The sequence below is a fragment of the Danio rerio genome, chromosome 21, assembly GCF_052040795.2.
Source record: "Danio rerio strain M-AB ecotype USA chromosome 21, GRCz13ab, whole genome shotgun sequence".
NCBI lineage: Eukaryota > Metazoa > Chordata > Actinopteri > Cypriniformes > Danionidae > Danio > Danio rerio.
This window is the reverse complement of record NC_141041.1, coordinates 20,648,946-20,784,063: the sequence shown is the minus strand read 5'-3', so window position 1 is coordinate 20,784,063 and position 135,118 is coordinate 20,648,946. Positions and strand designations below refer to the sequence as shown.

The following is a 135,118-nucleotide window of genomic DNA, read 5'->3' as shown; positions in this document are numbered from 1 at the left end:
ACACAACATAAAGCTTTAAATAATTTATCTCCTGTTTATCTAACCTTCTGTTTTGCAACAGTCCAACCCACTCTTTAAGATCTCAAAACTCAGGGCTTCTGGTAGTATCTAGAATAGCAAAGTCGAATAAAGGAGGTCAAGCCTTCTCATATATGGCTCCTAAACTCTGGAATAGCCTTCCTGATAATGTCAGAGGCTCAGACACACTCTCGCAGTTCAAAACTAGATTAAAGACCTATCTTTTTAGTAAGATACATTCAGTGCATCACTTAGCGGTATGATACATGAATGTGCCCCACGCAGGTTTTTCCATCTCTGTTATACAGTACAATATAAACAGCAGCTACGCTAATTATTCTTTTTATACCAGTAACAAGATGATCCCAAGGTTTTAATAATCCTGGACCAGGCTGTACCCCGAGTAGCTGCTGTGGTGGTCATGGAGGAGTGGAGAGCGAGACTGATTTCTGTGACGCTTCAGGGACAGACGAGTCTTTGCTGAAGTCCAGCTTCCAGCCTCCGGCGCCTTGACTGCAGCTCTGCACAAGACGTTTGGCCAGAGGAGAAATGGTCGTGCCCAACTGAGCCTAGTTTCTCTCTAGGTTTTTTCGTTTTTTACTTTCGCCAACTGATTACGTTTTTTCCTCGCCACTGTTGCCACTGGCTTGCATGGTTCGGGACCTGTAGAGCTGCACATCGATGGATTTGCTCTTCAGTGTTTGGACTCTTAGTAGTGATTATTAACCACACTGAACTGAACTAAACTGAACTGATCTTAAACTCTGAAAATTGAACTGACACTGTTTCAATTTACTATGATCCTCTATGTGAAGCTGCTTTGACACAATTTACATTGTAAAAGCGCTACACAAATAAAAGTGAATTCAATTGAATTGAACAACGTCAAGGTGTAACATCATTAGATGTAAATATTTGGTTGATTTTAGGTTGGACGTTGGCCTGATGTTGAGTTCTGACGTCAACCCGATTTTCGTTTCCAAACAAAATGCAACGTCCCCACATTGTCGGGGTGCAATGTCACCCCAAGGCAAGTAATCAATACTTAGAGAGCAATACTTCCAATTAAGCTTATTTAATTGCTACAACCAACCTGAGAATCATTGACCATGTCCATCTCTTAATGAACACAAGGTATACCCTTCTTGTGATGGCTACTTTCAGCAGGATAATTTATTGTGCCACAAATCTCAGATAACCCCGGACTAGTTTTCTAAACATGACTGTGAGTTTACTAAACTAAATGACCTCCACATTCACCAGATCTCAGTCCAAATTGAGCCGCTTTGGGATGTGAGATTCGCATCACAGATGTGCAGCCAACAAAACTTCAGCAACTGTGTGATGCTGTAATGTCAATATGGAGCAAAATCTGTTTCCAGGACATTGTTGAATCCATGCCATAAAGAAGTAACATGGGGGTTCAACTTTTAACAAACAAAGTGTGTCAAAAGAAGTGAAATGTGAGTGTAGAATTATAGAACATTCACTCCGCAAGTTATTGTAAAAATGATTTCATGAAATATTAAAACACTGCAAAAATTCTGGGTTCCACACAATTCCTTCATGCTGTCCCAACACAAATAAATTACTTTAACTTAATCGTTTTTACAAAATTTAAGTGGATTGTACACAAAACACATAAGTTGGCTTAAAAAAGAATTGTGTTGTCTCAACTCATTTTAAACAAACAGCAAAAAGTCATTTTTTGAGTGAATCCTGTGTTACTTCTTGAAAAGGTAAGTAAATGTGGTATACCCTTTTACAGCAAAAGTAAAATTAAAAGTTAATAAAGGCTGAAGGCAATGTGTGTCTGCACAGTTGAGGTGGCAGCTTAAACAAACCTTTCAGACAACTCGAAGAATAGGATTCATGAAAAACGAGACGAATATCCCAAATATGATTATGATATTGATTGATTGATTGATTGATTGATTGCGAGATGAGTAAATAAAAGTTCACATTTAAGCTAGAACTAAAGAATCCCACTTACACATCGTTCAAAACACATTGTACATGGTTTGTTGATGGGATGTTGCATTTTCACAGTCACACAGAGCAAAAATAATGAGGTATATGCACAGGGGTTTTTAATTTCAGCCAGCCAGCCTTAGTGCTTTCGTTGAGTCATCTTTCCATTATAAAATGGCCTCGTTTAAGGGCTGATTTCATAAAAAATTAAGGATCTTTACTGCCTAGTATTTATGACATAAAGTCCGTCTCAGACTGGCCAAGAAGCACTGTATTAAATTCTATTTTCTATTTTTATAATTTCCTATCATATTTTTAAAGATTATTATTTTACCCCAGTATTTCAGTATTTTCAATGGAGTTTCTGCACTCACCTGCTGATCCAGATGGCACTATAGCAGTTACACAGTCTTTCATTGCTTAAGTCTATTTAACTGAATGTAGTTTAATTACATTACTGCATCTATGCTGTAAAAGAAACCTTGTTAAATTGAAAATAGTTACACTACTGGAAGTTTATCATTGGCTGAAAAACTCTAGCTGTGCATATTTCACATCTAATATAATATAAATCCAATATATAATATAATTAAATATAATTAGTAAATACCACTATATGAAGATAAGTGTCCAACAATGTAGTTAAAATACTCTCACACTATTTTTATATTATTAAGAGTTGTTTTTCCTAATTTTTGCTTCTAACACCATGCAGGATGTATACAGTTCAGTAAAAAAAAAAAAAAAAAACTGAAATAATTTATCAAGTTAGGCACCTCTCATATTTTCTCAAACATCAGACTTTTTTGCTGCCCATATGTCAACTACCTCCTTCTGATTTCTCTCGGGGATAGGAGAGCCATCAGACAATTAATAATATAACAAAATAACTGGCTTTACTTTCTAAACAAGTAACTCACATAGTTTCTTGAAAATTACAAAGTAATGTATTGTTACTTTACTAGTTACTTGAAAAAAGTAATCTGACTACATCACTTGTGTTACTTATAATGCATTATCCCAACAATGACTGAACAATAGCCAGAATTCAGCACTTGAGGTTCTGTTATCTCCACTGCAACCTTCATCCAGCGACGCCGGCATTTGTACAGCCTGACAGAATACCAAATGTCCCACACAGCACAGAATAATTAGAGCCTTTTCCAAAGCCACGTGGTTCTGCATATTCATCGAATCGGGAATCTGCAGAGGGCTGTTTATTCCGCTTCCCTCACACTCATCTTCTTGGCCAATATACGACTTTATCCCTTCATAGAGTGGCTAAATTAAGTTAGGGATTCAAGGCAGGCTTAGAGGTGACACAACCCCTCACCTCACTTCAATAACTGAAGCTACAGGAGGATTCACCTGAGCTGACAATGTACCAAAGCTGCTGTGTGTCACAAACCAAGCAAGATGATGATAGTAATAACTTTTAAAAGACCCATAGTTTCATGATTTCCAGATAGTGTTTCTAGAGTGTCCAATAATTTGTTAAAATATTAATAGATTAAATAATAACAATGATTACAATAATAATAATAATATTAAACGATTAATAGTAAATATTTATGCACTGATTAATATGGAAGTGGCAATAAATAGTGCACAAAAACATGCATACTAGCATTTTAGCATTATATTAGCATATTACACTACCTGACAAAAGTCTCGTCTTCGATCTCAGTTGTAAGAGCAACCAATAATAACTTGACTTCTAGTTGATCATTTGGAAAAGTGGCAGAAGGTAGAATTTTCTAATCAATCATCTGTTGAACTGCATCCCAATCATCACAAGTACTGCAGAAGACCTATTGGAACCTGGATGGACCCAAGATTCTTACAGAAATCAGTCAAGTTTGGTGAAGGAAAATGGTTTGCTGGCCATTTACATTACAAACCAGAGGAGAGGGCAAATTCTTCAGGGACCGGTTGCACTAGCAGTGCATAAGTTAAAACGCAGCCTAGATGTGATTTAAAGGGACGCTAAGTTTTAATTTATGCACTGCTAGTACAACCGGTCCCTGAAGAATTTGCCCTCTCCTCTGGCTTGTATTGTAATGGCCAGCACAAATGTCTTGATTTGTGTTGCACCACTGAACTTAGTTGAAATGTAACGCTACATTCCATCAAAATATTTACAGCAGCCTCCCCCCATGTATAAAGATAGAATAGAGATGACAGTGGGATTAGATTACATAGGGGAGCTTGCGATCATAATGAAGAATAATCTCCCTCTACTCACAGCCCTAATTTTCTCCCAAGTCTTGCATTTTTTTGGGGTTGTGAAAGAAGAGTTTAATTATTTTCAAGGAGTGTTTTGTGTTAATTGTATCCATCAATTACAACGAGAATTTCTTCATGACGGTGTTTTTCTCCCCGCTCTTTTCTCTTTTATGTGTAGGATTAAAAAATTCAAGTGTAATGTTTTGAGAATTTCATGTGTATTTTGCGTGCATTCACGGCTCACGATGCAGGTGTGTGCGTCGTCTGCTATTAGTGACTGACTGTAATTTAATGTACTATAAAAATGTTTTTTTTTTTTACAAATTTTCATAGGACAGATATATTCTGATTAGTTGCATCATTGTAAAGCAGTTTTATCTTTAAAGCATTTTAATGCTTCTTAATGGATATTACGTTATTCAATGCGACTAGGCATGACTTTATAAAGAGCTTCCGACCTACTAATTACGGTTTGCCTTAAGAACATGTGGTGCAACAGAAGGGAGAATTAATTTAGTTACAAACTAGCCAGTAGTTACTAAGCCCCTAGTGTGGACTTCACGTTCCAGTTTAATAGAGATCTTACGAACAGCTGGTGCAACCCTACCCAGCAGGATAGCACTTCTTCTCATACTACAGTTCAGTCCACACATCAAAGCTCATGAAAGCAAAGAAGGTCAAGGTGCTCTACATGATTGACCAGCCCAGCCACCAGAATAAACATTATTGAGTATATTTGGGGTTAGATGAAGGAGGAGGCATTGAAGATGAATACAAAGGATCTTGATGAAATCTGGGAGTCCTGCAAGAACGCTTTCTTTGCCATTCCAGATGACTTTATTGATAAGTTATTTGAGTCATTGCAGAGATGTATGGATGAAGTCCTCCAAGCTCATGGGAGTCATACACAATATTAATTATTTTTCCACTGCACCATGACTTTATACTCTATATTTCTGTTAAGTGACAAGACTTTTGTCTAAGCAAAGTCAGACCTTACTGTCCTAATGAAATATTTAAAAATCAAGGCATGATCATATTTCATTTTGGTAAAATAAATGTATAAAGGCCTTTCATATAAGCCACATCTGATACCAAATGAACAATAAGAAATCAAGTTATTATTTGTTGTTCCTAAAACATGGATAAGCGACTTGACTTTTGTCAGGTAGTGTAATATGTAATGGCATGTTACATAATAGCATTTTAGCATGTGCATTACTAGCATTTCAATATGCATGCCAAAATAGGCAAGTGCTAAACTCGCATCACTCCTGGATTGATTCTAGTTTTAAAATGACTGATGAAAGATTTAAATATTCCAAAACAACATTGAAAGGCAGATGAGGGCATAATATATTACTTTAGACACATTCAGCTTCTGATTATTTTGTACGGTTGTTGCTGAAGGGCCTTTAAGTGAATTAAAAACAGCAGGTGTCAAGCAAGGTACGACAAATGTAAATACATCTCTCTAAGGGCATCTTCTGTGGAATGACTTTGCACGCTTGATAATTGAAGTTCTCTGTCCAGGAGGGGGTAGTGCTGTTCTGTTACAGCTACAGTAGCTCTCTATTTCACTCAAGTCTTCAGGCATGCTTGTCCTTTTGCTATATGAGGTGATTTGGAGAGGCTCTTGCATCATACGCTTTCAATTTGTCATCCACTTTGAGCTCAAGCCTGGCAGAGAGTACAGGATTCATAGAGTACAGCACACAAAATTCTTGGACTATGACCACTGACTTAGGCTATCCATTTTCTTGAGGCTCTAGAAGAAAGACATATTTGAATCTTGTTCTCATAAATTTTTAGGTGACTTTTACAACCAATGTGTTATTTAAAAATGAGAGAGTTCTTGAAAGGTTATTTTCAGTTTTTAAAGGTTATTGCTTTTTAAAAGTTTGTTAATCATGTAACTGTCAAAATCTTCTTTCCAAGACAATTCATCGTGGATTTTTTTTAAAAGCTCTGCTCGACCATCCAGTTTATTTTGTCTAAAGTTGGTCAAAATTCAAATCATATTTTTCCAAACATATCTGACAAATTCCATGCCAGACTGTAACTATTAATTTTGTATACAATCATTAAAAAGTGATGCATGACTGTTAACAAAAGTGGCAAATGAAAATGGCCCAAAAACAAGAATTAACTTCTGCAGAAAGGTGTATAATGATTAAATCTGCACAAAAAGGATGCCATACAGAAAGGTCTCCATCCTCCAGAACTGCATTCTAATTTGAAGTGTCCTTAAGTAGATGAAGACTTAAATGAAGATTTAAAAATAGTTTTAACCTTTGAGTTTAAGGTGGAAATAGCAGCACATTTCCTCCTGTACCACACTTTAAAGAATTGATCTTCCTGAATTAGGCAGTGCTCACACCATGAATTTCCACACCTTGCTTTGTCTGAATTGAGCTGGTGCTGTAACCTGTCCTTATCTATTTTCTAAAACTTCAGCTTGGGATTTTTGTTAAGTGGAGCTTGTGTTTTAGGATTTTTTATCTTAGTACATCTTGTACTTCTTGAAACTGTAGTGCTAGAAGAAAGATAAGTGGAAATAGAGATTAAAGGTTCCTGCTGGAAGTTTAATTCTTAGTTTGATGTGAAACATTCAGTATTGCAGAACACTTCTGGTGCTTTTGGTGTTTTGGTGCACTGCAAAAAAAAAAAAAAAAATTATTTCCTTTCACTTTTCTTGTTTACTCAACTTTTGAAATACGAAATACGAAATACATTTAGTTGGGTTAGCATGAGATTATTAGTTTTCTGAGAGGTGAACTACTCTATAACAAAACTTTTTTAAGTTGTGACAAACTGAACATTTTTTGTCTGCAGAACTGGAATGTCTGAAGTTAAGTAAACCAAAAAAAAAAAAAATTCACAATCCTTCTTTCTTTAAATTTTTTTCTTGTGTACTCAACATTTAAAAACATCAGTCGCACTGACCTAAAATGTCTGAAGTTGAGTGAAAAAAATTATAATAAAATAATTGGTACTAATAAATAATACATTATCAGAACAAACAAACATAGTTCAAATGAAATTCAATTGTTAAGTCGTGACATATGGAATACTATTTCCAATTCCAAGCCGCTACTCTTGAAAATTGAGATAATATTTATTTATGACCCCTTTTTAGTCATAAAGACATATCACACATTAAAGTGAATTTTATATAAACTCATGGTTTACACAACAGGACTTGCTGCATCACAAATACCAACATTTTACTAATTTATAAAATAATAATCACTTTCTGGCCATTTTTTCTGATATAAGGCATGGATATATAAATGTCTTTATAGTCCTATAGTAATCAGTCCATCATGAACTTCCAGCTGTGTGTGTGTGTAATCAAAAACTGCTTCCTTCATTTGAATTATAGTTTGACCATTTGATTTTTCATTTAGTTTTTATAGGATTTTATGGAGTTGATCATGAAAATTAAATATCAAACACATTTGATTTCTCAATTAAGAATGCATTTTGAATTTTTTTTCATCGTTTGAGCATTTCATTTATCAACAAGGTAGTTGTTTTGAAAATTCGATTTATTGTTTGATGATTTTAGAAATTTTTACTTAATTTTTGTTATATATTCACAACAGTTTAACAAATTAACAGTCCAAATGGCAAATGTGAGATGAAAATTCACATTAAAAGTCTTTCTGCAGCTTTGAAATTAATGTTATTATTGGCGTTACCATTATTTTTGTCGTTGTTAGTAGGGTTAGGAATACTGCAACCTTTATTTTTTCAAGTGAGGAGGTCTGAGATTAACTTGACATAAAGTAACAAGTTGGCAGAAGCTTTTTGGGTGAACTTGCAAAAGTGTTGCTCACAACACTAATCTTTTTAACTTAATGAAGAGAATTTTGATTTAGGTAAAGTAAATGTGTTGACTTTTTTACAGATTTTACAGATTTGCCAAAAAAAAAAAAAAAAACAAGTAATTTAAACTCTTTTTCAAATTGTATTTTTTACAGTGTGTGATACGGGTATAAGGTTATGGACATGTTTGGTGGTATGGTAAATTTAAAGGGCCATGAAACCCCCTCGTTTCAGCAGGGTGTTTTCACACCTCTACTTTGGAAAAAGTCAGAAAAGTGGGCGTGTCCAGCTCTGTTTAGGGGGGAGTGTCGGAGGAAGAAAAGAGGCTTGGTGTGGGAGTGTCTATTTGGGCAGGCTGAATTTCAGAGTCCAAACACACACCCACAGCGGACAATGTGACTGTGTTTTCATGGACATCTGTAGTCGAATTATTTGCCAAATTATTAAATGGTGGACTTTAACTGCAGTTTGGCTCTTTCATTCAGGGAATTCATTCATGTCCCTCGCAACAAATGAGATATTTGATTCGAGGAGCTGCTCTAAGCGTGTATTTTCATGCAATGTTTGATACCGCACGGTAAACTCAGCATTTCCCGGAAACTGGAATACAACGCTATTATGTCATGACCGTGACGCAGCTTAAAAAATTTGTCTCAAACCGGAAGTACGAATTTGCTTAAAATAACGCAAAAACAACCAATTTACACTTTTTGTGAAAGATAGGTGTCCTAATAGTGTTTTTAGCAGTGTGGGACACATATCAACAGCTGTCAACACATGTCAACAGCTCAAAAAATGTGTTTTGGTGTTTCGTGACCCTTTAAGGGTGGGTTAAGGTGTAAGGGATGGTCAGCAGTGTAATTACATGCAGGTATTTAATCAGTCATAAAAACAGCAAGTATTTACACAGTATGCACATTGTAACAATTGTAAGTGTAAGTACATAGTTAAGGCCACCTAATATAAAGTGGGACCCAAAAATTTTATTGGATTTTTTTGGAAGATCATAATGTTCTATAAAGAAACAAATAAAAAATGGGTCTACTATTTTTAAAAATCAAAGATTCTTTTTGTCCTTGAATTTCAAGGAGCTTTGTTATACGTCTCTGTTTATTTTGACATTATGAATGATTGAGAGGTTTGTTCTGAAAGCAATGAACATTAAACCAATGGTGGATTATTTGATTTGTTTCGGTGTTGATGTGAAATGTGTTTAATTTAATGGAAGACAAACAAGCAAGAAGTCATGATTAATTGAGAATCAAATTAAGGATAAAATTGGCTTTGCAAGCAAATTGCAAAATGTCATTAGTTTCATCAGACAATGCAGTAGATTACCTTCTGATGAGGTGTGACAGGAATCGATGTGTCTGCGAACTCAGGCATCCAACTTGCGTGTAAATACACCTCACAAAATTGATTTGAGACAGACTTTACTTTAGTATTTACACTATAAAAAGAATCCGTATTATTGTATTTTCTGGAAGTGGTCAAAATTGGCTTAAAAAGTTCAGAGCCTGTATTTGGTGTCGTCCACTAGTGGTTGGATTAACAAAAAATACATTTTAATATCAGGTGTAAACGGTGCCAAAAATGACCTCGATCACAAATTCCAGGTGCCACCTTTTATGTTTTAGATCTTCTACAAAATCTTAAGCTCAGGATTGTGGGTATAAGAGTCAGCAAAGTATACATACATAAAGCCTTCAAAATTCAACTGAGGTTAGGAGGTTCCTCGGGAGAGCAGGAACCAAAATAAACAGTGGACTTGGATGCGTTTTGAAAGCAGAGGAACCATTTTTCAGCTCTCAGTAAACTGTGACTGAGAACAAAATGTAAGCACATCACATCTTTAAGGCCATGTTTACACCTGGTTTAAGATTTAATTTGGTCGATGTAGATGTATAAGACACAATCCCATTTACACTTGTTTTTTTAAGTAATCTATTTGGTCCACTTTTGAGCCAGATAAATAATGTTTGCTGTTAATGTACTCACCCTCAGGCCATCACAGATGAGGATTGTGTTCTTTTTTTTCTGTAAAGTATTAAAGAAGATTTTTTTTTTTACTTAAAGTGTTATCCTTTGTGAATCATAAAGTGTAAGTAATTAGTTATTCAACTAATAAATTACAGGTAAAAATGAAATAAATACATATACTACCTGACAAAATTCTTGTGGCCTATTCAAGTGTTAGGAACAACAAATAATACCTTGACTTCTAGCTGATCATTTGGTGTCAGATGTGGCTTATATGAAAGACAAAGACCTCTAGATTACACTTATTCTACCAAAATAAAATTGATCATGCCTTGATTTTTAATTATTTAATTAGGTATAAGGTCTGACTTTGCTTAGACAAAATTCTTGTCACTTAACAGAAACAATGTACAGTATATAATATAAAGTCATGGTGCAGTGGAAAAACAATTAATATTGTGTGTGACTCCCATAAGCTTGGAGGACTGCATCCATACATCTCTGCAATGACTCAAATAACTCATTAATAAAGACATATGGAATGGCAAGGAAAGTGTTCTTGCAGGACTCCCAGAGTTCACCAAGATTCTTTGTATCTATGTTCAATGCCTCCACCTTCATCTTATCCCAGACACGTGTAACGGAGGCCAGCTAGTGTGTGCTGTGAAGGTAAAAAAACCTCACTCCAAGGTCTTTAGCCTCCTTGGTAGAGCAAGCGACTCCCATGCGGAAGGTCGCTGGTTTGATACCAGCTTGGAGCAGGCTGGGTGGTGTAGGACCCGGCGGGGTTACACACGCTCAATAATGTTCATGTATGGTGACTGGGCTGGCCAATCCTGGAGCACCTTGACCTTCTTTGCTTTTAGGAACTTTGATGTGGGGGCTGAAGTATGAGAAGGAGTGCTATCCTGCTGAAGAATTTAGCCTCTCCTGTGGTTTGTAATATAAAGGGCAGCACGAATGTCTTGATACCTCAGGCTGTTAATGTTGCCATTCACTCTGCAGGTCTCTCGCATGCCCCCATACTGAATGTAACCCAAAACGTTCGAGGTTACAGAAGTAACCCTTCGTTCCCCGAGGAGGGGAACGGAAGTGCCATAGAGTGGATTGATTGAAATCCACGAAATGGGAGGATTCGGTTCAGAAGCCGCTTGTCTGAAAGAGTATTGAACGGGCCAATGAAAGCAATGAATTGGCAGCGTAAGCTTGCACAGGTGTACTTCATTGCCAATTATCCCAGCATATAAGCACACCTGGGGTGAGCAGACGCCATCCTTTTAAGCTGAAGAGACTTTCAAACAGCTAAGGGACAGTCATTATGGCGACGGAGTATGGCACTTCCGTTCCCCTCCTCGGGGAACGAAGGGTTACTTCTGTAACCTCGAGCGTTCCCCTTCAGTTGGGGAACTTCAGTGCCATAGAGTGGATTGATTGAAATCCACGAAATGGGAGAAGTATGGAAAGCGCCATAATGACTGCACCTTACCAACGCCCCCGATGAGGGGATAGTCAAGCAAGCGTGACGCACCCACATCATGGGAGGCGCGGTCCTCCAACGTGTCCCTGGCCCTAATTTATCCTACTTCGACAGAAGTCTTACGGATTTAGATATATTTTTTGGGAAGTCGTGAGCATCTAGATAATTCTAGGAAAATACGACAGTACGTTGGGAAGCGTGCAATCCCGATAGGGAGGACGCTGCGGAGGCCATCCGTTACCCAAGGGGGGATAGATGGCAGAATTACATATGGACTAGCCCTAAAAAGGGGGAGTACGCATAGCAAAAGAGTGGTTAGCGGAGAGGGAAGACACGGGTCCGATGGGGGGGGGGACTTAACCGTGGCGGAATAAGCATATGGGATCGCCTAGTGGGGATCACGCATAGCAGGCACCTTTACCCAAAACGCGGGCTGACCAGCGGGCAGACCTACAACGTAGTGGGCCAGCAAGTGACTCCTCCGCTGAGTCAGTGCTGGGGGCCACGGAGGAATCTGCAGGGCTCACCTGACGGGGAACTTTACTGACAGATAAAAAGGCGCACGTACCTCCGTGTTAGGGAGAATGGCGCAGCAAGCGTGTTTCAACACCCTACCGAATTGTTTCCTCAATCACCAAGGGTTACCTAAAACCCTTGAGGAAACCGGCTCCACTCGCAGATTGTAAAACCTTGCAAATGTGTTGGGTGTCACCCAGCCCGCAGCTCTACAGATGTCTGTTAGAGGGGCGCCGCGTGCGCGCGCTCGAGAGGATGCGAAGCTCCGAGTGGAGTGCGCACGCGCTCTCGGGGGACGCGGCTCACCTCGGCTCTGATAGTGAAGAAAGGCATCCACAATCTAGTGGGAACTTATTTCGGTACGGCACTTCCCTGCTGCCGACCGCTATAACAGACGAAGAGCTGGTCAGATGATCTAAACTCTGAGTGCGGTCCGGATAATACGCAAAACGCGAACTGGACAATAAAGAAGGGCTGGGTCTGCCTCCTCCGAGGGCAGCGCTTGCAGGCTCACTACCTCGTATTAAAACGGAGTGGTAGGAACCTTGGGCACATATCGCGGGCGGGGTCTCAGGACGTGAGAGAAAGCCAGCCCAATTACAGGCACGAGTCACTGACCAAAAAATGCCTCCGGGTCCCCGACCCTCTAATCGATATCAACGCGACCAGCAGAGCTGTCTTCAGGGACAGAAAGATACTGAGTCGAGGATCGAAGGGATCTGACACGGCTTGTGTAGCGAGGGCGAGATCCTAAGAGGGCATGAGAGGGGGCGAGGTGGATTAATTCGCTTAGCGCCCCTGAGGAACCGGATGATGAGGTTATGCGTTCCCACGGTGCTGCCAGCCACCGCGTCATGAGAGCGGAGATGGCAGCCACGTAACCTTGAGTGTGGGGGGCGACAGCCTGCTCTCCAGCTTCTCTCGGCGTAAAGAAAGCACAACGCTGATCTGGCAAATTACGGGGGTCTTCTCTGCGAGAGACACACCATTCAGTGAATAGACTCCACTTCAGGGCATAGGCGCGCTCGGGGAGGGGGCTCTAGCCCGAGTGACGGTATTAGCCACCGCAATCGGAGGTTACCTAAGTCTTCCTCGCGTCTAATGACCTCCAAAGATCGGCGAGGGTGCCAGATGGTGCCCTGTCCCTGAGAGAGTAGGTGCTCTCTCGAAGGGACTGCCAGGGGAGAGCTATCGGGAGGGAGAGCTCTGACATCTAGGTCCGGTTGAGCCAGAGGGGCGCAACCAGCAACCTGTTCCTTGTCCTCCCTGACCTTGCACAGTAACTGCGCGAGCAGGCTCACTAGGGGAAACGCATATTTGCGCATGCCCCGAGGCTAGCTGTAAGCCAGTGCATCCGTGCCGAGAGCACTCGGTCAGGGAAAGAACAACTGGCAATGAGCGATCTCGGGGGAAGCAACAGATCGATCTGGGCTTCCCCGAATCGCGCCCATATCAGCTGAACAGACTCGGGGTGGAGTCTCCATTCTCCAGGACGTAAGGCTGCCGTGAGAGCGCATCGGCTGCACGGTTGAGCTTGCCTGAATATGAATGGCGTGCAGCGATTTCAGCCGCGCATGACTCCAGAGGAGCAGACGGCGGGCGAGTTGAGACATGCGGCGAGAGCGCATACCCCCCATACGGCTGATATACGCCACCGCCGCCGTACTGTCCGTCCTGACCAGCACGTGTTGCCGCTCCAGCACCGGAAAAAACCGGTGGAGAGCGAGGAACACTGCCAACAGCTCCAGGCGATATGCCAATGCAACTGGGTACCTTTCCACAGGTCCGCAGCCGCATGCCCGCAACGCACAGCCCCCCAGCCCGTGTTGGAAGCGTCTGCTGAAACGACAACCAGACTGGGCGCCTGTTCTAGAGACACCCAGGCCTGTAGGAACGAGGGATCGCTCCAAGGGCTGAGGGCGCGGCGACACAGCGCAGTAACAGAGACTCGGTGTGCGCACGCGTGCCATGCACGTCTGGGGACTCGATCGTGAAGCCAGTGCTGAAGTGGTCTCATATAGAGTAATCCGAGCGGCATGAAGCGGCTGCGGATGCCATATGCCCCAGGAGCCTCTGAAATAGTTTCAGTGGGACCACTATTTTACTGTCGAGCTCTCTCAGACAGTACAGCATCAGCTGAGCGCGCTCTCCGGAGAGGCGCGCTGCCATGGTGACCGAGTCCAGCTCCAGCCCGAGAGAAGAGATCCTCTGCACGGGGGCGAGTTTGCTCTTTTCTCGGTTGACCTAAAACCCCAACAGGTGGAAGTGCCAGAACACTTTGTCTCTGTGCATAATCAATTGCTCCGAAAGAGGGCAAAAATCAGCCAGTTGTCAAGAAACTGAGTATGCAGATGCCCGCGAGCCGAAGGGGCGCTAAGGCACCCTCCGCGGGCTTGGTGAGGACCCGCGGAGACAGAGAGAGCCCGAAGGGGAGGGCTTTGTATTGCCAAGCTCGACCTTCAAACACAAACCGCAGAAACTGACGGTGGCGAGGAAGAGTGGAGACATGAAAATACGCGTCCATCAGGTCTAATGCTGCAGACCAACCCAGAGGATGAACGCACCGGAGGATGCGCTTCTGCGTGAGTATTCTGAATGGCAGCTTGTGCAGACAGCGGTTCTAAACGCGCAGATCTAGGATTGGCCGTGACCCACCACTCTTTTTGGGCACGATGAAGTGTGGGCTGTAAAACCCGCTCTCCATCTCGGCTGGAGGGAGCGGCTCGATTGCATCCTTCACCAGGAGGACAGCAATCTCCTCTCGCAAGACAGGGGCGGACAGGGGGCTGACCCTGGTGAATACACACCCGAGACTTGGGGGGCCGTTTTGCGAACTGAATCACATAGCCGAGACTGATTGTGCATATGAGCCACCGCAAAGAGCTGGCCCGCGCTAACCAGGCAGGCAGAGCTCTCGCTAATGGACTAATCGCTACAATCGCTGACGTACCAGCAGTGGGGCAGCGCGGAGTGGGTGTGCTGATCCAGGAAGCGCGCGGGTCCCACGGAAAAGCTGGAGGTGAGATAGTCGCTCTCACTCCGCACCCGAGCTCCGGAGGGGAGGCTCGAGGGGTGGGAGAAGGAGACCGTCCTCCCAGCGCTCGTGAGCCACTGGCGAAACGCACCGAATCTGCAAGCTAGAAAGCATAGCGTCCAAGACTGGCAGATTTCGGGCTGTCACATCCGGGGAAGTGGAAAAGTGCTCTTTCATGATATTTTCATGGCAGTAAAAAAGTGCCGTTGGAAATGGGGCCCCGCCCTCCAGCGGGGAAAGAGCAAGTTCCCTCTTCTCCAGCTGGCCTGTCCCAGGGGCGCTTCGCGGTCCGTTGCCGGACTTAGCGGCGTTCTGGGCAGGGGGGCTGCCTGCTTCCGAGGTGCCCGACTCGCTCACTTCGCCGGAGGCGTGTGCGGGGGCGGAGCAGCTCTCGTAGGCGGGCACCTTCGGCGAGGAGCAGGTATGAATGGCACGGCGAGCGGAGCGGGCTACGGACCGCCGATAAGACATCACCCACCAACTGCTCTCTCACCGCCTTGAATTCCTGGGCAAATTCACAGACAGTGTCGCCGAACATGGCTGGGGATATGGGGAAGTCAAGAAAGCGGACTTTGTCGACTTTGCGCATATCAGCCTCGGGTGGCGCTCCTGGACCACTAATGTGGACATCGTCTTCCCCAACGCACACGCAGCGGACTCAGTAGTCCGAAGAGCTAAGTCGGCGGCGGTGCGAAGCTCGTAAGCCTAGGTTGAACCCACCCTCGTGCAGCTCGGCCAGCGCCTGCGCTTGGTAGCGCTGGTAGGTGGCTATCGCATGCAAGGCGGAAGCAGCCTGGCCCGCAGCTATGTAAGCTCTAGCTCCGAGGGAGGCAGATAACTTACATGCTTTGGATGGGAGACGAGGCGGACCCCGCCAAGAAGAGGCGCCGCGCGGATTGACCGCCATTGCGCACTCAACCTGAGGAATCGCCACATACCCCCTGGCTGTTCCACCGTCAAGAGTGGTGAGGGTGGAGGGACACGCAGCACGTGCAGAAAAAAGTGCTTTTCAAGACCGCGTGAGCCTACTGTGCACCTCGCGGAGCTGGGGGATAAACCATCTCCAACCCACGGCCGAAGCAGCCCGGGAAAGCACGGCTAACATGTCCGTTTCAGGATTCGTAGTGACAGCGCTCACCAGCCCGAAGGGGGCGAGCGGGTCTGGATCATCATCGGACAATGAAAGCCCACCCTCCGATGCCGCGGTGGACGTCTGGTCTCCGGTGTCATCGGGCGCAAGGGCTACCATCTGTTAGACGGATCGCTTCCCCCGCCAGAAGCTTGGATGGAGCGCTTAGAGGAGCGGGAGGTCCGCGGGCCCGTGGGCGACGGATTATCTCTCGCTGAAACCCTCAGATCTGCCCGAGTGCCCGCTGCAGAGCATTGGACAACTGGGGTGGTTCGCCCTTTTGCAAAGGCTAGCCGCGATCTTGCGCAACAGTCATGGCATCGCAATGACGACATGAACTGCCCGCGAGCAGCGCATTAACATGCTGGATCCCCAGACATGTAACGCAGTGCCCGTGCCCATCATCCGAGGACAGGAAACCACCGCATCCAGAAACGCACAGTCGGAGCGCCGTCCTGAAAAGGACGTGCTGCACGACTGTGTTGCTCTTTCTGTGAAGTTTGCAACTTTGTACGCACCGCTCTGGAGGACCGGACCCAAAGAACGCCAGGCAAGGGAGAAACCCAGCTCGACCGTCTGCCGCTGCGTGTACACACTCTGGACCGGGAGAATGCTCTCGTTCGCTCAGAATCGCTGGTCACAGCAGGAGGAACCCTCATCGACTCGATCAGAAAGTCTCTGAAGCGAAAAGGATGGCGTCTGCTCGCCCCAGGTGTGCTTATATGCTGGGATAATTGGCAATGAAGTACACCTGTGCAAGCTTACGCTGCCAATTCATTGCTTTCATTGGCCCGTTCAATACTCTTTCAGACAAGCGGCTTCTGAACCGAATCCTCCCATTTCGTGGATTTCAATCAATCCACTCTATGGCACTGAAGTTCCCCAACCGAAGGGGAACCATGATTTTTCCATCACCAAACTTGACTAATTTCTGTGAAAATCTTGGGTCCATGCTGGTTCCAATAGGTCTTCTGCAGTATTTGTGATGATTAGGATGCAGTTCAACAGATGATTCATTGGAAAAATCTACCTTCTCTCACTTTTGCAACTAGATGTGAAGTTATCATTTGTTGCTCTTTCAACTGGGATTGATGACGACTTTTGTCAGGTAGCATATGCTTCTCATTTTTTACATTGAGGATACATTGAGGTCTTATGAAGTGGAACAGTCTGTCTGTGCAAGAAACTGAAGATTATTAAAAATTATTTAAAAATCTGATGTGAACATTATTTCACAACCGATCAATTGTTACACTACAGAAGACCCCAATGTCTCAGTATATAGAATATACAGCTATTAACTTGGTGTTGTCTTTGTGTTTTGTTTGACACTCAATGATGACTTTGACTCTTTGTTGGACTGATTAACCAAATACCACAGTTTTAGTCGAAAATCTTCTTTATTATTCTGAGGATGGAAAAAGTCATCATAGACGGCATGAAGATACATAAATTAAGATAAAATGTGCATTCTGTGTGTACATTTTAATGGTTGTTTACTAGAAAATAAGCAGGAACAAATAGAGGGGCTGATATAATACAATATCAGACACATTGTTTTTTTTAGCTTTATTTCAAAATTTGCTTAACATTGTAAAAACACTGGTTGTGAATATAAATGTAGAAATTTAAAGTCACAAACATTTTTAAAAAAGAACAGCATATTTTCAGAAAAAAAAATTACGTAGATGGAATAACTATTTAAAAGATGCATTATATTATGTATTTAATGAATAATAATCTCGCCTAGGGTGCTAACAAGTCTAGATGCAGCCCTAAGGTACAGCTACACCCCAGTCACAGTTTTTGTACCTTTATTTCTGAAAGTGCAGGCTACTGTATATAAGCTGGAAAAGTTTGGTTTCCTAAAAGCGTGTGCTGTTGAATTGCTGTTTCAGTATTTTATTGATCCAGGTGATATGTCTTTTGGACAGAAGCGTGTACACTGTGGGTTTTTTGGGATCCCCACATCCGTGTGAGCCTGAAAGCACTCCAACCAGGTTTTTCTCACACTCCAGAGGTCCACCAGAATCTCCCTGAAAAACAAATCAAGATCTTCATCCTCCAGACATGTGAAGAAATGTTTGCAAACAGCATAAATCAGCATCTGTATGGGTGAAACCCACCAAACAGGTTCCTCTGTGCTGCTGTGTGTTTCCTGCACACAGCATGTCTTTGGTGATGACAGGATTTCTGTTATAGTAGCGGTTGCACTGCACTCTGTCCACCACCAACACCTCCAACATTTGCAGTTTATCAGAAGCTTGCTTGCCTTTATAATCAGTGGTTCCCCAACCTCTCACAACACATTTTGTTCCGGGTTGGACGTCTTTTTCCTTTTTAGGGATTTTGTAGGGTTTGGCTTTAACTTTTTTGCTTAGCTGCAAAGATATGGCAATGCTCAAATGCATGTTGTGTAAAAGCAGTAAAAGAGTTAATTATGAATAAATGACAAAAATTTTTTGTTCATCCTTACCCTAATGAGCATGATGTCGTCTTTTTTAGTCTTTTTATTGAATGTTTCAGGGATTTCGTAATTGTGGATGGCAATACGCTGAGAGCCTTTACTCAGAGATAGAGATCCTATGAGAACCGTCACTGATGAATAGGAGTCTCTGAAATAAAAAAAAGTCTGCTTATATGCTTATACTTCATAGTTCTATAACCCCCACATTTATAGTTAGTTTCAATAAATAAATAGATCATGAAAATAAAGATCAAAACGCTTAAAATAATAACTTGAGATAAAATAAAATGAATTTGTATCTCTAATTCTGAGGGGAAAACTAGAAAAGCTCTTTCAATAGGAAAAAGAGGAAAAACTTTCAAGAGGAAAAACTTTTTTAGCAAATTTCTTGCATATAATAGTAAATTGACATAGTAAATTAATAAAAATTTTTTCAATACATTTCAATAAAGATTAAAGCATTTAAAACAGGGAGGTGCCCAAACTTTTTACTATGAAGGGCCAAAAAACAAATATTATTGAGAGCCGTGGGCCAAAGCTAAATATATGACTATACAGTATTTATAAGGTAAAGCAAACAAACAAGAGTTAGATTAAATTTGAACTCCCTCTCTTCTCAGATGGCATGGCGGGCCAAATCAAAAAATATCATGGGCCAATATTGGCCAGCAGACCCTGTTTGGTCCTTTCTGGTTTAAAACAATAAATTAAAAAGTAGCACATTTAATGATCCGAGCTCTTTACTAAGAAGCTTTTTCAATAAAAAAAAACCCAGTGTAGCAAGTTCTGTTTAAAGTTTCCAGCATGTCAACAAACAAACCTAAAAATAGATATTAATCTGTTAACAAATTAATCAAAGAAAAGGGATATTATTACATCTAATGTATGTCAAATTACTAAATGTATACCCTAAATTGCATTAGTAAAAGTAAAATTACGTAAAACTTAAAATTAAAATAAACTTAATTAAATATCTGACTTTATCTTTATTTATCTTAAATTAGCTTCTGATTAACACTTGTTCTGATTTTTATATTTACGGCATTCTTTCCTAAAAAGATGATAATATGCTTAGTTTGTGTAAACTCAGTGTAGTTTCCTTACTCTTTGCAATGCGCCGCTGTTAAAACCCACTCTTTGTGAATCAGGATTCCTCCACATTTATGATTCTGGTTTACCTGAATGGACACCATCCACGATAAAGCTTTTTTGACATCTTTGCCTCCAACAATTGATACGTCAGAGCAAACTGGAAGAGAGATTTTAAAGACAGTTACAGATTGAACAAAAGAACACTAATGAAGTTTGCAACCAAACTCTGGGACAAAAAAAAACAATCATTACCTGTCACTTTAAAAAAGGTGAACACCAAGAAGTGAAACACAATCAAATTTCTGCAAATATCCATTGAGTGGACCGTCCTCTCAGCCAAAAATCAATGTGTTTTCTCAGATGTCCTTTAACATCAAGTGTGAGAGCAATGAGGAAATAACCGCTTTTTAATTGCCCTTTCTTAGTCATCTTTGTGGTCAGAGCAGAATCAGGAGGTGTGTTTGTGTGGGGGGTTTTGCATGCAAGGTGATGCATCTGTTTTTGCACATTTTCACAAGTTCACACTGAGTCAATCAACAAGTCGTAACTTTTACTGTTAGTGGTGTTGATATAAGAGAGTAGGACTTAATTTGATTTCATGCAGGTTTATTTAATGTAAACGTTTAAAGAAGTTTAGAGGGCATCAAGCTCTACCCAGTTTTATTTTAGTACAATTAAGATATTTTAATAAACAAATGTTTTAACTGTGTGCATATATCACCTGATTATATATTACATGATCGGTCATAACAACATGCTAGTTTTATGCTAATTTAACTAAGGAAACTATACTGTAGCTATGTTTCAACTTGTTTTTTAAGTTAAAATAACTTGTAAGGTTAACTTTATTCAACAAAAAAATTTAAGGCAAACTCTATTTATATCCACAGCGAACTTGATCCTTAAAGGGCATTGAAATCTCTCTCTTTCGTTCATGTTTACTTCAGAATTTTTTCATAAAATGCTTCATGATGGTTGTGGAGCACTGCAAGCATGCAGAGAGAGGAGTGGGCATAGCCAGCAAAGCAGGGAGAAAGAGGGGAGTGAACTGTCAGTTGGCTTACAAAATGAGACGCAAACTGTGAGGAGATCCATGATTTTATAGTTTAAAAAGTTAAACTGCAAAGAAATAAAAAGTATGTCATTTAAAACCCTGCTACAATGTTATTCATAATTTCATATACACAACAATCACTAAAAAAGGAGAACTTCACTCCTTAATCCCCAGGTCTGAAAACAAACACATGGATAGCAGTGCAGCAGGTCTCTTGCCTCGTCTGTTTCAACCATTAGCCCTGCCGGTAATCTGGAGATTTTAAACATAAACACAGCAGCACTTCACATTTGCTTGCTGCAAACCAACAGCTTTGCTGTATCAGGTCTGCAGAATCGCGGAGAAAAACATGCAACAAACCCCATGGATCATAAAAATAAACTCGTGCTCGTACGAATCGTGCCGTGGCGACGCGTTCTTAACTAGTCATTGGGTTTCAGCTTGGCAGGTATGCCTTGTTTTCGGAAAGCATGTGTAATTAAGAAGCAGGGTCTTCTCAAAGGATAAGAAAACACTGCTATGAATAATAATGAGAAACCGACGCATCATCACTTCACTGGCAGATTTGCGCTACATCACCGATTTTGATCCCAGAAAAAATATTTTAAACCCGGAAGATGAAATTAACTTACAAAAGCTCAAAATTATCTAGTGTACCCCACAATTAAAGCTTACCGTTGCTAACGTTTCTTAACTGATGCTTAACACACACAAATCTGTTAAAATCTCAAAAAAAGTACCGCAGGTTGTCTTAGGGCCTACTCACACTATGCGTTTGTAGTGTGAGTGCAAAACGCGCCAAAGCCCGAAACTGAAAGCTAGACGTGACTTTTAAGGGACTGTTTCATATGGATTTTATTAATCATTCTTACTGTTCAGTGAACTCAAACAGCCCTAGATTATTAAAGTTGCAAACCCCTCACTGCACGACAGCTGCGGACCTTCAGCACACCTCCTCATTCCTGCAGCACGAGGGCTTTATGATTGTTTAAGAGCACCAAAAGTGGCGGATCTGTTCGGCAAACTATCTTACTGCAAGTCACCGCATCCCTAAGGACTGTTTGGCGAAACATTTGACTGCGTCACTGCATATCAAACCGACTGAAACGATATAACTAGAGAAATCTAGAAATATATAACTAGAAATATATAAATATATAACTAGACTAGAAATATATAAATATATAACTAGAAAACCACTGTGCTGCTGAGTGACAGCGCTTCTCACTTCATCAATGACGTAAGCGTGCCCAGGCCCGATTGTGGTGTGAGTGCGGGTCGTTGGGGGAGACGGGAGAGGGGACAATCGTGCTTTGGCCCGGTTTGAGGCAACTGTACCTAGTGTGAGTACGGCCTTAAACCTTTAAGGATTTATTGCACATTTTCTCTTGAAAGATTATCCTGTATAATATCCATTTTGCAGAACGGCAGGCTTTATAACCAACGAACTCTATAACTTGATACAGTTTAAATTTTTTTTATATTGTACTCGACTTGAAATGAGTTGTGTTGTATGTCCTCACGAGTAGGTCTCTGTTTGTTTTGAAACTTTGAATAATTTAGCGGAAGTGCCTGAACAAAAAGAATATTAAAAAGCCAATGGGAGTTTATTTGATGTGCTTTGGTGTTAATGTGAAGTGCGTAAAGAATACATGACAAATCGTGAATCAGCAAGACTTCTGAGACTACACAAAACTATAATGATGAACAACAAAACAGAGAGAGCTTTTGTGATTTGTGAATAATCTCTTGCTAGAATTGCCATTAAAAGAGGAGTTTGTTAAAAACACACATTTACAAACAAAGGTCCTGTTTTTATCTGGTCTTATGAGGCCATTTTTGATCAAGTTTCTGATTTCTATGAGAAGAACATCTAGGCGGGTGTACTGTATCTATGATCCTTTTCTGACCTTTTGCTTTAATATTACAAAATAACTTCAATTTCCAAATGAATGCAAAATGAGAGAGCAGAAAAAGACAAAGAGAAGCAGATTTAATGTCTGATCTAATAGCCACACCAAATACTTTGTATTAGAATAAGGACTATTTCTTTTTGCCTTAAAAGCAAACATGAATTTTCAGATGGCAAAGTTTAAAGCCAGTCTGGTTAACATGCTTCAACAACACACAATAATATTCACATGTTCGGTTTGCTGGGGAGTACAGTATGCAGCCTTTGTGGTTGCTTAATTATATTCAGGCAAATATCTATTTACACTATACAAGCAATCCAGCTAAATGCCTTTTTAAAAACTAAATCTGGAAGTGCTCAAACGCTCAAAGCATTTCAATGCCTGTTTAGCCCTGTATTAAGCATTGTTCAGTTGTGATCAGATCAACAGAAATGCATTTTCAAAAGGCACCTATTACGCATTTACATTTATGAGTGGTTTATACATTAGTGTTTGTTGGCAGTGTGTGTGCACAACCACCCACTTTTGATCAAAGTTTGATCCAATTTCACCTAAACATTTTATTTAATCCCTATAACGCAAAATCTCTCAGACAAGCTGTTTGAAGAAACAGAAGGTTGTGACATCACAATCTACTGCCCCGCCCACAACAGTTAGAAGATCCTCCCGAATTAACATAGAACAGCAATTGTTGCACTGACACTAGGGGGCGCTAAGCCTATCCAGCCATGAGGTCCAAAAGTTTGCACCTTTTTTACTTAAATTTTTTTTTTATATATTTTGCTGTTCTTATCCTTATATCACGCCTTTTCTACATTTATCTTAATGCAATATAATAAAACATGTCAAGCTTGTAAAGCTTTTGAAATGATTTTTTTAAAATAAATTCACAACTAAAAGTAATAGATGAACTATTTTGTTTTTGAAACTAAATCTGATTTGACTGCGAACTGGTTTAAGAATGAGGGTGGGTGACCTAAATGAAATTTTTTAGACCCTCATTATATAAAATATTATAGAAAACAATGTTTTATCATTTATAGGATTAATTTATACTTCTAGGTATTTATTTGGGGGACCTTAGATTTCCTGGGTCCCTAAGCGGCCACTTACCTTACTTATTGGATAAATCTGCCCCTGGACATGTGCTCAGTAGTTGGATACATGAACCAACAGAGTGATCTTCAATAACTCCTGTAATTTGAGTTGCTGAAGACACAGTAAATTTATTTAGTTTATGAAGGGATTACTCCTGCTATTCTTAGCAAACCATTTTACACCAGACTGCTTTGTGATTGAGAGTAAGGGTGCTTTCACACCTGTGAATCGATTCAGTTGTTCCGAAACAGAGATTACAATTGTTACATTGTTGCTCTTTGCTCTTGGAGCGGTTCGCTTTCACACTGCAAAGTTTCTAATCGGACCAAAAGAGCTTAAACAAGTCACGTGCGAGTAAACTCTCCTCACATTGGTCAGTGTCAGGGTTTATTTTGCAGCGTCCCGCTAAGCTGTCAGGAGAAGTGGTGGTTTGGTGGTGATTGACAGGGTGCGCGCGCGCGATGTGTCTGAGGAGAGATGCGGAGGGGAGGGGTGAGAAGGGTGCGCGACGATGCCTATTTGAGGACCTGTAGGGAGACGCGAGATTACCGGGAGATCATCACTCGTTTGCGGGCATCCGGAGACTCGCGAAACTTCCCACCCCAATCATAATTCTCTCTTCATATAGCCGTATATGCCTATTACATATCCATAAAACACAGTGATACAACCGCGCTCGGATCGGATCGCTTTCTCACTACAATCGAACCGCTCCAGGGTTCGTTTCAATCGAGCCGAGACCACCTCATTCAAGCGATCTCGGAGCGATTACTTTGGCGCGGAACAGAGCGCGATTGCCCTGTTCACATATGCCAATCGAACCGCGCTAACTGGGCAAACGAGATACGTTCCGAAACAAAAGTGTAGGTGTGAAAGCACCCTAAGTACAGAGCAGGTTTTGCTGAAAAGTTGCGCCTGAAAGACTTAACAGAACCACCTGTTTGTGATCTAGTCACACATCCAAAAGTAAGTGGCATATACAGTGCATCCGGAAAATATTCATATCGCTTTACTTTTTCCACATTTTAAATGTTACGGCCTTATTTCAAAGAAGTTAAAAAAATTATTTATTTCCTCAATTTTACACACAATACCCGATAATGTCAATGTGAAAAAAGATTTTTTGAAATTGTTGTAAATTTATTAAAAATAAAAAACCTGAAAAATCACATGTAAATAAGTATTCACAGCCTTTGCAGTGAAGCTGGTAAATTGAGCTCAGGTACATTCTGTTTCCACTGATCATCCTTGAGATGTTTTAGCAGCTTATTTAGATGTCACCTGTGGTAATTCATTGGACATGATTTTGATTTGAAAAGGCTTACACCTGTCTATATAAGGTCCCAGGGTTGACAGTGCATGTCAAAGCATTATCCAAGCATGAAGACAAAGGAATTGTCTGTAGACCTCCGAGACAGAATTTTCTCCAGGCAAAGGGCTGGAGAAGGTTACAGAAAAAATTCTGCTGCTCTGAAAGTTCCAATGAGCACAGTGGCCTCCATTATCTGTAAGTGGAAGATGTTTGGAACCACCAGGACTCTTCCTAGAGCTGGCCGGCCATCTAAGCTGAGTGATCAGGGGACAAGGACCTTAGTCAGTCAGTTACAGTTCTTCTGTGGAGTGAGGAGAACCTTACAGAAGGACAACCATCAGTGCAACAATCTACCAATCAGGCCTGTATGGTATAGTGGCCAGACAGAAGCCACTCCCCGCCTGGAATTTGGCAAAAGGCATCTGAAGGACTCTGAAGGGTGTCACACACCGGATGCACCGCATCAGATGCGCACATTTGCAAGCTATTTAAAATGAAACTATTCAGATGGCGGTCTGTGGCACGGCAAAAATCTGAACAGTGTCCTGAGTCATGGCTGGGCGCAGGGGACAGCCACCGACTTTCGGCGCTGGTGTGTGTACACTGCTAGAAATCTGTATAGAATTCTAAAATGCATGGCACTGCGTGGCGCAGCACTGCATCCGGTGTGTGACCTCCTTCAGACAATTTGAAACAATTTGAAACAAAATTGTCTGGTCTGAGCCAGGCATTACTTTGGAGAAAACCAGGCACCACTCATCACTAGGCTAATACCATCCCTACAGTTAAGTATGGTGGTGGCAGCATCATGCTTTGGGGATGTTTTTCAGCAGCAGGAACTGGAAGACTAGTCAGGATAGAGGGAAAGATGAATGCAGCAATGTACAGAGACATCCTGAATGAAAACCTGCTTCAGAGTGCTCTTGACCTCAGACTGGGGCGACGGGTCATCTTCCAATAGACAGAAAGCACACCGCCAAAATATCAATGGAGTGGTTTCACAACAACTCTGTGAATGTCCTTGAGTGGCCCAGCCAGAGTCCAGACCTAAATCCTATTGAACATCTCTGGAGAGATATGAAAATGGCTGTACACCATCACTTCCTATTCAAGCTGATAGAGCTTGAGGGGTACTGCAAGGAGGAATGGGAGAAAAAAAAATCCCAGAGACAGGTATGCCAAGCTTGTGGCATCATATTCAAAAAGACTTGCGGCTGTATTTGTTCCCAAAGGTGCATCAACAAGGTATTGAGCAAAGGCTGTGAATACTTATGTACATGTGATTTTATTTTTAATAAATTTGCAACAATTAAAAAAAAAACTTTTTTCACATTGTCATTATGGGGTATTGTGTGTAGGATTTTGAGAAAATAAATTAATTTAATCCATTTTGGAATACGACTGCAACATTAAAAAAAAAAGTGGAAAAAGTGAATCCCTATGAATACTTTCCGGGTGCACTGTTTACAGTATAATCTTTGAAAATCACCTTTCTTAATAATGTGCTGTGTGTTAGTCACCTTCACCATAAATGCAGAAAAGTAAACAGAGAACAGTTCTGTAAATTCTGTTTTGATTATACTCAGGTTAAACAGATGGTTCAACTAAACATGGCAAAACAAAATTAGGTCATTTGCATTTAAATGTCACATCCACAACGTCAATTCATTTTTAATTTGACCCCAAAATGAATATTTTCAGCAGGTAATTATGTTGGACTTGTTGTGTATCTTGATCTGAAACTCAAATTACATCTTGCAAAAAGGGGCATGATAGGTGCCATTAATACCAGGTGTAAACAGGGCCAAAATGGCCACCAATCAGAGATTTCAGAATTAAATTTAAAATTTTAGCTCTTTCTGCCCCAGTATCAAATGCACAATGTTGTGGGATATCAGAGCCAGCAAAGGATCCAAAGCCTTTAAAAATCGATAAAGTGAAGGAAGTAGCCCAGAAGAGCAGGACTGAAGTAAACGGATGCATTTTGAAAGCAGGATCCAAAGGGACCATGTTTCAGCTTTCAGTAAACTGTGACTGAGCACAATGTAACGTCTGTCTAGCACATGTTGAAAGCCCTGTTTACACAGGGTATTAAGATGCACTTTGGTCAGATGTGTGAGATACATTCCCATTTACACCTGATGTTTTAGTTCATCTCTTTTGTCCCTTTTTGACAAACAGGTAAGCTAAAAAAGTATATTTGACATAAATGTACTCACCCTCAGGCTTTTATTGTTCAGTCGAATATTAAAGAAGTGCTTTTATTTAACTTAAAATGAAGTGCTGGCTATTTAAATGTAGGTTTTTGGCTACTGGTACTTGACAGTCAAAAAAAAAATTATAGGAAAAACTAATTAATATGTGTTTCTTGAAAATACATTGATGTCTTATAAAGTGGGTCAAGAACACATATTCGTCTTTCAAATTGTCCTGAGCACATTCACCACAGATCCAACAGCAGCTTTTCCACTATTGGGGTGAATAGTTCTGTTAACAGTTTCATACGGTGCTGATTTAGGCCAGTCAGCATGAAAATAGTTTAATTTTCTACTGTGGTACTAACAACTGTATTCTTTGTACAATAAAACAAATGTGCTAATTGTTGATTTGGTAACAAAAGTTCTAATCCTAATTCTAACAAAACAATTGAATCATTTTTTTCATTTGATTACATTAAATAACAGAAGTCACTTTAAAAATGCATTGATTTATAATGAAAGCATTTGATTGCTTTTCTGTTTATGCTCATTTAAGACAAAATTAGTTGTTTAAACGACCCCCCCACAAGATTGACATACTTAGATGTCATTATTATTATTATTATTATTGTGTATATGTCTGATTAAACACGCACCCAAAACCCAGAGTGTCCAATTTCAGTTCACTTCAAATCACGTGTAATGTTACAGAATCCGTTTAGGAAACAGCGGCAATTTATCACTATGGAGCCCGTCTGACAGTTACACACCGCTACATGAACTGACTGTTTTAAGGATTGCATAGGAGTGGCAATAGTGCCTATAAAGGAAAGAAAGGGAATCACGCCATTTTTCTATTTATTTCCAAATGTTTTCATGTCCAAATAAAATGAAAACACAGAACAGACTCACATTAAAGAGCAAAGGGGAATCCACATGCATTGGTGGTTCAGCGGTATGGGTTGCGTACAGGTATTAATTGCGTATTAATGCTTATTGCCACCTTTCAGAGAAAGATTAAAAATATGAGAGAAATGCAGGAAAATACCTTTACAGGATGTTAGAACTGTAAAATACAGGAGAATCCTAGGGAAAATGAAGGGGTTGACAGGTATGTATTAGAACGTTTTGTTTGATAGTGTAAAATTGGCTACTGTGCATAAGACCTAAATTCATCATCAGGCTTTTAGCCATTGACTTGCATTTGGTAAATTAACAAGGATCACAGCTTCAGCCAAAATAAAGTTCTTTATTATTCTGAGAAAAAAGTGATCTTGGATGGCCTGAGAATAGGTAAATCAATAGCAAATGTTCATTACAGGGTGTACATTAATGGCTGAGTAATATTGACTGGGACAGGGCTTTCATTTTGCCTCTCATTCCCCCTTAAAAAACGAATAGTAAAAGGGGAACGATTAAGAATATTGTGGCTGAAGCCGTCAGACTGACATCAACAAAGAAGAACTGTCACTTCAAATGGAGAAGCTTTTTGATTTAATAATTTGATTGAAGATTCAAAATTACAGATTTTTTTTATTGTTCACCAAATGTGCGCTTACAAAATAAACATTGTAAATAAAGCAAATATGGATTAATAAGCTATATAAGCTGGGAATGTTTAGTTCCCCTTCGGGGGGAACTTCAGCACTATAAGTGGATTTGATTTGTAAAATCCACGCATTGGGGAGGTTCGGTTCAGAAGCTACTCGTCTGAAAGAGTATTGAACGGGCCAATTAAGAATGAATTGGCAGCGCAAGCCTGCGCAGGTGAGCGGCATAAGCAATCAACTGAGTATATAAGCTCACCTGGCGCCAGCAGACGCTATCCTTTTCGCTTCAGAGACTTTCTGATCGAGTCGATGAGGGTTCCTCCTGCTGTGACCAGCGATTCTGAGCGAACGAGAGCATTCTCCCGGTCCAGAGTGTGTACACGCAGTGGCAGACGGTCGAGCTGGGGTTCTCCCTTGCCTGGCGTTCTTTGGGTCCGGTCCTCCAGAGCGGTGCGTATAAAGTTGCAAACTTCACAGAAAGAGCAACACAGTCGTGCAGCACGTCCTTATCAGGACGGCGCTCCGACTGTGCGTTTCTGGATGCGGTGGTTTCCTGTCCTCGGATGATGGGCGCGGGCACTGCGTTACATGTCTGGGGGTCCAGCATGTTAATGCGCTGCTTGCGGGCAGTTCATGTCGTCATTGCGATGCCATGACTGTTGCGCAAGATCGCGGTTAGCCTTTGCAAAAGGGTGAACCACCCCAGTTGTCCCCTGCTCTGCAGCGGGCACTCGGGCAGATCTGAGGGTTTCAGCGAGAGATAATCCGTCGCCCACGGGCCCGCGGACCTCCCGCTCCTCTAAGCGCTCCATCCAAGCTTCGGGCGGGGGAAGCGATCCGTCTAACAGATGGTAGCCCTTACGCCCGATGACACCGGAGACCAGATGTCCACCGCGGCATCGGAGGGCGGGCTTTCATTGTCCGATGATGATTCAGACCCGCTCGCCCCCTTCGGGCTGGTGAGCGCTGTCACTACGGATCCTGAAACGGACATGTTAGCCGTGCTTTCCCGGGCTGCTTCGGCCGTGGGTTGGAGATGGTTTATCCCCCAGCTCCGCGGCCGGACCGACTAGAGGGGCGTTCCCTTCTTCCCGGAGGTGCACAGTAGGCTCACGCGGTCTTGTAAAGCACTTTTTTCTGCTCGTGCTGCGTGTTCCTCCACCCTAACCACTCTTGACGGTGAAACAGCCAGGGGGTATGTGGCGATTCCTCAGGTTGAGTGCGCGATGGCGGTAAATCCGCGCGGCGCCTCTTCTTGGCGGGGTCCGCCTCGTCCCCCATCCAAAGCCTGTAAGTTATCTACCTCCCGCGGAGCTAGAGCTTACATAGCTGCGGGCCAGGCTGCTTCCGCCTTGCATGCGATAGCCACCTACCAGCGCTACCAAGCGCAGGCGCTGGCCGAGCTGCACGAGGGTGGGTCCAACCCAGGCTTACGAGCTTCGCACCGCCGCCGACTTAGCTCTTCGGACTACTGAGTCCGCTGCGTGTGCGTTGGGGAGGACGATGTCCACATTAGTGGTCCAGGAGCGCCACCCCTGGCTGATATGCGCAAAGTCGACAAAGTCCGCTTTCTTGACTTCCCCATATCCCCAGCCAGGTTCGGCGACACTGTCTGTGAATTCACCCAGGAATTCAAGGCGGAGCAGTTGGTGGGTGATGTCTTATCGGCGGTCCGTAGCCCGCTCCGCCCGCCGTGCCATTCATACCTGCTCCTCGCCGAAGGCGCCCGCCTACGAGAGCTGCTCCGCCCCCGCACACGCCTAAGGCGAAGCGAGCGCGTCGGGCACCTCGGAAGCAGGCAGCCCCCCTGCCCAGAACGCCGCTAAGTCCGGCAACGGACCGCGAAGCGCCCCTGGGACAGGCCATCTGGAGAAGAGGGAACTTGCTCTTTCCCCGCTGGAGGGCGGGGCCCCATTTCCAACGGCACTTTTTACTGCCATGAAAACATTATGAAAGGGCACTTTTCACTTCCCCAGATGTGACAGCCCGAAATCTGCCAGTCTGGGACGCTATGCTTTCTAGCTTGCAGATTCGGTGCGTTTCGCCAGTGGCTCACGAGCGCTGGGAGGACGGTCTCCTTTCTCCCACCCCTCGAGCCTCTCCTCCGGAGCTCGGGTTTGGAGTGAGAGCAAATATCTCACCTCCAGCTTTTCCGTGGGACCCGCGAGCTTCCCAGATCAGCACACCCACTCCGCGCTGCCCCACTGCTGGTACGTCAGCGATTGTAGCGATGAGTCCATTAGCGAGAGCTCTGCCTGCCTGGTTAGCGCGGGCCAGCTCTTCGCGGTGGCTCATACGCACAATCAGACTCGGCTATGCGATTCAGTTCGCGAAACGGCCCCCCAAGTCACGGGTGTGTATTCACCAGGGTCAGCCCCCTGTCCGCCCCTGTCTTGCGAGAGGAGATTGCTGTCCTCCTGGCGAAGGATGCAATCGAGCCGCTCCCTCCAGCCGAGATGGAGAGTGGGTTTTACAGCCCACGCTTCATCGTGCCCAAAAAGAGCGGTGGGTCACGGCCAATCCTAGATCTGCGCGTTTTGAACCGCTGCCTGCACAAGCTGCCGTTCAGAATGCTCACGCAGAAGCGCATCCTCCGGTGCGTTCGTCCTCTGGGTTGGTCTGCAGCATTAGACCTGATGGACGCGTATTTCCATGTCTCCACTCTTCCTCGCCACCGACAGTTTCTGCGGTTTGCGTTTGAAGGTCGAGCTTGGCAATACAAAGCCCTCCCCTTCGGGCTCTCTCTGTCTCCGCGGGTCCTCACCAAGCCCGCGGAGGGTGCCTCAGCGCCCCTTCGGCTCGCGGGCATCTGCATACTCAATTTCTTTACGACTGGCTGATTTTTGCCCTCTCTCGGAGCAGTTGATTATGCACAGAGACAAAGTGCTCTGGCACTTCCACCTGTGGGGGTTTCAGGTCAACCGAGAAAAGAGCAAACTCGCCCCCGTGCAGAGGATCTCTTCTCTCGGGCTGGAGCTGGACTCGGTCACCATGGCAGCGCGCCTCTCCGGAGAGCGCGCTCAGCTGATGCTGTACTGTCTGAGAGAGCTCGACAGTAAAATAGTGGTCCCACTGATACTATTTCAGAGGCTCCTGGGGCATATGGCATCCGCAGCCGCTTCATGCCGCTCGGATTATTCTATATGAGACCACTTCAGCACTGGCTTCACGATCGAGTCCCCAGACGCGCATGGCACGCGCGCGCACACCGAGTCTCTGTTACTGCGCTGTGTCGCCGCGCCCTCAGCCCTTGGAGCGACCCCTCGTTCCTACAGGCCTGGGTGTCTCTAGAACAGGCGTCCAGTCTTGTTGTCGTTTCAGCAGACACTTCCAACACGGGCTGGGGGGCTGTGCGTTGCGGGCATGCGGCTGCGGACCTGTGGAAAGGTACCCAGTTGCATTGGCATATCGCCTGGAGCTGTTGGCAGTGTTCCTCGCTCTCCACCGTTTTTTTCCGGTGCTGGAGCGGCAACACGTGCTGGTCAGGACGGACAGTACGGCGGCGGTGGCGTATATCAGCCGTATAGGGGGTATGCGCTCTCGCCGCATGTCTCAGCTCGCCCGCCGTCTGCTCCTCTGGAGTCATCCGCGGCTGAAATCGCTGCACGCCATTCATATTCAGGCAAGCTCAACCGTGCAGCCGATGCGCTCTCACGGCAGCCTTGCGTCCTGGAGAATGGAGACTCCACCCCGAGTCTGTTTAGCTGATATGGGCGCGATTCGGGGAAGCCCAGATCGATCTGTTGCTTCCCCCGAGATCGCTCATTGCCAGTTGTTCTTTCCCTGACCGAGTGCTCTCGGCACGGATGCACTGGCTTACAGCTGGCCTCGGGGCACGCGCAAATACGCGTTTCCCCCAGTGAGCCTGCTCGCGCAGTTACTGTGCAAGGTCAGGGAGGACGAGAAACAGGTTGCTGGTTGCGCCCCTCTGGCTCAACCAGACCTGGATGTCAGAGCTCTCCCTCGCGATAGCCCTCCCCTGGCAGTCCCTTCGAGAGAGCACCTACTCTCTCAGGGACAGGGCACCACCTGGCACCCTCGCCGATCTTTGAAGAGATTTTTAGACGCGAGGAAGACTTAGGTAACCTCCGATTGCGGTGGCTAATACCGTCACTCGGGCTAGAGCCCCCTCCCCGAGCGCGCCTATGCCCTGACGTGGAGTCTATTCACTGAATGGTGTGTCTCTCGCTGAGAAGACCCCCGTAATTTGCCAGATCAGCGTTGTGCTTTCTTTACGCCGAGAGAAGTTGGAGAGCAGGCTGTCGCCCTCCACACTCAAGGTTACGTGGCTGCCATCTCCGCTCTCATAACGCGGTGGCTGGCAGCACCGTGGGAACGCATAACCTCATCATCCGGTTCCTCAGGGGCGTTAAGCGAATTAATCCACCCCGCCCCCTCTCATGCCCTCTTAGGATCTAGCCCTCGCTACACAAGCCGCGTCAGATCCCTTCGATCCTCGACTCAGTATATTTCTGTCCCTGAAGACAGCTCTGCTGGTCGCGTTGATATCGATTAGAGGGTCGGGGACCCGGAGGCATTTTTCGGTCAGTGACTCGTGCCTGTAATTGGGCTGGCTTCTCTCACGTATGAGACCCCGCCCGCGATATGTGCCCAAGGTTCCTACCACTCCGTTTTAATACGAGGTAGTGAGCCTGCAAGCGCTGCCCTCGGAGGAGGCAGACCCAGCCCTTATTTATTGTCCAGTTCGCGTTTTGCGTATTATCCGGACCGCACTCAGAGTTTAGATCATCTGAGCAGCTCTTCGTCTGTTATAGCGGTCGGCAGCAGGGAAGTGCCGTACCGAAATAAGTTCCCACTAGATTGTGGATGCCTTTCTTTCACTATCAGAGCCGAGATGAGCCGCGTCCCCCGAGAGCGCGTGCGCACTCCACTCGGAGCTTCGCATCCTCTCGAGCGCGCGCACGCGGCGCCCCTCTAACAGACATCTGTAGAGCTGCGGGCTGGGTGACACCCAACACATTTGCAAGGTTTTACAATCTGCGAGTGGAGCCGGTTTCCTCAAGGGTATTAGGTAACCCTTGGTGATTGAGGAAACAATTCGGTAGGGTGTTGAAACACGCTTGCTGCGCCATTTTCCCTAACACGGAGATACGTGCGCCTTTTTATCTGTCAGTAAAGTTCCCCGTCAGGTGAGCCCTGCAGAGTCCTCCGTGGCCCCCAGCACTGACTCAGCGGAGGAGTCACTTGCTGGCCCACTACGTTGTAGGTCTGCCCGCTGGTCAGCCCGCGTTTTGGGTAAAGGTGCCTGCTATGCGTGGTCCCCACTAGGCGATCCCATATGCTTATTCAGCCACGGTTAAGTCCCCCCCCCCCTGGGCGGACCCGTGTCTTCCCTCCCCGCTAACCACTCTTTTGCTATGCGTACTCCCCCTTTTTAGGGCTAGTCCATATGTAAATTCTGCCATCTATCCCCCCTTGGGTAACGGATGGCCTCCGCAGCGTCCTCCCTATCGGGATTGCACGCTTCCCAACGTACTGTCGTATTTTCCTAGAATTATCTAGATGCTCACGACTTCCCAAAAAATATATCTAAATCCGTAAAACTTCTGTTGAAGTAGGATAAATTAGGGCCAGGGACACGTTGGAGGACCGCGCCCCCCATGATGCGGGTGCGTCACGCTTGCTTGACTATCTCCTCATCGGGGGTGTTGGTAAGGTGCAGTCATTATGGCGCTTTCAATGGGCTCCCAATGCGTGGATTTTACAAATCAAATCCACTTATAGTGCTGAAGTTCCCCCCGAAGGGGAACGTTCGAGGTTACTAAAGTAACCCTTCGTTCCCCGAGGAGGGGAACGGAAGCACTATACTCCGTCGCCATAATGACTGTCCCTTAGCTGTTGAAAGTCTCTTCAGCTTAAAAAGGATAGCGTCTGCTGGCGCCAGGTGAGCTTATATACTCAGTTGATTGCTTATGCCGCTCACCTGCGCAGGCTTGCGCTGCCAATTCATTCTTAATTGGCCCGTTCAATACTCTTTCAGACGAGTAGCTTCTGAACCGAACCTCCCCAATGCGTGGATTTTACAAATCAAATCCACTTATAGTGCTTCCGTTCCCCTCCTCGGGGAACGAAGGGTTACTTTAGTAACCTCGAACGTTTCTTAAAAACGTGTGCTGTTAAATTGCTGTCTCAGTATGCTATTGATCCAAGAGATGTGTCTTTTGGAAAGAAACGTGTACACTGTGGGTTTCTTGGGAATCCCACATCCTTGTGAGCCTGAAATGACTCCAACCAGGTTTTTCTTACACTCCAGAGGTCCACCAGAATCTCCCTGAAAAACAATTCAAGATCTTCATCCTCCAGACATGTGAAGAAATGTTTGCAAACAGCATAAATCAGCATCTGTAAAGCTGAAACCTACCCAACAGGTTCCTCTGTGCTGCTGTGTATTTCCTGCACACAGCATGTCTTTGGTGATGACAGGATTTCTGTTATAGTAGCGGTTGCACTGCACTCTGTCCACCACCAACACCTCCAACATTTGCAGTTTATCAGAAGCTTGCTCGTCTTCATCATCAGTGGTTCCCCAACCTCTTACAACACATTTTGTTCCGGGTGGGACGTCTTTTTCATTTTTAGGGATTTTGTAGGGTTTGGCTTTAACTTTTTTGCTTAGCTGCAAAGATATGGCGATGCTCAAATGCATGTTGTGTAAAAGCAGTAAAAGAGTTAATCATGAATAAATGACAATCCTTTTAGTTCATCCTTACCCTAATGAGCATGATGTCATCTTCTTTAGTCTTTTCATTGAATGTTTTAGGGATTTCGTAATTAAGGATGCCAATACGTTGAGAGCCTTTACTCAGAGATAGAGATCCTATGAGAACCGTCACTGATGAAACAGGGACTCTAAAATAGAAGACTGACATAAGTGTGCTTAGTTACATCATGGTGAGCACATCAAGGTAAGACACTGCAGTGAGTGAAAAATAATACTTCCCCAGTTAAGAATTGAACAAAAAAAATTGTTTTACTAGTTTTATAACCTTATCATTAAATATGCCAATTGTGCTGAATTACATATATTTCTACCAAAATAATCTAAACTTTTTATGCCACAGTAGAATGAACCTCCAACTAATACAGCATATGCTTTACGCAGCGGATTCACTTCCAATTGGGAAACATCCATGAACACTCATTAACACACATACACTACAGACAATTTAGCCTGTCCAATTCACCTATACCGCACGTCTTTGGACTTGTGGGAGAAACCAGAGCACCCGGAGGAAACCCATGCAAACACGTGCAGAACATGCAAACTCCACACAGAAATGCCAACTGACCTTCTTACAGTACCTTCTTGCTGTGAGGTGATCGTGCTACCCACTTATCCATTTACTGTATATTCACTCCCGAAACATTAGTATTTTATGCTTCAAATAAGTTTTAAGTGGTTTCCTTACTCTTTGCATTGTGCTGAAGTTAAAACCCACTGCTTGTGAATCAGGATTCCTCCACAAATATGGATCTTTTCCTTTTGAATGGACACCATCCACGATAGAGCTTTTTTGACATCTTTGCCTCCAACAATTGACACGTCAGAGCAAACTGGAAGAGAAATTTTAAAGTCAGTTACAGATTGAAGAAAAAGATCACTTGAAAAACTGTTTTTAATCAATTTTGTTGACAGAAAAACAATCATTACCTGCCGCTTTGAAAAAGGTGAACACCAAGAAGTGAAACACAATCACATTTCTGCAAACATCCATTGTGTGGTACAATCTTTCAGTCAAAAGTGTGCTTCCTCAGGCATCTAACAACCTCAATTGTGAGAGCAATGAGGAAGTAGCAAATTGAATGTACGTCTTGCTTAATTTTTGTGGTCAGAGCAGAATCAGGAGGTGTGTTTGTGTGGGAGGTTTTGCATAAAGGCGATGCATCAGTTTTTGCACATTTTCACAAATTCATATTGAGGTAGTTCTAGTTTGATAACACTAAACTACAGTTATAACCTTTTCTGTTACTGGTATAAATATGATATAGCACAACTTCCGACATAAGCTCTGACCAATGGCATTTTAATATCCTAATATGTACAGTTGAAGTCAGAATTATTAGCTCCCCTGAATTATTCGCTCCCCTGTTTAATTTCTTTTCCAATTTTTGTTAACCAGAAAGAAGATTTTTCCAACACATTACTAAACATAATAGTTTTAATAACTCATTTCTAATAACTTATTTATTTTACCTTTGCCATGATGACATGAGAACATAATATTTTACTAGATATTTTTCAAGACACTTCCTTACAGCTTAGAGTGACATTTAAAGGATTGACTAGGATAATTAAGTTAACTAGGCAGGTTAGGGCGATTAGGCAAGTTGTTGTATAATGATGGTTTGTTCTGTAGGGGGGGCATGCAAACTCCAAACAAACATGCAACCTGGTCCAGCCAGGACTTGAACCAACAACCTTATTGCTGTGAGACAACAGTGATAACCACTGAGCCATCGTGCCAGTTTTTAAGGTTAGCAGAGGTTTACTGATTGATATTTTGTTTTGTTTACAACAAATTTGTTCTTCCAGTTTGAAAAGAAATTTTAAAGCAACGTCACATTGAGGAGATCATTGTGTCCGCTAACACGCAACAAAAAATTTTTGCAAGGAACTTTTTTTTTTATTTAATTTTTTTGCTGAGAGCTTTTTGCATCTGCAAATGGTAAAATCTGGATTTGCCACTCATCTCCTTTCAAATAAGACACGGTTCCAGTTTGTATTGATTGTCGGGTCTCTACGGATTTGGTAAGTGTGTGATCAGTGTTAATATTTTTATATGTTTTTCCACATCACAAAGTTAGTTAGTATCGTCAGCACTACTTTTTCAGTTTTAAAAGACATACCTTAGTCAAAATGATTTAATTGCTAAGTTTACAATAATATCACTACAATTTTCGAATAGCAACGTAAGTATCATCAACAGTACACTTTCAGCTTTTGAAGAGCTTACTTAAAGGTTAAAAATGATAAGGCAGTGACCCTGCACTGTCATCAACCAGATAATGTGGCTGAGGGGAATCTGGTGGAGAGAAATCCTGCACTTTTTTTTACACAGCTCTCAGATCTGCTATAAACGCTGCTCTCTGAATAGCTGTTCACGTCTACTGCATCTGTGTTTGGGTTGCTGGCCACAAGTACTGAAACTTCTATTTTCATGCAAACCCTTTCCTCATTCGCTGTTGAACACTCCCACCAAAACAAAACTGAACACACCCACTTTCTTTACTTTTTCAAAAACTATTTCAAGGCCCTTTAAATGAATAACCTGTTGTTAAAACAGATAAACACTCCAAATACTTTTATTTGAGCTCAAATAATTCATTCTTTCAGGATACATGAGAGACACACACTCAATTTACATTAACAGAAAAGCATGCACAAACAAAAATCAATAGGACAATCAATAAGCATCAACCACTGTCCCTCAAGACCTTCTTAATAACGTCTTGTTTTGTTCAACTATAAAAGCAGCTCATCTTTCCTGCGGTAATCAACGCTATAGATCTCACATAGAGTTCAAGTGTAGCACCATTTACAGTACACAAGAGCCCAGCAGCAGATCTTTATGATGTTTGTTTCTATAGGGTGCTTGGGGTGACACAAGTTCACGGTTGTGTCCTGAAAGAAGAAGTCTCATCAGGGTACACGTAGCCCTCGCTGAAAGATTCGTGCTGAGCTAAAGTGACTAACGGTTTTTCACACCTTCAGAAGCGAAGCAGAAGCTTCAAAGCTGAATGTGCGGATGCAGCCTCCTGCTGCGCAAACCTTACAAACCTGCGAATCACAGCTGGAGATTCAGATCAAGAGACGCAGCCCTTTTATTCAGCTCCATGTCAAGCAAGAGGAAATAAAACATATATAGGGGGACAAATTAAACTTTTAGCATATTATACTTTATACAGAGTTTTTGGAAAACTCATGTTGTGAATCATTAAAATATCTAATATGATCTGTAGTACACTGCACTGTAAAAATGCTGGGTTCCACACAATTCCTCATGTTGTCCCGACACAAATCGATTAACTTGATTGTTTGTACAAATTTAAGTGGATTGAGCATAAAACATTTATGTTGTTCCCCCCAAAAAATCAAGAATTGTGTTGATTCATCTCATTTTAAATAAGTAGTTTGAACAAAAAGCAAAATAATTATTTTGGAAGGTACACTGAAAAAAATTATTCAGAGGTGATACCTTGGATTTACTCAATTTTTTTTACGTTAAATGGCTGTAAACAATTTATTTGAGCTGAATTTAAACAAACAAATTAAGTTGAATTTTATAACATTTAATTTGTTTGTTTAAATTCAACACAAATAAATTGTTTGCACTAGTTTTGCAGACATAATCTTTTTCAGTGTAGATGATGCTGATAAGTTTAATAAAGTGACTTTCATTGTCGTTTTAGTAGTTTGAAATGATGGTAACATCTTCGTTTGTCACAATTAACGGTATTATTAACAAACCATTAACTAACACTATAAGCATAATAAATGACTAATTAGCTGATTATTAATAGTTAGTAAGGAAAAAGTTGAGTTTAGGTTTTGGGTAGGATTAGGGAGGCAGAATAAGATCATACCTTATAAAAACTAATGAACAGTTAATCACTTAATAATGCAGTAGTTAACAGTGGGAATTGTGACTAAACTAAAGTGAAACCTTCATATTTTGAAATCAGGTTACATATTTGATGTATTTGAGTGCTTGTTATTTTGTGCAATGTGGTTGTGCTTTGTTTTAGTGTTTTTGTACTCCCTCTCTCATTGCTTTCTCTACTTTCTGGCTGTTTCCTCAATGTGCGTTTTTTTAGTGTCCTTGTGTTTCTGTGTAAAGTCATCATCAACTGCCAAAGTTCAGTTCAAAAACTCAAGGCCGCAAGAAGGGAGGACGCATGAAAGTTCCCGGATGTCTTCTTGGTATCAAGGATGCACGATGCAGACTTGAGCACTGAACTCCCTGCAGAAGTCTCACAAGTTATTGCGTCTGAATAAAGGAGGTGGGAAGTGCAGCATTTTATATAGATTTATCATCAAAGTTCAGATATATAACTTATTTGTTCCTTCCAATGAAATGGTGAAAGTAAGCATTAACACAAAAATCTTTATAAAGGCATAAACACATTAGTTGTGTTTATTTGCTGAAATTAAAATTAAAATCTGTTTAATTTATATTGTGCAAAGCATATTTGTAAGGCTTTCGTAATATATATTGAAAAGGGAAAAATCAATTAATTGTTATGTGAATTCTGTAATGTTTAAATCATTTTCCATTAAACACGCGCAAAGGTCACTTGACCTTCGGGAAGAACGCAGCGTCTCATTTCTAAAAGGACGAGTTCTCTGTTCTGGCAGTCTCCTGAGTTTGTTCTTCCGAGGACATCTGGCAAGACCGGTGTCCTCTGAAGATTCTCCGGAAGATTCTCTGCGTTCTTGGAATTGAGAAACAGCCTTGATTTTGTGGTTGCTTTGCTTGTACAGATTTCTAATTTCAGTCTGTTTTCAGAGTTTAAATTTGTTGGTAATTTTTTTGTTAAGATTGTGGAAGCTGTAGAAAGGAGGATGCCATTTTCTTTTGATGGAGTGTTTTCTCCTGTTTCTAGCTAGGGAGTGAGCTAATTGTTTATTTTTTTTATTATTATTTAAGTAAGTTAGATTGTTCTTCACAACATTTAGATTTTTTTTGTTGTTGTTGTTTGGTCTGATCCTCTCTTAAAGTTATTTTGCTTCCAATCAATCAATCAATCAATCAATCAATCAATCAATCAATCAATCAATCAATCAAATAAAAATCTTGTTGATAAAATTGACTTCTTAAAAATGTTTGTGGTAATTGCTGACTGGGACAAGCAAAACCCTCACTAAAATGTTACAAGTTTCCTAAAACCCTAGAAATCTGTATTATTGTACTGGCAATTGAACTTGATGTATTTTTAGGAATTTTGTTATATAGCAGGATTTACTGCTATATAACAAAAGATCTATACAAAGGGAAAATGAATATTTAATGAAATGATTTTTTTCATGAATTAATGCTGCTGTACTTTCACAGCAAAAAGGATTTTCTCACGTAGTTTTTGTTTTGTTTCTTGTCCAAATATCTACAATTCTTAAATCAAGAAGCATCTTTAAGAAGAGCAAAAAAAAGTCTTGTTTTCAGAAATAATCAATCTAAATGAAGTGAGTTTTTTCTTAAAACAAGTTAAATACTGCTATTGAGGTGAGCAAAATCTTTTTTTTTTTTTAAAGAGAAAACAAGTTTATTTTGCTTGTCTTAAGGAAAGTTTTAACAATTTATTTCTCAAAAGAAGACAGTATTTTACATTTGTCTATAAAATGCTTCTTGACTTTAGAATGTTTAAAAATTGTTACTTGAAACAAGACAAAGGCTTTAAGTTAGAAAAGCCTTTTTTGCAGTGTTGATTTTAATATTGAGAATGATTATAAATGACAATCTCATCATGCAGTAAAGTTACACTACAACCTGCAGAGGGAGGAAAACATAATGATAACCACAAATGCCAAAAACAACTAAGGGGAATTTTGTGAAATCACAGCTTTCTTTTAGCACAGAAAACAAAGTGCTGCTTAAACTGTGATCTTGTGAATAAACACACTAGTACATTCTTCCAGATGTGTGATCATATTTGCAAATGCCTGCTTATGACCACCAGAATGAGTAAAATATATATAACAAAATACCACCATGACAAATGAAGTGACACTGGGATAAGTGTTTAAGGGTTACATATTTCATTGTTTGTTTTTATATACTGCATTATGTGGTGCTAAAAGGTTTAAATCAGGGGTCCCAAACTCAGGATATAGTATTTAGTGGTTTGTTTTGTAGTCAGTCAGGAAAATTATTATTTATTTCTTAAGGGGGTAGTAATGTTGGCCTTTACAGTTTTTACATTTGTTTAAATATTTTTTCTTTTCATTTTGCTTTTTTTGGGTAAGCAAAAAATTATTTTGGGTTTTGGATTTTTGGTGAGACTTTATTTTGATGGTCCCATATTGCACATTTTGTGAACTAAATGTTACATTGAATCTACATACCAATTCATTTTCATTTAAGTGTTAGTAGACTGTCTGCTTAATATCTGCTGATACTGCTCCTTTAACGCATTTAACTGACTAAAAGAAACTTTGTAAGTACATGTCAACTTACACAAACCCTAGTCCTAACCCCAGCCTAACTTAAATTCAACAAAATGTATTAAAACGACCATCAAAATAAAGCCATACCAGATTTTTTACTTTCTCAAGAAAGGAAATATCATTGGAAACACCGTTAAAGACAGCTTATTTATTTTAACTGTATTTATTTTTAAAAACATCTATGCTGTGTTTATTTTATTTACTATTTTATGATGCAAGTTGAAGGCACAAAAAATAAATGAACCCCCATGTGATTCACAAGCTATAAGCAAATGCAATATAACCAGTATTTTTTACCATGTAGATTAAAATTAGTTTATAATTCTTTTGGTTTCACATTTGGTTACAATAAGGTTTCATTAGTTAGTAAATGAATTTACTAACATGAACTAAAGATGAACAGCATTTATTAATGAAAGTTCAACATTTATTAATGCATTATTAAAATACAAATTCATGTTTGTTAACATTAGTTAACACACTGTGAGTTGACTAACAAACAACTGTATTTTCATTAACAATCATGAATAAATACTCTGATAAATGTAACTTCATGGCTTTTTTATGTTAGTAAGTGCATTAACGAACAATAACTAATACAACCTTATTGTACAATGTTACCATTGTTATTTAATATATTGTGTAATAAACATCAGATCAATAGTGTTAAATTGAGCTCACGGAGAAACATTTTATTTTATATTTTGCCAACCAGTTAAAAAATGAATATGCAATACTTTTAAAAAAAGCACTAGGAATGAGAATTTATTAGAAAAAAACACACATTATTATTTTAGCTTTAGAAATTTTGCCATCATGCTCAACTGCTTTTGCTAATTGATTTGTATTTCTCATCCAATATAGATTTAAGCACTGCACAGACTTTCTGCCAGCACAGAAACATCTATAGTGGAATTTAAACTCAGAATCTGACAGCAGATCCTCAGGGTTTGTCACGTATTAAGACTGCATTGCCTTTCTGTCATGACATAACGGCTGGCAACACTTTATTTCAAAGGCACTATTGGATGGGATGGACTTCAAAAGCTCCAAAACAGTTACACCAGCGATAAATGGCTATTAGAGGCAAATGACGAGGCTATAATCTCCAGTAAACAGAACTGATCTTAATGAGCAGCCAAAACCCACACATAAGCCGCTTCCACACAAACAGAGAAACTCCTTTGACTATGTTGATTTTTCTAGAGTTCCCTTGTGGTTGTGCGTCATTGAGAGAGAGAGAGAGAGAGAGAGAGAGAGAGAGAGAGAGAGAGAGAGAGAGAGAGAGAGAGAGAGAGAGAGAGAGAGAGAGAGAGAGAGAGAGAGAGAGAGAGAGAGAGAGAGAGAGAGAGAGAGAGAGAGAGAGAGAGAGAGAGAGAGAGAGAGAGAGAGAGAGAGAGAGCTGACAATCAACAATTTTGATTAGTTTTGACAAATGTGCACAGATGCTATTATTAAGATATAGGCTCATAATAATGTTCATCAATGGCATGCTTTAGTTACTCACAAACCCATTTCTCCACCACTCTTTAATGCCAAAGTATATGCAGGTGCAACTGTTATTATACCCTTGTATGCACTGCTAAAAGTTATTATTTTACATTACTTAAAAATGTTGAGTAAATTTGTTGCCTTAAAAATGACAAGATGATTTTGCTTAAATAAGTAAGTAAATCCATTTAAACTTGGGACTGCTAAGTTGATTTAACTTATTCTTCATAGTTATGCACAGAGTTAATTTTCTTTAAAAAAAAATAAGGCAACAGGTTTACTCACTTTTTAAGTAAAGCCAGTTAATTGTTTTAAAAGCAACAGGTATACTCAATTTTTTAAGCAAAGTAATCTAATAAGTTTTTTTACTGTGTGTATATCTACTGTATGTATGCAGTAGGTTTTAGCAGATGATTTTGCATAAGTGTTTGCTAACAAGAAAAGTATTGTAGTTTAAAAACTTGTAATATTTAGTTAATAAAGATGGAAACACATCAGAATATGTGATTATAACATTATAACATTCATTCATTCATTCATTCATTCATTCATTCATTCATTCATTCATTTTCCTTCAGCTTAGTCACTTTATTCATCAGGGGTCGCCACAGCGGAATGAACCGCAAACTTATTCAGCATATGTTTTACACAGCAGATTCCTTTCCAGCTGCAACCCAGTACTGGGAAACATTTATACACACTCATACACTACAGCTAATTAAGTTTATTCATTTCAACTATATGCATGACTATGAACTTTGAACATGCCAACATTAGGAAAACATGCAAACTCCACATGACTCGAACCAGCAACTTTCTTGCTGTACTAATAAGAATAAAAATAATTCCTTACATTTATAAAACAATTTTCAGGACATTCAAAGCGCTTAACACATTTTTGGGGGGAATCTCCTCATCCACCACCAGTGTGCAGCATCCAACTGGATGACGAGATGGAAGCCATATTGTGCCAGACCGCACACTAGAGATCTACGCGGGACTAAATTTTGAATCCCGCTCCTGCCCGCACCCACCAGGTTTTAGCCCGAACCCGACCGCTCCCGCTTACATTAAGAATTTATTGTCCCGCTGCCCGACCCACCCCGTTTTCTGGCCGCCGCGCCCGATCCCGCTAAAGAGCGGGGGAGAACAAAACCAAAAATCCCCCAGCTATACAGTCCAGACAGCCAAGCTGACAGAACTAAGCACACACACAGAACTAAGCACACACACACAGACAAATCTCTTTCTCTCTCTCATACGCGCGCGCGCACTAACACACACACAAGCACCAAGCAGACACACAGGCGTTTGCTGTTATATCAACTCAAAGGTGTAATACCATGTATCAAGTACCAATGTAATACCAAAAGGTTTTATATAAAGGTATATAAATACTGAGTCGCGCCAGCTCCAGCGCGCAACGCACATTTCTCTCGCGCCGATTCCGGTGCGGATGCGGCAGCGTCGGCTCGCTTACGGCCGTCGCATCTGGCCCGATTGATTCGGGTCGGAATGGGGCAGTGAGTCCACAAGCATCCGGAGTCCGGCAGCCGGAACTGGCCCGAGTGTATTTTGCTATCTGGGAAAGCTCTCTCTCTCTCATTCGCGCACGCGCGCACTAACATACACACACACACAAGCACTAAGCGCACACACACAGGCAAAGCTCTCTCTCTCTCTCTCTTTCTCTCTCATTCGCATAGCAATATCTGCGATATTGCTAGACAGCCCGCTCCCGTCCCAAATTAAACCCGTTACTGACCGCTCCCGCGATTTGTTCGGAAATTTATTCCCGCGCCGCAGAAATCTGGTCGGGTCCTGCGGGAATGCAGACCTCTACTGCACACCAGCTGATTGGTGGAGAGGAGACAGAGTGATGAAGTTAATTATCAAATGGAGATGGTTAGGAGGCCATGATGGACAGAGGCTGGAGGGTAAATTTGGCCAGGATGGCTACACTTTTTTAAGGACTTCCTGGGATTTTTATCAACCATAGAGAGTCAGGACCTCGGTTTAACATCTCATCCGAAAGATGGTGCTCATTGAGCAGTAAAAAGTCTCTGTAAATATACTGGGGTATTCAGACACACACAGACCACAGACACAGACCCTGCAGGTCTCACTAACAGCACTTCCGGCAGCAACCTAGCTTTCCCATGTGGTCTCCAATGCAGGTATTGACCGGGCGCAGCCCTGCTTAGCTTCAGTGGGTGACCATATGAGAGGTGCAGCTGCAGGCTACCTTTTTGCTAACTACTGAGCCATGTGTCACCTAGGTTATAACATTTATTCTAAAAATTTACAACCAAGTGATACAAAACATGTATGAGATAATGAGTCTCCCATATTTTAGACCAATCTCCCATTTTGGTCTGTCTCCCAGAATACTCCCGATATTTCATTTTTGATCCAAGTACATAGTAGTTAAGCCCACATGATATAACGTGAGACCCAATCTTTTGTAACATTATAAATGTGTTTTTTATCACTTTTGATCAATGTAATGTGTCTTTGATGGATAAAATGAAAGGAAAAGAAACTGAATGATACCTTTGAATGATAATGTCTCACATTGTGTCCTAAAAATGTCTCTCAGCAAAGACAACAATCAGACATTCTAAGAAGTCACAAAGCAATTCTTCAGAATGTGAAATTTATTGTTAGCATACAGTACTTTGAGTTCAGATGTACCTGAATGGCCACACGTCTAGTTCACTTTAGCTCATCTATGGCGGTTTATTCAGCCGATTAAACTGTGTTCATGCTTTGGCAGAGTCATTCTAAATAAATAGGCAGCTTCAAATAAATGCCCTTGATGCAAACCGTGTGGCGTCTTTTTCATCAAGGAATTCTTGCGCTCGAAGGCATAATTACAGGGCTCAAGCACCTTCAGCGTGTTTATTCATGGACATCTGAGAGATCTGAGAGGCTTTATCTAATTCACGCCTTTGGCATGCGAGTCATTACTAAAGGTTATTCCATGACATATTTTAGAACGCCCTGGCACATTTATTTATATGTTTGTTTTATTTATTGATCCTAAAGTGATTTATTTAATGGAGGCTGGTGGAAATGCCTTTGAGACATCCGTTTTTTTATGACTCAGGAGACTTTTATTTCACCCAAAATTTTGGCCGAAAAACAATAAAACTATTTACTCACCCTCATGTCCTTCCAAATCTCTTTTTTTCTTTCTGTGAAACACATAGGAAAACATTTTAATGAATGGTTCATCTGTTGCTGTTTATACCAAGAAAGTCAAAGGCAGAGAGTTGTTTTTGTATAAGTTTTTCAAATGTTTTATATAAAAAACAACAACGACGACACATTTAAAAAGTATTTCTGTCTGTTTATGATCTATATTGACATAATGCATTCATTTGTTAAATTAGCTATACCGTGTTTCTTTATTTGAAGGAATTTGCTATTTGAACGAATCAAGTGAACCAACAATTCAATGGGCCACGTGCACACACATACACAAGACATATACACATATATGACATATACGCTCCCCGGCCACTTTATTAGGTCCACCTGTCCAACTGTTCATTAACACAAATTTTTAATCAGCCAATCACATGGTAGCAATTTAATGCTATGTAGACATGGTCAAAACGATCTGCTGCAGTTGAAACTGAGCATCAGTTGATGCCAGAGGACCTTGTTGATGCCAGAGGAGAATAGCCAGACTGGTGGTATAATGGTGTGGGGGATACGTTATTGGCACAGTTTGGGCCAATTACTGCCAACTGGGCATCTTGTCAATGCCACAGCCTACCTGAGTATTGCCCATCTTCTGACGGCTACTTTCAGCAAGATAACATGATATGTCATAAAGCACGAATCATCTCAGACTGATATCTTGAACATGACAATAAGTTCATTGTACTAAAATGGCCTCCTCTGTCACCAGATATCAATCCAATAGAGATCTGAGAGGTCTGGTTTGTATTCAGTGAGCATATCTGTAATGTATTGAGGTCCTAGGCCATTTAGTGATTTATAGAAAAGTAGTAATACTTTAAAATCTATTCTGAATGTAACTGGGGGCCAGTGTAAAGACCTGGGGGCCAGTGTAAAGACCTGAGGACCTGTGTGATGTGCTCTGATTTCCTAGTTCTGGTCAGAATCCTGGCAGCAGCGTTCTGGATGAGCCAAAACTGTCTGACTGTCTTTTTGGGAAGGCCAGTGAGGAGGCTGTTACAGTAATCCACCCTCCTGCTGATAAAAGCATGGACAAGTTTCTCTAAGTCTTCACTGGAAACAAAGCATAATAGTATGCTGATTTACTAACTGCTTTTTATAAGGCAGTTCTGAATGCAAAAGATGATCCAACCCGGTACTAGTGAGGTGTACCTTATAAAGCAGCCAGCGGTGAGTGTATACTGTATGAATGTGTGTGTTGCAGCCTGATCTCATGAGGAAACATAACTATGTTACATTTTGTCAGTTTAGTGGCTAATTCATATGACTTCGAACAAGTTCAGTTATATGGAAATGTACAATTTAAAAAGGAGGCAAATGACACACAACCACACCACTAAACCCAGCCGTCATTGGGGATGAGCAAATTGTACTAAATTGTACAAATGAGATCGTAAGAATTTCTATGAATTAGCCACTAAATCAAAAAAGTTACAATTCGCTATGAGAGTGTGACCACACCATTAGATCCCCACACGTCTCCTATTTCCAGATAATTACTCAAATACAACAATCAATAACAAATACAGAAGAAGATGAGGCATATTTTGAGAGAGAACTCCAGTCTGAAATCAATAACAGCAAAGTGTTTAGCTTGTCATAAACAGAGAGTCACCCAGTGGACAAAACAAGTTACAAGTGGACAAAAATTATTACAAATCAACTGAATGACTGCTATATTTTAATACTAATGTTTTTTCTCTTTCTTTTTCTTTTTATTTCCCATATGAGTTTTTTTTCTTATTTTCGTATACATTTATCAATATTATAATTCCAATAGTATAATTTTTACTTTTCTGTATGTATATATATATATATATATATATATATATATATATATATATATATATATATATATATATATATATATATATATATATGTATGTATTATATTAATCACTTTATGTACAGTAATATACTTTATGTAATCTGTAATGATTTGGCGATACTTGAAAACTCATTCCATTAAAGCTCTTTTGAATTGCATTTAATTGAATTAGAGAGAGAGAGAGAGAGAGAGAGAGAGAGAGAGAGAGAGAGAGAGAGAGAGAGAGAGAGAGAGAGAGAGAGAGAGAGAGAGAGAGAGAGAAAGAGAGTATAATAGAATGCTGAATAGAATAGATGACTCAGTGACTCACTCATTAGATATTTACCTCCATCTACTGGAAGCTTTAAGTTTCTTATTGAGAGGCTTATTGAATTGGACAAACTAATTTCATATATGCATGAGCTTAAAATAGATGGAAACAAATAAAACAATAGACCATTGTATCATTTCAAACATGTATGAATAAATTACTTTTGCAGAAGTAAAAAGAAAATTGTGAAGAAGCAGTTTTGGCGACACGGTGGCTTAGTGGTTAGCACTGTAACCTCACAGCAAGAATGTCACTGGTTTGAGTCCTGGCTGGGTCAGTTGGCGCATCTGCATGGAGTTGCATATTCTCCACATTGTAGCGTAGGTTTTCCTCTAGGTGCTCCGGTTTTAAAAGACATGCGGTATAAGTGAATTGAATAAGCTAAATTGGCTTTAGTGTATGTAGAGTATAAATGAGTGTGTATGGGTTTTTCCTAGTACTGGGAAGGGCATTCATCGCGCAAAAAACATATGCTGGATGAGTAGGTGGTTCATTCCACTGGCGACCCCTGATTAATAAAGGGACTAAGCAGAAAAGAAAACAAATGAATGAATGAATGAATGAATGAATGAATGAATGAATGAATGAATGAATGAATGAATGAATTGTTTCCAGTACTGGTTGTGTCTGGAAGGGCATCTGCTGTGTAAAACATATGCCTGAATAATTGGTGGTTCATTCCGCTGTGGTGACCTGTGATAAATAAGGGACTAAGCCGAAGGAAAATAAATGAATGAATAACTGAATCCTTTAACACAGCTAGTTCAAATAGTGTAGAACATTTTGAATACAGAAAATGTGCAGAGCAAGAGCCAATTAGTCGTTTTGTGTTAAAAAAAAAATGCAAGGAAATGCTAAATATAAACAGAATGTCACAGCAACTTCATTTCTACAGTTTTTATAACAGTATGTCATTACTGTTTACTAAAGTTCTGTCAGTTATGCTTATAGTCAACCAAAGTGATTCAGGCACGTCCCAGCGAGCCTCATATCAGATTTGCTCATTTGCTAAACAAGTACAGTTGAGAGCAGGTGTTGATCTGTGACCCCCGATGTACTGTAGATCCAGCAAAACCTTTGCTTTCTTTACATGGCATAAAAATTGGTTCCCCTGAGGAAATACAATGACATGGCGGTGTATCAATTGCCTAAAAGAAAAAAAAATAGACACAGTAGGAGCAGATACCTGTGACAAGTTTCTGACTCATCCATCAGTCAGCCTGCAGCAAACAACAAAGCCAATTATTCCTCACGACAACGCATGAAATCAAACCTAATTTCAACTAACAACTGCAAGGCTTTTTGTTTTGGGAATATTCGGATGACTGAACAATTGTATGTGACAAAAAGTATCACTTTTGCATATCTTAGTATTGTCTAAAAGACCGGAGTTACAATAAAACTTGCATGACCTTTTCACACTTTTAATTTAGTTTCCACTTTCCCCGCTTCCATTTTTCCACTTTTTATTTTGGTCTTGCCTTAATTTGACTTGAAAAAAACAAATCTCTACTTCAAAATAAATTAATGATAAATTAAATAATGAATAATAATAATATTATTAATAATAATGTTCACACTTTGCAATACGGATTCATTATAGTTAATTTATTTTCTAACATGAACTATTAATGAACACTACTATAAAATCTAAATTCATGATTGTTATTAGTTAATGCACTATAATATTTTATTTACATAATTATATTTCCATTAACAAACAAGAACAAATATGAATAAATACTGTAGTATATATTGTTAATTGTTTGCATAAATTAGTTAATGTGTTAACTTACATTAACTAATAGTCTTAATATAAAATGTTAAAAATAAACAATAAATAAACAAGAACAAGAAGAAAAATCAAAGCATGTACGAAGATCTATGTTTAAAGTACATAAAAAGTACTTCTCAAAAAGTTTGTGAGTAATAAACTTTATGTTAGACCCAAATATTTCTTTCTAAAGCTACTTTTAGCAATGTCTACTTTTAGCAGTTTAAAACATGTGCTGGATAAGTTGGAGGTTTAATTCGCTCTGGCGACCCCTGATCATTAAAGGGACTAAGCTGAAGAAAAATGAAAGATTGATTGAATGAATGAATGAATGAATGAATGAATGAATGAATGAATGAATGAATGAATATTGAGTTGCTTGTCAATACTGTGTGGCAAAAACAAAATATGCATATTTAGGAAATGTTAAAGATACTCCTGTTACACAAAGCTTGTATGACCTTATCAAACATTTAATTTGGCTCTTGTCGTACCTTGACTTGATTCTACAAAGGATTATGAAAACAAACGGAGGAATCTCTTTAAAATAACTAAATAATGACAGGATATTTCACTCAAAAATCACCTTTGTGACATTTCAAATCTGTATAAATTTCTCAAAATACCAATTTAGATGCAACTTCTGGAAAAAAAACATAGCTTTTGTATATTAAAAGCTTGTTTGTCATAAATTTAATGCTGAATGTACACTCACCGGCCACTTTATTAGGTATGCCTTACTAACGGGTTGCGGTACTAATTACTACTCCTTTTTCCTTCATAACTGCCTTATCATCATGTAGTTGCTGCAAATTTGTTGGCTGCGCCCACAGAACTTCCGCTCACTGGATATTTTCTCTTTTTTAGACCATTCTCTGTAAATCCTAGAGATGGTTGTGCGTGAAAATCCCAGCAGATCAGCAGTTTCTTAAATACTCAGACCAGCCCGTCTGACACCATGCCACGGTCAGTCACTTTAATCACCTTACTTCCCCATTCTGACACCTGGTTTGAATTGCAGCAGATTGTCTTCTGCTTGAAATGAGTTACTGCCATGTGATTGGCTGATTAGACATTTACGTTGACCAGCAGGTGTACCTAATAAAGTGGCCGGTGGCCATATTTTACAATGTTTTTCATACTTAAACTGTTAACAAGTTAAAATTTTGTTTGTAATTTATTACAATTTATCAACTAAATTTAAAATGCATGGTGCGTAGATTATTTAACCGTTAAATCATGTAATTACTTGACTTATACTTGACAAATCCATGTGACAAAAACATAACGTGAATATTTAGAAAACACTGGAACTTCCTTAACCTTTTCATACATTTAAATAATTAATTTTGCTCTCATCTTACCTTTCCAAGAGCCCAAAGAGGATGTTAAACAAATGCATGGATCTTCATCATGAGCTTCCTTGAAACCAGCTGCTTTCACATATGGTCTCTGAAATAACATGCATAAATTAACACAATTTAAGCATTAAACAGCCATTTCACACACACAGGGTACTGTACATTCAGCACACATTCAAACGGTAAACAAGATAATGCTTTCTTGAGCACAACAACGGCTCATAATAAATCAGGATGCTCCGTCGTGCAGAATGACATTTGAGTTTCGTTCTCACTCCATTTGAGCTTGCCGTGTTTAATGAAATATTCAGCAGTCGATGTTCATTTTGGTTTTCTTGTATCGAGTGACGTCAAGACTGACACCTGAACTGCGTGACCTGTGTTTCAACTCTACACAACAAAAAACAATCTCGTGAAATGTGACAGTGAAAATGTACAGTAGTGTTAAAAAAGGGACAGAGGGAATGATCTGACGGAGCGAGGATGTTGTTCATGTCCCCCTGTCTGAATCCTGTAGGGAAATCTGTTGATGAATTATGCATATGAGCGCAAATAAAAAAACAAACAAACATAAAAAAACAAGTTGCTGCGGAGACTTAATTAATGATTGATCGCCAGATGTGCTCATATGCACTCAGATTAATAGAAGTCTAGCCAAGAGCAATGTTTGAGAAGTGCTTGAGTCAATAACTTCAAAATAATGAGCATTTGTACCAATTTCAAGTTGATTTAATCAACAATTAGATTGGTCAGGGTTTATTTTCATTGTCACTTAATGTGAATGAGTAATCCATCTAGATTGAGGGTAGAAAATAAAATGTTTACCTCATCTAATACGGTAATAAAACAGTAATTGCTCAAACAAACAAATTATAACAGCCTTGCATAGGTTACATTGGTTACAACAGCTTTGATTGGTTTATCAGTTGACCTGTATCCATATAGATATACTGTATAGATGGACGGATGGATGGACAGACGTACGGACAGAAAGACAGACAAACAAACATTCATTCATTTGTCCTTCACCTTAGTCTTTATTTTAGAGGTTGCCACAATGGATTGAACCGCCAACTTCTTCAGCATACTTTTTACGCAGCAGATGTGTTTCCTCTGGGTTCTCCGGTTTCCCCCACAGTCCAAAGGAATGCTGTACAGACGAACTAAACTAAATTGGATGTTTCCTAGTACTGGGTTGCAGCTGAAAGGGCATCTACTGTGTAAAACATATGCTTTATAAGTTGGCAGTTCATTCCGCTGTGTTGACCCCGGATGAATAAAGTGACTGAGCTGATGAAAAATAATATGATAGAATAGAATAGAATAGAATAGAATAGAATAGAACAGAATAGAATAAAATTTAGATTTTTCTTTATTTTCTTTATCAAGCACTTTATTTACACTGTAAAAAGTGATATGATAAGTCAACAAATGTTTTTTGTTACTTTAACTTATTTAATTTTAAACTGTTTCAATAAAAGTTAATCAGGTTTCAGTTGTTTTAGTTATATAAGGTTTAACTTTGTATTTTTCTTTACACAAAATAGTATTTTAAATTGCAGTTATCACAATTTATATGTTCAGTACACACAGTCATACATGATGTACATTTTTTATTGTCTTATAGGTTATCTGAAATTTGCTTTCCATAGATTTTTTTTTACTTTATTTATAGATGTTTTTTATGAAAAAATAACACCCAATAGTGTACATCATGTACAGTTGAAATCAGAAGTATTAGCCCCCCTGTTTACTTTTTCCCCCAATTTCTGTTTAACAAAGAGAAGATTTTTTTTCAACGCATTTCCAAACGTAATAGTTTCACTAACTATTATTTTATCTTTGCCATGATGACAGTAAATAATATTTGACTAGATATTTTTTCACTTCTATATAGCTTAAAGTGATATTTAAAGGCTTAACTATGTTAATTAAATTAACTAGGCAGGTTAGGGTAATTAAGCAAGTTATTGTACAATGATGGTTTGTTCTGTAGACTATCAAAAAATAAAATAATAATAGCTTAAAGGGGCTAATAATTTTGACCTTAAATGGTCTTTGAAAATTTATGAATGAAAAATGATTTATGAACATCAATAAAAAAAAGTACATTTATTGATCTTGTGGTCCAGGGTCATACATATACACACTGCTGTATCAATAGTGTGGGGTCAGATTTTTAAATTTTTCATTTTTAAAGAAGATTATTAAGTTTATTAAGACATTTATTAAATGTAAAAATTCCAATTAAATGTAAAACAAATTGTTAAATATTAATCATCATTTTAAATAATTGCTTTCAAATAATTTCAAATAAAATTATTGCTCCAGTCATTATTGCTTTTATTATAATTACTATTACTACTACTACTACTACTACTACTACTACTACTACTACTACTAATAATAATAATAATAATAATAATAATAATAATAATAATAATAATAATAATAGAGTGATTTCTGAAGGATCATGTGACTGAAGACTGGAGTAATGAAGCTGAAAATTCATCTTTAAAATCGCTGGAATAAATTGTTAAATTAAATTATAAACTAATTTTAAAAGTTATTTCATGGTGCAATAACATTTCACAATTTGACAATGTGTACTATATTTTAGATTAATGCAGCTCTGGCGAGTGGGAGAAGCTTATTTCGAAAAATGTGAAAAATTTTACTGACCCCAAACTTTTGACCGGTATATATATATATATATATACATATATATATATATATATATATATATATATATATATATATATATATATATATATATAGGGGTATATTCCAATTCAATTTCTTTTATCCAATTTCTGGAGCTTACACTCCTCATTTTCTCAGTTGAAGTTGTGATCTGCCAATGGCACAGAAGCCAGAAATTGAGCTCTTCTATGTTATGAACAGTCTGATTTCAGCTGACCTTTGAAGTTGTGACAATACTTGACGTAACATGGTTGCCAAGAAACTGTTTTGCCAGGTGGACTGCTGTTTGAAGCGCATTCCCATTACTTGAGAATGGACAAGAGCACGAGACAGAAACCATGCAGTGGAATAGCTCTGGTTAGCATTAATCATTTAGATTACTGGTCTGTCATTTAGTTATTATTACTATTAAAAAACAAAAAACTAACTATTAACACTGTAATAACACAATTATAGCATATATTACCACCCGCTTATCCAGAAGCAAATTATTAATCCCACAAGCACCCCAGAGCTTCATTAAAGAGTTTCTGTGCACCATCACAGGCCGATGAGAAGGATTTACAGAGGGGCAAAGATCACTTCATTAAATCTGACCCAATACTGCAGCTTATGCACTAATCAACCCTCAGTCAAACTTTTAAAGGTGCATGCTGCTAATAAACTGTCACTGGAAACTTATGGACTAGGGAATATAGTTTTGCTAGTGTGGTCATGTATCATCTGTCATTAAGTAAAAACATACAGTACACATTCTGTTGAATCAAATCAATACTGAACTCTGTGTGAGAATCATATTTCAGCCTGTCAATCAAGATAAAGCAGACCTCGATTCATATTGGGAAAGCAAGATTTCACAAACAAACCCATTTAAATGCAAATCTGCATCATCTTTTCTGCCCTAAGGACACTGTTTGGAAACAAAAGTTAGCCGAAAATATAATAGTTATAACTTTTTCCCTCCGATATATTTATCTGGGTTTCTATTTTTTTTCTGATTTATTTTTGTCAGATTCTGTAAGCCTTAGCTTCCAAAACAAACTGTTAAAAAAAGTTTCATTTTCACTGTTGGGGAAAAGGGGCGTTGCAATGGCTCAGTAGGTAGTGCTGTCGCCTCACAGCAAGAAGGTCGCTGGTTCAAGCCTCGGCTGAGTCAGTTGGCGTTTCTGTGTGGAGTTTGCATGTTCTCCCTGTGTTCGCGTGGTTTCCAACCACAGTTCAAAGACATGCTGTACAGGTGAAATGGGTAAGCTAAATTGTCCAGAGTGAATGAGTGTGTGTGGATGTTTCCCAGAGATGGGTTGCTGCGTAAAAACGTACTGGATAAGTTGGCGGTTCATTCCGCTGTGGTGACCCCTGATTAATAAAGGGACTAAGCCGAAAAGAAAATGAATGAATAAATGTTGGGGTAAAAAACTTACAGCTTACACGTTAATTTTTTTTTCTTTCAGAATGAAGACCTGCCGCATTATATTATTTTAAATTAAATAATTAATATAAAATACATTGTTTTGCTTTCAGATGTTTAAACAGTGATTAAAGCAAAACACTGCAGGCAAAATCTGTTTTTATGAAACAGTGAATTTTAAAATTGTTTTCTTTTTGACTATTTACATAGTTTTTTTTTTCAGTTGTTTAACATCCACATTAATTTATTAATATTTTTGCTTAATCGTGTCCTAAAAAACTACACTTATTAAACTTTCCCGAAAGCAATAATGTATCCACATCTGTATTCAAGCATTCAGAGCAGCGCATCACAAGGAACGCCACTGTGTTGTGCTGCGTAAAAGCGCACGCCATCCAATCCATTGACACTTGGCTGTATAAAAAACGCAGCGAGCTGTCAGTGTGCGTGAAGCTAAGGACGGTCAACAGATTTGTCAGATAAATATCATTATAACGCAAGGTGAAAATATCCGTAGATTTAAGAAATATTTGGTGCCTATTACAGCTGCAATGCGCACGCAAAGAGAGCCGATTTTATCCAAGGAGGACTATGATGACAATGACATACAATGGAGATGGGAGAAGTTAGGATATTGAGCCTCCTGAGTGATTAGCTGAACCAGAATGGACAATCTACATTAAAAAGCAGCAATGGAAAAGACTTCTGACATCGAGCGCGCCGAGTACGCGTCTGGAAGTCTCCCGTTAACAGAATACAACGCGAGCTTCACGGTGAACAGGACTAATCTTTCGTGGACTGACTTTCAGGATCTCGGAGATAAACCCGACTTCATGGGAGACGGATCTGCGGTGCTGAGAATAATCATCTCTATTATTTACTCGGTCGTGTGCGCACTGGGTTTAATCGGAAACATCCTCGTCCTGTATCTCATGAAGTCTAAGCAGGCATGGAAGAAGTCCTCCATCAACCTGTTTGTGACCAGTTTGGCGGTCACGGACTTTCAGTTTGTTTTGACGCTTCCCTTTTGGGCTGTGGAGAACGCTATGGATTTCACGTGGCTGTTTGGGAAGGCAATGTGTAAGATAGTTTCTTATGTCACGGCGACGAACATGTACGCCAGCGTGTTTTTCCTCACGGCGATGAGCGTCGCGAGATACTGCTCCGTGGCTTCGGCGTTGAAAAGTAAGAGACGTCGGCTGCGTTTCTCCGCGCAGTGGATGACTGTCATTATTTGGATAGCCGCGGTGGGTGCCGCTCTGCCGAACGCGATTTTCTCAACGACAGCCACGGTTTCTAACGAGGAACTGTGTCTGGTGAAATTCCCCGACCGGAGCGGAGACGCGCAGTTTTGGCTGGGTTTATATCACGCGCAAAAAGTACTTCTGGGTTTCCTCATTCCGTTCGGAATAATCAGCATCTGCTACCTGCTTCTCCTGCGCTTCATAACTAACAAAAACATCAACACCTCCAGCGCTAAAAGGCGCTCCAAAGTGACCAGGTCTGTGACAATCGTGGTTCTGTCTTTTTTCCTGTGTTGGCTGCCGAATCAGGCGTTAACAGCGTGGGGTATCTTGATAAAACTCAACGTGGTACACTTCAGTTACGAGTATTATACCACACAGGTGTATATTTTCCCTGTCACGGTGTGTTTGGCACATTCAAACAGTTGTCTTAATCCCATTCTGTACTGTTTGATGAGGAGGGAATTCAGAAAGGCGTTGAAAAAGCTGTTTTGGCAAATCACATCACCTTCTGTGACGAACATGAGACCTTTTACCGCCTCCACGAAGCCCGAGCAGGACGAGCAGGCGCCCGCGCTGATTCCTCTCAGTCCGGCGGAGCCCGCGCTCGTCTTTTATCCTCCAGGAGTTGTCATTTACAACGGAAGAAACGACCTTCTGCCTAACAGCACATAATGAAAAGTTAATGGGGAGAATCCAGATTCCAAACAGAACGGCTAACTTTGTTTCATTGCCAATTAACTAAAGTTGCTGTCAAAGAAATCACCGCGCAGAGTAAAATTCGGTCTGGACACTTCTGAAATGGACGGGTGCTCCTGTCACTCGAAACACTCCTTAATAATGCTTATTGGTGTGTTCACACTTGGCAGGGGATTAAGAAGAACTCTGTGGTTCGAGTAAATCATGATATGAAAAATAGTGTGCACGTGCACCAAACAAGAAGACCGAAAACCGAAGTTAAGCCGTGGTCAACCTCCAAACCAGCTTTGGTGTGGTTTGAATAAAAACTAACGCAACTTGGACAAAAGACATCTAATGAATGAACATTAAATAGAAATACTATATAAATGATATAATGTTAAAGCACACCTTCTAACATTGTGCCAAATCATCCATTACTGTTCAGTAAAGATTTGGAAAATGTCATCTCCTTTCACCAGATCTTTGATTGTGTATGCAATAAATATGCAATTGTGTATGAAATGTATTATATTATAAGGTCTTGAGTTCTCAAACTGATATAAATAAATCATTTTCACATACAAGTGCAATCGGTACGTAACATCGTTTGGAATGTGTGTGGTAGGCTAGCTTAAATTAATTTTCAAAATTTTACTAGGCTTAATAGGTAGGGGTTTGAGTAAAATTTTATTATTTTATTCTGTAAACGTCTGCTTAAATTTCTTTTTAAATTCCAGATAAAAATATAATCATTTAGAGCTTTTAAAAACATATTATCAGAAAGGACCAGTTTATCAAAAAATAAATAAATCAGGGTTACAAAATACTGATATTATAAAGGGCTCCTATTATGAAAATTATCTTTTGTAAGCGTTGTGTCCACAGTCATATTGGGATAATATAAAGAAAATAAGTCAATTTCATTTAATTTTTTGACGTCAAAATAGAATCCAAATCTCTCCCATTTTTTAGGCCCACCGCAACGTGACATAGGAGTGAGGTTTATCTTCCAACCAAATAATTGACAGCCATGTTTTAACATGTCTCTGTAGTAATGCATGTAATCATATCAACAAGACAGGATGTGCCCAAAGCAACCGTGATTAAAAGATCTGTTCAGCTCTCTGTAAACATCAATCATCATCAAATGTGATCAAGAACGAGTTTTACAAATTTAAAATGTTTTTGAAACAGTGCATATTTGTAATGAATTATGGTGTTTTTACCATCTTTAATTTATCACCACAGCCACATGTCAGTAGAATTACAACATTCTAGCAGCAGATATTAGTGTGTATCCTGTCACATTTACCATGCAAAAACAGTGCAAAGTTAAACGTGTTCGCTGTGTGTGTTTGCATGAACTTTGTAACGACATTGTGTGTGACTCGGTGCAAAAAGGCTTGAATTAATTGGTGTCATCAATCTGGCAACCTGCAGGTGCGTCAAGTCAAAAACAATACAAAGAATACAAACATGAACATAGCTGATCAGGTAGCATTAGCTGATCTGGTAACCTGCAAATGTCCAGTCTGTGGAGGAAAAAATCCTGGAAGCAAAACTGAATTTGGTCTGCAATACCTAGTTGAACCACTGTGTATCAATCCTTTATACAGCACATTAAAAAAGAACAGTGTGAACAAATCAAGAGAACCAATCTAGAAGTGTGAACACACCCTCAACTCAATCCACTCCAGGTTTTCTCACTCCCCCTAGTGAGAGAAACCCTTTCCAATCAATCACAGAGCAAGTAGAGAAAGCGCAAAATCACACTCAAACGCATTATTTAACTTCCAATAGCATTGCTCACACACTCTAGTCTAGAACTGTGAAACAATCAAATTACAAAGCGAGTGTGTTGTGTGGCAATCAATAGAGTAGCATCTGAGCCACAATGCAGATGTATATATTTTCAGTTGGTTAAAAAAAAAAAACATTTGCAGTCATTTTTAATTTGAATGTGTTAATGATGCTTGATTAATATTTACCTACTAATTCGCATTAAGGTCCAAATGCGTATTTTTTCACAATAGCTATCCAAAAGCAAAAAGATAAACATCTTCAGCCGTTGCTAAGTAAGACAGAAAGAAATCCTCCAAATCCTGTCAATTTGTTACAGTAAACCATCTTGAGCTATGTCTTTTAAACAGAGTAAAGAGTGCAAGTTTAAGTGCAGTGTTTTCCACACACAGCTCTGTCTCAATTCCAAGAAGGCAGAGAACAGACTTGCGTTCTTTAGGAGACCAGTCTTACCAGGTTGCCTCAGAAGAACGAACTGGAGACCACGAGAACAGAAACCGCATCCTGGGAGAAATGAAACGCTGCTTTCTTCTCTAGTTCCTCCTAATGAAAAAATGAAAATTTAATTTAATTTAATTTAGGGAAACTCCTGAGGTATAGTTATATCTCTGAATTTTAACAATAAATTAATAAAAATGCTGCGCTTCCCACCTCCTTTATACAGCCGCAAAGACTACAGGGAATTCTAGAGAGAGTTCTAGAAGTCGGCATGGATGCGTCCTCGAAATCAAGAACGCATCCTTGAACTTTTAAGCGTCCTCCTTTCTTGCGGTCTTGAGTTTTGGAACTGAACTTTGGCAGTTGATGATGAAGTTAGATTCACTTTTAAAATCACTTTTTTGTCGCATGAAAGCATGATGTGCCGTGGGTAAAGGTGTGTTTCAATCCTTCTACCATCGTAAGTATATTTCAAACTTGTGGTAAGCACTGGAGTGGATCACAAAGATTATGTCATCATTATAGCAAAGTAAAAAGGGATTAGTTACTTCCCTTAAAGTTAGTAAACCCATCACAATCTGTTAATTACCCTCAACTTATTGATTTATTTTAAGGCAATGGGTTTACTCTGTTCATTTTTTTAAGTAAAGTGAACTAATCACTTTCTTGTACTGGTTTGCAGCTGGAAGTGTATCCGCTGTGTAAAAATTATGCTGGAATAGTTTTCGGTTCATTCCGCTGTGGCGACTCCTGATAAATGGGAGTAAGCTGAGGGAAAATGAACTAATCACTTTTACAGTGTATTATTAAACTGTGACTGTGTACTTTTGTTAAATTACTTTGCATTTGACTGATCTGTCCTCATCATCAGCTTAAAAATACTCAACACCACCTACTCAAAGATGTTTGTCCTGAATATAAAGGCAGAAATAAAACAAGTAGAAGCTGAAACACTTTCATCCAGACCAACAATTCATTGATATTACTAAAATTAAAGTAAGAGAAGAATCTGAAATGTTTGTATTTCTTAATCCAGTCATTGTTTTGTTCAAAGTAAATATTTAAATGAAGGTTTGACAGTGCTAGTCGCTTTAAAAAAAAGCAACAAAACGACATAAAACATCAATCCAAACATTTCATTTCTTGTCAACTCTTCCTTGAGTGCATGTAATCTTTCTTTCAACTTCACAGACTGTTATTTATGAATGTGGCAGGTGAATAGCAGTACATCAGAAAAAAACTTAATGGAATCAGCAAACGTTCAGGCTGCTGCATCCCAAAATGTCTTGTTGAATAGAGGAGACGAACCAAGCGAAATAGAGAAAGGGTATTTATTTGAGGCTTATTCTGTACATCACATGAAGATAGCAATAAAGAGGCAGCCGATTAGGGACACTGTTGAGGCAGAAAGCACTACTACAATCACGCTACCCGCTAGATTGACCAGAGCTCCCAGTCCAGCTCCAACAATAACCTGAGCCAACTGAACCATACAGGTAAGAGCGGCGCAGTCCATCCCTGTCCCGCGGCCCTCAGGAGCCACTCCATCTCCGCCTAATTTCCTTTGCTCCTGTGACAGAAAGAGAGGCATTGCTTAAAGAACAGCCTGCAATCTGATCAAATCTTGCACTTGCTTTTTCGAGATATCAGAAAGCGTCTGCAGCATTGCTAAAAGTTGTTTCTGAAGATGTGGAGTGACTTTATAATGAGCTGAGAACTGTGGATCTACAGATCTGGAAGTTTTGCAGCAAAAAAAAGTCAAACGCATGAAGTAACATTCCAAGTTGAACTCCTGCAGGCTTTAATGAACACATCAATTACAAATCAGCCCGAGTTGGGGTGAGGGATTTCGATTTGTAATTCGATTTTGTGATGTGTAAATGTTTTAATGTCACTGGGATTTAAGATGGAAGCTAAACTAATCAATATCTGAGATACTGTATCTTGAATTAGCAAATGGTGTTGGGTAAACAGCTTGTTTTTTTCTACAGTGGTTACAAAACTCTCGGTTTGTTGTGTAGCAGTGGTGAATCATTATTTATATTTATTTAACCTTCCGCTCATAGATGCTAATCTGATATAAATGACTGCTTAAGTTGGACATTGTTTCTCACCCTTCAATTAAAGTTTATTTGTATGGATCTATACACCATGTTTATACCTTTTGAGAAAATTGATGTTTCCACATTATAAGTAAGAGTACTTTGATTAAAGGGGACAGTGCACTTAAAAATCTCGTTATAATTGTAATTATACATTTTAAACAGTATTAACCCTTTATCAGACAATGTTGTAATTTCATTGCCATTTCCTACAATATCATTTTTAAGTATTGTAATAACCCCCAGTAACACTCCAGGATTTTTTCATTAAGTTTTTCAATGAGTTGCTGTGGCTCAAGTGTTTTCTATTAGGTCATTAAAGTGTGGATTTACTTTACAACCAACATTACAACCAGCATTACAGCCAAAAGCAAAATTGCTTATAAACACACACCACAAAATTTACATATACACCAGTCACAGACTATCAGTCTGATCTCACAAGAAAATGTAACTGTAAGAGTTAGAGTTGCAGTTTTGCATAATTCATTTGTGATAATAATTTAATTAAAAAGGTTAAAACATGATGAAAATAGATATTGAAATATAATAAGAATTCATAGTGATTGTACTTTTTAAAATACATTATTTAGTAATTGATACAATTTAAAAACTTTTACTTTGGAATTTTTGGCTTTTGACAGTAATACATCATGAGGTGATTAGTTCGAACACTTAGGGCAAATTGCAGTTGTGGATGTGGGAAGCAGCACAATCTTTTGACTGAGCTATATCAAGTCTATTGTACCTTTGTTTTTTGTTTGCATTTCTTCAGTAAACCCTTTTTAAACGAAGATTCGGTCTTACTCACGTTTTATCAAATACTGGTTGTTGGAATAGAAGCTACAGAAAGTGTTATATAAGGATGTGCATGAAAGATGAAATCTGAATGCAAACACCAACACTTTTTGTTTGTTTGTTTGTTTTTGTTCTTTCTTTGCATCTGTCTTTAACACTGATAAAATCAGTGAAATCAATGCAAACCTAAGTAATAGAAATCTTGAAGCCCATTTTGTCAAATAGTCAAACTGAACAATAGAGAATACAATCGGAAAAAAAACAATTTCTAATATAATATAGTAAAATGTCAGTATAGCCTAAAAGGTTATTTAATGGCATCGATGGATCTATTTTAAAAGTTTGACTTTCACAAAAGGTTTTTTTTACTGGAAAAAAAGTTTGAAAAATAGAGAAAAAAGTTGAACAATAGAGAATACAATCGTAAAAAAAAACTATTTCTAAAATAATATAATAAAATGTCAGTATACCCTTAAAGGTTATTTAATGGCATCTATGGATCCATTTTAAAAGTTTTACTTTCACAAAAGGTTTTTTTTACTGGACAAAAAGTTTGAAAAATAGAGAAAAAAGTTAAACAATAGAGAATACAATCGTAAAAAAAACTATTTCTAAAATAATATAATAAAATGTCAGTATACCCTTAAAGGTTATTTAATGGCATCTATGGATCCATTTTAAAAGTTTTACTTTCACAAAAGGTTTTTTGTACTGGAAAAAAGTTTCTTTAAATCAGGGATGCTCAAACTCAGTCCTGGAGGGCCGGTGTCCTGCATAGTTTAACTCCTACTTCCTTCAACACACCTGCCTGGAGCTTTCTAGTATACCTAAAAAGAGCTTGATTAGCTGGTTTAGCTGTGTTTAATTGTGGTTGGAACTAAAATATGCAGGAAATTGGTCCTGGAGAAACGAGGCACCCCTGCCTTAGATCATTAAAATGTTCTTCACAAGAAACTTTTCAGTGGGGAAAATTCTTTAGTTGCATCACTAAAACTTAAAAAAAGAGGGCATATTCTGTTTAAAACGACTTGATTTTTCCCATTGACACCGTAAACTGACCTCTTCTGCCTTGTGGTACTCCGAGATGAGGTTGAATGGGATGGTGTAGAGAGTGCTGGACATGACTCCAAACACACAGCACAGTGTCAGTGTGGCCACGATGTTTGGAAACAAGCCGATCAGACCGGTTCCCAAACCAAACATAAAGTAGCCAAGGAAGTACAGTCCCTTCAGGCCAATATATGGCAGAAGCAGCCTCTGCACATCTGGAACGACACATATGGAAATCATTTAAGCAGGCTGTAACAATGGCCTTTAATGCAGAACAAATGGATGAATAGCAACACAGATTAACTGATCATTGGCATTCATATCACTGATAAAACATCTTGACTCATAAAGCTCTCTAAAATGGCTTTCATACTGACACACGTCTTCTAGTGCTAATTAGAATGAAAGTCCATAGAAATTGACTGTGATTTTCTCATCAAAACAAATGAATAACTCTGGGAAAAAAGTGTATTATCTAATTTCCACCCAAGACTGACTTGGACGGGCAGTGGCAGTAATTGAACAGTCTTCTTTTGTCTGGATGCATTAGAGAGAGGGTGCAGATTTAATAAAGCCAGAAAGAATGAGCAGTTGAGTCATAGCTCAGTATTACTTACATGAATAGAGTGCAGAGGAGACGGCGTTGATGCATAGACCCCAACAGCCCACTTCAACCCCTCTCTCATAGGTGGCATAGGCAGTGGAATTGTGTTCAGCATACGGATTCCCCTTATATACAATCTACAAGAGAACACACATATCCCATAAGATAAAACCATCACATCCTGAGGTGATCCATTGGGCAAATGGGGTAAAAAACACTTGAAAACCTCTCAGCAGACATCTCTGCCTCCATTATGTTACTTAATTGAACTTGCTGGAAAATCACAAGGCAAATAAAAGCAACTCAAAGAAAGCAACATCCAGTGCTCTGCTATCATCTCGGCGGGTTGTTTTGGAGGCCACTGAGAGTGTTATAAGTTTCACCTCAAACTAGCCTTTGATAAAGTTCATGTGCTTCCATTCAGGTGAGAAGGTTCAAAGTGTTCTTGCGATGAACGCTAGCTTTCGAGGAAAGGCATGTGCTTTTCCGTTAATGCAAAGGAAAAGCGAGGATCTAATGATTGTCTCTCGAAGCCTGTTAGGAGTGTGTCTATTTTGGGCATCAGCTGTGAAATGGTCAGTGGTCACACTAAATGTTTTTCTGCTTTGTTGAGGTCAGCAGTACAACTTTCTTTACACTTTGGCCGCCCACAGGGAGACACACTCATTTATCTCAATTCAACACGACGAGGGGAAAGAAGATAAAGAAAATGCTACCTTTTAGCCACAACTCAAAGCGTCTATTGATCTATTTTTTAGTGCAGGGATTGAAATGCTATTCTTTCAGGAGCGCCAAATTGAAATCTATTGACTTCATGAATAAATTAAACCCATTGTTCATCTGAAAATGAAAATTTGCTGTTTATTTGCTCATTGTCAAAACATTCAAGGTGAAGTTGACTCTTTTTTTTCCCCTTGGCAGAACATGGAGGAAGAGTTCTTGCACCTTTCCCAAAGGCAAATTTAAGAACTTTAAAGGTGCATTTTCAAATTTTTTCAGCATAAATGTGGTAAATTACATAATAACATACATAAATTTACATATCTATGTGTATTTATATATACAGCAAGAAGGTTGCTTGTTATGATTATCAGCAATCTAGCGCTGCAGATCGCTAAGGAACTACAAATCTGCTGGTTTATGGACTACAGATACAGTCATGCAACAGACACACTCACCTGCTCCAAGTCACCATTGATTAGACACTCACAGCTGAAGCTGCTTTTGGACTGATTACTGCTCTATAAATACAGCACACTAACACACAGTTGTTGCTGAGTCTTGTTAAACTGTTTAGTGAACATTACAATGCGTTTTCCTTGCCTTGCCTTCTGCGTTTTTGAACTTTGTTTGTTTTACCCAGTCTGCTTCCTGACTTTTGACCATCTGCCTGTTTTTATTGAAAACGACTCTTGATTGCCAGTAAACATCTGTTTGCTCCTGTGTTAACTGTTGTTTGACTGACCATTTTGCTTATAAACCCTGCGTTTGGATCCTCAACCCCTGTTATCAACATCACTTCACATTACATTGCTAGTTAGAGTCTCCCTGTTTTTACGTGGGTTTCCTCTGGGTGCTCTGGTTTCTCCTTACAGTCCAAAAACATATGGTATAGGTGAATTGAATAAACTAAATTGGCCGTATAGTGGATATGAGAGTGTATGAATGTTTGTTCAGCTTGCAGCTGAAAGGGCATCCACTGTGTAAAACATGTGCTGAATAAGTTGGCGGTTCATTCCGCTGGAGCGACCCCTGATGAATAAAGGGACTAAGCTGAAGGAAAATGAATGAATGAATGAATATATTCATACTTCATCAAATTATATAAGATGCTATTTCACTGTAAAAAATCCCGGTTGTCTTAAATTTAAGCTGAATCAAAGGAAACCTTATGAGTCTATTGAACTTATATTATGTTAAACTGACTTAAAACAGCTTGTGTAACTTATAAAATTAAGTTAGAACATTAACTTAGTTTAATAAGTTACAAAAAGCTAAAATACAGCTGTGCGATTTGGTCTAAAAATAAAAATCTTGATTAAATAAATAATTTAACTTGACAACAATTAATGAACAATTATTTTATTTATTTATAAAAAAATTGCCATCCACAGTTCACTGACAATTTTATTTGCCGTCTAAAGGCATCTGTGGCGCAGCATCCAATCATCATCAATGTACTGTAGTGCAAAGTAAGGCTCAAGAATGAGCCCATCGTCCTACTTGACCCGAGATCAGATGTGGCTGCAAAGTGGCCGCAGAAGTAGAAATTAGCCACAGCCTTTAACAGAGCAGGGTCATGTGACACATAGGAAAAGTAATTGAAATTTTTTTATCGATTTTAAGTTCTGAATGTTGATTTCGATTACTTTTCGATGAATCGTCCAGCACTAAGCTAAAACATATGCTGTCATGACTAATTGATCATTTCATTTCTAGCCACCTATTGGATCTGTTCAGGTTCTACTTGTTATTCTTCCAGCTTCTTCTTTTTCCGCTCTGGGAGTCTATGGCAGCACTATGAACAGTTTTCAGCATTTGCCCATACTTTGGCACACTGATAGAGGACAGTCTGATCTTTAACCACAATAAATTTGGACTCTCTGTCTCAAATTCTTTAGTGCCATCCAAAGTTTCAAATATGTTTATTGTTATAACTTTTGAACCAAATTGGCTACAATCAAAATTTTTTCCTGTGATTCCTTGGTTCAAGCCAATTCAAACATAATTGCCTGTCATGAAATATTTTTCGTTATTTTGAATTTGTCACAAAACCTATTTAAACAAACTCATACTAGGTGGTTTTTCTGATTTGTAACAAAATTTAATCATAACAATATTTCTAAAAATGCTAATAACTTTTAACCTATTTTTTGCCTATTGTTATGAAACTTTTCTTGATATTACCTCAGGTTGTCCTGAGAATATCAATGCCAATTATGCCTTAATTAACTGAACTTCCTGTCTCCCATTTAGTCTTAAGTCAAAAACCTACTTTTTCGAACTCATCCTACATCGTGTGGCTGATTTCCACCCTGTAGTTTGTTGCCTTGCTTGTTTATGATGTGGTGACTGGGCTGCTTGGCCCCGATAATTGCTGCTTGCAGCTATATTTTAGTGTTATTATTGTATTCTATAGTTAAATAAGGATAGTTTTTGATAGCATGATTAACCCAAGCCATACACTGAATTACTGTCATTTACTCTCTTATATTCAGTTTATTTTTAAAATTGTCTTTCATGTAACTCTCATCTTAAAATTATATTAATTTTGATTTCAAAGAGCACAGATAAAAAAAGACAGACCATACATGCACACGTGCAGACTCCAGAGATTTCATTTAATGCAAAGCAAAACTTTTAATTCAAATTAAAATTGAATTCAAATAGTTGATAACTATTTAGTAAGATACATTTTTATAAAACCAAAAAAAAAGTTTTAAGTGAGTAATTTTTTTTCTGAACGGTGACGAGTTTGTAATCCTGCACCAAAAACACGGATAATCACGAAAGATCAAGCCAACTGTTACAGTTTAACTTCAATGTTTGAGGACAGGTGCCTTTTAAAATATACACTATGAGTCTAATTGACCCTTACGATGACTATTAGTAGGCTAGGTCTGCCAGTGTTTAGATTGGTACTCAATTAAACAAACCGTTAAGGAATACATCATTAGGTTATCTGTTATTTTTATTAATCATATTATTTTTTAATATACAGATCAGCATGAAATATTTTCCACAATATAAAGAACAGGCTCCCAAACACTTCTTGTTTTGACATACTTCAAGAGAGAGGTCAAACCCCCCATAACAACTTTGTTATTCACACCTTGTCGGTAGCTGAAGATCACATTTTGTAAATCATTTATGACAACAGTTTCAGCTAAAAATCTGCTTTATGCTCTACTCAAGAAAACAAGTTTTGTGAATGAACTTATGCATGATCAAATGATCAGATCTACTTCAACTTTAGGCATATTCAAATCAACCCTCAAAGCACGTCTGTTTAGCTTTAAATGACTGAATGACATTCAAATAACTGAATGAGCAGTGTGCCACGTCCGACGGACCATACTATTATGTCTTTCTCTTCTTTTTGATTTGTTTTAACACAAGGTAATCTGTATTTAATCATTCTTATTCTTTGTTTTATTTTCTTATACTAGTATTTCTGTTTATTTTATTCTCATTTATGTAAAGCACTTTGAAATCCAATTGTGTATGAAATGTGGTGTATAAATAAACCTGCCTTGTCTTGAATATCAAATCAAAACCAACATTCATGACTTCATATCCAAGGTGTGACAAGTGATGAAATCAGCAAGTCATATAATGACATCAGGAGAGTCAGTATGTGCCCTTTTCCCCTTACAGTTGGGAATGTGCAATCTAAGCACCACTGAAAGATCTGAATTCATTCATTCAATAAATAAATAAAAATAAACAAATCAAAAATACAGAATTTGCTCACCTGCCCCATAAAGTCAGTGAAGAAGAGCATGTTGCAGAGGAAAGCCGTCCAGCCCAACAGATGAGTCATGCAGAGACAGCGGTAATGGCTAGGCATGCTAACCATAGCTGACAGGAGAGATTTCAGGGTCATCCGCTTCTGTACCTGAAACACAGTTGCACACACAGGTTAATAATGCTTTCTGACAGGTTCACAAGCTCAAAACTCAAAGCTTACATTCTCAAGTGCCACACTGAACAATCATCCACCTTGAATGGACACAAGGGTCAAACTGGCCTCATGCATTTTAGCATCGGCTACTTTTTCCTGTGCCTTTGAATATGCTTGCATCTGTAGCCTCGTAACTTTTTGTTAACAAAACCGCAACTTTCAAATAGCAAAAACTTTACTTTAGTTTAGTCATGCCTTTCAAATGTATAATAAAAACAAAATTGTTCTTTTGTTGAAAAAACACTGCTCTCCTGCTTTTTGAACAAACTGAGTAACAAACATTCAAAGGTAGTCTAGAATCCTATACACAATTATAGGCTATATAACAGTCGTGGTATTGGCATTTTAGGGGTATTGACTTCATTAAATGTGACAACAGACATTCAAAGATTAATTCTAAAATTTTAATAAAAGCTTTCAGTGTAAATAATTATATGATATTTTTTTTTTTTGTAGTCATATTTGAGGGGTCAGAATGAAAGCTGTGGCTAATCTAGTAGGTGCTGCTCGCAAATGACCATCATTGCTCAGCATCAGGTGCACAGCAGCAAAAAGTCTGACAGCGAACTATGACCTTTTTTTAATGACAAATGTCTAATAATACTGCTAATTTACGTTTTTATTTAATTCATGCATATGCAATGAATGTAAGCCTGCTAACTGATCAATTGACAGAATATGTAAACTTAGTTTGTATCTATATAATTCAAAAATAATAATTAAAAGACCGGGTACTGGTCCGAAGAAGGCTCTTGTTTTGAGGGCTACATCATGAGCTCAGATTTGGTTGACCAATCAGAGGAAAATGGGCATTTCAGCACCGCTGAAACGTATATCAAGCTAAAATCTCGTCGTTTTTTTTTTATTTGAGCAAACGAAAAAACGAAAAATAGCTGCTTTCATGAATGGAATGAATTTCATGAAATGGATGGAAGATACCCTGATTATGTCAGAACCCAAAGTCAATGTCCGATGTCCAACCTAAAATCCATCAAATATCAATGTCTATTAATGTTATAGTAGATTGATGTTGTGTGAACGTTACCACTATGACGTCTATCAGATGTTGAATTTTGTTTGCCATACCTGAGGAATAAATTGCAATATTTGAAGTCAGCAAGATGTTAGTTTAAGATGTTGGCTCGATGTTGGATTTTGATCACTTTTCAGCAACACTTAAAATCAACCAAATATCATCGTCATTTGAAGTCGTTATTGGACATCAAAATAACATTGTCCTTAGACGTTGGTTAAACATTGAATTTTAGTCACCTGATGTCACGACCTAAATCTACCCTAATTTTAATGTCTTATGAAATTGTGTGCCTGCTGGGTCAAGGTCTTGAAGTGATCAATGCTGAAGAGTAGCGTTCATGCTTTATTGACAACAATGCGTGTTGCTTCAAAGAGCAATATCTGCTAATACCAGTTCTGAAATCAGTCACTTTTTAATTGCCCAATATATGGTGCATATTAAAATACCAAATGTTATTAAAGGAGTTGTTAGATATGCAGTCACAGTTAACATGATTGGTTGAATAAGAGTTAAATTGACAAGACTATTCAAATTAAGTGATTTGATCTTGTTAAAAATAAATTCTGCTCTTGTTCCATTAAAATAACAATTAAAATGTTTGTCCTAAATTATTATTAATATTATTTTGAGAGCACAAATAATTTGTCAACTGCACAAAATATACTGGGGTACTAGAACGGTAAGAGTACAGACACAGTTTGAAGCTAGTTATTGATAATGTGAAAACGTTCATGTATGTGACAGGATTATTGATGAAAGACATTATGATTAAAATATTAATGCTTCCCACATCCACAAAGAGTTGTTCATTACTGTAATATCTTTAGTGATGACAATCTCCGATCTTGATTTCCTTCTGTTGCTAAAATTGAATCAGAGATGGAAATAATATATTGGCTGGGCAAAGGTTTGAAATGACTGAATGCTTCTTTTTATGAACCGAGCTGAGATTTGTTAAAGGTCTTGTAATAAATATGGAGATTAAAAGCTTAAAATGAGCTAATATCAGCAATTCATCACTGAAACTTTTTTTTTTCCCCTGAGGAACAAGAACATGACATGCATCACTGAACACTCATAATAATGTGAAAATATGCAATACATGTAAACAGTGACATTTCACTGAGATACAGAGTAATAAAGCTTTTGTTCATTTCTAATTGTTTTGAATTAGTTTTACTTTAATATTTTAAACATTTTATTGTATATGAATGATGTGAAGTCCTGTTTTGGTGCTTACATTACACAATTCAATTTTAAAAAGCAATTTTATATGAATAGAAAGCATTTAAAAAGCAAATAAATGGTTAACTGTTATGTTTTAAGTTTAAAAAAAATTTCTACTAATAATTTTTTTAAATTAATTAAAAAGAGATTTCCTTTGTTATTCACTATAAATGATCGCGTGAAAATGAAACAACATACTTATTACAAGTACTTATTAATATAAATAACGGAATATGTTATCGTTCATATTTGAATTATATTTTAAATGATTGAATTAACGAGACACATCTTGAGATGGACATTTAAAAAATGCATTATAATTTCATTTAAAATCATTATATCCAAAACCCCAACCTCATTTTTCTGGTTTTGCATTTTTCTTTAGCCCCTTGTCCTGATTTACCTTTAAAATGCATGAAATGAAGCTGATGTCTTCCACAATTTGAATAAAATTATCCCTGAGGTATTTACTTTACATTTGGCTACATTCGAGACCTTTATCAGTGTAATTAAGCATGAGTTATGTCTGTCAGCCCGTGAAATATTTCTAGCATTGCTCCTGTTTGTTAACAAGAACTATACATTTATCGGCCACTTTGTTAGGTACACCTGTCCAACTGCTCGTTAACGCAAATTTCTAATCAGCCAATTACAAGGCAGTAACTTATTGCATTTAGGCACATAAACATGGTCAAGACTGCAGTTCAAACCGAGCATCAGAAAGGGGAAGAAAAGGGATTTAAGTGACTTTGAATGTGGCATGGTTTTTAGTGCCAGACGGGCTGGTCAGAGTATTTCAGCAACTGCTGATCTACTGGGACTTTCACGCACAACCATTTCTAGAGTTTACAGAGAATGATCAAAAAAAGAGAAAAAATTCAGCAAGCAGCAGTTTTGTGGGTGTAAATGCCTTGCTAATGCCCTTCACACTTTGGGCCCATCAGGTCAACCTACTCATGTATTGTTGCTGACCATGTTCATTCCTTTATGACTCACCATATCGTAAAGCGTGAATTATCTCAGACTGGTTTCTTGAACATGACTATGAGTTCACTTTCAAATGGCCTCTACAGTCACCAAATGTCAATCCAATAGAGCACCTTTGGGATGTGGTGGAACAGGAGATTCTCATCCGGGATGTGCAGCTGACAAATCTGCAACAACTGCGTGATGCTGTCATGTCAATATGGAGCAAAATCTCAGGAATATTTTTAGTACCTTGTTGAATCTATGCCCAGAAGGTTTATGGCAGTTCTGAAGGCTAAAGAAGTCCAACCAAGTACTAGTAAGGTGTACCTTATAAAGTGGTCGTGAGTGTATCTTCCTATATAGGTAAATTGCTATGTATTCAGGCAAAATAAATGATATAAAAGCAGACTGCTTTACCAACATTTGTCAGTTCAATGCTGTTTCTGAACGATGGGTCAATATCAACATCAATTAAAAAAATATTCTTTTGTGGAAACATTTCCAAATTTCTTTTTTGGATGTTTTGCTAACATATTGTATAGATAATGTGATTACGTTAAACATTGTGCCTGGTTGTATTAATCATTTCATTTTATTTCAGTTAATTTTAACACACATTTATTATACAAACTGTGGTCAGACTTTTTTCTTTTCATTTGCATTTAAAGGGACGTGCACAAAAACTGCTTGATTTTATTCACAGTCAAATAGAGGCAAAGTTGACAAGCTGCAATAATTGATTTGCAGGGTATTTTGAGCTGAAACCATACAGATACAGTGGGAGAAATAATGTCAGGTTTTTTTTTTCCTGGGAATAATATCTCTAAAGGAGCTGTTGACAAGGAACGCCACATTTTAGTAAAATCCCAAACAATACAAATATAAAAAAAAGAAATGTTGAAAAATTTGTTGTGTGTAATTACAACAGAACGACACAAGAAGAAAGAACTGAACTCTTTATTTGTATTTTCTACTGGATTCAAGGTGATTGGCTGAACCATTCTACAGCTTGATTTTCTTTCTCTGAAAGCATCTGAGAGTTTCCTTGGCTGTGTTTTGGATCTTTGTCTTGCTGAAATGTCCACACTAGTTTCATCTTCATCATCCTGGTGATGTAGAGGTTGGTGTGAAGCAGTTAATATTCCTTTACAATAAGTAAGGGCAGAGGGTTGCAGAGGAACTAAGATTTCAGCTGCCTGGGCATTCACTGCCTTTCTACACCTTCCTTTCTTCTTGTGTTTAATACCCTTTCCCAGTATCATTTCATTGTATTACACATAACTTAATTTGTAAAATTATTAGTTTTGTTTTCCTTGCATATGTGGATTTCTTTGGCTGTTACCGTCATCCGGTGAAAAAATTAAAGTCCACAGCACTGGTAGAATTATGTTTTCTGAGAAAAATGGTGACGTGTTCAATACTTATTTCCCCCATAGTATATTATGGGTATCTCACATATCTATTTTACTTCTGCAAAGTGGGAATACTATGAAAAATTACATTTTTACAAGTTATACTGAAAAACAATATTAGTAAATATAACGTCAGCTTAACTGGGTTAGTTTATTTGTAGTCTATATTGTATACATAATCAACACATCTACATAATAAACAATCTTATTTTGATGGAAGAAATAAATGTTTTCTGCTGCTGATCTGTAGAAGTTTCAGCACAAATAAAAGGTCTTGCTATGATTAAACAGGCTGCAGGCAGGTTCTGGTGCTTTAGTGTCTGGAAAATCATTTAACAGGTCTAGAAATGAGCTGCATTAAAGCATCTGCTGGTGTGATTCACTGGCATGACAGATTGCAGTCTGGGTTAAGGACCACAGCAGAGGTTTCTCAAAGAGCATGGCCAATCCTTATGATTAAGAAGGATCATTTTAATGATGAAACAAGATTTGAGACACTCTAATGATGAGCCGACACATACTCTAGGGTCCAAATTAAGAATGCATGATGAAAAACATAATTGCAAATAAAGTTGAAAGATTTTGGTAAAAACATATAATAAAGATAGTTTACTATGGACAAGATGATTTGGTGAGTCACACAAGAAAATGCAACACATCGAACATGTTCTTCCTTCAATTAAAAAACAAGGTGATTAATTTGATTGAAATGGTAATTTCTAAATTATTCTGGGAAATATGACCATCATTATAACTAATTGCAAGCTCAAGCACTGCTATCGTTAAAACAAATATTAAGTAATTCAAAGAGTGAAACAGTTTTATTATGTTTAGGTAAAATGTATTCATACTATGAAAACGTATTAGTAATATGAATCACAAAAATAGCAATAACTATTTTCAATTATTTTATTTTAATTATTAATAATATATAAAGATTTTTTGATAGACAATTTGTAATTATAAAATATTATTATTATAATTATAATTATTATGATAAACATTATTAACATTAATAAAACATATAAAAATTTTTAATTATTCATCAATTTATTATGCTATATATAGAATAATAAAGTAATGTTCACTAAACATTAATAATGATATAATTATATTTAAATTTATTATTATTATTATTATTATTATTATTATTATTATTATTATTGTTGTTGTTGTTGTTGTTGTTGTTATTATTATTCTTAAAATAATTTAAATGATCATTTTGGCAACATATTTTGTCAACAACAACAACAACAACAACAATAATAATAATAATAATACCAAAAACAACAAATTATATTCCCAAAATATGAATGATTAAACTATTAAAATTATTATGCTATTTGAAGAATAATAAAGTATTGTTCACAAAATAATAATTATACACTAATGTTATTATAATAATAATATTTATAATAATAATTATAATAAAAATAAAATTGATAATTATTATTATTAAATAATTTGAATAATAATTTTGGCAAAATGTTATTATTATTATTATTATTATTATTATTATTATTATTATTATTAATAATAATAATAATAATAATAATAATAATAATAATAGCAAAAAATATATCACCAAAATATGAAATATTAATTTTTTTAAATGATTATGCTATATATAGAATATTAAAGTATTGTTCACTAAATAATCATAATCATATAATTATAATTTAGATGTATGATTATTATTATTATTAGTAGTAGTAGTAGTAGTAGTAGTAGTAGTAGTAGTAGTAGTAGTAGTAGTAGTAGTAATAGTAGTAGTATTAAATAATTTGATAAATAATTTTAGCAATATAGTTTTTTGTCAACAACAACAATAACAATAATACCAATTTATATTACCAAAATTTGAATCACTAAATTGATAAAATTATTATGCTATAAGTAGAACAATAAAGTAATGTTCACTATATTATAGTATTAATTATCTAATAATAAAACCCTCACAGTATATTAAAATCCCAAACTATAAATAGCAAATGCTAAACCTGAGCCTTGTCTAACTTAATTAACTAGTAATCCACAGTGTGAACTTTGAAAACCGTGTGGATTTTTTTGTTTAGCCATGAGAATATGTGACCTTCACAGTCCCCTCACAAACAATACGCCCATAATGAATAATTACACCATCACACCATAAACAAAACTAGACGTTACGCTTTAATATTAATAAACCAAAAAAAAACAACAACAACTAAGAACTCATTTTGATTCATCCATAAAAATGCGAGTTTCAGAGAGAGGCATGATGAGCAACATCCAGCCTAATTATAGCTCACAAAGCCTGCCTCTATAGCAGTTCTGAAATGGGTCATTAAAATGTGCAGGACTGAAGCCAAGAATAAGAAAAGCATGAAAACAATTGAGAGTAACACAAATGACCAACCTCGCTGTTGGGCTGTTTGGCACTGGGCGTAACAGCGTTGGCTTCACTCAGGACAGAGAAGGTGCGCTCCCTCACGTTAGAAAGAGACACTGGCTCTTTACACACGGAGCCGTAGCCATTTTGAAGCGGGCCTTCAGGGAGCAGCGAGGCGGAGGGACAGGAATCTGAGCTGGGCTCTTTCATCAGTGGCTTCTCTGGGATGCTGAAAAGGTGCGTGGTGAGAAAAATGCCCCAGGTCAGAGATGAAAAGAAATAGATGACTTGGTACTCAGAGCCCAGAATGGAGCCAAGAGCGGAGTGACCCCAGTCCATGGCTCCAATCAGGTAACCACACGCTCCACCCAGACCTGCAGAGAAACACAGAGGACTGCTTTCAAAAATGTATCCCACTCATTCATTACATTATACCTCTATGATACCTGTAGGTCTGCCTAAAAATGTATTGCGAGCTTGATGTTTCAGCTGAAAGAGTTCTTACTACCAGGCATTCTGCTCACATTATTCCTCAACTGCACGATCTTCACTGTAAATTTTGATGTAATACAAATTTAAATAATACTACAAGCGTTTAAGCCTTTAAATGGTCTTGCATATCTTTCTGACATACTTACAAATTCCTCCTCAAGAAATCAAAAGTCTAGGCTCTGTCTCTCCCTCAGTTGCAGTCATTTACATCACTCAGAATCAAGGGTTTGGTGGAAAATGTTTTCTATGGTATGGTCGATGGATGATTTTGACTGCATTTGGTGTTTTAGCCCCTCTCTTTTCTTCACTTTGAAGACACACACATCTATAGACAGGCGTGGATGATCATTTTAATGCTTTGATTTAATAATGTGAAATAAACATGAAATTTAAAAGGCACCTGTTTTACCCCTTTTTCAAGATGTAAGAGAAGTCTTTTAAATCTTCAAAATGTGTCTGTAAAGTTTCAGCTCACAACACCCATCAGATTACTTATTATACCTTTTAGAATTAGGGATTTTCTGCTTTGAACACTATGTAGCTGTTTTTATTGCCTGTGCTTTAACCTCTTTAGGCCCTAGGTGTTTTTTTACATGTATTTTTTATTTATATTTGCTATTTGGGCTTACTGGAACCTAATTAGAAAAAAAAAACCTAAGTATGACCTTTTGATATGATGTACTGAAAAATGATGTCCATATATTTGAACTTGTGGTCCGAATTTACATAAATAACACTTTCTTGACTGTTTTAGAGAGTAAAAACTATTTTTTTCCCATTTTGGACAGTTAAAAATATTGTTTAGGACATTCCATATGGCACTGTATGTCTGTAACACTATAAAACATTCAAATATTTTAAATAGCCACTTAGCTAAAATGTGCTGTCCACGTGTGTGGTCACTAAGCCCTAGGAGGTTAATGCTAGATCTCCCTGCCCATTGTATCCACATTCCACTGTCAGGCTTGATGCCCAATTTTGATTTGTTGCCTATGTCCTTTACCATTCAAAGGAATTTGTGAGTGCAAGAGAGAGCTCAGGTTTGGTGAGAGCGAATTGTGGGGACTGACCACTTTACTCTTCTACATGCTCTTCCTTCTACACCATTAAACCACAGAGAAATAACACATTTTTGAATGTCTAATCATGTCAAAAATGGAATGGCTCAATAAATCCGATCTGCCTGTTTACATGATAGTCGCATCGTTAAATTTCCGATTAATTTCCACATGAAGGAGGCCTGAAACTGATCTCTGAATATCTGAATGGATGCGTTTTGTGTGTGTGTGTGTGTGTGTGTGTGTGTGTGTGTGTGTGTGTGTGTGTGTGTGTGTGTTTGTGTGTTTACACTGTCATAGAACAGATCCAATCTATGTCACATATGAGCAAAAAAAAATCAGAATTGGGATGCATTTAACTTGCAGTGTAAACAGTAAGAACTTTCCCTACTACTACAGTAAAAAACATGCTGGCTGTTGAATATGTGACTGTCAATCAATTTAATGGGATGGGGAAATCGAACTCATCATGTTGCATTGGGCCTCAAAATGAGAGGGATTTGGATTCTATTTTAACATCAGGAAATTAAAAAAAAAAAAAGCGACTTATTGTGTTTCTATCACTCCAATATGTCTGTGGACACATTATACCTACACACAGTTCCGTCCAAACAGCTTCCAAAAGATGATTTTCATCATAGATGCCCTTTAAATACTGTCTGAACATTAATTAAGACAACAGAAAATGGTGAGAAGCTGCTTTTGATTGATGCAACACTTCAAAAGCTGACAGTTTTAGACAGCAACATATTACGTAATTAGGAGGAGAGTAGGTGGTCTTTTGAAGCTTTCTACCACATAAAAGCAAATCAGGTGATTGCGTTTGGATTATTTCAGCAAAGTGTTTGAAATATGACAAACTTGAAATGCTTCAGACGCGCTGTCTTGCCACTTGAAACTGGATCAACAAACATGCATCCTAACACCAGGTAAAACAGAGCCTAAAGGTAAAGAAACATGAGGCAAGTTTTATTTTTGGGTTAACTTTATAACAAAAGAAAGGGAACAAAGTTGAAATATAATAAAAACAGAAATAATGCAAAAATAGGTACAAAATTAGAATTGAAACATGATACAGTCTTATATTGACCAAAATCGTACAGTTTTCTTGCTTGCGTTATTCACTTTGGCTGCAGTTTATTCCATACATTTTTTAAAAATTACTTTTTAGTGTGGTAAAATCTAATAAATTTACTCTCAAAAGTTTTGACTTGTAATGTTAAGTGTCAAGGATAACTAGAAATTAATATTTACACATTTACTTTATGAAATATATGAAATGAGTGAATATATAAATATTCATTTACTCGTAATATTTAAATATTTTTTTAATTGTTGCAACTTAGTAATATTAAATAAATTTTAATATTTGATATGTCTAATGGATGTGTAGTTCCCAGAATGCTTTGCATGTGACTGAATTAAGAGTAGGATATTATAAAAATAAAAGCAATCTTAGGTGTTTCAATTTGAGAGAAAGACTTGTTAGAGTTTAATCATCATTAGTTTTGAGTGTTTTTAGTTTTGCAGTTAGCACCTTTCAGAAGAGTAACATTCATGATTTGGATCATGACATTTTTTCAACAATGTTTGATGCTTCACTCAAAGAGCCATAGCTATGCTAACGCAAATTTTGAGATCAGTAAGGATTTTTAAAGTAAATTTGCTCTCGAGTTCAATTTGTTTAAACTAAACTGAAATAACTAATTGAAAGTCAGTGTAAATGTGTGTTTAATTAAACAAGTTATGCCAGATGTACTAATTTGTAACTAATAAGATTTATTTTTTAAAAAGCAGTGTTCCTTTTGCTAAAACAGGAACTTGATTAATTTGAATAAATATAGAATCAAAATGAAAGATAATCAATAAACTTTTACTTGGGTAATTTAGGAGTGTTAGATTAAACATAAAACTTTACAAGTTATTGACAAGTTAATTGTATCTGATATAAGAATGCAAAATTTACTTAAAATTTGTTAGTGCAAATTGTTACGAGAATTTTTTTTAAGTAAATCTTAAAGTTATTTATTTTCAGTTTACTTATAATGTCCAGTAAGTAGAGTTGCCAAAAAATGATCAACTTTTTTATAACAATGGACAGAATCCTTTTTTGGCTGATGGATAAAGAGAGTGATGAATTGTCCAGCAGGAGAAAGAGAAATGCCTCAGTTTGGATCAGAGTTTTCATTGATCTGATAGTTAGTCTCGTACCTTGGACCAGGATAATGAAATTTGGGGAAATTCCCGACCGTATGCATATTGTGCAGAGTTGTTACATAAATGGCAAAAAGGATCTACATAGGACACCTATTGAGCAATGTTGCTGGGCAATATTGGAGAGAGATGTTGCTTGGCTACTTTGCTACTGAGATTAGGATATGGTTGCTTTAATTAGTTGCCCTGTGTCTTTCACTCGGTTGCCCGTTGGTAACATCACTGCCCAGCAACAAGCCCAAGTTGCCCAGCAACATTGCTCTAAATGTTACCCTGTGTACCCATCACCTTCAGAGTGTTTTATGGAAGGTATGCTAATTCATTAGCTCTTGTTGCAGCATTTAACACACTGACCTTTTGAAATGGAATAATGTGAAGTGAGACTAATGTCTAAACATACAAGCCAATACATTTATTTTGCATATATACTAAAAAAAATTTGAAATCAGTTAAAATGTTGGAGCAAATGATGTTTGATAGTAAGCTTGAGAAAATATAAAGATATACAGCCACATATTAAATTATGATATTTTGAAGTAAAAAAGCTGAAATACTATTGCAAGTAATGCAAGTAATTTGGTTTTGTTTTATTTGCAAAAAAAAAAAAATGTGTAGTGAAATTTCTTTCAATGTTAAACCTTACATAAGTTAACATGTCTAGCATTTACTTTCCCACATTCACTCACACTACAAAATAATTTGAAGTGATTTTCAGCTTCAAGCTGTTGAATGAACAGGAAATCTGACTGTGCCGCCAAAATTACCATTTGCACGTCTTGCAAGTGTGAAATAAGCAAAAGTGTTTTTCTAGAGGGGCTGCTGATTGCACCTGTGGGTGACTGAGCTGACAAAACAAGGCTTTTACTGAACTTGAAACTCGTCTTAGAATACAACGCATTGCTCTTTTTTGTGTACATTTGAAATGTTTCCGATACACAGCTCTGAACATTTTAAAGATATTTTTCAAAACATTTTAAAATGTATTTTAATACGATGATGGCAAAAGGCAGAATTTTTAAGCCAGCATTATTGAAGTCAATTCTTTTATAGCTGATATGCTGATTTGATGCACATGGTTTCATCTTATGTTGACAACAGCTATTAATAAAAATCTAATATTCTTACATGTTTTTTGACAAATAAAATTCAAAGCATTTATCGCTATAGAAATTTTAATTTCTATTTTTGTACAAGTTTAATAGCTATTTACACTATTACATAACAAACTTAGATACAATTTTCATAATGTATCTTATTTCCTCGTTCTAGGGTGTACTCAAACTATGCTATCCGAATCATGCCAGTGCTCCGAATCAGGCTCTGGCGCAATTCAGTTGGCCAGCCCTGGCCCGGTTGGAAGAGGTGTGCCAGAGCACAGTTTGTTTGGGCTTTGGCGCGATATACGCTTGTAGTGTGAGTGCAAAGGGCGCCTGAGCCCAAAACTGAAGATGCGACGTCACTTATAAGGGACTGTTTCATATAGATTTATTCATTCTGTCTTTTCAATGGACGCGAACTGTCGTAGGTTATTAAAGATGCAAACTTCTTGCTGCAACTTCAGCAAACCTCCTAATATGTACAGCACAAGAACTTTTGTGATCATTTATAAGCATCAAGTGTGGTGGATCTATTCAGCAATATATTTGACTGAGTGTCTCCCAAACAACTGAAACAATATAACTAAATAAATTTCCACTGTGCTAAGCGAGAGTGCTTCTCTTCCTATAAAGCAGAACAGTCATATCACCAACAATGATGTAAGCGTGCTACGGTTTGGAAGGCAAACAGGCGGGGGGATGATAAATCGTGCTTCGGTATGGTTAAGGACAACTCTACCAAATGTGAGCTTGCCCTAAAGCTACCTCTCTGGCATGCTGGATTCTACAAAATCGATACGTGTTGGGACAACTTGAAGAAATTAAGTTAACTTATTAGTTTGTACCAATTTAAGACGATTGAACACAAAACAATTAAGTTTTGTGTAAGAAAACCCATTAAAACTTTTGTTTCAGCTCGTTTTAAATAAGAAGTTTGAAAAACAACAGTAATTTTTGACTGTATACAACGCAAAAAGTGAAAACTAAAACAAATTACTTTGACTTGTAAAAATAACTGAATTTAGTTTGACACTTATTTTATCACAGTTTTTAGTAATATATTAAGTTAGTTATTTTAGGTGTAATATGTTTTAGTCACTTATTTATGGCAAGTATTGTTCACTATAGTGAGTAATATTTGTCTTGCCACAAAACATGAAAGTATTATTGTTATTATATAAACATGGGAAGGAAATTATTTGTACTGTAATAAAAGTATTTTTACTATTATTATTAAATTAAAAATATTGTAATGAATGATTTGTACTGTACTGTACTGTATGTAGTGTTCCATTCTTGCTATCTTAAATAAATTACTAAAACTTTTCTTCATTCATTTTCTTTTCGGCTTAGTCCCTTTAATAATCAGGGGTCGCCAAAGCGGAATGATCCGCCAACTTATTCAGCTCGTTTTACAAAGTAATTTGTTTAAGTTTTCACTTTTTACAGTGTATATAAGCAAAAGTATTTTTTTATTCAATGGTTTGATGACATCTTTCACATTTGAAATAAGAAATATGGACATTTTCCAGAAGAAAATGATGATTGGTCAGAATAAAAAAAAAGTTCAAATAATTAAATTCTGCATTTAAATAACATTATATTGACTAAATACAAAATTTACATTTGCTGCTTTTATGTTACAGGTCCTACTTTGACCCTGTTTGTCAAATACATAAAATAACAACAACAACAACAAAAAACATACAACAAAAGCACACATTCACACACATGTTGGTATTGGTGGTTTATGAGGATTATTCATAGGCGTAATGTATTTTATATTGTAAAAACTGCTTATTATATGGCCCTAACCCTAAAACGAACCCACCCAGAAAACATGCGACAAAACTTGAACATCAAAAGACACCGTTATGTAAGACTTTGAAATATTTTGAATGAGAAGGACCTTATAAACCACCATAACTAAGTCATACTCCATGTCATTTTACTGTCCCTATAAACCACCAAAACCAGTAAAAACACACACAGACACACAGAAAACACAAAGTTATGCTCAATTGCACATATGCAAAACACACACACAGACACACACACGAGCACGCAGCCCTGAGCCACAGGAGTGATCCAGTCATGTGCCTCTGAAGCTCTCAGCTCAACCCATGATCTCAGCACATGACTGGGCCTGTTTGGATTAGGATGCCCCGAGTGCACACAGAGCCCTTGGTGCCAAGAGCAGTGGTTTAAAACCAGACCTGCAACCACCAGCCAAGATTTACAACAGCCAACAAACTAACCCTTCCTCATGTTGTTCTAACAAACCCTGCATCATTTTTGAGGGTGCAGTTTTTGTGTGATGGTCAAATAAAAACTAATCAAATATCATAACTTGGCTTCTTTCATCAAAGAGGATCTTCACTTAGAAATGAATCTCTTTGTTTACTCACCTTGATGTTGTTTTTTAAACCACACAAAGTCCTGCTTACTTGAGTTATGTATTCCAACTGATCTGAGGGTGTTTGATAGGCTTTGATGAAAAACAAACCTAAATTTGATATATAATTTAACAAAGAATCCTGACCTTCAATGTTTCAGCCATTGTTTCAAACTATTACTTCTGCAGTTCATGCAAACCAATCCAGAATCAAGCAAAATTAAAAGACATCACAATAAACCAAAATGTGGCACAAACTTTTATCCATATCCTTTCATAAGTGAACTAAATATAACCTGTTGCTTTCATCTGACGACTGAAGTCCTGGGGTCTTATAAAAGAATATGCAAGATAGCTATTAAACTGAACATATAACAGAAAGTTGAAAGAACAATTTATGCACAAAGACAACGATAAAATCTTGCGATTGGTTGTACGATTAGTCTGAGAAAAAAAAAAATTGTTTTACAGTTATCACGCATTATTATGCGTTCATTATTTTGAAAACACTGCTAATTTAGAAAATCAAATAAGCTAAAAAAGTTTGACATTTAAACATAAGTAATAGTTTTACATTAAAAATACATGACAGAACCATGAATAAATTAAATAAAAACAAGAATAAATAAAAAATAGTGTTTGTCTAATGCAGTGGTTCTCAAACTGTGGTACGCGTACCACTAGTGGTACGCAGGCTTCCTCCTAGTGGTACGTGGAGGAACCGCTGAATAATGAAAGAAACAATTAACACTTTTAATCCTTTAATGCGTAATATAACATCGATGTGATCAGCATTGGCTGTTTTGTGAAGCGTACGATCACAACGCTGTGCTTAGAATGTTTATTTTAGTGCACTGTGTCAAGCTGCTATAAATCATTTCCCGAAGTTTAAGAATTGATTCTGAAGCGTGATTTGACTGACATGAAAAGTAGCCAATCACAGTCGACCTTGTCTAGTTGCGTGAATAAGGGCGGGACAAATGGTTTCTGTGTTGCAGAGACAGAAAAAACAACTTAAAAACAAATGTTTTGTTGGAATAATGCTTCTCGGATGTTTTCACTATAGAGATGTCTAGCAGAGTAATTAAACCGCGGACATATTTCCTGCCTATTTGATGATCTACAAACACGTTTCGCTCTCCGACAGCCAGTCGACTCGTCTCTGACCTGTCACTCCTCTAAATACATTCTGAATGGTGGAGCGGGAATGGAGGTATTGCGCAATTACTCATTTCTGCAAATGTGGCGAGTGCTTTATTTTAACATGAGAGCGCATTCATGTGCGCAAATCGCAAAAACAGATATGTGAGCTCTTAAATAGGCTTTTTTTTCCCAAATGAACTGCAAGTCCTCTCAGGATCGCCTGTGTGCTCAGATTGAATATAATCGCGATCTGTTCACTATTAAAGTAGATATTATTTATATTTGCTCCTTGACTAAATTTAGTCAAAAGTATTCAAAGTTATCAAGTATTTAGAAATAGATTGATACATGATCGATGACAATGCTAATGGTCTTCTTATTTGGCTGTGTTGTGAAGTGAAACTTACTTTTGGCAAAGGTGTATTTTTTTCTTTTTTTTCTTTACGACAAAAGAATTATGCTGGAAACGTTTCTGGATGAGGTATTTGTGTGATTTATACATTTAGCTGTATTCTGATCTGTCTTAAAGCATTACAGGTCAAAGCAATCCGTTGTTACTTATTGTTTATTTATCAAAATTAACAATAAGGCTCTTAAAGCACTCGCACTGATAAATGTAGTGTTGTCATTTCAAATACCTCAAGTAAAATGAAGTCATTTGTTTTATAAATTTTTTTTTTACTGACAGTGTACTTGTATTTTTTTTAAAGTTTCTATTTTAGATTAGGTTAAATGTAAAATAAAATCTACATGTGATGTACAGCTTTTTAAGTAACAAATTTGCCATATTGTAAAGAAAAATAGTGTAAAATATGTAAAAAGAAAAAAAAAAGGCTAAATTTAAATCTTTTTACCATATACTTCATTTAAACCTTTCAAAGCTTTTTATATCGTTTAAAAAAATGGGCAAAAAGTGTCTCTATGGCCTTAAAGATTATTTGGTAGTTTTACCAGTGCTATTGAAAAAGATTAATTGTCATGAAAGGAAAAATCGACCATACTTTCTTTGATAGTGCAATTTCCTATACATGTAGCTTTGGGATTTAAGCAATTAAACCATTCAATCAGGTTTCCACGTAAAAAAGTGATTTCATAATGAAAATCTTTTTTTTTGTCCAAAAGTAACCAACTAGTACTTTTTAAAAGAGTACTTTGTACTTTTACCTAATATTAGTATTATTTACTAAAATTTGTGTTATTTTAGCAGCGTAATAGTATTTTTACTTGAGTACAAAAAAGATTTCACAAGCATTTAGTGCAGTTTTATTATATTATGAATATATGATTAATAAATATTATTTTTAATGTTTTTTATTTTTATCTATTCCTATGCAATGTTTTATGGGTTGCTGAGAATACATTTCAGGTCTTCAATACATAGCATGTCAGTCTTGAAAAAAAAATAGATGCTGGAATTGATTTTCATTAGGCTGTGCTTGTATGAACCCTGTCATATTTACATTTAACATATATTTCAAGATTTGTCTGAAAGTGTAGGAATGTGACATATAGCCTATATTTATAAGGTCCAAGCAACATTTCCAGCTTTTGATGAATAGGCTACATTGAATACTTTAGATTTAAGCACAGCAGTTTTCTTTTTACTTTTTAAGAACCGCGCCATTTTTAATGAACTTTTAAAAGCACATTTTAACAAAAACTTTTTATTTTAATCTGCAAGCACAGTTAATGTTTAGACTATTTCAAATGTTTAAAGTGACTGATAATAATACATATTCTTAATAATAGGAATTAATCTGCATCGTTTTTAAACTGTGCACACCTGTAGCGGCTTAATTAGGCCTACGACGCTATTTTTTAATACTGGTTATGAAATAGCATCGTAAGGTGGTACTTGGAGGGACAATTTTTTTCTGAGGTGGTACTTGGTGAAAAAAGTTTGAGAACCACGGGTCTAATGTAAATCTAAGCATCATATTATGAAGCTGAACAGTCATTTCCACATCACTTCCAATATATGTGCAGGAAAAAAGTAACAACTTGCGCATGCAAATGACGCGACATGTAAAAACTTATGAGGCCCTTATTAGTTAATAGCCCCAGCCATAGTTAATCCAGTGTGTGTGGGTATTAGCCTTAAAACTAGCGCACATTTGGCACTTTGTTTATTTTGCAGCAGTTTTCGTGCAGAAATGCAGTGTTGAGAAGCCTTTACAATTAATTAACCATGTCAAATTAAAGTGCGATTAATAGTGAAATCACTTAATCGTTGCATCCCTACTAACGATGTGTGAAAAGTCTCACTTGCCACGCTTTTTACGCGTGGTATATAGTTATTGACCTTATTCTAAAATGCGGAAGTGTGCTCGTTTTCGCGATTGTTTTAGAACTTCTGATTCAGTCGCCTATGGGAGAAATGACTAGAAATAATAAACAGCAGCTAACGGTAAAACTACTTGCTCTACAAACAAATGTTTGCATTACTATACAGACAAAGTAGAATAATATAATAAGAAAATATCAGTTTGCAACATCAAGCAGCATAACAAACAGTTTCTAACATCTAAATATCAAATATCAATGAGACAGGAAGTCTCGAGCCATATATATATATATATATATATATATATATATATATATATATATATATATATATATATTTACATTTACATTTAGTCATTTAGCAGACGCTTTTATCCAAAGTGACTTACAAATGAGGACAAGGAAGCAATTTACACAACTAAGAGCAACAATGAATAAGTGCTATAGGCAAGTTTCAGGTCTGTAAAGTCTAAGAAGGGAAGTATTAGTAGTATTAGTATTTTTTTATTTATTTATTTATTTATTTATTTTTTGGGTACAGTTAGTGTGATATTCAGAGGCAATTGCAGATTAGGAAGTGAAGTGGAGACTAAATAGTTGAGTTTTTAGTCGTTTCTTGAAAGTAGCGAGTGACTCTGCTGTTCTGATGCAGTTAGGGAGTTCATTCCACCAACTGGGCAGATTGAGCGTGAGCGTTCGCGAAAGTGATTTCTTCCCTCTTTGGGATGGAACCTTGAGGCGACGTTCATTCACAGAGCGCAAGTTTCTGGAGGGCACATAGATCTGCAGAAGTGAGAGCAGATAAGAAGGAGCAAGGCCAGAAGTCACTTTGTAGGCAAACATCAGAGCTTTGAATTTGATGCGAGCAGCAACTGGCAGCCAGTGCAAACGGACTAGCAGCGGAGTGACATGTGCTCGTTTAGGTTCATTGAAGACCACTCGTGCTGCTGCATTCTGGAGCAGTTGAAGAGGCTTGATAGAGTTAGCTGGAAGCCCAGTTAGTAGAGAGTTGCAGTAATCCAGTTTGGAGAGAACAAGAGCTTGAACAAGGAGTTGAGCTGCATGATCAGATAAGAAGGGTCGGATCTTTCTGATGTTATAGAGTGCGAATCTGCACGATCGAGCAGTTCTAGAAATGTGGTCAGAGAAGTTTAGTTGGTCATCAATCGTTACTCCAAGGCTTTTCACCATTTTGGATGCAGTAATGGTTGCCCCATCCATCTGGATATATATATATATATATATATATATATATATATATATATATATATATATATATATATATATATATATATATATATAAATGATGTCTGCAAAATTGTTGCAAACAATTTAGATGTTGAATTTAAACAAACAAATTTAATATGTGTGATGTCTAACTTAATTTGTTTGTTTAAATTCAGCCCAAATGAATTGTTTACAACCACTTAAAAAATTAGTAAATCCAAAGAATCAACTTTTGAATCTTTTTTTCCAAGCGTAGTTAGTCAATGCAAATCACAGCATGAATGGCCACGTATATTAAAACTGATGCTTTTTTATGATCAACAATAGTGAGCAATGAAAAACTGTAAAGAATTTGTCTGAAACGACAATGGTGTTAAATAGAGGAGAGATAATGTACTTTGTCGTTGTGTCTACCAAGTGTTATTACTAATAAAAAAGAGGTCAGCAGTGGAGGAGCCCACAGCACTGTAAAAAGTAATATTGCCAAAGAAATATATATACAGTAAGAGTAAAAAAGTGAAATACAAAAAAATTGGGAAAAAAGGATCAGCTTCCACAAGCAGAGCAAGTCTGTGACTGGTTAATTCTAGTAAACATTAAAGTAAAATGAGTATTGTCAAGGCTACTAACAATTTGTCCTCTGCATTTGACTGATGAGTGAGGTGTGAGAACACACATAATCACACAAATGCACATCAAATATTTAAGGGTTTAGAGTACCACAATTATGAAAATCAACATTATAAACTTTAGGTTTTAAGTCCAACTGCCTAACCAATAATCCATACACGTACATGTATAACCATTCACTTGAATTGTTAGTTTAAACATTTAAAATGGGAAGTCAAGGTAATTCCAAATAATTGTGTAACTTGATTTTATCATGTTATTTCAGTTATTTTAAGTTTTCTCTATTTATTAAACTTTTCTTGGGGTTTCTGTATGGCATAATTTATTGAATTGAACTAAATTTTTATTTGACATATTTTAGACAAACTGTACAAAAATACAAGTATCCCATACATTTTGAAATAAAAACTGTTGAGGATAAAAACACAATAAAGCCCTGGGCTTGTTTCCATTGTTTTGTTTAACAGCAAGGACCACAAAGTATGGCTTCAAAATACAGTTGATACATAAAACCAACAGTACCCTCACATTTTACTACAGGAACAAAATAATTCACAAATACATTTATTCCTTCATTCATTCATTTTCTTTTCAGCTTAGTGCCTCTTTTAATCAGGGGTCGCCACAGTGGAATTAGCCGACAACTATTCCAGCATATGTTTTACGCAGCAGATGCATCCAGCCCTAACCCTATTCACAATACAATAACATAAAAATAAAATATCATCATCCACCATGCAAACTAATCATCCTCATCAAACAACCACCTTTTGATTGCTTTTTGGAATCATTAATGAGTCATTGAATCATTATCTTTCTTTTATTTTATCATTATCAGCTGAGTCATTAATCTTGTTTATTAAACTGATGCGCTTTTGTGGTTGTTGCATGCAACAGAGGCTCTATCCCAAAACGTATATACATTTCTGGAGAGCGCCAAATATGTCCTAGGAGCTACTCTTTTTTTTTTTTTTGCAGTTTGCATTTTGCAGTTTTTTTGCAGTTTGTTTTCGTAAATCCACCATATGCTGTGTAAGCTTTTTTAGATTTCAAATTTCCCCTTTACGAGTGCCATTTGCACCTGTTTTCGCATAAATCCAAAAGAGACCGCTGTTGACTGACTGACTGACTGATCCACTGACCACCCTCGTCCTTCCATAATCCCAACCAATAGTGTTTTCAAAAGCAGCGATTGACCTGCCCACCCACTTCCCTAAACTCAACCAGTTTTCAAATGCCCTTGGCTGATTTTGTCCACTTTTTCAGATTTGACCACATTCTCATTGTTATTTACTTGTTTGTTTTTAATTTTTTTTTTTTTTGGCTTCTGTTTTATCTTACCTGCTTTCTGGAACCGTTCTTCTCCAACTACTTTTGCCGCTTTTGCCGCCTCAAGTCCGCTGACATACATGGCGAGCTACAGGGCAAACTGGTAACAACTGGAAAGCCATCCATACTAAGGTAAGCGATCAGCTGGTAAGCTCAAAAAGAAACAGCATCAAACCAACTTGTACCGGTAATTTAAATAATGAAATGCAGCCATACATACTTCGCTACATAATTTGCGATCTCCAGAATTGTATATAGGGCTATGTTTTCAAAATTAACCTATGCTTTTTTCCTGGTGAACTGAAGTGAGTACTAGTGCTGATAGAATCATGAATGCAAAGTTATGAACAAAACAAATTGTTCATTGTCAGGACATACGTTAAATAATACATAGCATTTGTGTTTGTTTTTCACCAAACCCTATTATATAACCCCAGAAGACATGGTCATATTCAAAATGTGCATTTTGCTGTCATTCTTTGATACTTTTGTGTCATTTTAAAAAGGTTAAACGCTAGTCATTATTCTCTCTTGATAAAGGTTACCAGGGCATTTATTAAAATGTCTTTGTTTGTGGTTGGAAAATAAAAAGAAAAAAGGGCATAAAGATCTGAAACAACCCTAGAGTGAGTAAATAATAAATGAATTTTCAGTTTTGTGTGGACTCGCAAATATTTCAGCGTAAAGCATGACTGAAGATCAGCGGGTGTAAAAATACACAAATATTTTAGTCTTCACACGAGACTGAAAGCACACGTGTCTCTAGCTCTAGTTCTTTTTCTTTTCTATTACTTAGAAACAAATCCCAAAATGGATTTATTTTTTCTTAGTTCTATGTTATTAAGACTTTGGAAACAAATCCCTGCAAAAATATCTAGATTGCATCAGCACAGTTCTTACTTGATCCATGAAAAGAGACATTTTCTGATGTCTTGCTAGTTCTCCCATTTAAGGCTTCCATACAGATGAGACAGCGGGTGTTTAGTAACACATCAGTAACACAATATCAATGCGCTCTACTGACTATGTTACAGATGGTAAAAAAAAAGGGAACAGGCTGTTGCCATAGTGCCAACCAATTTCACACAAGCACCCTTCATTTAACAGTAGTCAAAAATGATCCTAGAGAAAATGTTTTGAAACAAATACTGTCAATCTGCTTTACATTACATAACGATTCCTGTGGCGGTAATTGCAGAGAAGCGTGGACATTTTAAACAATTGCACATTGAGAAAAAAAGATGGTAAAAAAAAAAAAAAAAAATATATATATATATATATATATATATATATATATATATATATATATATATATATATATATATATATATATATATATATATACTCATCAGATGTGCATTTGTTTGGTGGCAATGCAATTTAAAGGGATAGTTCACCTGAAAATGACCTCATCATTTACTTTCCCTCATGTGCTTATAAAGAGTTTCTTTCTTCTGTTGACCACAAAGGAAGTAAATTCTAAGAATGCTGGTTGTCGAGACTCACTGACTTTCATAGAAAGAAAAATAAAATGACTATATAAGTCAGTGGTTGCCAGCTACCAGCATTTTCCCAAACAGAAAAAGAAACTCAAAAAGGTTTCAAACATAGGAGTAAAAAATGGTGAAATGAATTTTCTTGATAAACTATCCCTTTAATTGCCACAAAAAGCAATACATGCTATCAATTATTAAAAAGTAAATAGTTACAAACTTCTTATAAAAGAATTGTGGCACCAAGGAAAGACACCAGTGATAGAGGATCTATATATAATCACAATAGCCTTTTACAATAGCACTGCAGGTTTCATCAGGTCAAATTTAAAACTTTTTAAGACCCTTTTAAGAGCATAAAGAATGAAATTTTAGACTTTTACAGGGTTAAGACTTTTTTCTAATGGCTCAGTATTTTTATGAGGAATCGTGTAATTGCTTAAAGTTTATTTTTCCCTGATTAGAGAATTTAATTTGAGGTATTTGCTGTAAAAATGTCTAACAGCTGTTGTCAATTGTATCTCTTTGCTATACAAAACTTATATAAATAAAAAAAATAGGGATTTATTGAGATGTGTTTTTGGTCATTAGATGGATATTAGCCCAAAATGAATAGCTTTATTTGGAGAAAGAAAAAGTAAGACCTGTTTAAAACTATCTAAGACCTACAACACAATGTCCCAGTTTCACAAACAGGGCTTAGATTAAGCCAGGACTAGGCCTTAGTTAAATAAGTCTATTTAAGCCAAATTTTTAAAAAATGGCCTTAGAATAATATATTACTGGTGTGCACCTGGAGAACAATAATGACACTGATGTATTTTAAGACATCTCACTGAAAGTTATTTTGAGTTGAGACAGTTTAAACATGCAATTTAATCTTTACTAGCCTTAAACCTTGTTTGTGAAACTGGGGGAATATGTCAGTAAATTTAGGCTTTTGTAAGTCCTAGACAATTTAAGACATTTTAGGAGCCAGCGGACACATCTTTTAATCTCCCTCATGTGCTTTTAAAGAGTTTCTTTGTTCCGTTGACCACAAAGGAAGTCATTTAAAAAAATGCTGGTTGCCAAGACCCATTGATTTGCACAGTAAAAAAATGATTATAAAAATCAATGGTTGCCAGCTACTGCTATTTTTCAAAATATCTTGTTTTGTATTCAACAGAAAAAAATAGTTAAATGATAAAGTCAAATGATGGTGAAATCTTGTGGATGAACTATCCCTTTAATTACCACACAAAGCAAAGCATGCTATCAAATAGACTAGATTGTAACAAACTACTGATGAAGGAATTGTTGTACAATGGAAAGACACCAGTGATAATGGATCTAACACAATAGTCTTTCAAAATAACACATTATGGATTAAAAAATCCTATACAGTATGTCAAGCTATATAATGAGAAACACTTACAAACATATTCACAGCAACAGCAATATTCTGAAACTCTCAAGGTAACAATAAAGCTCTTTAAAGACAAATGCTTTTCATTTATTCATTCATTCGTAGTCCCTTTGTTCATCACAGCGGAATTAACCGCTAACTATCCAGCATATGTTATACATAGCGGAAACGGAAAATGGAGCACCACAAGGAAGTCCACGCAAACATGGGGAGAACATGCAAACTTCAAACAGAAACGCCAACTGACCCAGCCAATGTACATTTCTGCTGTAAGAAAGCCAAGCTAAATGAGCGTTATTAGTTCTTACCTGTGAGTAAAGCATGGTAATGAAGACCCCGCTCTTTATCCCGATGAGAACACACATCAAACAAATAGGCTTTAATGGGTCCGTCAATGAAGTCTGCGGCAAAGTCAAACAAAACCACTCCAAACATCACCACCACGATGGCCCATGTCCTTTTTAAATTTCTGTCTGATATTATGGCTGCGGGTGAAAAACACAATGTCATGCTTAGTTTAGTAAATGCACTCAATGTTAATAAATACTTTAGTATACAACTTTAAGAAACATCAAGACTGAAAATTCTCTCTACTTGTAGCTCACCAGTTTGATTTTTTCCTCAAATGAATACAAAAGATTGTATTTTGATTATTGGTGGAAAATGGTTGCCATTGACTTCCATATGGATTTTTTATTACAATGGATACAATGGTTACCGGATTACATTCATTCATTAATTTTCTTTTCGGCTTAGTCCCTTTATTAATCCGGGGTCACCACAGCGGAACGAACTGCCAACTTATCCAGCAAGTTTTTACGCAGTGGATGCCCTTCCAGCTGCAACCCATCTCTGGGAAACATCCACACAGACATTCACACACACACTCATACACTATGGACAATTTAGCCTACCCAATTCACCTGTACCACATGTCTTTGGACTGTGGGGAAAACCGGAGCACCCGGAGGAAACCCTCGCAAGCAGGGAGAACATGCAAACTCAACACAGAAACGCCAACTGAGCCGAGGTTCGAACCAGCGACCCAGCGACCTTCTTGCTGTGAGGCGCCACTGCCTCACCTACCAGATTACAACATTCTTCAAAATATCTTCTGTTTAACAGAAAAAAAATACATAGAAACTCGTACAAGTTTAGAGCCACGAGGGTGATTAAAACAGAGTAAATAACATTTTTTGAGTGAACTACACTTATAAAGTGAAGCCATTTACTAAATCAGACCAGCTCTGAAGTGCTATGACAGCTGAGGTAATGAAAAAGTAATGAAAGTGTTTTCAAAACTGAATCAAAAGCGCTCTGACTAATTGATTAAAATTCTAGAATTATAGTAATAAATGGGAAATATATTCGGAACAGAAAATCAACAGGCTCATCTGCTGTGTTAAATTAAGTGTCCAGCTGTGTTATTTCCCTGTGTCTAATGCCACAACTACATTTTAAAGCTGATTTTTTTTGGACATTTCAAAAATGTATGTGATATCATTTATAACAGTAAGAAGAACAAGCATCTTTTTTTGTACTCCTCTGTAGTTCTGATATACATTTCTCTTTTCTGTTTGTTCCGGTCATCATTTTCTTTAAAACAAACAGTCAAGTAAAAGAACAAAATCTCACGTCAAAATATTTACCTAAAACGTTAAAAAAAGTTTATTTTTTAAGCCTTGTTGCACTGCAAAAAAAAAAATCACTTAGTATTATTCATATCCAATTTATCTTAAATCAGATGTAAAAAGCTAACAAGATAATTAGATAAGTCTTGTTTTCTGAAAACTGATTATGATTAAGATTTAATTAACTTAAAATGAAGGGGGAAATCTGCTAGTGGTAAAAGAAAAATGAACTGGTCTTCCCCTAAATTCAATTTAGCTTTATAATCTTATAATCAGATATTATTCAATAGTTTTACACAAACACACTTAATTTTGCTACATTTATCATGAAAACAAATTTAATTGAATTTGTTTCATAGGTAAATGTTTCATAATTCATCATTTAGTCTTTATATACAGTATTTGCAGCGAAAACAATAAAATAACTCCAGGCTTCCCACTCTAAGCCAAATATCAAGTTCCTAAATCCTATAACTTATATTATCCTGAAATGTCAGCCTTAAATAACAAGTCATTGCCAATTGATGAGCATGAAAGGAATAAAATTGAGCAGAAGAATAGTCTAAGCATTACAAACAACGCTTTAAAAATTATATATTTTTATATGATGTGATCAAGCATTTGCAGTTTCTGCTCCTAAACTCTTGGAACACTCTACCAATTCACATTAGACTTTCCTCCTCCATTTCTGTGTTTAAGTCCATTTTAAAACCCTATCTATTTTCTCTCTTTTTCAATACTCCTCAATCACTGCTTTATTGCTTTTATTTGTTAAATGTTTCTTTTATATTCTGCTTTCTTCTCTGCCTTTAGTACTCCAATGTACAGCAAATGTTGGTTGTGTTTAAATGTGCTTTATTAACAAATACTGTATTGTAAATATATATCCAGTTAAAGTCAGAATTATTAGCCGTTCTTTCAATTTTTTTCTTTTTTAAATATTTCCCAAATTATGTTTAACAGGGCAAGGAAATTTTCACAGTATGTCTGATTCTGATAATATTTTTTCTTCTGGAGAAAGTCTTATTTGTTTTATTTCGGCTAGAATAAAAGCGTTTTTTTTTTATTTTTTAAACATCATTATAAGGACAAAATTATTAGCCCCTTTAAGCTATTTTTGTCTTCAATAGTTTACAGAACAAACCATCATTATACAATGTAATGTGTATACAATAACTTAACCTAATTAGATTAACCTGCCTAGTAAACCGAATTAACCTGGTTAAGCCATTAAATGTCACGTTAAGCTGTATAGAAGTGTTTTTAAAAATATCTAGTGAAATAATATTTACTGTCATCATGGAAAAGATAAAAATAAAAATAATTTAGTTAGAAATGAGTTATTAAAACTATTATGTAAATCTTCGCTCTGTTTAACAGAAATTAGGGGAAAAATAAACTGGGGGGCTAATAATTCTGACTTCAACTGTAAGTGAAAAACAGAAATCCCTGATATTCCATGACTTGGACCGAAAATAATTAAATAAAAAAATCTGACTTTCACTGTTTGGAAAAGAGCTTTTAAAACCCTTGATATTCCAGAAATACCATGACCTGTGTGGACCCTGAAACTCATCTACTTCCTTTGTGTATTTAGTGCTCTGTCTTCAAAATGAAGTAAAATCTATCAAGTTTACTTGACCTTCACCCACCTGTTGTGACTGCATCTCCGTTTAGAAATAAAGTCATGCCCACTAACATCAGAATCCCCAGTAAGAGTATGTACGGTCTCCTTCGGCCCCATGACGACCTACAGTAGTCACTCGCCGAGCCGATGACGGGCTGTAGGATAAAACCCAAAATGGGGCTTATGAGCCACACCAGACTATACAGACGTCTGGGAAGTCCAACGCTCAGCAACACTGGCGTGACAAACGCAGCCTCAACAGCGTAGCAGAATTCCCTTCCAAACATGGCTGACCCGTGCATAATCAACCTTCCCCTAGAGCGCCTCGGAGGCTCCACCGCTCCAAAAACAGCCGCTTCCATGTTGTCCAAACAGTCCTCTTTAAGCTCCGAGTCCACCTGGTACTGCTCCATGGATGCAATAGGGCTTTCCGGTGCAGAGAACCTGCAAGGCTGGTCCTCAGTAAGAAGAGTCATGGTTCTGGATGGTAAAACTCTTGATTCCTAGTGCATAGTTGAGCAGTTGATCTCAAGACTTGTGAGCTGAGAAGGAAAGGAGGTGGTGGTCTCGTTGGCCTCTGTTTTTGTAGCTCGGCTTGTAAGCATGTGACTGAGATTATGATCTGAAGATGCTTTTCTCTCCACTCCTGCTGGGAGTGGACAATAGGTTAAAAGTTAAGCACAAGACGTCAACAATTCATAGTTCACGTACTGGAAATGGTAGTTTGTTTGGGGGGGAAATGGTAAAGATCTAACAAACATTCCTTTGTGGTGTTGCACACTTGGATTGGAAAATCAAGTGACGTACCATGTGATTGCTTTGCAGACGGCTTGAAAGGGGGCTGGAAAAAAGATGGCAACAAATTTATAGTAGAGTTAAAGCACACTGCCTCACGCAACGCTGCCTCTCCATTCACAAGACTGCTTGGGTTTACTCAAATCTGTCATGAGACGTCCGGCGAGTCTCTGTGAGAATCATGTGAGCTCCGCAGTGGTCATCATCTACTCTCTCTCTCAGACTTAATCTATAGACTCCAAGCTGTGGATCACAGGGAACCGGTCAGATGGTGCCACATGGATTAAAATGCTACATTCCACACATTTCTCCAAGTGAATGAGAATTATTTCAAGCTAGAGTAGTTAGGAAAAATGTTTATGTAACTCATTCCTAAGAGGATTTGTTCCAAGAACTTATCAGGATTGACAATGTTATCAAGAGAATACAGTATTGTTTGAAGGCAGATACAGTCATAATCTTCAATTACTGTATGACTGAGTCAATATGGTTTTATCACAATCTTCAAACGCTGGAAAATGATTCCTGATCTGTATTTGGTACAGTCTCTGTTCTCAATTTGGACGGTAGTTTCACACAAGAATGAAATAAATGGATCAAAATATTCTTTTGAACTTTTTCTCCTTCACCAAAGAACCATAATATGCATAGCAGTTTCCACATTATTAAATAACATCTGGCAGAAAATCTAATACATTTTTCTTGAGCAGCATATCAGAATGATTTCTAAAGGATTGTGCCACTGAACACTAGGGAAATTCACAAAAAAATGACCATGCTCCCAGAAATAAACTGCAGTTTAAAAAGCACTTGCTTTCTCTTTATTAGGTTCACTTATAACTTGGTAATCTAATCAGTCAATCACATGGACAGGGCAGAAACTCAATACATTCAGGCATGTAAAAGTAGTTCATACAATCTGCCGAAGCTCAAATCATACAGGGTGGGAAAGAAAGGTGATTTAAAGGGATAGTTGACCCAAAAATGAAAATTCTGTCACAATTTACCCACATGTGACTCTTGATTTTTATTTAATTTTTTATTTTTTTTTGCTATTGTTGTCATTCAGTTGAGCACAAAACAGGATGTATTAAAGAATGTTGGGAACCTGTAATCATTGACTTCCATAGTAAGAAAAATGTATAGAGTTGTGCATCGATGGATTTGCTTTTCAGTGTTTTGACTCTGAATATAAAACCACACTGAACTGAACTTAAACACTGAAAACTGAACAGACACTGTTTCAATACACTATAATGTTCTATGTGAAGCTGCTTTGACACAAGCTACATTGTAAAAGAGCTATAGAAATAAAGATGAATTCAATGGACATAGGTTAACTTCTTTTGCTTTGAACAAAATATAAAAAAAACTCAATGGCTTAGAACAAGTAAAGGGGAGTAACTGATGACAGAATTATTATTTTTATTTAATTTAACTTTTATTCCATTAATTTTAACCATCCCTTTAAGTGAAATTTAATGTGGCACAGTTGTTGTTGTTTTACAAATTGGTCCATGTTTCAAAATCTGCTGATCTAATGGGATTTTCACACAAAATAACCTCCATGGTTTACAGAAAATCACCCAAAAAGAAGAAAATATCCAGTGAGAGGGATTTCAGTATGTGAAATTCCTTATTGATGCAAAATGTACAGATAGAACTGTCAGACAGTCTCAAATTGAAAGGAAGACAAAAATAACTCACCTAACCATTTGTCACCACCAAAGACTGCAAAAGACCATCTTTGAAAACACAATACATTGAATTTTGAAGATAACAGAAAAGTGAAGCTAACAGAAAATTGTAGAAAGGTTGCCTTTTCTGATGAGTCTCAATTTCTGTTGTGACATTTGAATGCTAGAGACAAACTTGAGTATAAACAATGTGAACGTTTTCTCATTCATTTACTTCGCCTTAGTCTCTATTTCAGAGGTCACTACAGCAGAATGAACTACCCACTATTCCAGCATACAATTTATGCAGTTGATGCTCTTCTTGCTGTTAGGCGACAGGGCTAACCACTGAGCCACCGTGCTGCCAGAAAGTATTTTCTAACTTACATTAATACTTCAGGATGAAGGTGGTGTACATTATAAAAAAAACATAATATTAAGTTTTTTTTCCAGCACAGTGCTCATTTAGTAAAGGCACAGCTAAACAGATGTATTTTCAGTCTTGATTTGAATGTGCCTAATGTTGGAGCACATCTGATCATTCCTAGAAGACGATTCCAGCAGTGGGGGGTGTAGTACTGTAGCTAAAATCCGATTCACCCTGCTTTGACTGAACTCTTGGAATTTCTAGTTTACATCATCCTAAAGATCTGAGTGATCTGTTAGGTTTGTATTCAGTGAGTTTGTCTGTAATGTAGTGAGGTTCTAGGCCCTTTAGTGATTTATAGACAAGTAATACCACTTTAAAATCTATTCTGAATATAACTTGGAGCCAGCGTAAAGACCTGAGGACAGGTGTGATGGGCTCTGATTCCCTGGTTCTGGTCAGAATCCTGGCTGCAGCGTTCTGGATAAGCTGCATATGTCTGACTGTGTTTTTGGGAAGTCCAGTGAGGAGGCCGTTACAGTAATCCACCCTCCTGCTGATAAAAGCATGAACAAGTTTCTCTGAAGCCTGGTTTATACTCGATGCATTCGATAGTTTGCTTAAGCGCATGCAGCGAATGTGACGTCATCGCGGTGATAGCGGAAGTTTGCTTTGGGTGCGCGCAACATGATTTCAACTGGCAGTGTGCATGGCATTTTTTGAGACTGAGCGAACAGTGCTGCCTGGCGCCACAACTGATTTGAGATGAATATGAAACACTTTGAAGAGATTTTGTCTGAAACAGTACCTCTGTACAGACATCTTTATGATCTGTGATCAGAGATAACGAGATGATCAATCATTTTTGGCTAGAAAATACAACAGCCCTGGGAAAGAAGGAAAGTTTTTGTTAAAAGGTTTGAAAAACCTGAGGTATGAGTATGTTAAAGCCAAAAGAGGCGATGGCAAAAGTGGAGACTCAGGTACACAATTACAGAAAATGTTTTTCCACCAGTCATAGGTTTACACTGATGTATATAGTTACAATTTTGAATTTAAAACCATTTAATAGTTACAAAACTTTAAGGAACAAATTATTTTTTTTATAACAGGAAAGGGATATTTGAACCAATCAGTTTACAATATACTGATGTTTGTTTTTCTAAGCTTTATTGGTGATAATGGTCACGAATGTTGGTCCATTATTACATTTTAAGCATAAGCAGAGGACAAAAACTAGCCAGACAGTAATATGTGTACTGTGGACCAAGATTCTCAACCTTATTTTTTGTTGTTTGACCCTTAGAGCCAAGGTACGCATTCACCTTGAGAACCTCATCTCTGTTCCCAAATGCAATGACTTCAGTTTTCTCTTTGTTTAACTGAAGAAAGTTTTGGCACATCCAATTGTTAATTTCATCAATGCATTGGCAGAGGGTGTCAATAGGGCTGTAATCATTATGCAGTAAGGCTAAGTAGATCTGAGTGTCATCAGCATAGCTGTGGTAGGAGATTTGGTTCTTTCTCATTATTTGGCTAAGAGGGAGCATATAAAGGTTGAACAGGAGAGGTGCCAGAATTGCTTATTATAGATGTGCAGCCGACAAACGTGTGCTTCAATTATAAATAAATTAAAATCAAAACAAAAATGGTTAAATCATAATAAATGGCACAGCAGTGTTCAAACCGTTTTACTTAAGCAGAGTCATTAATTGGATTATCCAAATAAGATTATCTTAGGTCATAAGTGCTGCAGAACATATTAGCACAAGAAGATTCAACAGTAAATATTTTTGTTCAATTAATTAGTCTACGTACTTACATTCATGCTAAAGGCACTGTAAATAATTCAAGCATTTCAGTTCTTCAACAAAAGTTGTATGCTTTGTCCTATGACGAATACTTGAATTATTAAATTCAAAACCCCAAAACCATCTTCAAAAATAAATCAGTATAGACCATCCTTTACAATCGGGGCTACTGACAAAAATGTGGATGCTGAGGTTATTACACAACATTTGCAATAGACTTTAATTAAATCCCTCTTCACTTCCCCTAGAGCGGTTACAAATTAGAACTGAATTGTTGGACAGGTTAACTTAAAAGCCCAAAATCATTAAGTCCACCTCGACTGAAGCAGCAATTCACAAGGGATTCTCTCTGCTCTGAAATGTGAGATAGAAATGATGTCTGATTCCTCTGCATCACTGCATACACAGTTAGCTCTCCACTCAAACTCCTTCATTTACAGTCGCGCTTTAGCTTCGTTACACTCTACGATCCCGGCAGACAGAAGCTGCTCGATTTGCGCTTGATCAAACCCGTATTCCTTTAGCACTGACCGAGTGTGTTCTCCAATGAAGGGGTCACGGAATCCACAGGGCTCTGCTGGGGAACGGGACAGCACCGGTGCAGGACGGGGGCTAATTTCCCCCTGAGAGTCTTTGAGGAATGACCCTCTTGCCTGGTTATGAGAATGAGAAAGCACCTCATCCTGAGACAGAACAGGAGTGACACAGGCATCTGTCCCGTCGAAGATCTGACCCCATTGTGCTTGTGTTTTGGTGGCAAACACCTGTGTAAAAGTCTCCCTGAGCTGCGGCCAATCAGAAACGCTCATTTGTGAGGGCAGGTCAGTGTCGTCCAATCCCAAACCTGTGGTAAGAGAGAATCAGCGAGATGAAGAGGAGATTAAAAAGAGGAAGGGAATCAATAAAGGAGTTTAGAGGAGAGGGAGGGCTGTGGATCCTGAAGCCATTAGTACATAACACTGGCCCACAGTAGGGGACTTGTACAGAAACGTGCTGCTTTTGAGGGTCAAACCTGAATTGCAATTGAGTCATTATGATTTTATAGCAAGATCAAGAGGGCTGCGTTTGTACTTGGGTATAAGGTGAGTCCCTGGGCACATATTAATAAAGCATCCTGTGGATTCTTTCTAATCTTTCATATTATATCATGCCTTTGCAAAATCGACAACAGATCAAGGTGACCCAGAGAGACTTGTGGTTGAACATGTCAGCTATACTCAGACGTCCTTCAGGCTACAGGTTTATTTCTGGAGAAATGAAAATGGCTGAATCAAATGTACACTGTGCACATGTACTCAACAATCACATAAGAGAATACATCACATAAGAACAAGACACAAGGCAAGATATAAAAATGTAAATAATGAATACAAATTTAATTGAATAATAAATATAGATTGTAAATAAAAGAAAATATAATAACATGTTTCAATTAAAGGTGCTATATGTAAGTTTTTCTTCTCTACAACAAAAAAAAAATACCATAATAAGTTTGCAGATATTTAAGAAACATGCTAAGTGAACATTCTTGTTTATCTAAAAAACAACACTGTAGTCAGATATTCTGTTTTGAAAATGTAAGCTACGTGCCAGAACAGTTGTCTTTGTTTTGGTTCTTTAAATCCGCCCAATGTCACTTTAGCTAATTATATTTCAGCACCCCGAGGTTGCCTTCATGGAAACAGTATTTCATTCATTCAGTCAGAAAGACTCTCAAAGCATGCGCCCGCGACTGAAATGCGACCTTCAGTGGACAGTAGCAGACTCCAAAATGAGAAGCAGATTTAGAGTAACACATGAGGTTATTAATTAGCAAATAATATAAATATTACAAGAGTGTAATATTTACATATAACCCTGGGTCCTAACAACAAGATTTGCATTGATAAGCAATTTGGCTGTTTGCACCAGACGAAACAGGACAAATTCAAATACAGCCATTCAGAAGCACAGAAAAGTGAACTTACTGCACTCCAACAAAAAAAGGCTTATAATCTAATACATATTTAACCTCTTTAACATTATTAAATGTAGATGCTGAATCACTGATATGTGTTGGCTTGTCACAGTTCTAAAGTTCAAATCCAAACGGTTTATTTTATTTTCAAGATCTAAGTTGAACTATTGGCTGCTGCTTTCAGTAGTATGGTTATAAATGTAAAGTAAAATGACATTCAAACTGAGATTATTAGCATTTAACACTGAATAAAGCACATGAGGTGTACCTGAGGTTATCATTGTTTATTTGTGAGAAATAGAAACTGTTTCTAATATATCAATTTCAGGTGTTGGTTAGGACAAAAAGTCCTTTTAGAATGGAAAATATTTCTTCTATGGCGTGCCGTTGATTTTAGTTGGAAAACAGGTCAAATCAGCCTTAAATCAGCCTTTAGACTGGCAACCTGCACTTGCGTGGAGTGGACTCATCAGAAGAAAAGTCGAGTGAAAATGTGTTTTGATCCAAGCGTGCAATACCTAGATTAACCACTGGGTGTCAAACTTACATACTGCGCCATTAAAATGTAAAATGTAAAAAGTATAAAGAAAGTTTATGAAAGAAGCCTCTTCTGATCAGCAGGGCTACATTTATTTAATAAAATAAACCCAAAAAACAGTTATGCTAGGACTATTTATTTTATTCATTTATTGATTCATTTTCTTTACGGCTCAGTCCCTTTATGAATCCAGGGTTGCCACAGTGGAACAAACTACCAACTTATCCAGCATATGTTTTACGCAGCGAATGCCCTTCCAGCTGCAACCCAACACTGGGAAACACCCATACAAGCTCTTTTATGCTCAGACACTATGGACAATTTAGCTTACCCAATTCACTTATACCGGACATCTTTGAAATAGTGGGGGAAACGGGAGCACCCGGAGAAAACCCACACAAACACGGGAAACGCAAAGTGACTCAGCTGAGGCTCGAACCAGCGATGTACTTGCTGTGAGACGATTGTGCTACCCACTGCACCACCGTGATGCCTTATTTATTTTATTACAATTTCATTTACTGCTCTAAAGCAAAGCAATACTTCAAAGATATCAACAAAGTTTTATTTAAAATTAGCAAAATAAATGCAAAAATATGATGAGATTAAATAATAATGAGAGTAAAACCAAAAATAAGAAAACAGAATAACGAATAATAAAAAAGAAAAGAATTGTGAATATTAGAAAAGTGTAAATAATACAAACAATAGACAACAAGAGAATACATAATTGAAATAAAAACATATATAAAAATATTTATTATATGAACAAAAAATGTGATAAAGAAAAAATAAAAGCTGTAAATAAAAGAGAATATGACAATAAATTATTAAAAAAAAATAATCTTTAGAATTAAATTGCCTGAGGAATACGTCTTAACTAGATCAATTCGCACCTCTTTTACAAATGAAATTCCCACATTAAGACACAAAAGTGAGCAGCTTTAGTGAGCATATTGCAGCAGAGATTAACACAAAAAATGATTTAAGCAGTTAATCAGTCACTGCAGTTGCCAGGTGCATTATTGGCATCATGAATTAGACACCACATGGCATGTTATACAGTTAAGATGTCAAAAACCCTTCCTAAAATTGTCTACACATATGTCAGTTGATTCTAAAACATCTGTGATGACACCAATATTTTCAAATGGGAAAAGGTGACAGAGCTTTAGCAAGTTGAATTCATATAAATTGTCCCTAAAATACATTGCAATTACAATTACGCTATTCTGAACTCTAGTAATTGGCAGTATATGCCAATATTGAAGTAAAAACACAATGGACTAACCTTGAATAAGCTGTTGATAAAACTGAGGCTCAATAGCCCCGACCGCCACATATTTTCCATCAGAAGTGCGGTACGTATCATAGAAAGGAGCGCCGCTATCCAGCAAGTTTTCCCCACGAGGACGATTCCACAGGCCAATGCTGCGGGACTTCCACATGAATGAGCCCACATATGCTGCACCTTCCACCTGCAAATAAAGACAGATGTTCATAGAAAAACAAACAAAACATAACACATTTGATGGCATAAATCAAAGAATCACCCATTTGGTAGGTCATTTTCTTTGGTTCCAGAGTTGCTGAGGAAAATAGCGTGGTATGGAATCAAAGTAATCCATGCGTAAGGTCATAATGTGATGAATTGCTTGCTACAATTGTGTGGAGTTATACATATTCATTGAGACACATAAAGCACTGTGTGTTTATATACTGTACATGCAGTTATTAAATACATGAACGCATTAAATATTATTGACTGGCATGATGGGAACATTTAAGCAGCTGGATAATACAACACAGCATGCAGTGCTGCAGAGGATTGCAGTAGTTTGACTTCCATATGAGGGCACAGCACGACTCTAAAGAGGCTAAATCATCAGTAATAAAACTGCCTTTAATCTTTTATGCATAATAAAGCTTGATGTCGTATGAAAACATAATGTGACCTTGAGGGATTGCTTGCTTAGTCCAAAAAGAGAATATATTGCATCTAAACTGATTGTTAATCATAACTAGACCCACATGGAATCTGCTCCCTGAGAAATCTGCAGCTCTTTTAGTCTGTTATTGAGTCAACTTATGTAAATGTGTGCAAATATATATTTGTTCAGTTTTTATATTCATTTCAGCAATATTTTTGAAAAATATGCAAATGTTTAGATGATCTATGTGCAGTGTAATTAGTAATATTTGCTGTTTTTAGAAGATATATTATATGAGAGACTTTGTTTACCAAACTATTGATTTTAATTGGATTTGCATTCATTCATTTTCTTTTTGGCTTAGTCCCTTTAATAATTTGGGGTCGCCACAGTGGAACGAACCACCAACTTATCCAGCATATGTTTTACGCAGCGGATGCCCTTTTAGTTGCAACCCATCACTGGAAAACACATACACTACAGACAGCTTAATTCACCTATAGCGCATGTCTTTAGACTGTTGGATTTAAATTGTAAACTTTAAATAAATGCTACAAAGTTTTGTTTTTAATTTAATGTGTCATGATTTTAGGTATTATCTTCTCGAATTAGTTCCACGTAAATCTGAAGATTCTTCAAAAAAAAATCTGTGCAGAAATAGCAAGAAATGTCTGCAAATTCGGACCCTGATTATAACTGATAAAGCTTTTTTAAGAGACTACTGGAATTTTTCGGCTTCTCTGGAATTGCAATTTCTAAATGTGCTTGTGTAAAAGAGACTTTTGCTATGCTCTTCAAAACTACTGATGGCATTTGTTCTAAACCAAAAGTAACCATGACTAAGTTAACATGGACATCAGTAATCAAATTATTTGCCTTAATCTGAATAAGACAATGATATGATTAAGGTGTAAGCATCTCTCACACTGGGCCTGGGCCATCAGGCGGTCCTTATCGTTGAGCCATGCTATTGGATTAAGTAAATTATTGGAATCCAGTTCAGATTTTAGTAAAAATCTTACAACATTTTATAAAAAGAAAGATTATTTTTAACAAAATCTCAATTTTTCTTTCTATTGTGAAGAGTTTGTGTTGCACATTTCAGCACTTATTATGTGAACCAGTTACAATACAGTCTTAAAGATTGTTATGAAAGGACGGGGCAATTTAGTGGAAGCAATATGCTGTTAATACCACATGCAATTGGGACATTACTCAAAGGGGCAGCCTTAAAAAAACAGGCTGTTTACTGATAAGAAAGGTTGAAAAGGGCCAAGAGAAACTAGAATATGACACAATTAAACTAAATAGCATAAGTAAACTTATGTAAAATATGCATGATGTGACCCGTTTAAAGATATACAGAACTCTATCCTAAATTAAATCACGTCTGAATGACAAAATTGGCATCAAGGCTAAGGTTAACGGAGTGTGTCAAATCTTCCAGTATCATTTTCACACATGAAAAATAACGTTTGTAGGTCAAATCCTCCAAAGTGATGCATAAAAATAAGTATACTTGCATTTCAAAGAGTGTGACCTTGCAAGATTGACTTGGATGTGGATGTGATTTATGTATTTTCCCACTGAAGCCATCCTTCAAAGAGATGTTGACAATCTGGGTTTCTATTTGAGCACATGATTGGCCTGACCACCAAAAAGTCACTCTCCCTGAAGATCCCTTCCACTTGGCCTACTACTGAATGTGTTATTATGTGGTGCCTCAGAAATCTATTTCTACACTGACACCTTTCATACTGTTCAGAGATGGACAGCAATGTGTCAGACAAGGTTATTTTAATAAACTAAAACTAAACTTCTCACCTTTCTTGTTTGGTTCAATTGAATTTTGCCTTTTGGTGCGGATATTTTGGGCAGGTGTGAATACAGCAATCGCACTCCAAACAAATAACAATACAGTTCGTTTAGGGTGTGAATGTGATCTGACACATTTGAAGAAAACCCTGTGACTTATCTGGAACAAGTAGTTGGAGTTGTGTACCCGTGGTGTCTGCCATTGCCAAGCAACCATGAGTTGCACTCTCTAATGAAAAAAAACCCAGTCTATGCACGAGTTTCAACTCTGATTTAAGTTACATTTAATTTAAAAAGCCATTGCGTTATTTGTATGCTAAGATAATAGCCTAACGTTATAACTGAAATGTGTATAATCCATATCTCTAAACGGCACAGCTCTCTAGCTGTATGAATCTACATTTAGGGTGCTTTCACACTTGGTTCAATTGCCTGGACCAAACCCAAGTTCGAATGTCCCCCCTTGCCACCTTCTCAGCTGGTTTGTGTTCACACTAGGGATGCCACGGTTCTCAATATAATATTGAACTGTTCAATATGACCTCCATGGTTCAATACGCGCTTGTGAATTGTGGTTTTCTCAGTTTTGGGTTTAAATAATTTATGTGCGTTTTATATCTCCCCGAATTGACTGTGTGTGCCTGTAAGATCATGAGCTGAGATGAGGAATCTCCCCCCCGCGAGTAAATATCCAATCACTATGCTTTAAAATTAGGGTGCGCTTAACCATCATTCCACACTTTAACATCGCGAGCAGCGGTGAAGTGAGGCTGAGGAAACAGTACAAGGAAGCGCCGGCGAAGTGAGGCAACAGTACGAGGAAGCGAAGCCGTCTTTCAAATCTGCTGTGTGAGAACATTTCGGTTTTGCCGGTAAGTATAATGCCAATTAAAAGAAATATGGTGAACAAAAATAACTGTGTGCTAGGCTTGGGTGGTATTACGGTATTATGGTATACCACGGGATCTAAAAATAAAAACAGTGTCAGTTTCAATACCGTTATACCGTCATAAAATATTAAATATCCTTTATTTAATGCCTACAAAAACGTATGTGTGGTTGACATCTTGGGACAGTGTGGAGGAGAGAGAGAGAGGGAGAGGTTTTGTGACGTGACGAGTCGCGCTCCAAAGTGGCTTGCAGTTTGGCAGTATTTCCGGTTTCGACTGAACAGAAGGGAGACGTGGTTAATATGAACGAGAGGTCTGCATTAGAGCTGAAGATCTTTGCCCGAACCCGGCGAGACCCGAAAAAATCCAAATCCCTGCATTAAAATCCATCCCTGCAAAGGTGAAACAAATGATGACGAAGTAGTAAAAAAAGCTAATTTTGAAGGCGGTCAAGCCAGTCACTAGTTCAAAAAGAGCGTTCATTCCAGCCAGGTTTTTCGGCGGTCGCTCATACACTGCGTATTACGGTAGAGCGCTAAACCGCAAGTTGACAGGTAAAAAGACGAGGCCACTCACTGCAGTGAAACTGCTGTCATGGAAAATTAAATGGATTTTCCTGACGGGTAGAAGATGAACAAACAATCCTACCCAAAACTTGCAAAATCAGCCAGATCAGAACTCTGCATCTCGGCCTGTAGCCGCAGGAAAGGGTGTTCAGTTATGCTGGACGCACCATGAGTGCAAGACTGCGCTAAAGCCAGTGGATTTAATAATGTTCCTCCACAAACACACATAGCCTAATCTTGGTGAGTAAAGGGTTTTTACATTATAAATACATTTTAATTAAACCATATAATCATAATGTAGACAGAGTATACAGACTAATGATGGCATTATTCTTTTAATAGTCAGTTTCACCGCCGCCTTAATGCCAGATTGTGAAGAGAAGTGGAGAAACAAATCTTGCACAGCCTTTATCTTAATTTCGTTATTGCCAAAATACCCGTCATCATTTAGAATTTATTTTAATTTAATTTATTAAGCAAGATTTCTTTTCATTGGTGTGTTGGCCAATTTAAAGGCTAAGTGTATGTATCCAGGCCTATATAGAGTGCTGAGATGTTACGATGTTACAGAGGACTTATTTTATTTCTTTGTTCCAACTTCCAAGTGGCCTATAGTCTACGTTTGTTACGAATAAATGATGTTAAAACATTTAAATGACTCATTCTTGAAAAAATGCATTAGAGCTGTGTGCATGAGCACATTTGAATAATGTCAGGCTGTAAACGGGTTCGGGCTTTATAAAGCTGTCAATCAAAATGTACCTGTCGGACTCGGGACCTATCGTGCCTAATTTTTATGGCCCGATTACAGCTCTCTGCTTTCCCGCTGCTGTACCGCGGGAGCCGGACAGATTTCTTATGGTGTGGGAGTAAATTTCTGGATAAATTGCGGGAGAGATGTGTGTGTGTGTGTGTGTTTGTGTAAGAGAGAGAGGTGCTGTGCGTCGCTTGGCGCTCTCTCTCTCTCTCTCTCTCTCTCTTTCTGACCACAAGCCTAAGGTCGCATAGAAAGTATTTCGTTTCTGAATGGTTTAGGCTCAAGTCAACAGTTTGGTGATGCTGTCCTTACGTCATAATTTTTTTATTACGCCAGTAATACCGCATACCGGGGTAAAATACGAGGCGGTTTGACGGTATCAAAATTTGGATACCGCCCAAGCCTACTGTGTGCAAGCATTGTTTTACACGTATAACCATGACTGCACATCTGCAGCGCCATCACCCAGTAATATCACTGTCTGAAGGCAGGACAGCAGAGAAGGTAATAAAGTCCTCCAAATAGAAACAATCCCTCGCTGAATCTGTCAAGCAAACATACCCAACTGGTTCCGAGAGACACATAAAAATAACAGAGGCAGTGCAGGTGTTTATTGCTAAAGGTTTGCAGCCGTTTTTGGTGATTGGAAATGTGGGCTTTTGTCATCTTATAAAAGCACTCGATCCACGTTACAGATTACAGTCTCGCATTTTTTTCAGCACCAAGATAATTAGGATGGTTTATTTATGTTTACTTAAGAACAAATATGTTTATTTGAAATGGCCAATTTATTTTTATTAACGTCACATGTATGTTTATTTTTAAAATGTAGGATTTTAAGTGTTCCCCAGTTTGTACATGGGCTACCAGCAGCTGTGAGATTTCTCTGTTAATTTTTTTTTTATAAAATACACTAGGAACTAGTGTACTTTTCTTGGCTTTTAAGTAAAACAAAATGAGTATTGCTCTTACTATTCCTATTGCATTTAGAAAAAAAAAACACCTGTCAAGCCATGAGAACCAAAAACCGTGTTAAAAAACCGAGATATGTATTGAACCGTGGGCTAACTGTATTGTTGCATCCCTACTTCACAAAGACTTTTTTCCTTTTGGACCTTGATACGCTTGTGTCATTAAGCTGCTGTTTTGTGTATAGCTGTTGCTAAGTGAAGGCCAGGAAAGCAAAGCACCAAAATGTAGACGTCTGAATATCACAGTCATTCTGCTTTTACTGAATCTTTTGGTTTTGTTACTCAGGTATGGTTCACAGGTGCGCACCCAAGTTCAGAGGGCATGTTCACAGTAGCTAAATGTACCTTACACACGTAGTGTGTATGCACCCTTAAAATAAAGAACATGTGTGGGCAAAAGATGCTAAATGTGAACAGTCCCTCAGAGCTACAGCAAGAGTTGATGGTTGCACGACACTGACGGCAAACACCATACCATGGAAGCACAAGCTTACCAACAAACAGCTGATTTTTGCACATGTGCAATTTTGTTTATGAATTTACATATTTTCCACTTAGTGTTTTACTCGATCTTGCCAACCTGACAAAGCATGAATTTGGTATTCAAAAAGCAATAATTTAAACCAAAAAGCATTAAATATGTCAAACGCAACAAGCTGTGACTTTAATAATCTGTTAATTTCAGATTTATCTGCTTTGAACTGATATGTTCTAAATAAATTGACCATATTTGCAGCCAAAATTTTATTTCAGACACCGGTTAAATAAATGAATGAATGAATAATTAAATAGATAAATACATGATACATCCAACCCTGTAGGAGATCAATAAAACTAAATGTTAAAAGAAATTACTTAATTTAATTTTTTTAGGAATCTATCACTGAGGGTTTTACCAGTTTGTTAGAGCATGTAAATAATAAAAAATATAATAAATATAATCTATTATTTTATAATAATAATTGTAATAATATATTGTAATAATAACATAACAAATGTAATAAACTGCATATATTCTCCTCATTATGCTTTCATACAGCTCCAACGATTCTGAAGAAATTTCTCAAATTAGAACATCTATGCTAATAACTGCAATTATCATTTCTGAGTAAAGTAAATCATCATTATGCAGCACAAGTTAATATTACTTTTTCCTCTATTCCTTTACTAAACATGAATCTGTTGATGGCAGTGGTCAAACACTCATAGACAAACAAAATAACCACACACAGCACCAAAACAGACATTGCATAACACATAAGTCTGAAATGCATAACATGACACCCAAGCGGCTTATAAAATTTCTGATATGTATTTAAACGGAAGACTAAAGTTTTGAGGGTATGATGTATCTCACTGAAATGCAAGTGCCTTCTGAATACTATTTTCCTGACTTGCAGGTTAATAACACTGCCGTTGCCAAAAGCAGCTGTCAATATCAAACAACAGGTTTTATCAAAGTGGCAATGTGACCCTCAAGAGGATGTGCTTCAGATATCTTCACTGCCTCACAGGCAAACATCTAATCATCAGTTCCATAATCTCCGGCTAACACTGACATTAGCTTGTCCATGCGCGGCCATCAAGGCTTCCTCTATACTAACACTGCAGCACAGCTTCAGGTGTGAATTGAGCAACTTCATGCAAATGTCAACCTTGCCTTAAAAAAATAACATTTTCACTAAAATAGCTAAACCCTTTCTAGGTTTTTTTTTGTTTAGGTTTGTATTGTACAGTACTATAAAAATACTCAAAATATCTATGACAATGTTTTCAAACAAATATATTTGATTTAAGTCACACAAGTGCTAATTTTACATCTGTCACATTCATAACAAAGATATATCACATCCATATCGAAGATATTTCTTCATAAAAGTAAAATAACCACGCTTCCACAGACCCTAATCACCAATTTATTCACTTTAAAACTATTCACAGGGCATATTTAACTACACGTGTACAACATATCATAGGTTTATCTCCACAACATTATTGTAAGTTCTGTCAACCACAGTTTCCAGATACCTTTTTACATATGATGTGGGAATGCCTAAAGGTGGAAAAACTTTAGGATTCTGTCCGGGACATTTTATTTAAAGTAAAAAAAAATGTGTTTCCCCAAAGATACTGTATTGCCTTTATTAAATGTTAAGCTCTCAATTTCCCTTAAATTCAAAGGTCAAGAAATTTGTTTAGCTGCTCCAACTGCTACGAAGAAAATGTTGGTGCAGAGGTAGAAACTCCCTCACTGTTGGAAATACTGCTCTGGAACTGTCATCAGCACGAATCAACCATGCTAAACAGGACATTCTGATGGTGTGGAAAATCTACAGTATTTTTGCGACATCAAAGAAATCTTGGACATTTAACCCTCATCTGATACTACGAATGTCAAATTTAAATGCAATTTATCTAATAGCTTGGTCTAAACTACAGTTATTCTGTGCTTCCTGATTTGCAGTTAAAGTATTTTTTCTATCTGAATGTAAAAATTTGATATTTTTATTTTTGGAAATAAAAACTGAATTACAAAAATAGATGTAAAATAAAATAAAATCAGTCATTTTTGTTCAATAGACAGCCAACTATTATCCTGCTGTAATTCACATAATTTCTACAAGTATGTTGTATACTATTGTGGTAATATAAATCTACATAATCTAGTTACAAATTAACAATAATCTTTTTATAACTGAAAAGTTATATTCTTTGGTTTTTAATTAGTCCATTTCATTCAAAACTCTAGCTAGGGTGTGACATTGAACCTTTTGCTTCCAGAGCATGGGCTGAGCCAAAGTGATGCAAATGCTATGGTGCAAGGTCTTAATGGCTGTGCCTTTGTCTTTGGGTGATAGTTCTGTAGGCTTTTGCAGACTTGTGGACTTCTTGAAGACACTGCATGACTGCCTATTAACCAACATGTCTCAATAAAGAAATAAAATGTTCTGCTTGTTCGAGTCCCCTGGATGAACTGGGTTCTCATCTCATCATTTTTTTTCCAACACTATAAACTTGCATACTTTTTTGCCACATCCATAACGCATGTTTATTTCCCTCATTAAAAACATACAAAATATTTACAGATTGACATTTTTCTTATCCTACAACTCATTATATAAACAAATGTTTCAATAAAATGTTACCTTTCTTTGTGATTTTAAATGTTAAATATAATGTCACATCCATCCATAATGCTAGATTGGAGTATATGCACACTGACTTTTAATTTTCAGCCAGACTCAGGGTTTTCGGTGAACTGTCTTTCCATTATAAAATTGCCATGTTTAAGATTTGATTTCTTTAAAAATCAATGATCTTCACTGCTTGATAGATATAGCACTGCATAAAATTTCAGGTCCCCCATCATGTCTTCAAAATATGACATTTTATTTTACATGTGAGTTTCTGCACTCGCATGCTGATCCTGATGCCGCTAGTGGTTACACAGTCTTTCATCTTGTTTTAAGCTTGAACAACTAAATAAATGCTAAATAAGTCGACTTAACTGATTGTATTTTAACTACATTACAACATCAATGCTGTAAAAGGAACCTTATAAAATTGAAAATAGTCACAATAAGCTTTCACCAGAATCTTTGGCTGAAAAACACTAGCTGAGCATATATGCCACTGCTCATTTACTAACGTGAGAGGAGTGTCAGTGTTGGATTGTAACATGGGAAACTTTATGTTTACCACTGTTTATTTCCTCAAGTGCTAAAAGTCACAGATGGCAGACTGTTACAGCAAATTGTGTCAAATTGATCAATTAGGGCTTCATTGTCTGGCTGAGGTCTTCTAATGGATGAGGAAAAAACACTCTGGGTTGAGTGAAATGTCATATTTAATTAACAAACAGAACAACAACTACTAATCGCCATTCGCCTCTAGCAGAGAAAAGAGATGCAGTGCAAACAAAACAAAGCACTTTAATGAACTGGCAATTGCGCCAGCAAAGCTTAAAATAGTTTTATCTGCTACAATAAACTGCAATATGAAACAACAAGTGTAAATCACTTGTTTGAGTTTCAAAAAGAAATTGGTACATCTTCATTTTAGTGTTATTAATAGAATGTAACATAGTACATGTTAAAAATATTACAAAACTGTAATTATGGGAATAAAAATAGTACAATATCATAAAATATTTTACTATTAGACTTTTCATAGATCAAACAAAGTGCTATTCAACAATTCATTTCCAAGGGAAAACATAAAATGATTAAAATAAATAAATAAATATGTGTGTGTGTGTGTGTGTGTGTGTGTGTGTGTGTGTGTGTGTGTGTGTGTGTGTGTGTGTGTGTGATTTGGGTCACAAGAACGAGAAGAGACGAGTTTTTTACACAATTTTTCAGAAATCTACAATGATGAAATACATGAGTGGAAAATAGTATTTTATTCAATAAAAAATAATCACAAATTGCTAAATTATTTAGGTGCTTTTTTAATCAAGTTGTATTGAATGTTATTTTACTTCTAACTTTTAATAAATTCTATGCAGTAAAGAACATGCAAAGTATTTTGCTTATAGCCTCTGTGAGTGAAAATTTGTCTTTTTATTTTGCTTCCACTGTCAAAAAGCGTCCCGAACTGAACCGTACCACTTTTTCGGCACCCTTTCGAAAGAGTCCCAAACAGGAGAAAGAGATACGTCACAAGCTTGTGAAGCTAGACAGAATGAAAAAAAAGGAAACGCCATGTTTTTTTTAAATACAAAGCCGAGACATTACATGGAAATACTATATGCATATAATAACGAGCCATGGATGACCCAGGCTCTAACAAACCTTGTCGTCATCTTGATGAACAACACAAAGCCAAGAAGAAAAATCTGCCGTGTCCGGTTTTTGTTTTACGGGGCCGTTTAAAAGTGCAAGCGGTTTTCGCTTTCTTCCGGGAGCTCGCAATTGCGTCTAACGTTATATTTAATACAACTAATTTCTTGAGCTTATGATAATAACATGTGCGTGATTATTGAAGTGTCTCCGTCATCTAATCCATTCAGAAAAGAAAAGGACAAGTGCGAGAGTGAATGCGGAAAAAAAAGAGAAGCCTGGAAAAAACACAGAAGCAAAATTGTTTTAGCAACTTGAATCATGAACAAACTGCCATGTTTATCTTTGCCTTTTGGACTATTATGAACTGGGAATGACAGAATTACTCTCTAACAGAGCCTGCATGTGCTGGTAAAGATTACAGACACAGATGAGAGGTTTGCTCAGACTGTGGGCTATATTGCGTGTTTTTTTTTACTCAAATAAGTACTAAATGTATAATATGTGTAGTTTTTCTGTAATTAATAATATATCAGAGACTGTAAGGGGCTGTATGTGTTCATATATGTTGCATATATATATATTTATTTTATAGTATTACAGACGTTACAGTAGCCTATTTTTCACTGTCATTGATCTGCAGTTATAATCAAATCTTGTTCATAGAAAAGTTAGTAATAATCATTTATACACAAGTATTTATGTGTTTAAATCATCTGTTTTGTGAGAAGTGCTGCTCATTATGATATGTAAACGACCTGTACAGCTTTACTGTAGACATTTATTAGAGCGAGCATAACGTGACTTAAATTTCACATCATACACCAGGCCCACCAAAAGGGTATCCTTTGTGGTGGAAACGCAAGTCTGATCAAGGTGACCCGTACCAACACGAACCGTACCGTATCGTACTGTACCAGTCAGTAAAAACGAGCCATTAGAGATGTGCGTGTCTGTGGTCCTTTACTGACTCAGTAGGTGCAGAGAATAGTGTCAAACAGCTGTGTTTGTGTCCGGTCGCAAAATGTGGCTAAAAGTCCTTCATAATAATAATAGATTGATTGATTACGGTCTTTATATGTTTGTACTCCACGGCGAGAACGCAATGGGAATACTCCACATGTCTTAATTCCATTTCCAGTCTGGGTTGCCAGTTTAAATCCAACCCTGCCTCCAATGTTCAGTGCTAATTTCACTCTCACGCTTCATCATAACATCACAACTCAAGAGACAACTTTTCACCTCACGAGATCTCGTCATATGATATCTTGGCACACCCCTAATTTATACATATATGTGTGTGTGCGTGTGTGTGTTAAACTTACACACGCATGCTGTTATTGGGTAGAACAGTGGCAAAACTGTGAAATATCATAATTTAAATTTAGTTGTAATCTTTTCAATTTCAACTATACACTCTCAAAATAACTAAAGGGACTTTCATTACAATATAATTAGTTACAATTTAATACATACCATTTTTCCAATCGCACATTTGCAGTAACAGGGGAATTTCCTGTAAAATCGCACCCAGTATTGTGTATCATCTCATCCCATGAGCTAAATGTCTCATCAAACCCCAACAGTACACTGATTTGAAGTAACATCAAGGTTCCGTAGGACCCAATGGAGAAGCAGCAAAATCACAATACTCCTATTTAGAAAATAAGCAATCTCACAGTACTCACACGTAGCTGCGACAATGAAAACAGACAGCACCAATATAAGCAACTTGAAAAGAAAAAGCAAGCAATTATTGGAAAATCCAGATTGCAGAAAACTATTGACGAGCTGGTCAGAAAGCGGGGGATTGTGCTGAGATAAACAAGACTTATAATTTCCACATTCCATGAAGTGATTGGTCAAAACCAGCTAAAAAAAAGCAGCGAGGGGCAACAATGTAGTATAACTTGGTATGTGATAAAAGAAAGCGTTTCTTTTTCTTTTTTTCCAATAACTAGTTAGCTTTTAAATAAATCGCACACATCTAAGCTAAAAGACAATCCGAAAAAAGAGTTTGTTTATAGGAAACAAGAAATGTATCTGCTTTTTGCTTTGTTTTTAAAAGAAGTTAATTTTAAAATGAGGTGGAATAATCTCACCATGCTGGCATCAATGATCTGGCCCTGTCCTGACCTGCTCCTCTCCAGGAGCGCCAATACAATCCCAAAAGCACACATGAGACCTCCTCCAGCAAAATCGGCCACCAAATTCAGTGGAGCGTATGGTTTCTCTGAACTGCGGCCCAGCATGGAAAGCAACCCTATTACAGAAAAAGAAAGACAGACACATGCTGAGAACAAATACACAGCAAAATAATTACAGTAACAGTGGTTTGCACGGGTCAACTAAAAACATCCCCAATTAAGACACGTGTTTGTTTGCTTCCAGCCGCTCTGTTTCCAAATATATTTGACATTTAAAAAAACAAAGCAAAAGCGAATGATTAAAAATAAAAAAACAGGTATTATTCCAATGAGATTTAACACCCATAATTTATCATTTATCTGAGGCGGGTTTCCAAGTAAAGCACTGCTGATAATAATTAGCTTATTAATTTCTGTTGAACTGTAAGCATACATAAGGTCACAGCAAACAGACAGCCAGGAGCTCAGAAAATGTAATCAAACGAGTGTCTTTGTGCTTCTTATCACACATCAGTTTGAGCCAGGTTTGACCTTTACAACCTACGACATGAAAAGCACCTGAATCAAAAGAACTTGGTTTGTATCATGAGAATGTATAATAGTTGGTCCTAATGGGAAGAATAATGTATAATGTCTAATACATTTAACATGTTTGACAATGCTCACTTATGCACCTGTGGTTTAAGAGACCTTCTAAATAAGTGATGCTGTTGTTTTGCAAGACAATAGAAAAGCGACATTAAAACCACCTTCCAGGGTTATGTTACAGCACAATATGGCCTTAATTTAACATTTTGTGCATTTGGCAGATGTTTTTATTGGAAGCAACTTAAAGTGCATTCAAAGCCATAACCTTGGTGTTGCTGGAACAATACTCCATGCATTTTAATGACTGTGCATGTCATTAAAAGTAGTTTATTTTAAAGTAATACAGGTAAAAGATTTACAAAACATGCTAGTTAGGTTTTAAATGGCAAAACAACCCCTCACTGGGTGCCTAGAACTATTGAACTACACATTATTTGTTAATTTATGTTGTCTTATTCTTTAACGTAAATAACAACTAATACCGTAGTCAAAATTTGAAGGGGAACAAAAGTTGTCATAAAATGTAATCAAAGTTTTGCTAAAAGCAAATAATTTCTTAAACAATACCAATATTTTTCTATTATATACAGTTAAAGTCAAATAGCTTCGCTGAATTATTAGCCCCCCTGTTTATTTTTTCCCCAATTTCTGAAATGGTTTTAAAAAAATTAAAACTGCTTTTATTCTAGCTGAAATAAAACAAATAAGATTTTCTCCAGAGGAAAAATTATTATCAGACATACTGTGAAAATTTCCTTGCTCTGTTAAACATCATTTGGGAAATATAAAAATTTAACAAAAAATTCTAAGGGGGCTAATAACTCTGACTTCAACTGTACATACAATATTTTTAGTACTATTGGTTATACAATAGTAATATTTTGGATCTATTTTTGTTGTTTGCTGTTTTACAAAAGCACCTCTAGTGGCAGTTGTTATTTATGTATGTTTAATGTGTGATCTTTAAAATTAAATGAAGAAAGGATAAAACAAACTAATGTAACACCTACAATTTATTGAACACTAAAAGAGGTTAATAAATTGACATCAAACTTAACTTTAAATTCATAGAAAGCATATTGGACAACATATTTATTCTACCTATGATTATACAGCTAAAGCTGTACATTTTAAGGAGAATATCAAAAGTTATAATCCATAACAGTCAAACAGTGTTTAACTAAACTCCATGTATGCAGGCTGTTGAAAGTTCCATACAAAAAATGTCAAGCACAGACGTCTGCTCATTAAATGAGGAAGGATCAGTTTTTTTGTTGCACTGAATTATTATTATTATTATTATTATTATTATTATTATTATTGGTAATAGTAATAAAAGCAATAAATTTGAAACTATACAATAAGAAAGCAGTTATTTTTTTAATATATATTTAATAAATATTTAACAATTTAACTAAATAACTTAATAAATCATTACAATTTAACTTTTACTAAATGCTGCCAGAATAATTTAGCTTAAAAAAACAGACCTAAAACTTTTGATCGGTAAAGTACAATTTTTTACACAGTTAAACAAAAGTTTCATTAAACAGTATAATTTATTAAAATAAGAGTTGTCACTTTAATGTCTTAATAAATAGAAAGTTAATATATTTAAATTCAAACAAGTTGCAAAAAATATACAAACCCCAAACTAAATTTCTGGTTTTGACCTTAGTACAGACTAATCTAATGTATATGCACAAATATTTCATTGTAAAGTATCCTATTCAAAATACTATTTAAAAGGGGAGATAAATGAGGAGTTTTCCAATAATGGTTGTGGATGAAAGGGCATCTGCTACGTAAAATTTATGTTAGAATAGTTGGCGGTTAATTCCGCTGTGCTGACACCTGATAAATAAGGGACCAAGTGAAGGAAAATGAATGAATGTATGACGGGTGAACTCATTTATGCAGAGAACTGTTCATAAAAAGATACGATTTTAAAAGAATAAAACTTCATGCTGACAAACGACTAAAGCCCAGTGGTTAGAAGGATATTGGCAAAGTATAAAGATTTAAACTGACTATTAATTATTTTGTATGTTGCACTGTGATAACCAAATAGATTAATTAATATTTTATAGAATAAATTATCCTTAAAATATGCCTGACAAGATTGTGTGGCATAAAATATTCTCACAATAAATTACATTTTAATAGGTGCCTTCTGTAAATCAGGGTAAAAATATATAGTAGCTTTTTTTTGCTCAGAACAAATTTAAACAGGGTGCAATGGATAAATTATGCAAATTTAAGATGTATTAGCAATTTAGTTCCTTTTTTGCCGTTGACACATGCTTAGTATTCCTAAAATATATATATATATATATTTTTTTTTCAAACCTTTGGAAGACATGAAAGTTAAACTCTTCTTAAGAAAAGTTTTCCACCAAAGTCTTTCCAAACTTCACATATTGCTCGATCTCTCTAATTTACTCTGCTTTACAAGCACTGTGCCTAAGGGCATTGTGGGAAAGCGTATTAGCTGAGCTCCTCTGCACCTGTTTAACAGTGGTCTTACCTGACATGGCCAGGTAGTTGATATCATGCCCGGCAGCCTTGGCATAGGATCCGCTCTGACCGTAACCAGTGAGACGTGCGTAGATCAGGCGGGGGTTCTCTTTTATTAAGTCTTCAGGACCTAATCCCATCTTCTCCATAACGCCTTAATTATACCAGAGAGATACAATAATGAAGCATGAACAGAGAAAACCTTGAAGGTAAATACATTTGAATTTAGAGGACAAATTATTCTTGTTTGGATTTAAAATCAGCAGGGAAATGGCAATCTCTCTTTTAAGTCAAGAATTGTTTTCCCCTTTTCATTAAATCAACAATGCTTTAATTAACACTGATGAAATTATGTAGACAAAGGCACCATATGGACATAGGTTAATTGTTAAAACAATAATTGATTTGCAAACAAGAAGAACTAATTGTGATAATGGAGCATGTTTTATTAAAAAGACCATTGTTATTGTATTTGTTGTTCTGCTTTTAACCTTTATTAAGCTGATTTGTAACAACTGTTAATCATTAGTCACATAATAACTAAAATAAAAAGTGTAAAATTAAGAAACTGTAAAAGCAGAGGCATACTTATTATTAAAACCAGATGTTTGTTATGTTTATATTACTATATATCGATATATTGACATACATACTCTGATACCATACCAACACATGCATAGAACTATACAATTACATATTTTTATTAATTTGGCCTGCAGTGCTCAAAAGAAGAAAACAGGACATAAGCAATTGTTTACTCAACAGGGCGGGGGACAGGGGGGGGATGCAAAAGACTGCAAACTTTATATAAAATAGGCAACATTTTGAAGCCTTGCCCAAAAATATGTTGACAGAGAATAGATCACTTTTGCTGAAATGGAGCCAAATATTTTTGTTTAATGAATTTAAATGGGGGCATTTTTGCACTAAAGGTTTTGAGAAGTATTTCGATACCTAGTGTACACTAATATAGATTGAAATGTTGGTCACAAGTTACAATTTCAATAAACGCACACATTTGCCCAAATCTATGCTGTTTGCATTAGTACAACCAAAATGACCGCAAAAAGTAAGTACTGTAAAAATAATGCAAGCATATGACACTGATCAGAGAAAACACTGATGTACCATCATTTACGTAAGATACAGTGGTGTAAAGTAACAAATTGCAAATACTCAAATTACAGTAATAGAGTAGTTTTTCTCAGAAATTGTAATTTACTAAGTAGTTTTAAAAATGTGTACTTTTACTTTCCCTTGAGTACATTTTTGTGCTGCATCTGTACCTTTACTCCACTACCTTTCTTTAAACTGCTGTCACTACTTTATATTTCTTGTCTAAGGGGTTTAGAAAAATCAGTCCTGTGATTCCTGTCCAATCAAATCACACAGAGAAGGTAAATCGTATCATAATGTACAATCTTAAGACATGCAGCAAACATGAAGTGTCAAAGAAGATACTTTACATGCAGTGACCTAGAGACTGTTTAGAATGAATGTCACTGATGAGAAAAAGATGGATATTTACTGTATGAGGACCGAAATGGCCTTAAACAATAACTAAATGCACTACAAAATGTTACGTTGACACACGTCCACAAATAGTATGTAAATACATCAGCTTTTTACAGTGTAATACTCACTACTCTCACTACTCTGGAGAACTTTTTCAAAGGGCTAATTTTTACTCATACTTTGAGTAATATTTTCAACAGATAACTTTACTTGCACTACATTCTGGGCACCTAATGGTACTTGAGTACCATTTTTTCAGTAATTTACTCTTTCCACCACTGTTAAGATAAGACACTAACCTTTCCGATAAGGCTCCAAAACCACATCTGACTGGAGACACAGTCTTTTTAAAACAGCGACACCCTTAGGACTCTTCAGATTCAAGGCCACTGACTGTTTGCCTCTTGCTTGAGTGTCAACAGTCATCGCCACCTTCGTCCGATCTACCCGGATCACCCTTGCGCCGAAATCCGACAGGATCATCCCGCAGAAAGGCGCAGGTGCCAGTCCTGCCAGCTCAATAACACGCACCCCCGCCAGAGCCATAATGGAACCTGTTTTAGACGAAAACTTTAACGAGACACACACGAGAAAGTAACATTTCAGATCATTAACACCGTAACAAAGAAACTCCTCAAGACATGCTTGAAAAATCATCAACTCATTCAAGTGACAGTTGTTATTTGGGTCATAGTTCACTCCAGTTGTCCATTTTACAAACTATCATTAAACCGCGAAAATGTCAGTGGTGCTAAATAACAACAACTCACTTTCTATAGTTTGTCTTAACATATTTGCGTAATTAATTTAATATAAAACACTAGCAGTAACGAACTGGATACAAAACATACCTTTTAAAATCTTGCACTTCAAACCACAAGGAGCTCGACGCATAGTTATGACGTGTAAACACGGGATTGTGGGTGTTGTAGTTTTAATGATCTATCTTTTCGAAATGAAATTGCCTCTATTCCTCATGTCATATTTCACTGGAATAATTAATTTCATGATATTCTTTGAAAGATTGTGTGGTCTCTACCCAACATTTTTTTTTAATCACAAACAAGGTTAACCTAGAGGTTTAGCAAACAAATTGCTACATGAAGTTTACCTGGTGAATGTTAATATTTAAAAATGCATTCTAAGAAGGGTTTCTTTTGTGGAATAAATATGAATCTGTCAATCATCTTTTTGGTGGGAATGTGCCCATATTACATTTTTTTATACACAAATGCTTTTTTGTCTGCAAAGCCCCTGTTTTTATTTTTTGTAAATATTTGAAATATATTTTGGATACAGTCGCAACTGCCAGCATTGTTAAAGCTTTAAAATCAATAACACTATGTGAATCTTACAGTATTGTCTCTTTTCTATAATACTCAGCTGACTGTATTCTTTATGACCTTTTATACATCACTGTTATGAATACTCAAATTACTATAAATGAACATTTTTTTCCCAAAATGGTAATTCACTGAGTAGTTTTACAAATGTTCTGTATCGGTACAGTACTTTTACTCCACTACTTTCCTTCAACCTGTAGTCACTGTTTTATTTTTTCTTATCTGTGCGGATTAGACAAATCAGTCCTGTGATTCCTGTCCAATCAAATCATAGAAGGTAAATTGTCTCATACTGAATAACCTCAAGACATGGGCGATTTATATATGCAGCAAACTGTATGGAATCATTAAAAGTGTCTAAGATGTTCATTACACAAAATGACTTAGAAGCTGGTTAACGTCAGGCCAACATCAATGTCCAACATCCAACCTAAAATCAACCAAATATCAACGTCTAATGATGATACAGCTTGACATTGTGTGGACGTTACCACTATACCGTCTATCAGATGTTTAATTTTGGTTCCCATATCTGATAAATAAAATATCAATATTTGCCGTCAGTATGATGTTGGTTTAAGATGTTGGCTTGACATTAGATTTTGGTCACTTTCTAACACAACCTAAAAAAAAAAATATCAGCATTATTTGATGTCAGTATTTGAAATCAAAATAATATTGTCCTCATACGCTGGCTAGACATTGAATTTTGGTCACCTGACATCATAACCTAACCTAAACATCTTATGACATTGTGTGCCTGCTGGGCAATAACTAAATGCACTACAGAATTACTAATGAATTACAAATTACATGTGAATACATCAGCGTTTCACAGCATAATACTCACTACTCACAACTCTGAGTACTTTTGAAAGGGCTACTTTTTACTCATACTTTGAGTAATATTTAAAACAGGTACTTTTACTCTACTTGCACTATACATTTTAGGCAAATAAGGTACTTTAGTATGATTTTTCAATACTCTTTCCACCACTGGTTGTTACTAATCTAAATATAAAGTGCTAGAAGTTATTACCCATTGGAGTTTTTTTAAATGTGGGTGTTGTAGTTTTATTTGAAAATAGGATTTGTTAAAAAATAAATAAAAATGTAGTTATTTTTATGTGATGTGATTTCTATTTCACTATTATGAAATCACTTTTTCCATTTTCATTTCTGCATCAATATAAAAGCATTTCACATAACTTTACAAACAAAAGAACACACCGCAAATCTTGGGTTCCACACCATTCCTTCATGTTGTCCCAACAACACAATTAGATTAAGTTAACTTAAATGTTTTACAATATGAAGTGAACATAAAATAATTAAACTGCCACCCCCCATTGTGTTGTTTTAACTCATTTTAAATAAGTAGTTTGAAAAAGCACAGATACTTTTGAGTGCAGGAAAACGAGATTCAATCTGGTTGCCTTTTCCTTTCATTGTGTCAACTAAAGGATAAATGCGGCTTCTTGTAATAATAATGAATTATGAACCAAATATTTCATGCCACAATAATATTCTGTCATGAGTCAATGAAGTCTCTATACAAGATTTAATGGGTGATCTGCCTTTTTATTTTATCATTTATTTGACTTTGCAAGTATTTGGCTCTGAAACTGAAGGATTGATCCCTGAAAACCATGTTACGCGTGAGCTTAGATTCAACTCTCAAATATTCTATTACATTTAAAGATGAATAAATCAAATTGTGCTAAATAAGTGACAAACAGAATCAGATAGAAGATGATTCTTGGAAATTGTCACATTCAATAATCCATTAATACATGATACAGGTTTGAACTAACAGAAAACTGTTTAAGCTGACTTTTCAAATTCATTTCTCAACACTGTGCTACATTCATCATTCAAGAAATCAAAACATCAATTCAGTATGTAGAAAATGTGATACCGAGTGTAATGGCCATGTCTCAGTGATTATTTTAAATATAGTTTGAGAATATTATGTGGGTAAATATCGAACTTGCCTCAAGGAAAAACACTTTCAGCAGAACATTTATTTTACATTTATCTTGATAACCTTGAGATATAATCAAATCCCACTGAGATAGATATTTTGAATAACATTAATTTTATGTTCCCTTGTTACATCAATTAGAGAGTGTTTACAGCAGAGCCAGTTAGGAGTCTCAAGCTGTGTCTGAAAACTCTTACTTGCTCACTAATCCTGCTATAGGGCACTGTGTCAGAAAAAAAGTAAATGAAAAAAAAAGTCAATTCAAATGCTGATGTAAAATGCAAGAAACAAACAGTAAAGTGACCATCTTTGACACAAACATTATACCATATCAGTAATATGTTATATATGAAGTTTAACAATAGAGATTGCCCAGAAATCTATTCATGTTAATAATGCTTAAACAATAATGTTCAGCCCAGCTCATTGGAAATACATGAGAAGCATTAAATGCCATACTCCAGGTATGGTTCGTTGCATATTTCAGATAACAAATCCACTAAAGGGCACTGTTTATATTTTGGTGAATCTGAAATACATTACTTAATGTTCTGTATGATCATACAGATCACCTAGCGAACCACTTACCTAAACCCGACCAATAGTGTTTTCAAAAGCAAACGTAAAAGAAAATTCACTGCAACCAGGGGTGGATTTAATCAATAAGCAAGGTAAGCGGCTGCTCCCAAAAATATCTAGACGTATAAATCATATTTAAAAACTATATATAACATCGTTTTGTACAATATTTTGTATGGTGAGAGTTACAAATACAATTTTAATGTAATTAAATATTATTTAATATACATTCATTCATTTTCTTTTTGGCTTAGTCCCTTTATTAATCTGGGGTCGCCACAGCGGAATGAACAACAACTTATCCAGCATATGTTTTATGCAGCGGATGCCCTTCCAGCTGCAACCCGTCTCTGGGAAATACACTCTCATTCACACTCATACACTACGGACAATTTAGCCTAACGAATTTACTTGTACCACATGTCTTTGGACTTGTTTGGAGCGGGGGGTTCTCCACACCACCACCAGTGTGCAGCATCCACTTGGATGATGCGATGGCTTCCACAGGACAACGGTCCCAGTGCGCTCACAACACACCAGCTATTGGTGGAGTGGAGAGAAAGTGATAGAGCCAATTTGGTGGAAAGGCATGATTGGGAGGCCATGATCGTAAGGGCCGATAGAGGGACTTTGGCCAGGACACCGGGGTTACACCCCTGCTCTTTCACGAGAAGTGCCATGGGATTTTTAATGACCGAGAGTCAGGACCTCGGTTTGACGTCTCATCCGAAAGATGGCACCCACTGACAGTGTTGTGTCCCCTTCACTTTTACTGGGGCATTAGGACTCACACAAGGTTGAGCGCCCCTTGCTGGCCTCAATAACACCACTTCCAACAACAACCTAGTGTTCCCTAGTGGTCTCCCATCCAGGTACTGACCAGGCTCAGCCCTGCTTAGCTTCAGTGAGTAACCGGTCTTGGGCTGCAGGGTGATATGGCTGTGTTACATTATTATAATGATATAATATTATTATTATAATGTAATAATAATAATAATTTACAAAATAAAATATACATCATAGAGCAGTTCAGCAGTAAAAATGTTAATTGTATATATTTATTATTTTTAGTTGTAAATTCATTTTAAAAAACTTTATTTAAAATGTAGATATTGCGTTAATTTTAAATGTCGAAAATTAAGATTTAATGATAAACAAACAACAGTAACATAAATAAAAATGAAATAATTGTCTAATATAATGTGCAGGATTCAAGATTTGAGCCCTTTAGCTGGAATTGCTTAGGGCCTTAAAATCACTAAATCCGCGCCTGACTGCATAGTTTTACCTACACTGCTATTCTCTCTTTTGTGGAATTGTGCTTCACCAGGCCTGAAACAGAGTACTCTGCATCAAAAGTACAACACTATACAAATTGAGCTACCAAGCAAATTGACAACACCAGAAAATGTGTCCATATGGACAAGTGAGGCAAGTGTATTCAAAAACAAAATTCTATATTCATCAATAATATGTCCCTGCAAATGTCATTAGTGTGAAAAGGCAGAAAGGTTGCTAGTCATAACCTCCCCAGTGCTCATTTTGTCTAGAAACTGCAGTCACAAGTATGTTTAAGTACGTTTTGTGGTTACACAAAAACATAGATAAAAGTATTTCCAATGAGCCCGGCCATGTTGCAAATTTCAGGTGCAAAAGTCACTGTGTCCTTGTCTTTTTATTGCCAATGTTTCATTGTACAAATATAAATGCTGATTGTAGATTTTTACGCCAAAAAGCAAAATAAGCGTGACTTGTTAGTAAATCTGGTCCATACTCTTAAAAATGGAGGATTTAAAATAATGAAACCATAATAAGAAATATTTTGCCTTTCACAAAGAAACTTTCAGAAATAATAATATTAATAATAATAATAATAAATAATTAAGAAGCCTCAAAAATTAATGTTCAGCCCGAGTCATTAAATATGTTTCATTGCATTTTTCAGTTGGCAAATCCACTAAAGGGCACTGTGTACATTTTTGCGAATCTAAAATGCATTACTTAAGGTATGATTTGTTGTAAGTTCCATAAGAAGGCAGGGCTTATCCTACAAATAACCAAGTGAACCACTTACCTAAATCCAACCAATAGGGCTCTTTTTTAACGATCTAGGTGCAAAGTCTAAAGCACATGCCGCAAAAGCATTGAGGACATGTTTGAATCCACTTTTGCTATTAGCGAAAAATATGCTTTGCGCCCTGACGCATGGTCTTAAAGAGTTGTGCTTATTCTCTTATTGAGTTATGGATGTGCTTTGAGCATAACCTGCATTAAACTAATCAGAGTCTCACCTCCCATTAACTTTTAGAGTCAACTGTCTCATGCCATTGGGTATTTGCTACTTTCATGGTGGACTTTGTTAGTGGAAAAACTGAATGCTGAATGGTGAAGAAACATTTTTCCTTTCACAAAGAAACTTTCAGAAATCAGTTCTCAAATGAACCATTTTTCCCAGTTGGAGGAGCATGTAAAGAACTTTTATTTCTTCTTCTACATTGAAAAAAATCTCCATTCGGTCAAGCATCAAAGCCTGCAAGGAACTTTTATTTTAAAGAGTGTAATTCAATTCTGTGAGGTTTTATGTTATTAATCAATAAGCCTACAGCTCCCTGCATGATTAAATCATGCTGCAGTGCATGCTGGGAGCTCAAATCAGTCCCATATAAAGCATCTTGTTTAGGCAGTTAGTTCTCTTTGACTAATTGGGGAAAGCTGTTAAAATCATTTACATGCATAATCAATTTACTATGCTTCAAAAATGGTATTGATATTTTTTGCATTTGTGTTTTGCAATTCAAATTCAGCATTAAGATGTTAGATGAATCATCTTTCCTCAGACGTGTTTCTGCATTTTAATAGTTTGAAAGCTTTGTTAACATATCCAGATATACAGACATAAAGCTTTAATTCAACACAGTGAACTGACATGACAGTAACTTTGCAGAGTCATTCTGAATTCATTGTCTGACTTCCAGCAGTGTCGGGGCTATTAAAATCAAGCTTATTCTCACTCAGAAGGCCTGGATTTGCTTATAATTTATTGTCGGCTCATGAAAGAAATCTGATTGAGCTTCAGATGAAAGCTGACATGACATGCCGCTGCCTAATGAAGTGATGAAAGTGATGCTGAGGACAGAAGAGATTATTGCAGTCGCTTTACTGATGAAAGTCTTGAGTTGATAAATTCAATGCTTCAGTTCGGCACTGTTCATTCACAGTAAAAAAAAGCCATGACCTCAACTGTAAAAAAAAAAAAAATGTAATACAGTAAAATCTGTAACCTGATTAACAGTAAGTTTTCTTAATGAATTCCTGTGAATTGACTTTCTTAAATTACATATTTATATTACGGTTTGTATTTTATTTTAATGGTAAAATACTGGCAACCACAGCTGCCATTTTTTACAGTACATTTTTCAGATTTTTTTTCATGTCATTTGGTTCTGTCTTAAATTTCTCATTTCTCATAATAAAATCAAACATATCTTAAACATGCTTAAAAGTTATCACCCACAGCCAAGTAAAAGCTTGATAAGTCAGCCCAGGTGTGTCTGATTGGGGCTCTCTAAAAATCTCCAGTAACACCTGAAGCATTTGCTAGTCACTATTTTGAAAATTTGGCACTGGGGTATCTGAAAAGTTGATAAGTATGCAGCACTGTCTGGCAGAGATGTCTTTGATTGAAGCACTGTGCTCACAGTATGGACAGAATGTTCCATTATTCATGGAGGCCCCCAATTTTAAAAAGAACTAATAACATTAAAATCTTAACAGTTATAGACAGATTTTACAACCTATGATAGTAAATATATAAAAGAGCCATATGATTAATATAGACTTCTTGGCATTGGATGGGGGCCCCTAAATCCATGATGGGGCCCTAAGCGGCTCCTTACCTTGCTTATTGGTTAAGTCCACCTCTGGATATTAGCTGTTTTCATTCATTCATTCATTCATTTTCTCGTCGGCTTAGTCACTTTATTAATCCGCGGTCACCACAGCGGAATGAATTGCCAACTTATCCAGCAAGTTTTTCTGCAGCGGATGCCCTTTCAGCCGCAACCCATCTCTGGGAAACATCCACACACACATTCATACACTACGGACAATTTAGCCAGCCCAATTCACCTTTACCACATGTCTTTGGACTGTGGGGGAAACCAGAGCACCCAGTGGGAACCCTTGCAAAGGCAGGGAGAACATGCAAACTCCACACAGAAACGCCGGTTCAATCCAGCAACCTTTTTGATGTGAGGCGACAGCACTACCTACTGCGCCACTGCCTCGCCCTAGCTGTTTTCAAAGCTACTTAAAATGAGCTAAAACAACAATTGTTGGTCTTTTTCATGACAACTTAATTGTTTTTTGCTCAATCCACTTTAATTTGTCAAAATTAACCATTTAACTTAAATCCATCATGTTGTCCCAACACAAATCGATTATGTAGAACTCAACAGTAAAAAAACAAAACAAAAAACAATAAAAGGTTTTCTTTTCCACAATAAAGAATGACATTTTTGAAGAAATCCTCATAGATTCCAAAATACTGCATTGTGATCTCTAGTTTATGAAGTCTGACATTTAAATCTATAGGGGTGTTTGTTTTCTCTGAAGCCAAGGACAAATCAAAGACCTTTATAAGTAATGTGTGGTGAGACTTCCTCCAAGAATCATGAAATCAGTTTTCATAAAATGCCAAAATTATTAATGATAACTATTAATGCTTCAAAGAACTGAAAGTGCAGAGCTCTAGATTTTGATTTTACCAATACATCCATAAATAAACATTAAACATTAACATTAAATAGTTATATCAATGATTCTCCCTGGCATGTTCAAATATTAGCTGGCTGTGTTGTATTAAAAGGACTTACTGAATCTCTTAAAATAATCAGGGAGTTTTCGTTCAGTATCAAGACGCCATTTTGAAATCAAATAAAACCTGTCATATAATCAAAGTGTGTAGTTGTAACAGTGAGTGTGGATTCTGTTGAATTTTCATCCATATTTCCTTTCAAAAATCTAATTTAAGCTAGATAGTGACAGACTAAAGAGGAGATTAAGGACAAAAATATTTATTCTGAAATAAAATCATGCCTTCTTTGTTAATACATGGTTATTTGTTGGCAATGCTTCAGGCTATAAATGTTATGTTAGAATAATTTCCTCAGTTCTAGGCTTTGCATTTTACACAGATTTCCCTGTTTTGTGCCTTTATTCACTGCAGGCTAACTAAATGAAATGGTATTTTGATGGCTGTCAGAACAGTTTTAACAGTAACTAAAATTAACAGTAAAGGTGTTGTGTTTTGGTGTTTACAGGGGTTAAGTGTAAAAAAAATGATGCTTCTCGCTTTAAAAATAGATTTATTTATTTATCAATGAATCAGTCAATTTATTTATCTATTTATTTATTTATTTTAGCATCTAAGATACTGACAGAGAAATTACATCTGTGAAAAGTGACAAAAAAAGATTTAATTAGATTTTATTACATTTTCTACCAATAGCAAATTTGCTGAATATCAAATTAAAAATGTATGTTTATTATTATAATAATACAACTTAGACAAAAATATTTAACATTTTATTTACTGATTTGTATAGATTTTATTTATTTTATTATCTATCCTATATACTTTTAATTTGTATTATTTAAAGTAAATAAACAATTGTTTGTTTGATTGCTATTTTATTTTATATTATTATTATTATTATTTATTATTTATTATTTATTTTTTATTTTTTGGGCTGTGCACACATATGATTATTTAAACATTGAAGTACAGTTGCGGGGAAAAGTTTAACTTTCCAGAGTCCCAAATTTGAAAGCAGAATATAGTTTAAAAAAATACTAGCTATCAAATACAGACTTATTAACAATGTAAAGAAATGTAACAAGACATTTATTTACCTTTGCGAGACGATGACCAGATCAGCTGTCTAACTTCAGTTCACTGCACTCAGTCAAGACAGGAGGCGGAGCTATAAAGATTGACTGACAGCTTGAGCAGATCCAAAAATATTCAACCACAATCTCTTTTCAATGGCTTTCAGTGCTTAAATGTATTTGTAAAGGTTGACCAATAGCATTGATTTTTTTAAAAACATGGTTAATTTTTGAAAGCATCTGCACAGCTTGATCCCTAAACTTCTGTACATGTCTGCTAGTGCCTGGACACTCAATAAATGAAGTTTATCATTACGGTTTGTAACATTTTAATTTATTTCATTCGTCATTTTTTTAAAAATGTATGTTGTCAAACTACTTATCGATCTAAATCTGTAAAAATTGAATACTTTTAGATTTAATTAGTATAAAGAAATGAAAAGAGAAGTGTATAAACGGAGATCGAAGCCAGCTGGATAGGCCTTCAAGCTTCAAGTGGGCTGTACAAACGTTTTTAGATACGTTTTTTTCAGATACAACGTTTTTATTTGTTTAATGTCTTATACATGACACAGGCTCCAATATAGTGTTTTATGAATGTCTACAACAACCCAACCCTAAACCCAACCTGTGGTGTCTACTATTAAGGTCTGCACTTAACCCAACCCTAAACCCAACCTTACAGTAACCTGATGTGTTTTAATAATGTCTACTGACCAATACTAAAACCCAGCCTAATTGTGATGCAAGTCCCTCCTACTCGAGGGGTCACCCAACCTATACTTGCGGTGTAATCTCTTCTATTTGGAGGTCTCCGGGGCTGCAGCAATACCTGCTTAGATGATATACATACATGTATAGCTGTGGAAAAAGCCAGATCCAATTAGATACATTCTATGAAATTGGTTTACTCAATATTCAGGGGCAAAATTGACGGTGCTTCATACTCCACACAAAGGAACAATTAATAAGAAGCATTAAAACACATTGAACCTACTGATATTACAACATAAATCTTGTTCTTATTTAATCTATTCATGTTTAACTAACAAATCTTATAAAGTTTATTAGTTCACGTATGTGAAGAGAATGCAATCCAAATGGATGAAAATTTGATATGCAATCACAATACAGAAATCTTATGCGTTAGGATTAAATATTCTTTTAAGTGACCAAAAACTCACTTCACCTCATTTCCACTTTCTCTACTCTCATTTTCTAAAACTTTCTTGATTATAATAACTTAATAAAAGCTTATTCAAAAGAACCATCAAATGAACCTCAGTAAAAACAGCAGAACAGTGAATTTGCCCACCTTTGATCGCCATGTAATGACTAATTAACTGTAACAGACAGAGAAGAGTTCTTGGAGAATATTAAACAGCCTTGCATATTCATAAGCACTGGACAGCTTAAACCATCACAAATATCAAACTCATTTGAACATTTGCTTTTCATTTAGGCTCAAAGTCATGTGCAAATAGGACAGAAGCTCTGTGCATGTTTAGGGGATTTATTTATAATATTAATATGATGCTCAAAAGAACTTCTAACTATTCTCATTCGTTATAGTCAACACACAAGCATGCATGCAATTCTCCCATTTTTCTTGTAGTGTTTTGAGCACTATTCTTTGAAAACAACTTTAAATTATGTATTTTGCTATGTGTAATTAAACTGAATTGATTATAATGTAATTTTTTATTGTTTTATTTTATACTCACAGCCATTTTATTGTTTTTTTATTTCAATCGCTAACAATCGCTTACCCATACTTCAGATACTTTTTCCAAACTCTTACAGTTTTTTACAATGGCTATGATAGTTTTTTCAATACATTTAACAAGTTTGCTAAACTCTTAACGCAGCAACACACCTAAAACACACAATTGGCAAAACAGTTAATTTTATGCTCAAAATCACACATTGTAAACTAAACCTCTAAACTTCTTTTCAAAATACAATAATAAACTAACACACTACACTATGTCTAACAAAACACTGCAAACATGTTCCAAAATGACATTATTGTTCAAAACACTAACACATGTTCTCTTTCAACAGAAACATTCAGTCAATCAGAAAACACTGACAATAAAAACACTATCATCAGTTAAAATTACAGAAACTGCATTAGTTTATGTGTCAGCTCTGCCCTTATATTTTAAGACTCTCTACATTTTCATTTTGTTGGGTTTAGTAAATGCAGGCATTTTCTTTCTTTTACTGCAAAAATTCAATACAAAAATAAAGAAATAAATTGCTTTATAAAATTTACAGTTTATGTAAAAAAAATACAGACACAGAATTGCTGCAGTACAGACTTTATTTGCAAAAGGACATCACTGCAATATATACAAACAGAAAAAGCACTGTAATTTTAACTAAAAAACAAAGTAATTTTCTATTCTGCCTGGTCTTCTGCATTTGCCCGACTTCTTCTCTGGCCCGGCATGGTAACGATGGCCCTTTGGCCTATTATGTTTCTCCTACGGCGACGCCTTTTCGCCAAGTTGAAGCCAGCCTCGTCAACATAGATAATTTCATGTGGGACTTGATTGACCTCCAATTTCATGACTCTCTAAAAGTAATTAGACACAGTGTAAATGGTTCATCGTACTATAACTAATGTATGTACTAATGAACGGCAGGTTTATAGAGTCGTTTCCTGCAAAACACACTGTGCATAGTAAAGTAATCACTGTATTGCATAGCCTTACCTGGACGTATTGGTGACAGAGTTCTGTAATGTGCTCACTGTTCTTTTCAAATACCTCATGAGTCGTTTTTTAGAACATACAGTATGATCATACAGTACGATCATGTGATTTGAAAAACCACAACACATGAGTGTGCTTTCTAGATGGGAATCATGTTCATATGGGAGCTGGGAGATATGAGAGATGGGAGCATATATATATATATATATATATATATATATATATATATATATATATATATATATATATATATATATATATATATATGACAGCTGATTCCCATCTAGAAAGCACACTCATGTGTTGTGGTTTTTCAAATGAAATGATCATACTGTATGTTCAAAAAGAGGACTCATGAGGTTTTTGAAAAGAACAGTGAGCACATTACAGAACTTTGTGTGTAC

At 37.1% G+C, this 135,118-nt stretch overlaps 5 protein-coding genes across 8 annotated transcripts; 1 reads left to right on the top strand and 4 right to left on the bottom strand.

The window, feature by feature from the left end:
- Positions 1-17,736: 17,736 nt before the first annotated feature.
- On the bottom strand, positions 17,737-21,370 carry gzma (granzyme A). Its single transcript, XM_087301124.1, has 5 exons — positions 19,994-21,370; positions 19,754-19,898; positions 18,659-18,797; positions 18,309-18,563; positions 17,737-18,218 (listed from the first exon to the last, which is right to left on the bottom strand). Exons 1-5 carry the CDS (start codon positions 20,055-20,057, stop codon positions 18,048-18,050), a joined length of 774 nt encoding a protein of 257 aa, XP_087157250.1. The 5' UTR covers positions 20,058-21,370; the 3' UTR covers positions 17,737-18,047.
- Positions 21,371-28,161: 6,791 nt separating this feature from the next.
- Positions 28,162-38,669, bottom strand: gzmk (granzyme K). Its single transcript, XM_087301125.1, has 6 exons — positions 36,539-38,669; positions 36,297-36,441; positions 35,598-35,736; positions 35,249-35,503; positions 34,811-35,158; positions 28,162-29,122 (listed from the first exon to the last, which is right to left on the bottom strand). Exons 1-5 carry the CDS (start codon positions 36,600-36,602, stop codon positions 34,988-34,990), a joined length of 774 nt encoding a protein of 257 aa, XP_087157251.1. The 5' UTR covers positions 36,603-38,669; the 3' UTR covers positions 28,162-29,122; positions 34,811-34,987.
- An 18,100-nt stretch (positions 38,670-56,769) lies between these two features.
- Positions 56,770-58,150, top strand: rxfp3 (relaxin family peptide receptor 3). Its single transcript, NM_001128788.2, is given in 1 exon segment — positions 56,770-58,150. A coding segment is annotated over 1 exon segment (1,227 nt). The 5' UTR covers positions 56,770-56,826; the 3' UTR covers positions 58,054-58,150.
- Positions 58,151-61,614: 3,464 nt separating this feature from the next.
- slc45a2 (solute carrier family 45 member 2) lies at positions 61,615-97,096 on the bottom strand. 2 transcript variants are annotated; one of them, NM_001110377.1, is given in 7 exon segments: positions 61,615-61,867; positions 64,257-64,462; positions 64,865-64,988; positions 69,326-69,469; positions 76,578-76,924; positions 93,628-93,804; positions 96,603-97,096. In NM_001110377.1, coding segments are annotated over 7 exon segments (1,665 nt in total). In that variant the 5' UTR covers positions 97,054-97,096; the 3' UTR covers positions 61,615-61,651.
- Positions 97,097-100,946: 3,850 nt separating this feature from the next.
- On the bottom strand, positions 100,947-132,291 carry amacr (alpha-methylacyl-CoA racemase). 3 transcript variants are annotated; one of them, XM_087299769.1, is made up of 6 exons: positions 132,019-132,291; positions 122,499-122,769; positions 120,695-120,838; positions 117,535-117,695; positions 105,013-105,199; positions 100,947-102,070 (listed from the first exon to the last, which is right to left on the bottom strand). In XM_087299769.1, the coding sequence occupies exons 2-6, from the start codon at positions 122,743-122,745 to the stop codon at positions 101,661-101,663; spliced, it is 1,149 nt and encodes a 382-aa protein (XP_087155895.1). In that variant the 5' UTR covers positions 122,746-122,769; positions 132,019-132,291; the 3' UTR covers positions 100,947-101,660.
- Between the last annotated feature and the right edge of the window lie 2,827 nt (positions 132,292-135,118).

Bases quoted from the DNA above. Each gene is read 5' to 3' on its own strand.
- gzma (XM_087301124.1), bottom strand. From the start codon at position 20,057: ATGGATATTTGCAGAAATTTGATTGTGTTTCACTTCTTGGTGTTCACC. The intron at 18,798-19,753 runs GTAAGGAAACTA...TTTTTATTTCAG, and splicing joins ACAGCGGCGCATTGCAAAGA to AGACTCCTATTCATCAGTGA. The intron at 18,564-18,658 runs GTAAGGATGAAC...ATATCTTTGCAG, and splicing joins ACGACATCATGCTCATTAGG to CTAAGCAAAAAAGTTAAAGC.
- gzmk (XM_087301125.1), bottom strand. From the start codon at position 36,602: ATGGATGTTTGCAGAAATGTGATTGTGTTTCACTTCTTGGTGTTCACC. The intron at 36,442-36,538 runs GTAATGATTGTT...TTTCTCTTCCAG, and splicing joins CACCTTTTTCAAAGCGGCAG to TTTGCTCTGACGTGTCAATT. The intron at 35,737-36,296 runs GTAAGGAAACCA...CTTCTATTTTAG, and splicing joins ACTTCAGCACAATGCAAAGA to AGTCCCTGTTTCATCAGTGA.
- slc45a2 (XM_087299938.1), bottom strand. From the start codon at position 93,829: ATGACATTGTGTTTTTCACCCGCAGCCATAATATCAGACAGAAATTTA. The intron at 64,989-69,325 runs GTGAGCAAATTC...GTTCTCTTGTAG, and splicing joins TCACTGACTTTATGGGGCAG to ATTGTATATAAGGGGAATCC. The intron at 64,463-64,864 runs GTAAGTAATACT...GTGTCGTTCCAG, and splicing joins CTCCTCTGCACTCTATTCAT to ATGTGCAGAGGCTGCTTCTG.
- amacr (XM_087299768.1), bottom strand. From the start codon at position 123,093: ATGCGTCGAGCTCCTTGTGGTTTGAAGTGCAAGATTTTAAAAG. The intron at 117,696-120,694 runs GTAAGACCACTG...TTTCTGTAATAG, and splicing joins CAACTACCTGGCCATGTCAG to GGTTGCTTTCCATGCTGGGC. The intron at 102,071-105,012 runs GTTAGTCCATTG...CTCTTACCACAG, and splicing joins TTATCAACAGCTTATTCAAG to GTTTGGGATTGGACGACACT.